The following is a 135733-nucleotide window of genomic DNA, read 5'->3' on the forward strand; positions in this document are numbered from 1 at the left end:
GCTGCAAGATCATACATGTTTATTAGTTTTGATGCAGGGATGTTTTGTGTGTTTACCAGGATTCAAGGAAAATGCTTTGCCAATATACAATATTATTAAGCTTACATATTCAGTTAAGGGTGCTCTAACGTTCGCAACCCTGCAGAACCGGGCCTGTATCTAGCTGGCAGCTGCACTGACATGATGGCAAAACAAGATACATTACTTACCTATTAATTTATTATCGAATAGTAGTGTAGCCTACTACCTCATGTTTTGCTGCACTACCATGTTCACGTAACACATTGTCGTGCTCTCTGTCAATGTGACGCATACGATTGCAAAACGAATATTTGCAAATTCTCACGGTCTCTCCAATCTCCCTTTCGATTTCCTCATTCTTAACTTTGATTTATACTTTGCATTTATTTAGGCTATAAGGTTTGCAACTTAAACAATGTTTGAGCTCCATAACCTCAGGCCTATTGCTTATTTTGCAGATTCCCAAACCAGCATGTCACAAAGCGCACTGAGTGGCCTGAGAGAGTGGAGTGGAATTTTCAAAAAGGTGATCTCCGCTCAGGTGGACACATCTACTTATGCAAACTTTGATTATAGTCCCAATAAGGACAAAATGAAAATGCAGCCAAGGACAAATTATGAGAAACAGAAATGATTAGTTCACCTCTGGAATCTTCTTGTCCGAGTCATTCGTTCTTTTGTCACGACAGCCAAGACCAGGGTAGGGTTGAACCAGCTGCGCATAAGTTCTCACGTAAGTTAGGACGTAAAGTTCACACTAAGGGCTTAGTAACTACTAGTTAGTTTGTAAATAAGGTTGTTAATTTGGTTGCACCACCTGTTCTTAAGGCAAGACTTAACTAGTAGGTCGTAAGCTCTCCGTAAAGTAATGCGTAGTCGCATAATATGACGTTTACCTGTATTTATCCAATAAGCAGCCTTCAAATTTGTACACAGAAGTGTTAAAAAGCGGTGAACTTCAATTTGATCTTGTTACGGTTGATGTTCAACCCTTGTTTGTTCACGTAACTGTCAGTTGTAATAAATTATATCCCCATTCAAATACGATACGTAATAAAAGTAGATTTCATAAATAGCATATTTGCCCTGTGTAAATAACAATTTATAACTGTATCTAAAATAAATAAGGGGTGATAAATAAATACTAATACAGCAGGCTGGAAAAATGGACATTTATTCATTTTAATATCTTATATATTTCGTATATGTTGAAACTTGACACCGGGCGATGCATCCTGAAAATGGCACCGTTAGATCGGTTTCATGCTGAAGAGCTGTTTAAAAGTAAGTTTTTTTTCTCTCTCTCTCGTAAATGTAAACGAGTGTAAATGCCAACACCATCATATATGTCGAAACTACTAGTTAACAAGCTACTGTGTGTAGTTGGTTATGTAATGCAAACGTTAAAATGGAAAACAGAGCGAAAATGAAGTGTTTATGAGCTTATAATCTGCTGTCTTACTGTGATTTGTGTGATAAGAAATAAGTAATTGTTGTCGTAACGCCTCTAGTGTTTTATCAGGAACCTGCCACAAATGTACTGTACAACTAGCCACGAAAAATAATTTTGCAAAAATGTAATTAATAACATGATTCTATGAGACCAGGTTGCGAATGCCACTAGGGGGGAAAATATGACAATTGTATGCATGTGTCGGAGACTGTGAAGAGGTAATTTAATAAACCAATCAAATTTCATTTCATTTAAATGACACTGTATTCTGCACAAATCTACGAACAATGTATCTGGTCTCTCTCTCACAATCTTCTCTCTTGATTTCATTCATGCTAGGAAAAAAGTTACTTTTACTTTTTAAATACAATTGTATGTAAATACTATTTTACTTTCAACCAAGCATATTTTTGGCTAGATACTTGAACTTTTAATTGAGTAAAATATGCACTCAGTATCCATACTTTCTATACTTTTTATACTTCTGATTAATCCAATTATTCTTGAGAGAGGTGAGTCTTGAGTCTGAAGGTTCAAGGGATTTTGCTATTCTCACTTTTAAGGGTTGGTTCCACCATTTTTCTATAAAGGCTAAGGGTTTGACAAGGTGTACCATGGTAGACAGTTGAAGGGGACAAGACATGGTCCCTTTTGGATTTAGTTTTGCAACGTGATGTATAGAAGATCTATATGCAGTTAATCCTGTATTAAAGATAAAATACTCTTTTATGAAGTCTGGGGTCTGTATCCCTCCTCTTTACATGCTAGGAAACACTGCATACTCAAATGTAAATCAAACACTGAAAACAGTAACATAAACACAGCAATGTGTGACTGATTTCTTCTTACTTTGAGAGGAAAAATCTCAGCAAACAAACCAGTCCAAATTCAGAAAATAATTGGTTTCTTTCCTCTGAATATGTTCATGCTGTTTCTTTCTGAGTAGTTCAAGCATAATGGAAGCAAAAGAAAGTGTTTGAAATCCTATTAAAAAAAAACAAAACAGATGTAAGATTATTAAAAGATTAGCTTAACCTAGTTTCATCTGAACGCTCTCTTTGTTTGTCACAGTGTCCTGCAAACAAATAGCCTTTGGACAGAACCCTTAAATTGCAATTGAAGATAATCCTAAATTCAAAGTCTAGTTTGAATTTGGCTTTTCCCCTTACATATAACAGAACTGCAGATAGAATACCAGGGATATCATTATTCTGAATTGGGCTGTTTTGGATGTTTGATAAACAAGCAGACAGGAACAATCTCAGCAGCCTTAAGTCTACATGGTCCTGCATGTGTCTTACAACCTTTGAAGAAATAAATAGTTTATTAATTCTCCACAGTTCCTCAGAATATTCACAAAGATCCCCTGTCTTAATACAGTTCTCTCTACATAATAAGTACTTCCCTGGTTTGCAAAGGCACACAAAATATTAAATCTGTTGTAGATTAACCATTCAACATCTCTGTCATTTGCAATGAGACCAGGTTTGAAATAAGACAGTATGAATAAAAATTAAATCTAAGGATAGAATTTACAGTGCATGTGACATGCACCTCACACTCTGAGATAAGAGTGCACTCTTGTGGACATTCGAAGTGAAGTCACACTTAAACTAAGAGAAATTAAATTTCTCTTCTGTTAGCTCTTAACCAAGCTAAGTCAAGCACCCTTCTGGTTTACTTGGTTTACTTTGCTTTAGTGTCATCACACTTGACTCTTTTTGTTAGTGTATTGGTTGAGGGTTACAACTTTGACCGCATGCTTTTGAGTCTAATAAGTTAGAGGCACCAAAATTGGTTTTCATTCTAGCTTTGATTATCAACAAAACAATTGCATGCTATATTAAAAAATGAAGCAATATGGCAACAAAAGTAAAAATGTGATAAAATCATATCTCTTTGAAGGCTCTTCTGTCCTTCCCCTTTGTTTGACTGACTCATATACTGCAGTCATGAGATTTTAAAACAGTGTGTTCACTTCCTTAACTACTTGAAGAAAAAAAAGATCACAGAGAGCTTTATACAGAAGACCACACAAACTAAAAGTCTTTATTTCTACTGTAAGTGAAGAACAAAAACAAATATAAGCTGATATAGTTCTGTTACAAAGGTAATTTATGAATAAATATGACATGACAGATTTTTTTGTGAAATTTATGTGAAGATCACTTCACCTTTCCACAAACCATGATGAATGTACTCTTGTTCTTATACCACAAATAAATGGAATTGGGACACATTAATGCACAAATCAAAATTCTGTTGCTTATTTATATCAACACAAATGTAAACACAAAGTATTCTTAGGTATGCACACAAACCATTATTAATATAACATTTCAAAATGTCAGGTCTTGAAGATGTTGCTGTCTTTTACAGTGGTACATAATATTCTAAAATTGTTTTAAAATTGTTTTAAAAAGAAGATCTGACCCTTTGCGACACCTCATAAGGTCTAGTTCACTGGCGGTCACACCTCATTTCTGATACTGTTGAAGATCACTATATATGTCTGACTGTACTCCATAAAGTTCCTGTCAAACCATAATCAAAAATGTATATGGTTTACATAAGCATATGCATAAACACACAAAAATACACTGAAAACATTTTTATTTTGTGGTGAATATAACAGAAAAGATTAAGTACTTTATACACTGAATAAGTTAGTTTCAGTGAGAACATGAAAATATTAAGTAAATTCCACATCCAAACATGTTTAAATAAATGCTCTAGCTTATAGGTAAATATTATTTATTATTGATAGTTATCTTTACAATATGTCATCATGTATCAATCCTAAAGTCATATTTATTTGCAATTTGATAAAATTTGACCGGTAAATATAAGTAAATTTCACTAAACGTTTTGAAGCTGGTGTTCCCAGCATTCACCGGGCTTGAATAATTAACGGGCTTGCATGGTTTCACTGTTTGCAAGTTTATTTACACCATTTTTAATGTTGATTTTACTGTTACGTTTGGTAACTTCTTGTTTTGTGCGGTCTTAAGATAATTTTCTACTCAAAATTACCTGTTCACTATTAAAAAAATTAATAATCTGTTGATAGTTACCATCATCGTGTTTTGTGCACCAAGTGTTAAGGTCTGTGTGCACAGCTCAACGTCTTGTTTAATCACCAGTAATACAAGGTGATGTTGTCTCATAGACTACATAGCAAACATTAAGCCTTCCTGTTGGTGGCTTCTGTATGTCATGTGGTACATGATTAAACAAGTGTTTGTAAGGAAAATTAGAAATGTGACTGTTGTTCTAATAATATGTCAATTTAATAAGTTTATTCAAGTACCATGTATATCATATTTGTAAGTTAAAGTTACTGTATTTACTAGCATGTTTAAGTCACATTTACTCACTCACTTTAATCAATAATGTCATGAAGGTAAATAGATTTTACTTCATTTTAGACCATTAAGATTTACTTTTAAAAACTGTGAACAAAAACTTGCTAAATAAAATGTCAGTAAATCTTATTAGTAATTTTTTTCAGTATAGTGACTGAGAAACCATAATATATATACACTACCAGTCAAAAGTTTTGAAACACTTATTTTTTGTTATTATTATTATTATTATTATTATTATTATTATTATTTCACATTTTAGAATAAGAGTAAAGTCATCAAAACTATGGAATAACATAAATGGAACTATGGGAATTATGTTGTGACTAAACAAAATCCACAATAAATCAAAACTGTGTTATATTTTAGCATCTTCAAAGTAGTCACCCTTTACCTAGAATTTGCAGACATGTACTCTTGACATTTTCTCAACCAACTTCTTGAGGTATCACCCTGGGATGCTTTTTAAACTGTATTGAAGGAGTTCCCATCTATGTTGGGCACTTATTGGCTGCTTTTCTTTATTATTTGGTCCAAGTCATCAATTAAAATAAATAAAAAAATAAATTGAAATAAATTTATATGTTGGCACAATTATATTTTTGTGTACAAAACTAATTTCAAACATTTAAGCATATGCCTTCAGATCAAAAGATTTTTAAGATCATGAGAACTATTTCAGTCAAGTGTTTCAAAACTTTTGACCATTTTAGTATTTTGTTTTACTTAAATCAAATTTTAAAATGCTGACAGACTTGATATTACTCTGTCGTTTACCTGGTAAGGGGATTCCACTTCAATCGTCTTCGGCCTCATTGATGACTGGTGAGTTTTTACTTTGCCTTAAACATTAGAAAAGTGTGCAATTTTGACTAGAGCTCATCCATTCTCATTCTCATATTCTCTGATGCCCAATAGACCATTGACTTACCTGACCCGCATCCTCTGGCCTGGGCATGTAAACTTATTCTCCTTTTTTGATGGGACACAAAACAGTAGACTGAGAGTGCAATGAGAAGTGTGAGGACGATGTCACAAGTGATGATCCCAATAGTCACTCCAATGTCCAACTGATAGCATGAACTACAGTCTGAGATCAGAAAACACACAAGACACACTCACACTTTAAAATGCAAAAAGAAGATTCAGTTGAATTTCAGACATTTGTGAAGACAGGAATTATTACCTTGGTTCCCCTCAACAAAGCTTGCTGATGAAAGTGAGAAGGGAAAGGAGAATAATTAGAAGAGCAAGCTCTCAAATTAATCAACATATACGGAATTGAAAAGCCATTTCTTTTCACATACTTGAATTTCACTGAGAATACATGAATCCACAAAACACAAACACAGTTCTGCAATTCAGTTTTTCACAACCCTCTGAAACCAGCTACTACCTAATTTCATTACATTATTTTTCTACATACCTATTGTATTTTTATCTTTTATATAACCTTGTTGACCTTTGCAATGAAAAAAATGCCAAAGCCTACTTTTAAGCATAAAATGTATCCCAACATATTTTTAAACATCACTTTATATACTAAAAACATTAACAATGTATTAATGACACCATAGCAAATGGACAATTTCAACTTTCATGGAACAGTTAAAAAAAAAAAAAAAAAATCTGTTCCTTAAGTTAATTTAGCTTATGTGAATGTTTGTAAAAAATTTTACTCACCAAGCAGTCCACTCATGGGGACCATTAAATATAGAATCCTTTTCATAATGAATACACCTTGAAATTCAAAGCTAATAATATGGGAAATGCCTTTGAGTAAAATAACACTGATTTTATGCTGATGATTTATCACAGTCCATGAAGACACAACCAAAGGATGTCAAGGGTGGAGCTACATGTGCTAATCTACTTCTGACTGAGATAATATCAGTCTCTCTCTCTCTCTCTCTCTCTCTCTCTCTCTCTCTCACACACACACACACATACACACTTCAATGCTACATCAGTTTTTCATTTGTTTACATTTTGCCCCTTCAAAATTATTACAACAAAATGTGTCATTTATGCTTACAATATGAAATAAAAATACAAAGAAAACTAACTCCAGGCAAAGAGGTCATTTAAATTACAGGTAATTGTAATTACATTATAGTCCTATTGTTCTAAATGTAGTTTCACTTTCCTCTAAATTAGGTTTGTAAGTGAGAGGCTAGTGAGAGGACTTAGTGCCTGGGTGTTAATGCGGTCAAAAGCTTCAGAGCACAGGATGTGACTACTAAAGCCAGTATCTGATAACCTCAAACAGGTAGAAAACAAAACTATTGTACTGTCCCACTGTTTTAAAGGATTTTATGGTGATGAGGACATTGTTCTTTGCATCATGTATTGTATGTTAATTTTCACCTACAGATTTCTAAACACTAAAGTCGATGAGGTACAAATGTCTGGTTACCTCCTAAAGTTCAGTCCAATACATAAATGACCTCTGATTCTCTTAAGGCCCATGAACTTTTCAAAGATTATTATCTCCTGCATTTACCGGATACAAGCATAACTTTAAAAATGCAAATAAGAAAGAAAGTATATTTGATGTTTTTATTTAGGCATTAAATGTATTTTAAAAAATGCTATAGATTTATATTCTTGTCAATACACAATGGGGATTCGGAAGCGTTATCTTTTATTGCCGTTGCATAAATATTTAATCTGCATTTTTGTAAAAGGCAGCAGAGAAGTGTAAACTTGTTTAAAGTTCTCTAGAAATATTTTTATACTATTACTTTATTTATTACACATAATTGAATAAGTGTAGATGAGTTGATGTGTTGAAAATTCCGTCTTTCTACTTCTTCTTTTTTCAGTGGAAAGAGTCAAAGTCTTGTGCTTGTTTTGGATAGAGGAATTTCTGAGAGATTCCAGAGAACTCCAGATATTGGTCACTTTTCATATTTATAGCAACACACAAAAATAAAACACAGGTACAAACCTATACACGCAGCAAAGACAAAAGACAACTTTTGTCATTGCTTATTGAAATAAGTCTCTAGCTCTTTTAGGAAGGAGGTAGCGGGAGCTGGATACACAATCCAACGTAAGTCTTTTATTTTTGACACTTTTCAGTATATATACACACTAATGGCTTTTCAGCACTGCTGATCACATGTACAGTCAGGTTCATGTGTCGCTCTCTCTCTCCCCTTCGGCAGTCTCGACTGCCCTCGTATCCCTCTCCAGCTCTCACTGTAACACAGAACAGCTGTTAGAGATAATTTCCCACAGGTGTCAATCCTTACCGTTCTTCATCTCCCGGCCTCGCTCTCTACAGACATCGCTCAGCCACGCCCACATCATCACACTTATATTTTGTGGTTTGAATACAATGAGCGCGTACAAGAGAAGAGGCAGATCAAACGAAACGAAAGGCAAGTTCAAGATCATTAGAGTACAGAAAAGAAAAAGCAACTGTAAACTGTGAATACACATCCTCACACATTGCTTAATGTTTTGTTGAAGCTCACATAAATTCACAAATCTGCTTTTGGTCAAGATCTAAGATTTTAATTAAATTAGAAGTATTGCAATTCAAAACTTTATGTAATAAACAGTGTAGCAGAAAATAAGAACTGCCTTTTTTGTAAAATGGGTATTGGCTTATACAAAAAGAACAAGAAAATCCTCAAATTATACCCTCTTCCTAATCACTTTAAAAGTCTGTTATAAACAAACTGAGAGGGGGTCTTCAACTGTTTGAGGCATCTCCTTTATAAGTATATTATGTAGCCCTGTTTCCTATATTGAAACCTGTAATAGAAATTGAAATATTACTTTCCTTTTTTTAAGAGGGAAACAAATGTTCCTATTTTTATAATCTAATACATAGCTTTCAGAAAGCTTGTTCGCATTACATTTTAAAAGTATGAAATACCCACTAGATGGCAGAGTTTTTCTTTTACAGCATTTATTTCTGTTGGCACCAGCATTGCTTATGAGATACTGTTCTAGTTCCTTTTCCACATTCTTTAATACTATATAAACAAATCCATACACCAATAAATTAATAAAACAATTTAATGACATAAAAACTGGTAATTGCGGCTTATTTACATGGCAATTATGGCATGGACATTACTAAAATATTATTCTATTTTCTTATCATTTACTATTACACCAAATATCAGAGTGACTTTTTCATTGTTTATATCAATCTTCCAAAGATCTTCATGATTTGCAGTTTGCTCTGACATTCATGTAGACTTCGTCAGCAAAAGAAAAAATTCAAGTTAAATGTCCTCTGCACTGGCTCTGATTTGGCTGTTTGAGATTTGCTAGAGACAGTTCACTGTGTATGTATAGTTTCTAACCATTTTCTTTCTTTTGTCTGCGTTTACTGGCATACCAGTATGTGGTAGTAACAATGAGGACCGTCAGGGCAACAGCAGCAAATACAATACCTGATATGGTGCCAGGGATTTTTTGTTTTTGTTTTTGTTTTTTGTTTTTCTTTCACTAAGTGCAAATAGTGTTAGATACTATTTGCACTCCTAATTAAAAACTAATATATAGTATGTATGTAGTGACATCACTGCAGCATATTTATTGGGTTTATTTAGAGTCCCACAGACACCCCACACCAACCCCTTCCCCTAAACCTAATCCTAACCACACAAAAATTAACCATTGTTTTACTACAGTAACCATATTATCGCCATGTTATTTGGTAGTTAAATCATAGTAACCACAAAATTAAACATGGTTGCTATATTAACACCATATTACTGTAGTAACACCATGGTTAATTGCATTAAAACTATGGCTTCTGCCAAAAACATGGTTACTACAATATTTTAATATTAAAACCATGGTTAATTTTACCTGGACCAAACCATAATAACCATTATAAGTAGTATTAAGGGAAATAGTAAAAGGTGAGACAGGAAACAGGATGGGGAAAAGTTGAACCAAAAGCGTGTAGCATCTCATAACGTAATAAAGCAAAAAGTAACTACTGCATAATGTAATAAGTTAAATGTTTTAAATGTTCATAATGTAATAATTTTCTCAAAACATAATAAAAATGTGAGCGCATATTGTAATAACTTTTTTCACATAATGTAATATGTTATTTTATGGGACATTTATTACATTCTGAACTCACTGTAGCTGTCATGAACTCAGTTTCCCAGCAAGCAATGCGGACTCCAAACATGGCCACCCGGATTCCAATTCCCACAACACAATGCACTACCTCCATCCCAATCACCTAGAACTCTGATCAGCCTCACCTGCACCTCGTCATCACAGTTATGACTGCACCCTTTATAAGAAACCCTGTCACGTTTTGTCATTGCGAAGTATATGTTCTATTCCCTTGTGTTTAATGTTGCCAAGCCTTCATAGTCTGCCTGATACTTTGTTATAGTCCCTTTGCCTGTTTTGACCACGAGTTTACTTCTAGCCCTGTTATGTCTGTTTGCCGATCGCCTGACCTTTTGCCTGTACTCATTGTTGGATTGTTGCCTAAACTTTATTAAACTGCCATACTACACTTGCATCCTATTCTCCTGGTGGTATTCCCTGACAGTAGCAACTCATAATATAATCACAGTACATAATGTAACAACAGCACACAATGTATAATTGAATGAATGCTTATAATATTATAATTTTCTCTCAACATAACGCTATGAGAACAAATCATAATAATATATATATTATTTAGCAAAATTGAATAGGTTATTACATTAAGAGAAATGTGTGCTTATTAGGCTACATTGTGAACTCAAATATTTTCATAAAAATTTAATAGTTTTGTGATTGTGACCAGGGGCTGTATGAATAAAACCACTTAGAGCGACATTTTAGTCTTAAGTGTGTCAAAATTCTAAGAATAACATGAAAGAATGTGTGAAGTTATTATAAACACATTTGGACTAATGTGTTTGGTAGTTGAGTTAAATGAAATCCATCAATATATATATTTTTTTAATTGCAGCCCATTTCGTTTTTTTTTTTCATTTAATGAATACATTGAAATTCATTGTTTTGAATAAAGCATTTGAAAAATTTGTTGGGCTACATGCCTAAACTTTCACAGGGCTGCAACAACAACTAATTACTAAAATCTAAATATCACTTAAAAATTAATGATGAAAATAATCAACAATGAGTTCATTTATGATTAGATGAATATCTTTGCACTAGCAATGCACCCTCTGTCAGTTACACCACTCTACAGTAGTGAAAACTTGTTTCTATGGGGGAAAAAAGAAATTTGAAAAATAGTATAGAGCTGCATCTGAAAAGAGCTCAAACCCAAACACTATACAAAATGTTTAATAAGCTAATATTTTTGTGTGGGGTGTCAGGTGTTTTGACAGATTTTGTCTGCAGCTTAATGTGCTTGAGAGATGTTTAACCCCAGCTCAAATAGATATATTCTCATTTGTAAATAATATAAACACAAATGCAAGTTTCCATTTCCATTTTGCAAAACAACTTGTCCAAAACAGCAAACGAGTCATTATTACTTCAAATAGGCCAAAAAATAAATAAAATAACAAATAAAATAAATAAAAAATGAAAATAGGCTTACTTCATGGAGTGTGCCCAATGCCGCTGAACCAAACGAGTGCTATGATAAAATATTGTTGATATGTTGAATGTCAAATTTACCACTAAATTGAACCGTGTTTAAATGAAATCTTACATGTAGCTTTAATGGGATTACAAAAGTTTTTTTATTATCATTTCATTTCATGATTAAAATTGTCCTTCTAAATTTTATTTTGATAATGTGAAAAGCATTTGCAATTTATATAGTAAGATTTAGCATTTTGATATTTTGTATAGCCTTCAATTTGCTCCATGTTTGGGGACAACATTCGGCAAGATGTGAAATAATGTTTTAAAATACAGAAAATTAAATTTGGCTTTCTCATTTGATTAATCAAAGTATTAATCAACATAAAATAACCTATTATCAAAATATTGTTTTATAATGTGTCATATTAAATCATGAATGAATGAATGGTGTCATACCAGCTTGGACATATTACCCTTGCAGGCTCATTTTGGGTCAACATAATTGTAGTCCTTATTTCACAGCACTTAAGTATCACCTCAATCAGCACTTAAGAATCAATCTTAGACTTTGTTGAAAGTTGCTTTTATCATCTTGATAAAAAGCTCCTACTCTTACACAAGTCCTCCTCTTTGCTAACAATTTTTTGACACTTATTTGGCTCCTGATCCATCATTTTAAGTTTCTTTGACCAAAGAACACATTTTGAGCTTTACGCATTGAATTAAAGAAAGTCTCCACTTTCTGATTATATAATTATTATGTTACTAATCATTGTCTAGATTTAATCATTTAAACAGTGACTTTCATAAAAACTTGTTTTCGAGGAAAAGGATTTTAAAGATTCCAAACAATTTTTTGACATTTGAAAGAATCAGGAGATTTATTCAAACAGTAGGCTACATTAAATAATTTATAGACATTAGTCACAGGTAAGCAAAATATAATGCATATATACTGTATATTATAATGCACTCTGCTCCTCTATAGAGTTCATTTTTCTAGCAAGCTAACAAGCTAAGGACATTATAGGCCTAACTTTCCTGAGGTAAATGTAACGTTAGGTGACAGGTTGTTCACAAGCTGTTTAACTGACATCTTCCTGCGGATGAAATACAGATTGGGCGATTACACAAGAGACAGTGCATTAATGTAAGTTGTACTGTATCTTTCAGCATGCCCTGCGATGTTCATTCATGTTTTATTTCATTTTATAACTTGTATTAAAGTACAGAAAATGATCGGTTCCCTTGTGCTCTGTGCTGCTATTTGAACTGCTATTTCTGTTGAAGACTAGATTTAGATAAAAAAAAAAAGTACTATTGTAAAGGAATACCAATGTTTTTTCTATGCCTTAAAAAGGATACTATTGTTTTGTTTTGAAAATGATAAAAAAAAATGACAAATTAATTACGTTTTTAATTAAAATGTTTTTGGTTCATAATGTAATACATTCCCTGTCTGTCATTCACTCGACGTTGTGTCGATGTAGTGACACTAGGGGTTCGCTCTTGAGAGCCCCAATCACCTTTGCTTTATTCAGAAAAGGCCAATGAAAATTGGCGAGTGGAATTTGCATGCCACTCTCCGTCCCAGACATACGGGTATAAAAGGAGATGGCGGCATGTGTGTTCGTCCCGTCACCTTACCTTCTGCTGATGGCATTTATGGCGCATATCAGTGGTCACCCTCGCACGATCGAGTGTTGTGCTTCCCCTGGGCGCTTCGGCGGCTGAGTCCACAGGTGTTAAAAGAGTATATTCCAAAAGAGTATATTTTCTCTAAAAGAGCTCGTACAAACGATTGGTGTCTTTTTAAAGATGTCCTTACGCCTTTGTGTTACTGGGTGTAGCCGTTATCTCTCCCCACCAGATGGCCATGAGATCTGTTTCGAGTGTTTGGGTCGCCAGCATGCTGAGGCAACTTTCGTGGAGGGGTCATGTTCTTATTGCGAGAACATGCCCATGAGAACATTGCGGTCGTGGCTCTCTTCCTTCTTCGTGAAGCAGAGAGCCACCCTGCTGCTTCCCGAGACTCAGGCTGCTGCGTCGGCGAGCGCCGCGGGTGATGTGGATATGGGAGTGTTTCCACCGGCTCAGTCCCCGCGGACCTCTCAGCCCCAGCACGCCTGGTAGAGTTCACAAGCGAGGATTTTTTTTTTTTTGTAATTAACATTTTATTGATTCATGTGCATATGACTCAACACATACAGGTGCATCTCAATAAATTAGAATGTCGTGGAAAAGTTCATTTATTTCAGTAATTCAACTCAAATTATAAAACTCGTGTATTAAATAAATTCAATGCACACAGACTGAAGTAGTTTAAGTCTTTGGTTCTTTTAATTGTGATGATTTTGGCTCACATTTAACAAAAACCCACCAATTCACTATCTCAAAAAATTAGAATATGGTGACATGCCAATCAGCTAATCAACTCAAAACACCTGCAAAGGTTTCCTGAGCCTTCAAAAAGGTCTCTCAGTTTGGTTCACTAGGCTACACAATCATGAGGAAGACTGCTGATCTGACAGTTGTCCAGAAGACAATCATTGACACCCTTCACAAGGAGGGTAAGCCACAAACATTCATTGCCAAAGAAGCTGGCTGTTCACAGAGTGCTGTATCCAAGCATGTTAACAGAAAGTTGAGTGGAAGGAAAAAGTGTGGAAGAAAAAGATGCACAACCAACCGAGAGAACCGCAGCCTTATGAGGATTGTCAAGCAAAATCGATTCAAGAATTTGGGTGAACTTCACAAGGAATGGACTGAGACTGGGGTCAAGGCATCAAGAGCCACCACACACAGACGTGTCAAGGAATTTGGCTACAGTTGTCGTATTCCTCTTGTTAAGCCACTCCTGGCGTCTTACCTGGGCTAAGGAGAAGAAGAACTGGACTGTTGCCCAGTGGTCCAAAGTCCTCTTTTCAGATGAGAGCAAGTTTTGTATTTCATTTGGAAACCAAGGTCCTAGAGTCTGGAGGAAGGGTGGAGAAGCTCATAGCCCAAGTTGCTTGAAGTCCAGTGTTAAGTTTCCACAGTCTGTGATGATTTGGGGTGCAGTGTCATCTGCTGGTGTTGGTCCATTGTGTTTTTTGAAAACCAAAGTCACTGCACCCGTTTACCAAGAAATTTTGGAGCACTTCATGCTTCCTTCTGCTGACCAGCTTTTTAAAGATGCTGATTTCATTTTCCAGCAGGATTTGGCACCTGCCCACACTGCCAAAAGCACCAAAAGTTGCTTAAATGACCATGGTGTTGGTGTGCTTGACTGGCCAGCAAACTCACCAGACCTGAACCCCATAGAGAATCTATGGGGTATTGTCAAGAGGAAAATGAGAAACAAGAGACCAAAAAATGCAGATGAGCTGAAGGCCACTGTCAAAGAAACCTGGGCTTCCATACCACCTCAGCAGTGCCACAAACTGATCACCTCCATGCCACGCCGAATTGAGTCTGGAGGAAGGGTGGAGAAGCTCATAGCCCAAGTTGCTTGAAGTCCAGTGTTAAGTTTCCACAGTCTGTGATGATTTGGGGTGCAATGTCATCTGCTGGTGTTGGTCCATTGTGTTTTTTGAAAACCAAAGTCACTGCACCCGTTTACCAAGAAATTTTGGAGCACTTCATGCTTCCTTCTGCTGACCAGCTTTTTAAAGATGCTGATTTCATTTTCCAGCAGGATTTGGCACCTGCCCACACTGCCAAAAGCACCAAAAGTTGCTTAAATGACCATGGTGTTGGTGTGCTAACTACTAATTCAGTCTGTGTGCATTGAATTTATTTAATACACAAGTTTCACAATTTGAGTTGAATTACTGAAATAAATGAACTTTTCCACGACATTCTAATTTATTGAGATGCACCTGTATATAATGAATCAACATTTTACATTTAAACCCTACTAATACAATCCCACCCTGACCCCTAACGAACACCCCTGTGGTCCCACATAACATACAATCCAAAAAAAATAAAATAAATATATATAAATATATATATATATATATATATATATATATATATATATATATATATATATATATATATATATACACATATATATATATATATATATACACATACATACACATATACATATACATACACAGATACACATACATACACTTACATAAAATAAAATATATATTATATATATATATATATATATATATATATATATATACACACAAATAAATAAAATATTAAACATACATGATTAAACTACACTCTCCACATCCCCTCCCCGAGATTCCCCCCAAAAAACTAAATATTTGCCCCATTTTTTATTAAATAAGTCCCTCAACCCCAGCATTCTACTTACCGCCTCTTCAAATGCAGCTACCCTCCCCATTTCCACACACCACTCCGAAAAAGAGGGTGCTCCATTTGACTTCCAACACCTTAAAATTACTTGCCTGCCGATCGTGAGACTGGTCATAACCCAGTTTTTTATATGATTGTCCCCTAAATGCATGACCGCCCCATCACCCAAAATACAGAGTCTGGGACAAAGCAAAACCTGAGTGTTCAAAACATCGCACAAATACCTCTGAACCCTCAACCAAAACTCCTGGATCTTAACACACCCACAAAAGACATGGGTAGTGTCTCCAACTTCTGACTGGCATCGCCAGCAAGTGGGTGTGTCTTTAAGACCAAGCCTATATAATCTAGAGGGGGTCCAATAAAATCTATGTAAAATCTTAAATTGCATAAGGTGAACCCTTGCATCTCTAGATACAGACTTGACATTTTTAAGAAACTTAGTCCACACTCCATCCTCCAATACCAAATTCAAATCTTTTTCCCATACTCTCTTGAGAGAAGTCAAGGCTCCATCCCCCAGACTCTGAATTAGTAGGGAGTAATACACTGATGCTTCATGGCCTTTTCCAAAAGCAGCAATCACCTCTCCCAAAGCACCTGCCGCTTTAGGGGGGTGCGTGCCACTCCCAAAAATAGTGCAGAGTAGGTGGCGAAGCTGTAAATACCCCTGGGAATGCCAAATGTTGAACCAAATACTCCACCCTCATATAGGTCACCAAGTGCATTAACCCCCCTCACAATCCTATCTGACCAACAAAAAGGGGACTTATTAATACATAGTTTAAGGTTCTGCCATATGCTCGAGGCAACATTTAAATACATATCAGAATTAAACACTCTGGACACTTTTGTCCATATCGAGTGCAAATGCAAAATAACGGGATGCGACTTAACCTCTCCGGCTAGTTTAATCGAAAGGCTATGCAGTGGCGAGATAGGGGCAAGAACTTCCTTTTCAATACAAAACCAGGGAGGGGCTCTCTCAGGTGGAAGCGACCAATGAGCCAAATGTCTAAGACCGAACGCATAATAATAAACAAAATCTTGGGTAGGCCTAGCCCTCCTTTGTCAATTGGCCTATGTAATTTATTGAAATTTAACCTGGGGCGCTTACCATTCCAAATAAAGGACTTCGCTATGCTATCAAATTGCTTGAAATAAGAGAGGGGGACATCTACAGGGAGAGACTGAAGCAGGTAGTTGAATTTTGGAATACAATTCATTTTAATAACATTAACCTTCCCAATCATCGATAAATGTAATGAAGCCCACCTGCTGACATCGCTCGAAAACCTTTTTATTAAAGGGTCAAAATTAACTCTAACTAAATCAGACAAATTTGCTGGGAATAAAATCCCCAAATACTTAATGCCCTGTTTGGGCCACTGGAAGGTGCCCGGCTGAAAAGCTGTTTCTGGGCAGTACGCTGTCAGCGCCAAAGCTTTGGATTTAGACCAATTGACTTTGTATCCTGAGAACTTGGAAAAGGAATTAATAATTCTGTGGAGGCATGGCATAGATCTAGTAGGTTCAGAGACAAATAATAAAATATCATCTGCGTAAAGCAGAAGCTTATGCGCCGCACCTCCCGCTGTCACCCCTGGAAAATCATCCTCCTTTCTTATCGCAGCTGCTAATGGTTCCAGGGCAAGACAGAACAATAACAGGGAAAGAGGGCAACCCTGTCGAGTGCCCCTATCCAGAGCAAAATAATCTGAAATTAATCCATTTGTTTGTACCGCTGCTACAGGGTGTCTATAAAGTAACTCAATCCAACCAATAAATGTACTCCCGAACCCATACATTTCCAAAATCTTAAAAAGATAATCCATTCTACCATATCAATTGCCTTTTCGGCGTCAAGTGAGATGGCAGCGACCGGAGATTGTTCATTCGCCACTGACCACATGATATTGATGAGACGCCTGATGTTATCAGAAGAGCTGCACCCCTGAATAAACCCCACCTGATCTATATGTATAAGAGATGTCATAACCTTACTTAATCGGTTAGCCAAACTTTGACAATATTTTTACATCTAGTTGGATCAGGGAGATTGGACGGTAACTTTTACACTCGCTTGGATCTTTGTCCTTTTTAAGAATCAGACTGATCTGGGCTTGTGTCATGGTTGGAGGAAGTTTTCCCTTCTTTAATGATTCAGTATAAACTTCTAACAAAAGTGGGGCCAGTTCTGTAGCATAGGATCTAAAAAATTCTGCGGCAAAACCATCTGGCCCCGGAGCCTTGCCAGTAGGTAGGGACTTAATTACCTCGTTAAGCTCCTCCAAGGTTATCTCAGAATCAAGAGAGTTTTTTTGCTCAGTCGTCCATTTAGGAAGATCTAATGGTTCCACAAAGTTTCTAATATCTTCATCAGTAGACAAAGACGTGGAACTATAAAGATCAATATAGAATTCTTTAAAAGCATTATTAATATCAATGGCCGAGGTAAATATTTCACCACCAGCAGATTTCACTGAGGGAATGATAGAAAGAGACTCTCTCTGCTTTATATATCTAGCCAAAAGCTTCCCTGCTTTGTCACCTGACTCAAAGTATGACTGTCTTGCCCTGAATAACCAAAACTCCACTTTCCGCGACAGAATAGTGTTATATTTATTTTTCAATCGGGTCAATTCTCTGAGGCCATTAGATGACATATGGCACTTCAGCTCTGCCTCTGCACTTTTAATATTTCCTTCCAACTCCACAAGTTCTCGTGCATTGGATTTTTTGATGAATGAGGCATACTGTATGATCCGGCCCCTAAGAACCGCTTTAAGTGCCTCCCAAACCACGCTCACAGAGGATACTGAGGACCAGTTGGTCTCCATATAAACATTGAATTCAGTCCTTAACATTTGTTGGAAATCAGGATTTTGTAAAAGGGATACATTAAGGCGCCAACTATATTATTTCTTTTTCTCTATATGAGGCATCACCTCTAAACTCACCAAGGCATGATCCGAGACTAAAATGTTTCCAATTGAGCAATCAACAACAGATGAAATGAGGGATTTGGATATCAAAAAAGAATCTATTCTAGAATAAATCTTATGGACTGATGAAAACAATGTATAGTCCCTACCAGATGGGTTCAAAAGTCTCCAAATATCCGAAAGACCAAGATTTTTACAAATCCTGTGAAGCGTCAATGTTGCTCTATGGGGTTTACACACTTTAGCTTCACTATGATCAAGGACTGAATCCATCAAAAGATTAAAGTCTCCTCCCAATATTATATCATGAGGGGTGCCAGCGGTTTGCAACATCCCTTCAAGATCTATAAAAAAGCCCTGATCATCAACGTTAGGTGCGTAAATATTAGCCAAAATCAGACTTTGCCCTTGAATTTCAGCTAAAACAATAATTACTCTTCCTAATTTATCTTTAATCTGTTTGAGAAATTTGAATTGTAAATGTTTATTAATCAATATAATGACTCCCTTGCTCTTACTTGAGCCAGCACTAAAGAAAACATGTCCACCCCATATCTTCCCAAATTTTTCAGCTTCCTGCGGGGAGAGATGTGTTTCTTGAAGAAACACTATATCATATTTCTTACGTTTAAAAAAAGTAATAACCTTCCTTCTTTTTATGGGGTGCCCCAACCCATTCATATTCCATGTGGAGAGAAACAACTTATTCATATTAACATTTGACATTTTGATATAATAAAAATAAAAAATTGTGTGTGAAAAACAAAATTATGAAGACCACATTCCCCATTAGTGAAACAATCAACCCCCGAACATCCCCCCAAACAAAACAAACAGAAAAAAGAAAAACGTGCGCACTAACCCCGCGCACACAGCGCCAACCGGAGACAATCCCTTTAAACTCAAAAGGTCCATGAACGCACACGAGTCCCCACGACAACTTTGCCATCGGATTGCTCAATTTTGCCTCACAAATTTGTGAGGCAAAATTACATAACAGAAAATACTTTGTGAAATAAACCCAGTTAATAGGAAGAATGAACACAAAAAATGTGTAGATTCATTCACAGAACTGTCTCAAAGGTGTGATCTTCCACAAAACAAATTCCAGCTGATATAAAACCGTTCAGATTCCTCGGACAGACAAATGAATGTTCCGTGAGCCAGCTGTTATGAGTTCAGCGGATGACGTAATCATTCCAATGTCAAAAAAAAAAAAACTCAAAACAAACTACAGCCAGCAGGAGGAATAAGCACGAAGAACGAACAGATTAATCCACAGCTGTTCCAAAGGAGTGTTATTCAATAGAACAAGCTCCAGCCGCTAGGCGGAACCAGTACAAAAAGAAACAAAACCGGCATCCCGGATCCCCGGATGGTCGAGTCAATTCACTCGGAGGCTGCATAAAAGTAAATACCATGACTTACACAATCCGTCAGCTTTATAAAAGACATCTTTTGTGTGAGCATGTAAATATTTTGCGGTCATCCGTAGTGTCCACTCTCAAACTGGCCGGGAACTTCAATGCAAATGTAATCTTCCATCAATGCAAAAGTTTCTTTAAGGAAAAGTGTTATTCACAAAACAAGCTCCAGCTGCACAGCGGAGCCAATGCAAAAAACCCAAAATTTCACCCAGCTTCCTCAAGAATTAGGTACAGCGAGTCAGGCCCACTCACATAAGAAACATCCTGTGGTTTACTCAGTCATTGATTCTATAAAAGACATTGCCAGATTTGGACATGTGAATACTTTGCGACCGTTTTTCGTTTCTATTCTCAGTTTGGCATGAAACATCATAGCAAATGAGATCTTTTTCTGATGTAAGAGTTTCTTACATTCCTTGAACCGATCGCGTTTCTCTCTTGTCGAACTCGCAAAGTCTGGGAACAAGAAAACATTATGGTTCTTCCAAGAAAGCTTCCCTTTGCTCCTCGCCTGGCACAACACAAGATCTTTATCAGATGATCTCAGAAATCTGGCCAGAATCGATCTGGGCCTATCTCCCTCAGCAGATCTGTGAGCTGGCTCTCTGTGAGCTCGCTCAATTTCCAGCTTGTGGCCTGATATGTCGAGCAGACTCGGGAAGAGCTCGTCCAGGAATTTCACCATATCTCTGCCCTCCTCATGCTCAGGAATTCCAACAATTCGTATGTTATTCCTGCGGTTTCTATTTTCAAGATCTTCAAGCTTTTCAAGGAGATGTTCCAAATCAACTTTGGTCGCAGGCGGATTAGCGGATAATTCACTCTCCGAAGATTCCAGAAAATCGATTCGTTTTTCAACATCAGACATTCTTGTACCCAACTCAGAGAATTTTATTTCCATTGCCGTGATCGATCGACGTATTACAGGGAGATCCTCCAAGTCAGCAAGAATCTTCATCAACATCATCGACATGTTGGACAACTGATGCTGGATCTCCTCTCCCGCCGTGCCATCCAAATCGAGTCCCCGGTCTGTAGACCTGTCGGGGCTTTCATCCTGAACAAGTAAGTGTCTTTTAATATCTCCAGAGCCCGAGGATTTTGACTTCTTTGCCATGTTTTGCAACAAAGGACAAATGTGTAAATGGGTGTATCAAATTTCACCAGATTATAACATGAGAATAATCGAAAATTCAGCAAAGTGCGCAGAGCTTGTCGCTCACACGTCTGCTCCTTGCATGGCGTCCATTTTCCCCCCACGAGCGAGGATTTAATATCTCGTTCGGAGCTCGCAACGAGGATGAGTTATCAGTTGCAGCATCGGAGAGTGGGCTTCTGCTTTCGGAATCTTCTGATCTCCCGCTCTTGGGCGGTAGAGCTCAGGATGAGGCGGACGCTGAGTTGGCAGCCGTGCTTGCCCAGGCAGCTGCGAACATCGGGCTTGAGTGGAACCCTCGCCCTGCCCTGAGCGTTCGTGGCTAGATTATTGGTTTCTGGGCTCGGAGCACGACTCACGGCCGCGCCCCGCCCCAGTGCCCTTCTTCCCGGAAGTGCACAAGTAGCTCACGAAGTCGTGGAATGCACCTTTCTCTGCCCGTACACGCTTCACCGGCTCGTCCACTCTAACTACCCTCGACGGCAGAGCGGCTAAGGGATATATCGTGCTTTCTCAGGTGGAATGTGCCGTTGCGGTGCATTTATGCCTGGAGGAACCGACCAAGGCTCCCTTCCAAGGTGTGTAAGTTATCTTCGTCACTCGTGGCAAAGGCTTACAACACCACGGGTCAGGCCGCCTCCACCCTGCACGCCATGGCCATCCTGCAGGTCCACCAGGCCAAGGCACTCAAAGATCTGCACGAGGGTAGGACTGACCCAGGGCTTATGCATAAATTCACTCTACGGGTGACGAAAGTCACGGCGCGTGCCCTGGGCCGGACGATGTCCACCTTGGTGTTCCAAGAGCGGCACCTGTGGCTCAACCTCGTGGAGATGTGTGACGCCGAGAAGGTCCACTTTCTCGATGCGCCCATCTCCCAAGAGGGGCTCTTTGGCGGCACTGTCGAGTATTGCGGCACGCCTCCCATGGACGATCCTCCCGGTGGGGCGTCTGCTCTGCCTTGCCGCGAACCACCCACACCGGGTGTGATAAATCCAATCGTCCCCCTGGTGCCGTTAGCGCAAAGGCTGGAAGCCTGGTTAGCGCTTCCCAGCCTATCACGAGGCTCATCAGGACGATCCGGCTTGGCTATGCGATCCAGTTCACTAGACGGCCGCCCAGGTTCAGTGCCGTCCTCTCCACCGCAGTGCGAGGTGAGGATGCCTTGGTCCTTTGGGTGGAGGTCGCCACCCTTCTGGCGAAAGGAGCGATAGAACCCATCCCCTTAGCCGAGTCGCACAAGGGCTTTTACAGCCCTTATTTTATCATGCCCAAGAGAGGGGGGGGGGTTGCACCCAATCCTGGATCTGCATGCCTTGAACAGAGCCTTACACAGGGTTCCGTTCAAGATGTTGACGCAGAAGCGCATCCTGACGTCTGACATCAGGATAGGTTCACGGCCTTTCTCGTATCGATCCTTCCTCGACACAGACCCTTTCTTCAGTTTTCCTTAGAGGGACGAGCATACCAATACAAGGTCCTCCCTTTCGGTCTGTCCCTGTCTCCTCGCATCTTTACCAAAGTTGCCGAGGCGGCCCTGGCCCCGCTAAGGGAGAAGGGCATTCGCATTCTCAATTATCTCGATGACTGGCTGATCCTAGCTCACTTGCGAGATCTATTGTGTGCACAGGGACCTTGTGCTTTGGCACCTCGACCAACTGGGGCTTCAGGTCAACTGGGAAAAGAGCAAGCTCTCCCCGGCACAGAGCATCTCTTTTCTCGGTATGGAGTTGGACTTGGTCACCCTGATGGCTCGCCTTATGGACGAGCGTGCACAGTCGGTGCTGGCCTGCCTGAAAACCTTCAGGCAGAAGGTAGCGGTTCCGGTAAAACAATTTCAGAGGCTCCTGGGGCATATGGCATCCTTGGCAGCGGTACTCCCCCTCGAGTTGATGCATATGAGGCCACTCCAGCTCTGGCTACAGACTCGAGTCCCGAGGTGGGCATGGCGCCATGGCACCCAGCATGTGACTATCACACCACGGTGCTGTCAAACTTTCAGTCCTTGGTCTGACCTGCCGTTTCTATGGGCAGGAGTTCCCTTAGAGCAGGTTTCGAGCCACGTCGTGGTCATGACAGATGCCTCGAACTCGGGCTGGGGTGCTGTGTGCAACGGGCAGGCAGTATCGGGGCTCTGGACAGGGCACCGTCTGTAATGGCACATCAACTGCCTAGAGTTTCTGGCTGTATCGCTGGCCCTGCAGAGGCTTTGGCCATTGATTCAGGGCAAGCACGTGTTGGTCCGGACAGACAACACAGCGACTGTGGTGTACATAAACCCCCAGGGCAGGGTACGCTCACGTCGCATGTCGCAATTCGCCCACCGCCTCCTCCTTTGGAGTCAGCAGACGTTGAAGTCTCTGCAAGCCATTCACCTCCCAGGCGTCCTCAACCATGCAGTGGACATGCTCTCACGGCAGGTAACGCTCTGCAGAGAGTGGAGACTCCACCCCCATGCAGTCCAACTGATTTGGGAGAGATTCGGAGAGGCGCAGGTGGACCTGTTCGCCTCCCGAGAGTCCTCTCACTGCCCCCTTTGGTACTCCCTGTACGAGGCTCCCCTCAGCATGGATGCCTTGGCACACAGCTGACCTCAGGGCCTGCGCAAGTACGTGTTTCCCCCAGTGAGCCTCATTGCACAGATGTTGTGCAAAGTCACGGAGGACGGGCAACAAGTCCTGATGGTTGTGCCATACTGGCCCAACCGGACTTGGTTTTCAGACCTGATGCTCCTGGCAGTAGCCCCTCCCTGGCGAAATCCCCTGACGCAGGACCTTCTCACTTTGGGGCAGGGCATGCTACGGCACCCGCGGCCAGACCTCTGGAATTTCCACGTCTGGCTCCTGGACGGGATGTGGAGGACCTAGCAGGTCTTCCACCAGTGGTGGTAAACACGATCACTCAGGCCAGAGCGCCCTCCACGAGGCGGCTGTACACTCTGAAGTGGCGTCTCTTCGTGAAATGCTGTTCTTCCCGTGGGGAAGATCCACGGAGATGCGCAGTCGGGTCTGTGTTGTCCTTTCTACAGGAGGGACTGGAGAGACAGCTGTCTCCCTCTACCCTGAAGGTGTATGTGGCTGCTATTGCAGCATATCACGATACACTGGATGGGAGACCCTCTCGACAGTATGACCTGATCACCAGTTTCCTCAAAGGCGTGAGGAGATTGAATCCCCCTAGACTGCACCTGATTCCATCTTGGGATCTCTCTGTGGTCCTACCTGCCTTACAGAGAGCCCCTTTTGAGCCCCTGGAGCAGGCCGAGCTCAGCACTTTGTCGCTGAAGACAGCCCTCCTGGTGGCGCTCACTTCTATCAAGAGGGTGGGGCACCTGCAGGTGCTCTCTGTCACCAGCGAATGCCTGGAGTTCAGGCCGGCACACTCTCACGTGGTCTTGAGACCCCGGCCCGGTTACATGCCCAAAGTTCCCACCACTCCCTTCCGGGATCAGGTGGTGAACCTGCAAGCGCTCCCTTCAGAGGAGGAAGACCCAGCCTTGTCGTTGCTGTGTCCAGTTCGTGCCCTGCGCATCTATCTGGACTGCACGCAGAGCTTTAGATGCTTGGAGCAGCTCTTTGTCTGCTTTGGAGGGCAGCAGAAGAGGAAAGCTGTCTCCAAACAGAGGTTGTCCCATTGAATTGTGGATGCCATTTCTCTGGCTTACCAATCACAAGAACTGCCGTGCCCTTTGGGAGTCCGGGTGCACTCCACCAGAGGTGTTGCGTCCTCCTGGTACTGGCGAGGGGCGCCTCTCTAGCAGACATATGCAGAGCATCGGGTTGGGCTACACCCAATACCTCTGCAAGGTTCTACAACCTGCGCATAGAACCAGTTTTGACCCAAGCGTTATGGGGTAACAACAGGTAAGAAAAATTCTTACCTTCATTAGCATTGACCATGACTTACAACACATGAAAATAAGAAAATAAACAATGTTAGGGAGGGAGGGGAAGGAAGTATAAAAGTTTATAAATAGTCATATAAAAATGTAGGGTGCATTTTTTTAAATCAGCTGTCATCACAATAGTAATTTAAAGGTTGGAACACTCATCAATATTATGCATTAATCTAAAAAACAACAGAGACCATCCACTGCTAAATGGCGTCAGCCTCAAAACAAAGATTAGTGCACAATTACATATTCACTCATGTAAATCAGAAAAATGAGGAAAACATCTTGGTTACGGATGTAACCTCAATTCCCTGAGATGAAGGGAACGAGACATTGCGTGATAATGCATATGGGGAGTGTCCTTCCACATGACCTAGTTGAAACCTCTCTATAATAACGCAATATTCTAATATTGGCTATGGTGTTTGAGCCTGCCTTTTTAGGCATGAAGCTGTCTGCTATAAAAGCAGGTGCGCAAACACCATTCCTCTGAATTTTCGGACTGAGGGATAAGGAGTGCATCACTCGCACCTCAGAAGAACTCTGAACCTTGTAGTGCAGCCAGCGTTCGCAATGTCTCGTTCCCTTCGTCTCAGGGAACCGAGGTTACGTACGTAAACAAGACATTCCCTTACGACTCAGTACACTTGATATTGCGTGCTAACACATATGGGGAACAGAATCCCATCACGCTGCACTACACGACATAACCTTTCAGAAAGGAAACATGTCGCCACAGTCTTGCGGGATGGCAACCAACTTGATTATGCCACAAGTGAGTGACCCTCATGTTGGGCCAGGAGGGGAGCACTCAGAATGAATATATGAACTATAGTCATATAATATGTATTAACCACTTCACGAACCCAGTCGGGAAGGGAGTTTATTTATAATGAAAGTGCTTGTGACTTTATTGTAAATTACAATGGCATGAATGCAGGCGGTTGTTTAAAATGATGGGGAGCCTGTACTTAAGGGGAGGGGCATAAGTATATGTTTGGCAAACGAAATAGCAAGCACTCTAAACAGAGAGGACTTGTGAAGAGAGAGACTTTACATCTAGGATGTAAAACCTTGCGAATGTGTTTTGAGAAGACCATCCTGTTGCAAAACATATGTCTTGTAAAGATACACCATTTGTCCATGCCCATGAGGAGGCCATACCTCTAGTTGAGTGTGCTTTAACACCAATTGGGCAAATATTACCCTGCGACTTGTAAGCCAGGGCAATCGCATCAACGATCCAGTGAGAAAGTCTTTGCTTGGAGATGGATATTCCTTTTGTGCACACAAAAGAGCTGATCAGACAGTCTGAACTGGCAGGTGTGCTCAACGTATGCATGTAGCGCCCGCACAGGTCATAACAAATGCAAGGATTGTTCCTCATCCAAATTAAATGGAGGAGGGAAGAAAGCTTGAAGGTGAACCACCTGCGCTCTGAAGGGCATGGTTAGAACCTTAGGCACACAGCCTTTTCTGGATTTGACAGTGGCTTTTGAAAGACTGGTGCCAAACTCCAGACATGAATTGTCAACTGAGAGCGCATGTAAGTCACCGACCCGTTTTACTGAGGCCAGAGCCAGCAGTAGTGCAGTCTTAATGGAGAGCATGCACAAAATCATCAGAGTCCAAAGGCTCGAAGGGGGGCCCTGTGAGCGCATTCTGGACTAAAGTTAGGTCTCAAGTCGGGACTGTAGCCGGCCAAGGTGGATTTAATCATCTTGCTCCTTTAAGGAACTTTATGATTAAAACATGATTGCCTATAGTGGCACCGGCTTCAGGTGCGTGATACACAGATGTAGTTGCCACATAAACTTTGAGCGTTGACGGAGTGAGTCCTGCATCTAATCGCTCTTAAAGAAATATGAGAATTTCATGTATGGGGCAGTTTACTGGGTCTTTACCATGTGAAAGACACCAATCAGTGAACACATTCCATTTTATCACGTAGAGGCATCTCGTGGACGGCGCTCTGACCAGTAAAATGGTGTTTATGACTGAATGTGGCAATTCTAGCACGTTTAGCACACTCCATTCAGGGGCCACACACACAGGTTCCACAGCTTGGGCTGGGGATGCCAGATTGTGCTTTGCGCATGAGAGAGGAGATCCCTCCTCAGCAGTATTTCCCATGGTGAGCTGTATAACATCTCTATTGTTCTGGAAACCATGGCTGATTGAGCCATTTTGGCACAATTAACAGAACTGTTTCCATGTCCACTGGGACTTTGCTGATGACAGAATGAAGGAGGCGCACTGGGGGAAGCGCAAACTTACATTTTGCCGGCCAAACGTGGGCCAGTGTGTCATGGCGACATATATACGCCACTACTGTTGTGTTGTCCGAATGAATCAGAATGTGGTGAATGACAAATTCCGACAAAATCGGAATGAAAAGCTCTCAAAGCTAGAAAGACAGCCAGTAGCTCTAGGAGGTTGATATGTCACGGCCATTTCGCACCTGTTTCCAGATGTCGAAAGTCTGGCATCCATTACACACCATGCTGCAACATGTGTTGGATGCATTTGTGGTCAACACTTTCTTTCTGAAAACTTGACCCAGCATAACACCCTGTTGGGAAAAGGCTGGCGCTGTCCATGGTGCTAGAGCAGCCAGACAGTGGCGAGTTACCGCGATGCATATGAAAATAAAATTACTTCAGTGGTAATGTTTTTTCAGTTTGAACTGAATCAGACTGGTCTGTACGTGCTCGTTCATGAGGTGTGCACGCATGAACTCCTAAAAAGGAGATTTACTGGCTGGGGAAAAGTGTGCTTTTCACCAGTTGACATTAGACCAGATTTTCCATATGGCAAACCAGCAAGTCTCTGTGTTCGCACAGTAGTACATCTGATTGGCAAGTAACACCTCGCTGAAGTAATTCAAAACACACTCACCATTCATTTTCAATGGGACGAGTGCCGCATCGATACATTTTGTGAACGTGCTTGGAGCCAGAAACAGACTGAGAATAAGGACTTTAAATTGATACACAGTTCCCTCGAACACTAATCTAAAAAGCCGCCTGTAACATGGTGAAATTGGTACATGAGGTACGCATCCTTCAGATCCATTGATGCAAATCAGTCCTGAGGATGGATATGCGATAAGATCTATTTGAGTTAACATTTCGAATGGGCACATCGCGAGTGCGCGATTCAAGTGTCTCAGAACTAGAATGGGCAGAGGCCCGCTGTCCTTCTCCAGAACGAGGAATTAACGGCTGTAAATCCTGCTGTGTGTGTCACAGTCTGTGCACGCAACACCAGCATATCATGTGGTCAGACCACACAGGATAGCAGTCTTATTAATTTATATGAAATAACATCTATCGCGTTCTTTGCGAGAAGATTGTGTATTTCGGCTTGTAACACTGGTGTGTCTTCGGACGGAACCTTGGAAGACAGAACACCATTGAAACGGGGTGGCCGACATACAAATTGGATCATATAACCATGTTCAATCGTTTTTTAGCACCCAGTCGGAATGCCAGTAAGAGCTCGCCATGCGTCCGCATAACGGGACAGAGGGCAATTTGGTATGTTCAGTAGCAGATTTAGGCATGGGCGACATGTGCAGTTGCCCAGGGCGGCATCTTGCCCCCCCCATCAACAACTTTGGGGGCGTGTTGAAGCAGGTTTCGCCCAGGGCGCCATACCAGCTAGAACCGCCACTGGGTATATTCATAACATGATATAGTGCGGCGTTCACCATTGGGAAGCGTTTGCGCATAATGTGAGCCTTAGAAGTGGGAAAGCCCTTTATTGAAAAAGTGTGAGCGTCTTGTGCATGTGCAAAGAGCGCTGTAATCTTTTTTCAATCTTTGTAATTCATTACAAATATAATGTGACCGCTCACCACTGGGAAGTGGTTGTGCAAAATATGTGGGCTCTGAAGTGGGAAAGCCCTTTATTGAAAAAGTGTGAGCGTCACGTGCGAGCGCTGTACTCTTTTTACAATCTTTGTATGTTCATACATGATATAATGTGCCGCTCGCCATTGGGAAGCGGTTGTGCATAATGTGTGGGCTTTGGAGTTGGAAAGCTCTTATTGAAAAAGTGTGAGCGCCTAGTGTGAGCGCTGAACTCTTTTTGCAATCTTTGTATGTTCATACATTAAATAATGCACCGCTCACCACTGGGAAGCGGTTGTGCATAATGTGCAAACTTTATCGCATGTGATTAATGTGAGACACAGAAAACAACATATTGAACAACATTTTGAACAACAATATTCCTTTCCCAACAAACAGCAGTGGGGAAAAGGGGAACAGTATTTTGTGTCAGGAGCACTTTGCTGCGCGGGAGGGTTTTTCCCTTTGGCGCATGGCTGAGGCAGCTGCCTTCATTTGGGACATGGCTTGCATGGCTTTACCAGTGGCGGCGACATTTGCTGGCACTGAGGCAGCTGGTGTGGGGTTTTTAGCTGGCCGCTGGACCAAGACAGAGCGGGAGTGAGCCAGTTGTGATTAAGTGCTGCTCCGTTTAGGCATAAAATTTCTCATAGCCTGTGATTGTTGCTGAGTCGTGACATAACGCTCAGCAATTCTATTCACAGAGCCTCCGAAAAGGCCGGCCGGAGACACCGGAGCATCAAACAGAGTGGCTTTTCCATGAGGGTCAGCCAGATGTGATAATCCAAAAACACCAGTTTGCTCATTGACTTGTCAATGGCCTGTGCAGTGACTTTCGTGGCTCCCAGCGCTAAGTCCGTAGCGGTGCGGAGCTCTTTGAATGTCTCTGGATCGTAGCCATTATTGCTTGTCCATTTGTTTGAGAAGCTTAGCTTGGAAAACTAGGAGCACCGTCAACACATGGAGTGCTGAAACAGTTTGGTCCGCCGCTGAGTATGCTTTTCCAGCCAGTGCAGACGTTAGTCGACTTGGCTTCGAATGATGAGTTCCACACCCTGCTACTCGCTGGGCAGAGATGTGCCCCTACAACCTCTCTTTTCTGAGGAATGGTGTTTGCGCACCTGCTTTTATAGCGGACAGCTTCGCGCCTAAGAAGGCGGGGCTCAAAGACCACAGCCAATATTAGAATATTGGCATTACTGTAGAGAGTTTTCAACTAGGTTGTGTGGAAGGATAATCCCCAAATGCGGTAGCACGCAAAGTCAAGTGTACTAAGTCGTAAGGGAACAACACTTCTATTGAAAACCATTGTGTTATTCTGCACCAACAAAAAGTGCACACACCATTCAACAGGATATTGCTGCAAACTATGCAGATGCAAATTGGTCTCAAACAGCAGTGTGGGGTGAGGAAAGGAAGAGGTGTAGAAAAAACAATTATCTCGCCTACCTAACAGTGAAAAGCTGCAAAAGGACCTTTGTCTGCCATTTCCTGTTTAACACTGGTGGGCTGTTTTTTCTTTAATCTAACAAGACAACAGAAGTTACAGACGTTTTCTTTCATCATATCTATGTATAAATAATATTTTTGCCACAAAAATAAATAAAATAATAATAATAATCATAAAGGTGCATAACGAGTGTAAACTTCAAGCATGCTGATAATAGCAGGTTGTGGCAGACAAGCCTCTCGTTCGTCGTTAAAGGAAGACGCAAGAACCGGACTGACACTCAACAAGACTTTAGCTACAACTTAAAACACTGAACTGGAACATAATAACATGACGACACACACACACGCACACGCACACGCACGCGCGCGCGCGCACACACACACACACACACACACACACACACACACACACACACACACACACACACACACACACACACACACACACACACACACACAGAGCTCCGGGTGTGTCTCTCCCTCCAGCACTCCCGACTCCTCCTCTTATCTCTCTCCCGCTGATTGGGCTGCTCAGCATCAGGCGCGCACACTCACAGCCCGGCCACACCCTCCTCCTCCTCACACAGGTCTATAAAATAAAACTACATTCAATTTCAAATTAATTTATTAGCTGTATAAAATACTTCTATATTCATATTAACAACTTTATGATTCAGTTCTCCATTATTATTAAACAAAATCACAGTCTCTGAATAGAAATGTATTTGGTAAGTGGAGGAAGTGTGAGCTTGTATCATAACGGTCATGGTTCCGCCATTCTTTGCCGATTAACAAAGATTTTTTGGACATCACAAGCATCATAACTTAGACTCATTAGCAGCGCAGACCCTTAAAAACAAATTCTTACCTGTTTCAGGATTATCTTCGTAGCGAAGTTACAGTAAATATGATAAACTCGAGAGAACCCTGAAAACAAAATTGCATTTCTTAAGTCTTTTTTTTTTTTGACTCAACATAATTAAAAAAAAAAATCAAGTCATGCTATTTTCAGTTTAAAGCAACGAAGAGAACCTTATCTGTGTGTTGTGCAGTTATTTATTTAAACTTGAAAGCTGACATGCTGTTTATCGTCTAACACACTTCTGCCCACTCACAGGCTTCTTTATGAGTCATTAGAGTTGGTGTAACCTTTTACCAGCATCCCCACGAGACCTCCCAAATTTGAGGTAAGGAGTCATTTCATTAGGAATTTGTCCAACCAAACACAGTTTTGAATTTAAGGGTTCAAGAACAAAGTGCTGAAACCCTATTGTTTTTGTTAGGATTTTTATTATTATTATTATTATTATTATTATTATTATTATTATTATTATTATTATAAGGGGCACGAAGTCAAAACTTTGTGGAATGGTAGTACCGCTACTCATGCGCAAGAACTCGTCCCAATCGGCCAATATATCGGCACTATAGTGATCAAAACAAAAATAAAAATTATATCAATAATCAATCAACTCCCAATATCAATAATTATATATATATATATAAAGTTGAAAGGTCGAAAAAACCTTTCGATTTAACCTCCCAATGTTATGTTCTCCCACGCCAGAACATAAAATGTGGGCGTGGTCACTTAAATAGCTATAACTGAATAAATGAAAAGACATTTTGACCAACTTTGGAACACTTATCTAAGTGATCGATCTGGACACATGAAAAAGAAATGCATGCCTCGTCCACTTGGTGGTACTATAACAATGACAAACCCAAAAAATAGCTCTAAAGGCTCAGTCACATTTAAATTTTTTGAACAATGAAATTCTGCATGGGAAGACAGCATGGGCGGATGTTGAGCACATGTGAAACCAGCAAAAAATGAATTGCCAAGCAGCCTCTTTTTAATACTTCACTTTATACTCTAGGAGAGTTAAAATCGCCGCTAAAATTATATCCTTTTCCATTGTGAATATTCAGTGTAGCTGTGTACGAAGCACCGCAACATATTAGTCATTGCCAAAACAAGCAACTTCCTATTGGTCAACGCGGCGAATTCGCCTGTCGACTGTGTCTTGTTTCGAAGGCTGCGTGCTAGGTAGGATGCGTCCTTTGAAGGCTGCAGTATACCAAGTGTCCTCCTTTAAACAAGCCTCATTTAAACGAGACGGCCTTCATAGGACAAACGGAAATGGAACGTAACATGGTTGCTATGACAGCACGCAACTCTTTAACAAGCGCGAGCGCTTGAACCTTGTTAATGGCTGCTTGCAGCTATATTTATTACTTTTATTATTATCCTGCCCTAATTGTGTAGACCAAACCATAAGACCAAGAGACATAAAACTTGAGGGAACAGTGGACAAAACAATAAAATCACACATTGCAGCAATATTTATTTTAAATTTGTGTCTGCTATCCAACACCCTGACTTTAATATCAGTAGACATCATAGTAAGTCTCGTCCACAGTGAGAAATAATGTGACCCCCATGTTATATTTATTAAAGCTATATTTTACAGAGAGCTCACCTCACTGGTGAAGGGTAGTTTCCAGGGAAATTATTTATTTATTTATTTTTGATTTTTCTCCCCAAGTTGACATGTCCAATTCCCGGTGAGCTCTAAGTCCTTGTAGTGGCATATCTCAGTCTGGGTGGTGGAGGATGAATCTCAGTTGCCTGTGTCTGAGTCAATCCGCACATCTTATCACATAGCTTGTTGAGTGTGTTACTGCAGAGACCTAGTGCATGTGGAGACTCACACTATTTTCTGCAGCATCCACGCACAACTCACCATGCGCCCCACTGAGAGCGAGAACCACATTATAGTGACCAAGAGGAGGTTAACCCAACGTGACTCTACCCACCCTAGCAACCAGGCCAATTGGATGCTTTGGAAGCCTGACTGGAGTCACTCAGCACACCCTGGATTTGAACTTGCGACTTCAGGTGTGGTAGTCAGTGTCTTTACTTGCTGAGCTACCCAGGCCCCTGGAAATTCTTTTTAGTAACCTGCCACAATCCTTAAAATTTCTTTAATATTTATTTTGACAGCTGTCACAGTTACTCATAACAATTTTCATCTCTTAATTACAGCCACGGTCACCAATACAGGATAAATTCCAAAGACCCACTGAAAAACTAGAAACTGACAAGAGATTACAAAGTGATATTAGCATGTTAATTTATATACACATTACAAAATCTTGGAAGAGACCAAAGTACAATGCAACAGATCTGTGAGCAAATTATTCTACATTTAAGTAAAGTAAAACCACATTGTACCACATAATTCCCAACATCTCTGAAATACAGAAGTATAATATACCTTCTATACATTTACTGATTTTGCAGTGGATTTACTTGATTTTCTGCCACTATGTGGCCTATAGTATTAGCTTAATATTAACCTTTTTTGACAGAGGAATAAAACATTTTCTTTCCCTTCTGAGCAACAGAAAGGCCTGCATCTGCTCCATCGTCAATTCAGCCTGGGCACAATTAAAACAAATCGCTATAATGGAATCTTTTTAAATATGCATCAGTTCCATGAATGACAAGTTTCAGCTATTACAGCATACTCAGCAACTAAGAAAGTGAGGGTAGAGGATATAGTACAGAGTCACAGTCAGTTAAGGCAGGGCAGAATTACAATGCTGATCCAACACTGCCTAAACACAACACAAGAACATTTACCATGAAATTCCTTTCTTAAAACAGTGATCATTCCCCATCCTTAAACTCTGCTGCTACTGGCTTGATATTTTAGCCACAGCAGGTGCACCTCAACTAATTTGGTTTGCTGTGTACAAGGAAAACCATGTCACCAAGTTATCACACAATTAAATTAATTGGTCAATTTTCACACAAGTAATTTTTTAATGTATTATTTTTAAATGAGTAACAAAAGAAAGCCTTTTCCCAATGTCCCAATTTACATTTATTGTATCGTACATGCTGACATACAGACAAAGAAGAAATGTAATAAGATACTGTGAAAAAAGTGCAAACACACTTGGCTTTAGCATACAGCAATCTGTTCCACAATTCCATTTACTATTTTTCAAGAATACATTTCTAAATAGACGAATAGGTAGGCAAAAAGTGGTGCAAATGTTACTCAACAAATCAATAATGATAATAGCAAAAATTATAAAGAAAAGATAAATGCAATGTCAGCCTGTTAACTAAGAATCTGTTTGACTTCCTTTAGCAGTAAACTAAAGATTAATCGAGTTTGCATTACCACACTTGAACAAAACATCACAGATCTGTGTTAGATTTTTGTCTTTTCCTTGATGGGCTACATGGAGGGGTTGTGGACAGACAATGGTCTGTGGAGTCAGAGGCACATTTAATAGGAGAGCGCCTGGGACTGTCAGTGACCGCTGCATGCGTCATGTAGTGTTGGACCATATCCTTTTCAGGAAGGACTTTTCCACAAGTCACACACTCATGAAGCTCACCTTCCAACATATCCACTCCACTGTCTTCATCAGCAATCTCCACCTCCATGCTGCTTGAGTCCATTTCGTCATTAATATCAACATCTACATATAAAGCACATGCGTTTCCCCCCTGCAGGAAATTTTCTGATTTGGCCCCACTAGAGCTCATTTCCATTTCTGACTTCACACATATCCTGTCAAATGATGCGACATCTTCAGCCTTTTTGATCTGATCTTTTTCTATGGTAATTTCTGAAGAACCAGGGACAGGACTATAAGAGCCTGTTACCAAAGACTCTGCTTTTATCTTTAAAGGGACAGTACTTTCTAGCCCTGCCATGGGATGGAGAGATGCAGCATCAGATAAACTCACTTTTTCATCATTTAGTGCATTAGGTTTTGCTTTTGATTGACATTTTTGCTCATTCTCTGCCTCTAAATGTCTGGTAACGTTCAGTCCCTGATTCAGCTCCACCTCACCTGAAGCTTGTTCACCTACTTTTGATAAATTTTCCGTACCAAAGACAACGGAGCTCTTATCTTCGATGATGGTCCACCTCTTCTTTAGAAGAACTGTCATCATTTACCATTGGTATCAGTATATTTGAGGGAATGTTGGTTCTGGATTGTTCCACAATGTTGTTACTAGTTTCTGTACTATTAACAGGGCTGGGTGGGATAACTGGCATGGAAATGATTCGTGAAGCAGACGAGGGTGTTTCTAAGACTAGAGAGGAAGGTAAAAAGTTTTGGGAGCTCTTTGTAGGATCTGAGGTGGGTGAGCTGGTAGCGGGAACTGGCAAAAGCATGACTAAAGGCATACCTGGAGGAGGCTCTTTATTTAAAGTAAGCTTCCATACACCATCAGTAGGCTTATTTTGGTCCGTCATGCTATGTGAGAAAGTTGCAGGGTTTGAGCCCTGAGCAACAGTTTGTAAGAATATGTTAGGAGCAATTGGTATCATTCTTTGTGAAGAGGGGGATTCTTTCAGTCAAGATTTCTTTGCAGCAGCCTGTAAACAGAATTATTGTGTGATGATTATACAAGAGAAACATTTATTATACAGACTTAAAATTTTGGTTCCTAACACCAAACTATCGTTTGAATTCATAAGACACAAATCGTATGGACTAATTTTATGCTACTTTCATGGTGTTTTTGAGTCAATTTTAAAGCATAAAAATTCAGTTCTCTGTAATTAAATGGGAAAAAATGACCAGTGCATTGTTGATAAATTTCTTCTTTTGTGTTTCATGGAAAAGAGAAAGTCGTATGGCTTTGGAATAACATAAGGGTGAGTACATGATGACAGAAATGTGTGAACTAATCCTTTAACAGCCAAAAAAACTTGGCTCAACTTCACTTACCACTGGTGGAGTCACCAGTCCACACGTTTTGAGGTGGCTGTCATACCCCTGTTGATGTGGGAAGCCAAGGCCACAGTCTTTGCAGAGACATGGCCGCTGTCCTGCATGCCCCCCCATGTGTGACATAAGCATGAGTGCTGAGCGGAAACCCATCCCACATTCAGCACATTTCAGGACCCTCTGATGAGTGCTCCCATGCTTCTTCAATTCTTCAATGCTCGCAAAGATTTGGCCACACTCCAAGCAACGGATCTCATCAGTCTTCGTAGGCAAGGTCCCTTGATGGCCCCAGCATCCTGTGTCCTTCTTATGCCTTTCAAAGTCCTCTTGACTCTGAAAGAACACCAAACAAGCCATGCACTGGATGTGCTCTGGCTTACATTCGTGATTGTGGTAGAGAGAGGGTAAGCGGAAATGCCGTTTGCACTTTAGACACGTATAAGGCAAAACACCTGCGTGAGAGAAACTGTGGCGTAATAGGGCAGCCTTGCTGAAGAACATCTGGTCACAGTCAGTGCAGGAAAAGCCACCTCTGCTGTGCCATTCCAGGTGACGGAGCAGGGATTTGCGATGGCGGAAACTTGAGCCACATTTGAGGCACAAATGTCGTTTTGCCTGTTGCCTGTGTGTTTCTACATGATCCTTGCACACCTCTAGGTTAGTGAAAATCTGCTTGCAGAAATCACATTGATAGAACTCGTTCTCAAAATGATTAGTGTCCAAGTGCTTCTGGAGCTGTTCCTCTGTCTCAAAGTTAGTTGAGCAAACACGACAGTGAATGGAAGCCTTTTGCGAGTGGGAACGTAGGTGTGTACGGTAGTTGACTAATTGACAGAACTGCTTGCCACATTCATCACAGCGGTAGGGGCGAACACCTGTGTGCATATTTAAGTGTTCTCGAAGTAAGAATAGAGAGGTCAAGGTAAGATCACACACATGGCAGTTATGTTCTTCATTCTCACCAGATCCATTCTCCTCTGAAAATGAAGGGGAAAAAGTTCATTATTTGTTGAAACTTGAAAGCACAGAAAACGTTCTGTGTGAATGGCCCCCCAAGTCTATGTAAACATGTTCTAGGTGGATGTCTTTCATCGTAGTGACGTGTCTCGCTTTTTCCTCAGTGTTTCACGACATTAGTGCCACCTTTTACTATGCTGTCAAGTTAAAAGAACTTCAATATTATCAAAACATTTTTGAGACACCTAGTTCCATCCCATTGTAATTGCGTTTAGAATGCAAAAACATGTCCTGTGTGAATACCTCCTTACTCATTTGTTACTCCATATTCAAAATTCTGTCATTTACTCCCCTCCATGTCTTTTCAAACTTGTATCATATTCTTTTTTATGCAGAACAGAAAAGATGCTTTAATTATGTTTTAATAGCTTTTCAACACAATGGTAGAGGACAGTGCTTTGATGCTTAAAAAAGAAACCAAACATATCTTTAAAGTAGTCCATATGACTGCATCAAATTACAATTCTTTTGAAGGCATTATGATATGTTTTTCTGTGAGAAACAACACGAATTTCAAGATAATTTTTCAGTTAAAATCATGCGCTTTCATGAGCACTATGAGAGAAGCTTGTTCACAGTGGCGTGCGTTTACAGGAGAACTTGCATTGTTTTTAGCACGAAACAACGCCAGTACTCATGTAAATATGCGAGCCACTGTGAAGGAGCTTCTCTCATAGCGCTCATTAATGCACAACATTAAATTAGGCCTTAAAAAGTCTTGGAATATACTTTTGGGTCCTTTTTTGAGCTTTAAAGTGAGGCAATATCCACTGCCATTGTATTGAAAAGATGGAGGACAATCTTCATTTAAACATCTGTGGTTGAGTTCCACATAAGAAAGTAAGTATTACAGGTTTGGAACGACATGAAGGTGAGTTAATTATGACAGAATTAAACATGTTTGGGTGAACTATTCCTTTAAGCCTAAAAAACTATTTTCAAAAGAGTTGTTTCAAGTAAACATCAAGTAAAGAACATCACAAATTGTTTACCTTGAAAGCAAAAGCAGTTATTCAAAATTGTGTATTTATACCAACCATTATATCCAATATAGGATAGGATGGTACTTTATTGCCAGAAGGAAACTGAGGAACACACATATAATTATACATAAAAAAATATAATACCTGAACAAGAACCATCATCATCTTCTTCTTCTTCCACCACCACCACCTCCTCCTCATCCTCATCCTCAGTCAGATCAAATTCTGCATCTTCATCTGTTATTTCTTCACCAGACATATCGTCATCCATAACAAGACTGACAGCTTCCTCACTCACCTCTGAATCTCTCTGTTCCTTCTCATTTTTCTTTTCCTCTTCTCTGCTTTGCTCTTTGTCATTGTTTTTCAGTTCTGCCCTACAACTTTTGTTTTTGGTCCACTGATTGCAAATGTTTTTATCCCTGTTTTCTGTGGTGATTATTTTTGAATCGCTCTGAGTGTTAATTGTAGAGCTATGTTTGATGGGAGAGGAATATTGATGGTCCTGCAGAAAGCTTTCGTCATGAGATGCACTTGGTACAACGCAGGCATCCTCATGACAGTTTGCAAGTGTTTCAGTCTCAGGTGATGACTTTTCAGTGCCATTCTGCGTTGGCAAAAATGTTTCCTTAACACTCTGTGGCTCACCGAGAGGGAAATTCCAGCATGGAAAACCCAACTCTGTCAGCTGGATATCGAGGGTGAACTCCGAAGACATGGCAACTTGGAACGAAATAAGAAATACTGTCAGTAGGGTTCTGTACAAATTTTGTTACAATGGCACCAAGATAAACAGCTTGTGTTTAGCAAACAATGTTGTAACAAGTTTCAGAAAATAAACTGTGTCACAGGGCGAAATTTGCCCCCCGGAACTGATTTTTTCTTACGATTAAGAGGGCGTTTCATTCTAACACATAACAGAATGTGTTGTCTTTTAAGCCAAATACTTTTAATAAATAAATTAACTGTTCATTACAGTATATAAACCAGCTACAGGGGCATTATTTCCCCCATATTTTAAATATCTGAGAAATGTCTGACCCTGGTTATATAACTTACAATAGCATCACTCTTAAGTATTTTCAAATTATATGACAATTCTACTCATTGAACTCAACAGTAAAATAAAGCCTTTTCTTTATTATTGTACGATCAACCTAAAATTGAGGTGATAATAAGATGACTTTATTCAGTTTATTTACCTATAAGTCTTCGACGCGCATTTCACAACACCTTCGCTCCAGGGTCTACTGTTCAATTATGCAACTACGAAGCTGTGACAATTCCCGATTTTCCATAACTGCTCAACTAACATCTATATTAATAATGAGCCGGAAGGAAGCTTGTGGTTTAATTACCGCAAATGCGAAAACTGTTTTTGTACGAAGGGCTAATGTAAGGCTCAAATCAATACTGTGTGAAATGTGCCACTTTCCCGGTTGTAAAATACTTCCTGTTTAAAAGGCTAACAAAAATGTAGATGTTTCCATCTGTGGGTCGGGAGCAGTAGTACAGTTGAGCACAAACAATTGAAATTATCTAAAAGATTTAACAGTTCGATAAAGCTGGCTAACTTAACTTTAGGGTTGGTAATTCAGGGGATAAATAATATGACACGTTTTTCAATTTGGCATTTCTGTTAAATAAAACACGGAAAGTTCTAAAATAGGATTAATTGTTCATATGTTAACACCAGGAAACAAATTACAATACCTGGTAAAAGGTTGTCGATGTTACCATGTCCTCTCAGTTTCGCTGATACTGTGCGTTTGTCTGCTCTTCGAGGGAAGAGCGAGGGGACGTAGTCTGGATGGTTGACATCATCCTTTTTGATCCTTCACGAAAGATAAAAAAGATCTACGTATTTAGCTGACTGTCAGGACGTGACCCATTATAATGCAAGAAATTCAACCTCTGTAGCCAAGAAAATCACGTGGTGTTTAGCTGCATCTCATGAAGTCAAAGTTGGCCACAAATGGATACCTAGTTTAGGGGTATCAAGTGTCGTATGTATTTACTTGTACATTTATTTGACCTGTAATAAAAATGTCTGCTGCAGACATACACGTGTATTGAAAGGCGTCCTTCGTCATCTTGCCACCTAATTGCTCGCAGCCACAGCAGTCTTCTTTTCGTTTCTGTCTTTTCAGATGGCAGACAAAAAAAACTAAAATAGTCGTGAAAAAATCCCCAGAACTTTTAGGCATTGTATCTTTCTAAAACTGCTAATCAACTGTACAATTGTAAATAAATGGACAACTATAGTAACACGGATTTGTTTGCTCAACATTTGAGCAAAGGCGTCATGATAATTTTGAGGGGGGCACATGCCCCCATAGGTTTTGAGCTTGGAATGTTTTTGATATTCCAAAAACAGATTTTTACCTTTGATAATTAAATCTAATTATTATTGCATTTAAAAAAGAATATCTGTGGCAACAAATCTTTATTCATAGTCTAAATTTTAAACTGACCTTGGTGCCCCCTCAAAAAAAAGCAATAGGTGCATGACACTCCCAGATGGGCCATCCTCAATACCTTTTTGTGTGGTGTGAAAGGATGAAACCACATGTGCATCCACACAATGAACACACAACCCAACAGAAGTGGAGCTAAACATTTTCTAGGACATTTTCACGATGAATAGTTACATATTTACAATGGACCCTTTTCACATGTCTGTGAAGGGTAAGTCATCATAGTTGGCTAAACTTGAATGGTGGTGAATGGGGGACCACAGCAAATGTAATTTTTGCTTACCCATTTGCTCCAACAGCAAAAGAAAAAAATCAATGATTATGCTTTCACAGCTTTGCAAAAGATAAAAATATATAGCACTAGACAACTGTTAGAAGCCTTGTCGCAGCTGTGGTGACTGATTTTTTTACAGCTTATTACAGGGTAATACAATACAAAGTACAATGTTATAAATTTACACTAAATATTTGTAAAATTGGAAATATAAACAAGTTAGCTACTTTTACATTTTTAAAGAAAGCAGAAAAGGTCTGCGAAAAGGGTCCATTCACTTGCAGAGGTAATCGTGAGAATTATGTAATTCAAAATGTGTTTGTGCCAATTCGTCCTGAAGTGATACCTTCTTGTCTATGGGTATGGACTGATAATTGGCCTTTTTTTTCTGAACATAGATAAAAGTCTTGTTTTTACGTCTGTGTTATAACAAAAGCTAGACCATTTAACGTTTTTTACCTCAACTTAATTTGTACAAAGATAACCAACAGTGGACTGAGGGAAGTCACCCCTTATAGATAATCAATATTGTGCAAAGTGTGAATAAAGTAGCTGATCTTTGCAATCGAGACTTGTGCAAAATGGTCAAATAAATACCCTTCTCAATGCAAATGATTGTTCATTTAATATTTTCCAAGCTGAAATTTATCAGTGCCTGGCAAACTACAGTAGGCAGAAGTTAGTTGGGGTATACTTGACCTCTCAACAAGGATTTTAAAACTTAATACAAAGACCCCCTCTCCATTTTCAAAGCAAATTCCCAAGTAATTTGTTGTAATGAAAATGCTTTATGGCTGCACCATAAATTGCAATAATATCAACATAGGAAAAAAATTAGAAGACATTTAAAATATTTTCAATCAGTTGTTCATACATTTAAACATTTGTCAACTTGGCAAACTGTCTTAATTGTGGGTAACATTTAAGTCAAATGTCAAATCTTATACTACTATTGAAAATGGAAACATAAATCAAATTTAGTCAGAACTCATAAAAAATTACCATCACTTAATAAATCTTTCAACCCACCATTGAACAAATCTAAAAATAATGTAAAAACACACATTATATTAATAGAAAAGCCTTTAAAATTTCAACAACAAAAAAAACAAAGAAAAAAACAATATAAAGCCTCTAGTGATCTAATAAGGCTTTTTCTTGGATTTATAATGATCGTATTATTATATTAGTTACAACATGGTTATCCAACTGATGTGAATTCAGTTGTTGTGGCGTGAATCCCTTTTGCTTACCATGCCAAACTATGTACAGATGTCATGATAAAACGAGGCAGCCAAATATGATTACCACTACCCTTTGGGTTTCCAGTTTTCATATAACATGGTCACATAGTGTTGAACTGTAGCCTCACTCAGCTGAACGATCCCCTGCTATGTTACAATTCTTCAAATCTAAAGCAAACCCTAACCTGGCCTACTTGTCTATACACAACTTTTTAAAATATTGAATCCTTCTTTAGTTAACAAACACATACAACAGTCTCCCATACTTAATTATCTCTTTCCCTGACCAGCTGGCTTCTCTTCTTTTCCATGGGTCTGTTGATGAGCCTTCAGGTTACTCTCTCTGCTAAAGCTTTTTCCACATGTGGGACACGTGTACCGACCAGCACTGTGGGCCCTAGCCATGTGGGCCTTCAGCTGCTCTGGTCGGTTAAAACTCTCCTCACATTCTCCACAAGGGTGAGGCTTCCGCTGTGTGTGCTTCTCTTTCTTATGTGCGCGGAGTAGTGCCAGGGCAGGGAAAGTGAGGTCACATTCAGTGCACGGGATCTGCCGAGATGGCTGTGGAATAGCCTTTGGTTTCTTTTCTGCTTTATTGTCTTCTGCCTTAAGCTCTTTGGCAGATTTGGGTTGTCGCCCTCGTCTTCCTCCTGTGTTCGCCATTACTTCGCCTTCTGAATGGTTGGTCTCCCCAATCTCTTCCTCCTCCTTTCTCTTTAGTTTCTTTTCACCAGCAGCTGCACTCTCAGCTCTTGGGGCTCTCCCTCTGCGTTTGACAGGGGCGCTACCGTTGCAGTGCTGTTCACCTGCATGGTTTTCTTGGTGTTGCAGGAGCTCTGTCTCTTCTTCAAAACCCTTACCACATTTAACACATCGGTAAGTCTTGGTGGGATCATCTGCATCCTCTCCCTCCAGGCGCACAGGGTGCTGGGCCAAACGATGGCTACGCAAGAGTCCAGGGCTTCGAAACGTCTCATTGCATTCTTTGCACAAAAACTGACGTTCAGGACATACCTGCCGTCGATGTGTTGTCAACTTGTGGAGAGAAAAAAAAAAAAAGTGTGACAAACATTGAAATGTTAAACATAGACTAAAACAGCTTTAAGACATTTACAGAAGTAATGCAAAATCCAAACAAGCATGGTATGTGTAAGACAACAAGACAGGATCGCATCAACTCATTTGCTTTTTGTTGTTTGCCAAGCTGTCAAACACTGAACACACATTTCAATAAAATAACACATAGCAAATACTTTCTATTTGCAATTGGTAATCAAACAGAAACAATTCTACATGAATCAAAAACAATATTTTATGGGATTTTTAAGATACTTTATACCAGAGTTTCCGCTAAAAAAAGTTTGGTGCTGTCCAACGTGTCAAGGAATGATAGTTTACCGGACAAATTAGAAAACATTCGGTCATCTCATTTCAGCATTTATTTTGAGCTGTAAAACGATGGACTATGCATAATATGCAACATAATGTCACAATCAAGTCAAATGAACAACAAACGTTTGTTCATTATAGCTGCTTTTCCAAAAATAAAAAAAAATTAAAAAAAAATAAATAAAAATAAAAACAGCAGTCATGGAATTAGCATCTAATTAAAAAGAAACTTTCAAAACAAAAAGAGGGCAAAGCAAAAAGCTAAACTACAATTGGCCACATATCTTTTCGATCACAAAGAAATATTAAAATAACAAAAACTGTTAGGTTGTGTGATATAATTTCTCACCTTGGCTAATTTTTTTCTCTTTATTTTTATATTTTTTTCTCATAGCACAGAAGCATTTTGCTGCCAACATGGATTGAAATGCACATAAGCCTAGTGTCCTCCTCCTCCAGAAGGTGGCAATGCAAGGCTGTTTTAATGTATATCTGAAGTGAGAAGCTTCTTACTGCGGGCATGCGAGACGGGAATAACCTACGCTGCTTTTGCCAGTGCGTGGAATACAACCTGCTGTAGTCGCGGATTAAGACTTCGCAAGCTGTCGGGAAAGTTTCAACTGCCGTGGCAGCAAAGCGCTGCTATCATTAGGATGGCATCAAGCTGTACACTCAAGGCATCAACTAAAGGAGTTGCTGAGGCTTCATGTTAATATTTTCACCGGACATTGTGTCCGACAATTTTTGAATTTGTCAGACATTTGGACGTTTTAACAGTCAGAAAAACGGTATTTACCTGCATTTACGGAAACCCTGCTTTATACAGTACATATAGTGCATCCGGAAAGTATTCACAGCGCTTCACCTTTTCCACATTTTGTTATGTTACAGCCTTATTCCAAAATGGATTAAATTCATTATTTTCCTCAAAATTCTACAAACAATACCCCATAATGACAACGTGAAAGAAGTCTGTTTGAAATCTTTGCAAATTTATTAAAAATAAAAAACTACAAAAAAAAAAATCACATGTACATAAGTATTCACAGCCTTTGCCATGACACTCAAAATTGAGCTCAGGTGCATCCTGTTTCCACTGATCATCCTTGAGATGTTTCTACAACTTGATTGGAATCCACCTGTGGTAAATTCAGTTGATTGGACATGATTTGGAAAGGCACACACCTGACTATATAAGGTCCCACAGTTAACAGTGCATGTCAGCGCACAAACCAAGCCATGAAGTCCAAGGAATTGTCTGTAGACCTCCGAGACAGGATTGCATCGAGGCACAAATCTGGGGAAGGGTACAGAAAAATGTCTGCAGCACTGAAGTTCCCAATGAGCACAGTGGCCTCCATCATCTGTAAATTGAAGAAGTTTGGAACCACCAGGACTCTTCCTAGAGCTGGCCGCCTGGCCAAACTAAGCGATCGGGGGAGAAGGGCCTTAGAGAGGGAGGTGACAAAGAACCCGATGGTCACTCTGACAGAGCTCCAGCATTCTCTGTGGAGAGAGGAGAACCTTCCAGAAGAACAACCATCTCTGCAGCACTCCACCAATCAGGCCTGTATGGTAGAGTGGCCAGACGGAAGCCACTCCTCAGTAAAAGGCACATGACAGCCCGCCTGGAGTTTGCCAAAAGGCACTTGAATGACTCTCAGACCATGAGAAACAAAGATTGAACTCTTTGGCCTGGATGGCAAGCGTCATGTCTGGAGGAAACCAGGCAACGCTCATCACCTGGCCAATACCATCCCTACAGTGAAGCATGGTGGTGGCAGCATCATGCTGTGGGGATGTTTTTCAGCGGCAGGAACTGGGAGACTAGTCAGGATTGAAGGAAAGATGAATGCAGCAATGTACAGAGACATCCTTGATGAAAACCTGCTCCAGAGCACTCTGGACCTCAGACTGGGGCGAAGGTTCATCTTCCAACAGGACAACGACCCTAAGCACACAGCCAAGATAACAAAGGAGTGGCTCTGGGACAACTCTGTGAATGTCCTTGAGTGGCCCAGCCAGAGCCCAGACTTGAACCGGATTGAACATCTCTGGAGAGATCTGAAAATGGCTGTGCACCGACGCTCCCCATCCAACCTGATGGAGCTTGAGAGGTCCTGCAAAGAAGAATGGGAGAAACTGCCCAAAAATAGGTGTGCCAAGCTTGTAGCATCATACTCAAAAAGACTTGAGGCTGTAATTGGTGCCAAAGGTGCTTCAACAAGTATTGAGCAAAGGCTGTGAATACTTATGTACATGTGATTTTTTTTTTCTTCAGTTTTTTTATTTTTAATAAATTTGCAAAGATTTAAAACAAACTTCTTTCACATTGTCATTATGGGGTATTGTTTGTAGAATTTTTAGGAAAATAATGAATTTAATCCATTTTGGAATAAGGCTGTAACATAACAAAATGTGGAAAAAGTGAAGCGCTGTGAATACTTTCCGGATGCACTGTATACAAAATGGTCAGCAAAATTATCAAATCTGTATTTATTTTCTCTCTCGTGCAATCAGACATTTTCATAATTCAAATTTTAAACAAAATTTAAATCTTAACTTCCAATTCATGTAAAAACCCTCATTCTCACCTCTGAGAATGTGCGGAAGCATTCTTGACAGTGTGCACATTTGAAGGGTTTGTCCTCCTTGTTGTGGGTCGACTGATGCTGTGTCAGCTCCTCAGAGGAGGGGAAGTCACGGTCACACACATAGCAAGTGAACAGCGTATCGCACTGTTAAAAAAGGACAACAGGTATGTGAATTTTCATTTGCCTCCAAACTGTAAAAATCTATATGAATGAATATTAGCAAGACTGTGCACTACTTCAGGCTGTTGTCAATTACAAAATTCGTAGTTTGCAAAAATGTTATGGCTCACTTCAATGAACTAGTTTAAAAAACTAAAGTATCATCATTCAAAAGTTTTGAGGCATTCTTTTGTAAAGAATGGAACCGGTTCTGAACAAGAACCGGTTCCATTCTTTAGAAAATACCGGAATCGGATGATCTTCATGAATTTCGGTTCCATTAATGGTTCCCCTGCATGAATTTTCCGTCGATGCGGCTGGAACACTGTACTGAAATACTATGACAGTGTTTCCAGCAGTGCATTTCTGCAGCAGCGCTACCCTCTACTGGGTCAAAAACGTAAAACACACAAACAAATGACTCTTATGAGCCGGCTGTTGAATCTACAGCGTGAAACAGACAGCTCTTCCAAAACGGTCCGATTCCTGAAAGAACGATTTGGATGAGCCGGTTCTTTTGAATCTACAGCGCGAAACATACAGCACTTCCGGAACAGTCCGATTCCCGAAAGGATGACTCATATGATCCGATTCTTTTGAATCTAAAGCGTGAAACATACAGCACTTCCGGTCTAGTCTGGTATAGTATTAATCTTACACCGATGTGCAAGTTATGAATGTCCAACTCTAAATTAAATAAGAACTGTTGAAGTCTTACAAGCTCTTAAGTACAACATTAGACAACAAAACACAATCTAAACTGTCTCTGTAACTGTTATGTCATGTGACTTTAGACCTGTGAGACTTTAATCAAGCAGTGCTGTTACTGACTGGTTGTTCATAGGACAATGTTTAAAGATACATGAGTTTTGTAATACAAGGATTAAAAAAAACAATTTCTTGTTTGTTTAGATACAGTTTCTTGTTTTAGATTCAGTCCAGATATAGACTAGTTAGGATCACTTATTGGATAAATGTCTCTAAAAAGTCAGTAAACACACCTTTTACAAGAATTGTATTAAATGTATTTCTGTTCTGTTATATCTGCTCTGTAGAAATCTTAAAATATCTCATTATTTGGCAACAGACAGTAGAGTGCAGAGGACAGTAAATCCAATAAGAACTGCATTTCTCATTTTCAAATAATTCTTACTCAAAAGTACTAAAAGAACTACTGGAATCATTACTGGAACGTTAAGGAACCAGAATCGGAATCATTAAATTCCTAACGATTCCCATCCCTACAGAAAAGTGTTCCCGGAAGTCCCTGCAAGATATTTTCCATGTTCATTTTTGTAATTAAATACACCTGTATATCATTATCAAAGTAATGGTAAAAACACTGATAACAAACAAGCATAGCAAGTAAAAGCTGCATTTATATCAACAGCATTCTGATAAAATCTGCTTTTTACTGAATCACAAAATGTTTGCTTATAGACAGTGCAGTGCAAAAGCTAAATGCTAACCTGCTGCAGTTGCTGTTTGTACTCTTCCCGATGACTCTTCTTCATGTGCCTTTCCTTGGCTTTTGAATTGCAGAAAGTGATAAAACATTGGAAACACTGCAGACTTTCATGCTGATCTAAGTACACAGAGAGAAGACAACACTTTTAAAACATTATTGTAATTATGAAGTATATAAAGACAGGTGTGACAAATCAAGATGTAAAACAGAAGACAAAACATATTGAAAGGCTTTCAATAACAGTGTTATGAAGATGTTACTAAAATTAGGATTTAGGGCTGGGTAAAAATATTGATTTTCCAGTGCATCGCAATGTTGTTTGAGTAATCTTTCACTTTCTGTGGGCAACCCTCTACAATGCAAGTAAATCACTCACAAATGTGACCAAATTTTGCACTATACAACTAAAAATGTCTATGATTAGTTACTGGCTAGCAAATGTTCAGATTTCACTCACCAGTGATTGAGTAGAATAGTGGATAAGAAATTATTAGCACCGAGATCTTTTCATGTGTTGAAGTAAAAGTTTGGTTTAACTCATTCTGTGTCCAATGGCAAGATCCACGGATCCATGTCATTGAATAATGTCTCTTTTAATACCCTTTCTGTTTTTAACAGTCAGTTGTTGATTAAAAACAACAAGAAAGAAACATTTAACTCCAATCAAACATGGATGCGCTACAGAAACCATGCAAGTCCTCTCGTCATAAGCACTCACTGGCTAATGCCGGTAGTCTTAGAGACAGTACAGATTTAGCACGTGTTCTACATATCAATGCAAATACTTGTAAATAGTACACATTATGCAAGTAAACAATAAACATATATATATATATGCAACATAACATATGCAATTTAAAGCAGGGTTGCAGCAGAGATTAACAAATAACACTTTTTAAGACCTTTTTCAAGATCTGAACAAATAAAATGAATACCGTATCCCCATACCAAAACAATCTCAAAATAAATCATGTATCACAGACTCTTACCTAAACAGGCAGGGGCATACATTCAACATGGCCTTAACATTGCTTATCAGTAAAACAGGGTAGGCAATGTACAGGTGCATCTCAATAAATTAGAATGTCGTGGAAAAATCATTTACTTCAGTAATTCAACTCAAATTGTGAAACTCGTGTATTAAATAAATTCAATGCACACAGACTGAAGTAGTTTAAGTCTTTGGTTCTTTTAATTGTGATGATTTTGGCTCACATTTAACAAAAACCCACCAATTCACTATCTCAAAAAATTAGAATATGGTGACATGCCAATCAGCTAATCAACTCAAAACACCTGCAAAGGTTTCCTGAGCCTTCAAAATGGTCTCTCAGTTTGGTTTACTAGGCTACACAATCATGGGGAAGACTGCTGATCTGACAGTTGTCCAGAAGACAATCATTGACACCCTTCACAAGGAGGGTAAGCCACAAACATTCATTGCCAAAGAAGCTGGCTGTTCACAGAGTGCTGTATCCAAGCATGTTAACAGAAAGTTGAGTGGAAGGAAAAAGTGTGGAAGAAAAAGATGCACAACCAACCGAGAGAACCGCAGCCTTATGAGGATTGTCAAGCAAAATCGATTCAAGAATTTGGGTGAACTTCACAAGGAATGGACTGAGGCTGGGGTCAAGGCATCAAGAGCCACCACACACAGACATGTCAAGGAATTTGGCTACAGTTGTCGTATTCCTCTTGTTAAGCCACTCCTGAACCACAGACAACATCAGAGGCATCTTACCTGGGCTAAGGAGAAGAAGAACTGGACTGTTGCCCAGTGGTCCAAAGTCCTCTTTTCAGATGAGAGCAAGTTTTGTATTTCATTTGGAAACCAAGGTCCTAGAGTCTGGAGGAAGGGTGGAAAGTTGGTTAAATGACCATGGTGTTGGTGTGCTTGACTGGCCAGCAAACTCACCAGACCTGAACCCCATAGAGAATCTATGGGGTATTGTCAAGAGGAAAATGAGAAACAAGAGACCAAAAAATGCAGATGAGCTGAAGGCCACTGTCAAAGAAACCTGGGCTTCCATACCACCTCAGCAGTGCCACAAACTGATCACCTCCATGCCATGCCGAATTGAGTCTGGAGGAAGGGTGGAGAAGCTCATAGCCCAAGTTGCTTGAAGTCCAGTGTTAAGTTTCCACAGTCTGTGATGATTTGGGGTGCAATGTCATCTGCTGGTGTTGGTCCATTGTGTTTTTTGAAAACCAAAGTCACTGCACCTGTTTACCAAGAAATTTTGGAGCACTTCATGCTTCCTTCTGCTGACCAGCTTTTTAAAGATGCTGATTTCATTTTCCAGCAGGATTTGGCACCTGCCCACACTGCCAAAAGCACCAAAAGTTGCTTAAATGACCATGGTGTTGGTGTGCTTGACTGGCCAGCAAACTCACCAGACCTGAACCCCATAGAGAATCTATGGGGTATTGTCAAGAGGAAAATGAGAAACAAGAGACCAAAAAATGCAGATGAGCTGAAGGCCACTGTCAAAGAAACCTGGGCTTCCATACCACCTCAGCAGTGCCACAAACTGATCACCTCCATGCCACGCCGAATTGAGGCAGTAATTAAAGCAAATACAGTAAATGAACATACTTTCCAGAAGGCCAACAATTCACTAAAAATGTTTTTTTTATTGGTCTTATGATGTATTCTAATTTTTTGAGATAGTGAATTGGTGGGTTTTTGTTAAATGTGAGCCAAAATCATCACAATTAAAAGAACCAAAGACTTAAACTACTTCAGTCTGTGTGCATTGAATTTATTTAATACACGAGTTTCACAATTTGAGTTGAATTACTGAAATAAATGAACTTTTCCACGACATTCTAATTTATTGAGATGCACCTGTATATGCAAGTTTAAAATACTCAAGACCAGTTTTCCACATATATATCACATTAAAATTGGTTTATGTACCATTATATAAATAGATACAAATTAGAGATTGACCGATATTGTATTGTGCTGATTTGATAATGTGTTGAAAGAAAGCCAGTTAGTCTGCCAAAAGTTTTTTTAAAATTGGTAGCCTATATTAAATGTTCTTAGTCTTTCCTTCCTGTGATGGGGAGGGCCAGACTGAGGCTACGTACAAATAAAGAGCTCAAATGTAATTAAATTATTTTCACTTAGAAGGATGCAGCGCATGCATTTATTTACTTAAAGGTGCAGTATATAAGATTCAGAAACCCTTGTTATTAATGACACCTGTGGCCGTTAAGTGAACTGCAGCCAGCTAACTGTTGCTCGTGCACACACTCCATAGGGACGCGAGCATCAGCCAAAACAATGACGTAACGTACAAAGAGACTGAATGTGATCCACCGGCATCATGCTGACAGATGAGGTAGCATAATTAAAATTACACAGTTATGACTGTTTCACTACAAACTTTGAGACTAAACTAAAACTACTTATCAGCTAACATAGCATACTGATACATACAGCTACATACTACCGAACTATACCAGAGAGTTTACTGTTGCACTGCACTGTTATGTTGCACTATTGTATGTTTTGTATGTCATATGTTGTACTATGATCAAGAAACCAGCGTATTTGCTTAAATTTATCCTGTATACCTGATGTTTAGTACAAAGAGAATATCGTTGAAATTATTTGAAAGTTACGAAGCAAGGTAGCTTGCAATTCGTCTGCGTTAGCAGGCAAAATCAAGTTAGCTAAAATTACACAGATCAATACTTATGGCACTATATTTCACATGCTTTGCAGTTATGTAAGCTTACCTGTCCAATAAGAAGAACGCCAATTCAGGGTCGGTTTTGATCCCCAAAACCGAACGAAGGTCCCACCAGGAATCAAATGCCCTGCCGATGTTCACTCTAGTTTTCGTTCGACCACAATCACGTTCCCGCTTAGTCAGACTGGATAGAGTAAATACATTTTTTATTTTTTTTTGGCTTACTCGGAGTTTGTGTAGGAGTCGGTGTTGTGCTGGGAGCCGGACGTTTGCTGGATTCCATCTCTAAGATAATGTTACCTAGTGTTGCAGTTTGTTGTCACTGTTGAATAGCGGAAGAGAAGCTATTACTGTCTGAGGTAAGGCTCTCGGGAGCGTGCTTAAACGTCACATCCTTTGGATTTTCCCGGCAAAAGCGACCCGCTCCCTTCGCATGAAAATCAGTCTACAGGCTTTAATTGGCAAACTAGCAAGTCCGGGAGGGCTCATTTTTTAAGTTGGGTTACAAGCTTTTCACACATTGGCAAAAAAAAAGGCGAATATTACATGAAAATTGTTACATATTGCACATTTAAATCGTATTATTTTGAATTTTTATAATCACATTAGGTCATATCACGATTCCTGTCTTTCCACCCCCAAATTTAAGACCTCTTTAAAAAAAAAAAAAAAGACTTTTGTTGTATCATTTAAGACTTTTTATTACCTTAAATTTTGGAAAACTGAATTCAAGACATTAAGACTTTTTAAGGAATCCTTAAAAGACATTAATGAAGTCTGAATTTGAAAAAATGTTTAAAGCTAAAATGTGACCAATTTGATGAAAATTTTTGGATTTGTACCTAGAAGATTCCTTTATATTTAAGAGCATTACCTGAAAGATAATTTCTTTCATATGTAATCCATAATTTTTCATATGCAATCCATATGAATCGATAGTGAATCGAGATCGGAATCGAAAGCTTGTGAATCGAAATCCAATCAGGAAATCTGTATCAATACCCAGCCCTATTACGATTGTAATCCATGAAGAGTGCTATTACAGAATCATTGTTTCTAGGTTGCCGTTTTGAATTTGAATTTGCCTGTTTAAGAAGTAAAAAGTTAACATGCACAGAAAAGTAAATGTTGGCACAGGTTCCAGTAGTTGGATGTCCATAACGGATTCAGGTATCAAGTAAATGATTTGCCGTAAGACTCACATGATTGAATGACAGGAGCTGGTGTTGGATTCTGAATAATGATGGTGGTGTATGTATTCTCCGCCTTCTCAGGGGCCAATTCATCAGGGGCGGCAGCTTCTCCACCTCCCATTACCATTTCCTCAATCTTCAGTAGGTCAGAGTCCATTATTAAGGATTCACAATAGACCTGCTGGGTCCACTATCAATCCAACTGTACCGAAGAGATGATAAAGCCAATAATTAGATAAGAATAATTATGATACAGAATTTACTTAAGTATGCATGCACTATAAAGTCCTGTCACACATTTACAAAGTGCCACTCAGCTAAATAAATAAAATGACGAAACAGATGAACTGTTCCTAAAGTCAAGAACGTACATTTGAATTTTCCATTAAGTTTACACAATGCTGACCACCTTAAGCAAGCTTTATTTATCTACCATTGTTAAAATGCGATGAACTTCACATCCCAACAGCCCATAATATTTGTTTATGATATAAAACAAAGCTTAGCATCAGTAAAATGTGTTTGGCAAAGAAATGGCGATTTAGAGCCGCCTACCGCCTGTGTTTGTACAAACTGAGCTAAGCTACAGGCTAACAAGGCCTGATGGGGCCTTGAGCTGTCACAAGCTAAATAACTAAAAGCTCAAAGAAATTAGTTCCACAATGTATGCGCAGCAAATTTCTAGATTCATTCATCTAGCTATTTCAACGGCGCCCTCTATTTCTTTTCTTTGAGCCGCTTTTACATTTGCCAGAGATTGAGGTTAAACTTGGTGCAGAACAGCAACCAAGTTTACTGACCAAAGCTTCTTCAAACAAAGATCTAGAAATGAGGCAAATTTTTCTTTTTTGAGGGCAATTAAATCAAAGGTTAAAACCGATTTTACTACGTAGAATTCTTACCTGAGAGAGAATAATCCTTTTTCTAGAAGGAAGCAGCATATGCCAGACATAAACGTGTAGTCAGTAACCCGTTTTCAGCCAATACAACTGGGGAGAAAGTATGCGTCACGTGCCACTGTACTTTCTATTCAGTGCACAAAGAACAAGTACCGAGATGCCTTGTTTAGCATGCACATAGAATGTTTTAACCTCCTATAGAATTAGATTACATGGTAATTTGTGTAGCCCGCATATACAATAATTGAAAGTACGATTATATAATTGTGCAGATTATAGTTGTATATAGACTACATGTTAAAGTTCAATGTTTGTTCATCAAAAGAAGATAGGCTCCATAATATAAAATGTAAAAGCGTATCTTTTATTTTATACAAACTGAAGGTGCTTGCAATTTACAATGAGCAGGAGTTGATGTAGTCATGAATAGATTGAAGGAAATTAACAAGAAAACATCACATTCTGAATATCGGCTCTGCTTTTGGAAAATTAATAAAAAATACAAGACATCTTGTGTTGTCCACCAAGCATACTGTAGAACAGTAAAATACATAACATTCTCGTTGGCAATATGAAATGAAAATACATCACATTATAACATTCACTGCACATCCAAATAGGTTTAACTGTTGCTTTATTGCACAACTACAGGTGGACAAAAACAGATATGGAGGGCTGCATGGCGAGTCTTAGAATGAAAAAATAAATAAAAATGATGCAAGACTTCGCATAATACAAGCAATAACTTAAATATCTTATTAAAGCAAAGTATAATATATAAGCATACAGTGCTGTGAAAAAATATTTGCCCCTTCCTGATGTCTTCTATTTTTGTGTATTTTTCATTTTAAATTGTTTTAGATTTTTAAACAAGATATAACATAAAAAAACAAAGGCAACCTAAGAAAACACAAAATACAGTTTTCAAATTTTTTTTTTTTATTGAAGCAAAAACATTATCCTACACCTATATCACCCATGTGAAAAACTAACTGCCCCCTTAAACTTAATAGCTGTTTGTGCCAACTTTAACTGCAATCAAACACTTCCGATAACTGGAGATCAGTCTTTCACAACGCTGTGGTTGAATCTTGGCCCACTCTTCTTAGCAAAACTGCTTTAGTTCAGCCACATTGGAGGGTTTTCGAGCACAAACTGCCCATTTAAGGTCCTGCCACAGTATCTCAATCGGGTTCAAGGCAGGACTTTGACTAGGCCACTCCAAAACTTCTTTTGAGCCATTCAGAGGTGGACTTACTCCTATGCTTTGTATCATTGTCTTGCTGCATAATCCAGTTGCGCTTAAGCTTCAACTCACAGACTGATGACTTGATGTTCTCCTTTAGGATTTTTTTGGTAGAGAGCAGAATTAATGTTTCTGGTTTCATGTTAGCAGTGGTTTGCCACTCTTCCATGGATGGCATTTTTGCCCAGTGTCTTTCTCACGAAAGACAAAAGTCATGAACAGTGACCTTTATTGACAGTGTTGGGTAACATACTTTTAAAAGTAACTTGTTAGAATATTGCGTTACTCAAAGTAACAATCAAAAATTATTTTTTTATGTAAAGCATTACGTTACTTTTGCGTTACTTTTTCTCACAGCCACTTTCTCTTCTGCTATGCTATGCATTCCATACAAATAAGCCATGCATTTCATACAAGAGACATTACAGGTCATGCTAGCTACTGTACAACACTCATGTCAAAACAACATAGAAAACAAACAGATACTTAGAAAGTAGTTCTTCACATCATATTTATAATAAAGAATCAATAACATGAATATGCATGATTTGTTTTTCCATCAACATGGCAGCCAATATGAATACTGAAGAATAACCACTGTCTTACCTAAAGCAGCAAAGTCCAACACTTGAACCTGCATCATACCTGTCATCATGTGCTGTGCCCATTTGACAATATCAGAGTCAACTTAAAGATGTTTTTCAAAAGTCAGGATAAAATTCAGTGGGAAATGCCAGCCTAAAATGTTCAAGGAATAAGTCTAATGAATATTTTTCACTTAAGTCATCTCAGTGCATGTTTGTTTTGAGTTGAAACATGGTGGGTACAGATGCCACAACTTCAAAGGCGCATGTTAATACAACTTGAATGGAATCATTTTTTAATGCTACCAAAATGTCATAAAAACGTTTTGTTTAATTAATCAAACTACTTGTTTATTATAAAACAAAAATGTAGAATATTTTTAGAAACTAAGAAATTTTCTCTGCATACACACACCATGTAGAATGTTGCTTGGAGCCACTGATCCAGAGTCTTTTCTCATCCCATTCTCCCAGTTACAGGGAGCTCTAACACAGAGTACTGTGGTTGGCTGCATAAGTCCATGAATTGAGTGAGTATTTCACCCTGTGTAACATGTCGTGGCCAGTGGAAGACTAGTCTTATAATCCCTCTGCCTAAACGCATTTACTGATTTTTTTAATGCAGTGTGTATTAACACATGAATCAACTGTTTCACTAAACCGAATGTTGTTGGCCTCATATCACGCTAAAAACACGAAATGCGCATGCACGTTAGCGAGTTGATTGACAGGTGATGTCTGTATCTAAAAGGTGACTGGCTCTTTTACCTGCAAGGTGGGACTTCCTTTCTACATCCACTGACTCTTGGGTGCTAGAGCTCCTTGGTTGGGCGTTCCAATTCCTCCCATTTGTTTAAATAGATGTGACTTGTCTCCCTCTCTGCTAAATAGTCTCTGGCCTCACACTCTATAGAAATACAATGGCAATCATGCACTATGTCTCTTCCCCAAAGTTTGCACACTTTTACTCCTGATTTCTCGCAATACAGGGACAGTAGAGGTGTACAAAAGAAACGCGTTACTTTATTTAAAATGTCCGATATTATGGCCTAGAAATAAAAAATATTGCATTACCTCCAACACTGTTTATTGATGCAAGAGAGGCCTGCAGTTCCTTGGATGTTGTCCTTGGCTTTTTTGTGACTTCCTGGATGAGTCGTCACTGTGCTCTTGGAAGAATTTTGGAAGATTGGCCACTTCTGGGAAGGTTCGCTACTGTACCAAGTTTTCTCCATTTGGAGATAAAGGCTTTCACTGTGGTTTTTTTGAGCTCCAGTACCTCTGAAATAGCTTTGTAACCCTTCCCAGACTGATGTATTTCCAATCACCTTTTTCCTCATAATTTCTGGAATTTCTTTCGACCTTGGCATAGTGTGCTACTGGGTGAGACCTTTTAGCCAACTTCATTCTGCTGAAAAAGTTCTATTTAGGTGTTCATTTGATTGAACAGGGCTGGCAGTAATCAGGCCTGGTGTGTCTAATTTTCACAGCACTGTATACAAGCATAACTATCTTGTTTAAAAAAGCAAAAAATTTCATTCACCACCATGTCCAGTCAGTACGCCTCATGAAGGACCCTGACTATGAAACTTAAGGAAGCAGTTGTGGTTTCGGGAAATGCAAAGGAACACGCAGCATTTGAGACACTGCACACGTGATGTGCGCTCACAGCCTCCAAATCTACACTTGCCCTCCTCACCCTCTGCCAGCTGCTCTGGCCAGTGCCCAGAGCCATCATACCTTGTAACTGCGTCAGGCAAAGGGGTCTCAAGAAACTGAGAAGGTCTGAAGTTTGTATCTGGGCCATGTGGTTTTGAAGCAGGAGGACAGGGGGGTGATGAGTCTTGTGCATCAATACCACTGGAGAGGATCAACGCTTTTGCCACCTCTAAACGAAATGCCATAAGTGATAATTGATCTGTATTATGACTATAATCTTGCTTATACTGTAGCCATGCATTTACTAATACCAGATCCATCAAGTCCCAGAGAACAGAGTGTGGCCAAGCACTGGCTGCTGAGTTTGTGCATGGAGAACGATAAAGACTTCTCAAATCACGGTTCAGATTTGCAGCTTTAATGGCTCGCTCAAAGCCACTGACAAGAGATGTTGAACGCGGCCTTTCCTTTACCACTGCAGAAAGAATAAAGCCATGATGACATCTGAAGAGTTTGAGTTTTCCATTTGAGCTCACAAACTCGTCACCTATCTGCCCCCTTGCCCCACCAACCTTGCCAGCACTTTGCACACCTGCATCTAAAAGATGCTCTAACATAGAGGGTGTGGAAAGCTCTGGTTTGCAAAGAAAAACCATCCCATCATTTCTATCTTTACCTCTAGATACCATCTTTTCAACTACATTTTCTCTATTGGAGTCATCTACACTCAAGTTAAAGTCCACAACCAACCCTCCACCACTTATCACAACTGTGTAAAGTAATGAATGGTTTGGATGTCTTTGAAACGGAAGGGGGTACTGGTCAATTCCAAAGCATCCATTTCGCTTTAGGGCCCGACAACCCTCTTGAACTCTTTGAATCAATGGCATTACCTTCCACAAAGGATCTATCTTTGACCCTTCAATGTTTGTGCAATTACGTTTTTCCTCATTATTGTGTGACTGAGGCGGCACACACACTCTGGATGTGTCTCTTGACATTGAGGCATGACTTTGGGATTTATTACTTGGCTGTGGTTTGTCTTTATTCCTTTCTTCAGACTGCTGATCGCTACTTGTCTCCATGGAAGCTCCACCAGAGCTGGCCAGCCTCAGTTGTCGAGTGACCTCACAGAATCTTGAAGCTGACATGGCATCAGCGATTAATGGTACTCGGGTACAGTCATCCCAGTAGAGCTTTGTGCTGGGAAACTGTGGTAAGAAAGACAGGAAAGAGAGGTACAGCAAAGCCTTCTCAGTTTAGTTTGCCCAAAAACGAAAATTCTGTCACAATCTACACACTGTCATGTCCTTCTAAACCCATATGACTTACTTTCTTATGCAGAACACAAAAGGGTATTTTTTTTTTAAATATTCCGGTCCATCTTTTTAATTCAATGGGAGCTGAGAGAGACTCACTCACAGTCTTTGTTTTGCACTGTTTTATTTGTATGCAGCTCAGCTGTAATACAATATGAATGTACAAATATTTGTCATGCCAATAAAGCACCTTAAAACTGAAAAACTGAAACTGACTCACTTTGAAGCTTGAAAAAAAAAAAACAAGTAATCCACGCAGCTTGTGTGTTTTTAGTGCCAAGTTCTCCCGTAAACACACATACCACTGTGACCGAGCTTCTCTCACAGTGCTCATGAACACGTAATGGATGTTTGTTCTGCAAAAGGATTTAAATATGATGCACAAGCTGTATAGACTATTTTTATGATATTTTTCGGTCCCTTTTTAAGCTTTAAAATGAGTCTCTATCAACTGCCATTCTATTAAAAAGCTGGACCAGTATATTCTTGATTAGATTTTTATTATTTGTTATATTCAATATTTATTAATTATCCTTTTGTGTTCCACATAAGAAAGTCAAATGAGTTTGAAAAAACATATGGGTAAGTGAATTATGACAGAGTTATTCATTTTTGGGTGAACTATTCCTTTAACAATTAGATTTATGGCTTACTTGTATTTTTTAATTGCTGTCATGCATTATTGTTATGACTAACCTTTAGAGTTCCCATTGCAATGTGGATTCCTACATACTGTGCAACCTCTTTTTCTGTAACAGGGTTTGGCCATTTTGAAATCTCCCCAGTGCAGACAGCCATATCTTTCCACGTGTCCCAACTAAAATACTGACAGAAGTAGTTAATGGGCTTCCAACTAAGCTGTCTCTCTATTTCTGCGTGTACTGTTTGAGAAGGGCCCACATTTCTAAAGAAGAGAAGAAATTTTTGTTTTTTAAAGATTGCTGAGTAACAATAATTTGGTATGCCTCATTTATAATGTTATGCCAACAATACTCACTTTCTGCCATTAGGACCACATCTTTCCATTCCAATTTGGTGCGCTGCACCATTACTCCGTATACCATAGTAACAGGACATCACCATGGTTTCAGCTTCTGTTTCAGTATGAACATTATCAGAGTCATCAGTGTCTGTATTTTGGGAGAGGAATTCTAAAAATCCTTGAGTGCTTTGCTGTTCAGAACTAACATCACCTGTAAAAACAGAAAATCTTATTTTCAAAGTGAGGCCAACGGACAGACACATTAAAACATTAACCTGGTTATAATTTTTTTTTTTTTTACCCTCTTCAGTGTTTCTATACAGATGTTGCGCGTCCATTTGTACCAACCCCACCCTGATTTCCTCACATTCATCTATTCCAGATGAAGCCCCTATGTGTTATAGATTGCACAGATTAATTATAACATACAAACACACACACAAATGTATTACATACTGAAAATAATTACACACTAAATCTAAATTTTATCTTAAAAACATCCACAATTATTTGTTCCACCTGCAAGCCCCTCTGAATCCAAGCACTTCTGATCTGTATCAGGGAGCTCCATAAAATGTTCCCGTTCTTCCTCCTTAACGGGATAAAAAATACACTGTTTGCTGTTGGACTGCAGCGGTACTACATCGGAGTCAGAAGAGATGCCATCTCTGTTCTTATCAATGGCCTTATCTGCAAGAGAAATAAAACAGATTGACTGCTACTCCAAAATTAAATGTGCACTCAGTAATGGCATGGATGTAGCATTATTCAAAACCAATAGTTGTCAGTTACAAATGCCATTGTAGAAATTCAAAACTCACAGTCAGCCATAATTAATTTAATTCAAGAGTGAAAGTGTCCAAGTGGTTACTGAGATTATTTTTTGAATAATCATGTAATTCTAACATGGCAGCCACCATGATGGGACCAATTAGATTTAAACAGCTTTTTATAAAGGTAACTGATAAGTCCTCATGTCATGTGAGTGTCATGATTTCAGAATAATAATGTATTTTTTTGGGAGTAAAATTTATTTAATGAGGAACTAAAATTACTGCAGAAAGGGTCAAAGAAAGGGTGGACCAGAAGACACATTTGGTAGAATTTTATTTTTTTATATACTGCTGCATTACCACAAAGACTCCAGTCTAATTAATAATTTGGTAAAAAATAAATAAATAAATAACCTTGACATTCAACACGGGGAGCATCCGTCGGTGTGTGGAACATCACAAGGTCATTCAGAGTCAAGTGGTCTTCTGCTTTCACCAAGAACATTTGTACTCCACGCAGCGAACCAGTCTCGGAGGAAATCAGACTGAGGGGAGCCTGATTTGAAGAACGTTCTTCTATTTTCACATCAGCAGATGTGTATTTCATAGTCACTTTACTGACATCCAACTCTGAGTTAGCCTTTAATGATAACGTAATGTTTAAGTTTCTTCTCAGGTAATTCTGATTATAAATTATATTATAAGGCAATTTATAAATGATAAAAATAGGTTTCAAATTGGATGCAACTACAACACTCAAAGTATGCAGGACAACATCTACAGTAAACACTTACCTGTCTCATCTGATTTGGGGTGTTTGGATTTTCCACATTTCTCTCACAAGCGGTCAAGAATTTTTCCAATATGACACCAGGAGAACTACCATCTCTAACCAGCTCTCTAGATTTCTCAATAAATGAACCATCTTCAGAGTTCACCACCTCTATTACACTAGTGGTAACAGAGTCCAGCTCAAAAACTACCTGATCCTCAGGGGTTTCCTCGGAAAATGATGGCACAGTTTCAGGGGCATTAGCTCTATTTTTGTCTGTGTCTTTGTCCTGTCCCTCTGGAGTATCATTGAGTACACACAGTTGATAGACAACTTGGCATTCCTGTGAATCCCTTTTTGCTTCGGTGTCATTTTTACTTCTGTTTTCTGTGCTAGTTCTTCTTCCAACCGTTCTCTTGCCCCGGCCCCTGCCAACTCCTTTCTTAGCCCTTGTCACAGTATTTCTTCCTATCACTCTTTTTTGATCACCAATTCTATGTAAAAGTATCTCCTCCTCTTCTTGCTTTATCTCTGGTTCAGCAACACAGTGGACAACATTTTGAGTCAATACTACTACATCAGCATCTTTTACAGACAGTTGAGGCTGAGAGCACTGATGACAATTGCTCACTTCATTTTCGTGTTCTTGAGAGACACTGGCAAGATTGTTTATCTGAGGGCTATGATTCTCTTCCTCCTCATTTCTGTCTCCAACCATGACTACATTTACATCCAAGGGCAATTCTTCTTTAATTTCCCCCTCTTCTGCATCTATAAGTTCAGAGCAAGATATTTCTGTGATGGGTTCTTTTACTAGCACACGGTCACCAGCTTTAATATCTTCTGTGACCTCTTGGGGCAGAATACATTTGACTAAGGCTGGGGTTGACACCTGTGAAGGGGTCTGGCAAACCTCTATATGATTTTTATCAGGAGTCTGCTCAAGTCCAGGAACAGTTCCTTCAACATTGTCTCCTTGTTCCTTTCCTTCAACACAACCAGAAGCAAGTGTCAAAGAAGGAGAAGGACTTAGTGCTGGGAATGAGAGTCTGTGCTCTTCCCTGTCTCCTAAAATCTCTCCCATCTCCATATCCCAGTCTGTTGCTACCTGAATTTCAAAGACATTAGGTTGACCAGGTCTTGTGACTCGCTTTTTAGGTACATGATCCGTCTCATCTTGGATGGCCACCTTTTTAGCGGAGTGCCAAGATGCCATGTGTTCCTGTAGAGCAGACACTTCTGAGAATGTCTTCCCGCAGTCCTGGCACCCAAGAGTAAGTCGGGAGTATGGAGGGCTCAATGCAATTTCCTGGTCTATCTTCGTAGGAGCTTTGCGTTTTCGTACAATATTGGGGTTTGTCACTGAAGTCACAGAAGTAAAGCCGCGGTCAACAGAGGACATTTTCAAACATAAGGACTCTCCCTGAGACTCTAAAAATTTATTTTCCTTTGATTTTGTTTTCTTCCTGTGTGCTACATTTGAGGATTTGCTCTGTGTCATTGCTTTCTGATCATGCACATTCTCTTGATTTTGCATTAACCGTTCATCCTTCTTGCTTTGGGGAGATTTTTCTAGTTTAGCAGCATCCAATTTATGTACCTTCAGCTGAGGTTGCTTGTGGCCTTTTAATAAGAGCAAAGCCTGTTGCTCTATTTGAGCCTGGTCAGGAGAATTAGGCCTACATTTACTCTTCGTTACCTTGTGCTTTGGTATTTTGTGGGTATTTTTTTGAAAATCATAATTTTGTGCCTTTCTAACCTTGGATTTTTTAAGATTTTTTTCAGATGGCTTGCCTTTCTTCTTTTTCTTCTGCACAGGTACTAATGTTTTATCTTGTTGCACCTCCTGGACAGTGTTTGCCTTCTTTATCATTAAATTGTTCTGATTCTTCATTTTTCTTTTCTGGGCTTTACCTTGTTGTGTTATTTCTGGTGCAACCACAACATTGTGTTTTGCTTTATTTATTTGACATGTGGACTTATCTGCAACACCTACTGAATTCATAGCTACATCTAAAGCACTTTCATCCCCCTTTCCTTTATCTTTTTGCAATTTCTGTTTAAAATACAGTTTACTATCATGTTGTGACACAATAACCACTTGTTCTCGATCAATGTTTGGCTGATTCTGAGTTTGTTTGGTTTTTGATGTTGTTAATACTTTTTGTTTAGAGGATTTTTTATTTTCTCTTGCTTCAAATCGGACAACCAGTTTTTTGTTATTTGCCTTTTCTCTCTTCTTCGTAATCACTTTTGACGAAGTATTAATTTTCTTGGTTGATGCTTCCTGTCCACCACATGCTTTATTTGCTTCCTTAGTCTCTATGTTGTCAACAGATTGTATGTTTGATGTTTTTTTCTTTGTTGGAAGGTTCTTCTGAAGAAAAGGGCCATCCTGTAAACTGGCTTGAGTATGGTCTGGTGGAAGCACAGAGCCTTGTTTTACGCCTTTTGCTGTGTTGTTCTGTAAATTGTTGAGGGAATGCTGATCACTCTGAGACTGTGGTTCCACCGTGGATGGCTGTACGTCTTTTGTGTCGATCTGCAAATGGTTAATGGAATGCGGATCACTCTGAGATTGAACTTCCACCATGGATGGTTGTACATCCTTTGTGTCATTCTGCAAATTGTTGAGGGAATGTTGATCACTCTGAGACTGTGGTTCCACCATGGCTGGTTGTACATCCTTTGTGTTATTCTGCAAATTGTTGATGGAATGGTGATCAGAGTGAGGTTGTTGTTCCACAATGGACAGTTCTTTCTCTGACTCAACTTGTTTTTTTTTAGATTGTTTCTGTTCAAGTTTGTGAGCCTCACTTAATATGACTTTGTTACCCTGCCCACTCAGCACCTGTGTGTCTGATTCCACTGACAAGTCTGCTGAATCTTGCATTTGTCCAGAACACAGACTTTCTGTCATGTTAACTGTGTCTGATACTATCCTGTCAACTGCCAGTGACACATTTTCCTCCTTTTGAGACTTTGTCGTTTCAGTTAGGGGCATTAAAGGTGATCTATTCTTTGTCTCCAAAGCTTCAATTTCTTGGGTGACCGGAATATGCTGGAACTGTGCCTGCTCATAAACAGAATCATTCTCTGACACTTCAAATTGTAAGGGTGCTTGGTCCAGCAAAACTGCAGTTTCAGTCTGAACAGGTATGAGTTCAAGGTGAACTTCATGAATTTGTGTTTGTGCCTTAGTCAGTTCAACAGGTGCCTCTTGAGTTACCGATTTTCCTGATGAAATAATTTCCTCCTGTGTCAGAACCTCAGTTTCCTTTTGCTGCATATTTCCCACCTCTGATGGTTTCTGGTGCTGGCTTTGCTCAACGTTTGATTGGTCTTTGCCTGTTTTCTCACATGCTGGTGGCTGAACTGTTGACTGAGTAAAATTTAAATGTAATGGTTGCATTAATGCTTGCAGATGGGGTTGCCCTGAGCTTTGTGTCTGCAAAGAGTATATAACCAGCTGATTGACTCTTTGAACATTTCCAAGTTTCTCAATCAGTCTTTTAATTTTCTCAGGATCCAGCATATCTGTTTGTTGTGGTACTGGTCCGACAGATTTCATACACAGAGTCTGTGGTTGTCCGTTTGCCGTCTGGTTTATAATAGGTCCTGGTTGTGACGCAGTGCTACTTAGGGCCTCCATAGTTTTGTCTTGAGAGTGTTTATTTTTTAAGTGAAGAAGTTGTGTTTTAGCAGTCGTAAAAACTTTATTACATTGTGGGCATGGGAATCTTCGTTCATTTGCACCTGCAGAAAAACATACAAAAAAGTTGTATAATCTGGTAAGCCCAGCAGTATTAAAATGTCCTGAACTACAACAAAAATGAACTGTAACAAAACTGAAGAGTGGCCCATCCTCATTCTTCTAATCAAGTTTGATCTAATGAAGCAAGTGATGAAAATACAGTATAACAAGTAGGACTGGGTAAAAATGCAGATTTTCTGACGCATTGCAATCTATGTTTGGACGATATTGATTTTTAAAACCCAAGCTCGATCTTTATTCTATCCGGTAACCCTTTACAATGCATGCAAATCACTTGCATAAGGTTCTGCCCTATTCCAACCAGTGTTCAGAACTCACACAGAGCTGAATCAAATTTCAATTCGGTAAATGCGTTAATTGTGATTAAGAAAAATCTACACGTTAATTTTGACAGCTCTAATAATTTGTAAAATTAATATTTTTGAATTGTGCCTAGAAGGGTTACCTAGAAGGTCCCTTTATAATTAAAAGCATTAGCAGAGAAAGAATTTCTTTCATATGTAACCAAAATGGACCGATATGAAATTATATTGAATCAAAATTGGAATCGAAAGCTTGTGAATCTAAATTGGGAAATCTGTATCAATACCCAGCTCTAATAACAAGCCAGTGTAACACTATTACCCAAAGACTTTATAATAAAACTGGTTGTTTTTTTAAATCAAAGACAAAGTTTTGTGGCTTTTAGTTAATGTCTGTTAGCTTTAAAGCCAGTGTTGAAGCCAGTGTTAGTGTACTAATAAGCATTGACAAAGGTCATTTTTAGCATATAAACACATCTGGGAATACAGACGAAAAAGATTGACTGTTCACATTTCCCTCACTCATTTTGTCCAATAAATGCTCCCTAGAACAAGAAAGTCCCTCCCCCAAAAGGGGCATTCACACTGCCAGCAAATTGCAGCAAAAAAGCAACACAATCTCATTAATTTTCAACTTGAGCTGGCGATTTCTGGTAGGAATGGGTGGATCAATCCTAAAGTATCGATACTTCCGATACTGATGTTGTTTCAAAAATATTGATCCTCACACAAAAATATTGATTCTAAAAAATGTAAACTAGGGATATTATTATTTGGTTACCATGAATAATAACCATATGCTTCAAAGTGAAATAAAATGGATTAGGCTATATAAGCAAATGTGCAGGATGGGAACTATTTCTATCAGAAAGACTCGCAGACTTGAGTAAAGTCTAAGATGAAATTTATTTGATGAATATGAAGCAGGAATGTAATGTCTCTCTTTGGCGTAAGCCCCGTCTGGTGGTCAGAAGTTGTTGTACTTGGAACCGTCAGATCCTGCCGGAGATAGGAGGCTGGGGTGAGGAGCCTACTCCAAAAGTGAGAAATAAAATACTACCCCTAAAAGAGAAGATCTGGTCAGGTTACGAACCAGGTCTAGTGTTTGGCGTTCAATCTGGAGAACAGAAAAGGAGATGTGAAAACCTAGATTGACGCTTGGCATAAAATACACAATATCCCTGGCACGGTTGTGCAATACCTTTGCAATAGGATAAGCCGTGCTTGCGTTTACTGATGGCTCTTATGATAGAGGGGCATTGTGTGAGTGATATACTTGCTGGAGGATAGCCCTTGTTAAGAGACAATGAGTTTGATTTTGAGTCCTCCGACAAGGCCCGTAGTTGTGCAGAATCTTTGCCAAAAGACAAACAACGTAATATGAGGCTCTACGATAAGGGCGACTTTGTTGTGCAGTACCTTTTGTTGAAAGATAAACAACATTTGATTATGAACCCTCTGACAAGGGCGGACGTTGTTTGAAATATCTTTGCCAGAAGATGAACACCGTAGCTTAAAGCCCTATGATAAGGGTGACGATGCTGAGCAATACCTTTTGTTGAAAGAGATACCACATTGATTATGAGCCCACTGACGAGGGCGGGCGTTGTTTGTAGAATATCTTTGCCAAAAGGTGAACAACGTAGCATAAAGCCATACGATAATGCCGACGTTGTTGTGAAATACCCTTTGTTGAAAGAAAAACAATGTTACGTATAAGCCCTCCAATAAGGGCAATCTAGGCTTGTGCAGTACCTATGCAAAGGAAAACCATGCTTGGGATTGTGGAAGCCCTGGTGAGGAGGGTGGATATGGATATATTGCAGGACAATATACATGCTTGAATTTGATTGTGTGAGATGAGATGTGGATGAGCAGTGGATGAGCAGTAAGATCCCCGACCGCCATCAGATAGGTATGAAAACTTACGGCTGATGGAGAGTTGAGCATATGTGCTATTTGAAGGTTGAGTCGAATACATTTCTGGTACGATGAGGAAGACCAGCGGCTGAGCATCTTGATTGTGGGTTCTGATAGTCCTTGACGAGAAGCTGTTGTGGCCGCACCAATTTTGAATGAGTGCCCCGAGAGACACGAAGAGGGGACCGCAATATTTGAGGGGTCAGATGCGAAATGTGAACTAGTTTGCAGATACATACCGTGGAGGTGTCGGGGCAGGAGGAGCTGGAGATTATAGGTATTGTTATGCTACGACCGCACACTGAGTGGTCTGTTTTGGAGTGTTTGAGAAAAAAGGGGGAAATGAGCGTGGACTGGGCGAGTCCTTCTGCATGAGTTTTAGCGGAATCTTAAAGAGGGAGGGGTGAGGGTCTTAGTCTGGCAGAAGGTCCAAAAGGTGTAGGCAGGGGACGGGAAGTATGCTGGCGGAGGGACATGTCGATGAAACTCCTGAAATGAGAGAGAGTCAGCGACTGAATTGAAAACCCGGGAATGTGCTCGCTGAGAGAATGAAGTGCAGTTGATGCTCTGCAATGTAAAATGTCTGAGTAAGGTTAAGGAGCTTGGAGGAGGACCTGCCTTATATCGCGATGGCGGTGGTGTCGCAAACCCCCCCCAAAAAAAACGATACGTTTGCATGCCCAGAGAGAACCCCATAAAACACTGCTGACAATGATGGGGTCAATTTCGAAGATGATGCGGATGAAGGGAGCTGGGCACGGGTGAAAAATTAATTCTTAGACGTAGAAGGGCTATGGTTTTTCCACTGGAGAGAGAATGCCCAACTTGTGAGAAAATTAGTTTAAACATCCAGGGTGGAGCTGAGAGTAGCACGGGAATAGAGGAGCAGAGAATCAGAGCAGGTGCACACAGACAGGAGCTTAAAATATTGGAAGAATCCGGCATAAGCCTTCCGACGGAGAATTAAATGTGCAGACTACTTCTACACTCAATTGTGAGGCGGACAGTGAAGTAAAATTTGCCACATGATGCCGAAATGGGCCAGTCAGCAGAGTGAATGGGTATTACTTTTTGGTAGCGTCTTGATGTTTGCTTTGGAAAGGAGGGCTCCGTGCCCAGCCTTGGATGGGGTTGAAGTATGTAGATGTGAAAGTTGTGATGATTGAAGCTTAAGCTCCTGATAGAGCCTGTAAAACCAGCAGCACAATACATGGTCCATGGCATTAATGCTTCAGTCGACTGAATATTCAGTATCTGCTTTGCAAGAAACACTAATCTGGCACGGTTTTATCCAAAAGTGAATGAACCTTACTTACCTGCTGCAAAATGTAAGCTGCCCTGACTGCAAATATATTTACAGTGAATGGAGCGGAGAGCAAAATGCAATGGTAACTTAAAAGAATAATAAATAAAGCGTTTAGGCAATCATAGTTGTAGAAATAACGTAGAAAGCATTATGAGGTTGCTTATGTCTTACCAGCCGGAACAGAAAATTGTAGCAGAATTGAAATAGAGTTTTTGAAATTTCTTACACTGTGGAAAAACTAATCCGGCACAGGTTTTATCCAATGAGTAAACAAAACTTACTTACCTGCTACTAAATGTAATTGCCCCAACCACGAGCATATTAAAGTGAACGGAGCAAAGACTGAAATGCAAATGCAATACAATTTAATAGAAGTATCGTTACTGGTATTGACGATATTGGACTTGAAATCATTGGTATCGGATCGAGAAGAAAATAAGTGGTATCGCCCATCCCTAATTTCCAGCAACACAAGTGACAGCAACTATTTGCGACAGAATATGGGTGTCAATTGACATGAAAACTTGAGAAAAGTTTAACTTTATGCAAACAGGAGGGTTTTCGCACAGAGACTACCAAACTTGAAGACAGTGGAGCTCATGTCATCTGTCGCCTGTGAGATTCTGGAGTCTAGTGCAGGCAACACGGAGAAGTTCGTTTCTGTGAATGATCTCACTGTTCTATATGATTTGTCTGTAAACACCTTTAAATGATGTGTGAAAAACCATGTCAGAAATTGTCAGCAGTGTGTGAGTGAGTTTGATCTTGATGATGCACTGAGCACAGGTTTAAAAAAAAAAAAAAAAAACACTTTCTCCTCTACAATGTTAAATTTTAGTGTCAAGAAAAATTATTTATCTAATTAGAATGATGTTTCTGAAATTGTTGGCAGTCTGAGTGTTTGTTTGTTTTTAACGCCATGCCAGCTTCTATGGCTATTTCCATGGCGAGAAATGTGTAAGGAATTTTATAAAAGGTTTTTAAAATCTATTTTTCCTAAAAAAACTCTAAAATTGCATTCGGTTTGACTTTGTTAAAAATGTCTTCCAGAGGGCTGACTGAATAAAAAAGGTTTCTCACGGGGTTAAGACCAGTACAACATTTTTCCAGGGATAATGGATTCTGTTAGAAGGTACATGTTGGTGAATCTTCTCCCAATATTAAAAACTTGTGTGGCAGTCTGAGTGAGTTTGGTTCATACATTGATAGATTGTTCATTTTCTTAATGATTTATTGCACGGAGCACTGCTGCAGTTTACATAATAACACTCTCCCCTTTAGAATGTTCATTTATAGCGACAAGAAAACAAATTCCTTCATTTCTTCAAATTAGAATGTCTTAGTTTTACGAGCTCATATGTCTCATCAGTGATCAGATTTTTAAAAGGTATGGCCAGAAGTGCAGCAGTAGGAAAGCCCAATAGTGACATACAGTACAGGGACTAGTGATATCAAGCGATAATGTCACTTGCAGTGTGTACATGGCTTAATACCATCTGCCTCTGACTAGCAATAGCAAGTAGCAAATTATGTTTATGGCTGTGATGTAAACTAAATGCTATTGACTAATAAAAAAATAAAAACGTACCTTTATTCCTCGTTTTCTCTGTGATGGTACCGTGAGTATCGTCCTTCTTGTGGCGCTTTAAGTGTTGCTGAAGACACCTTTGCACAGCAAATCTCTTGCCACAATGTTTGTATAAGCAAACATAAGGCCTCTCTTTGTGTGTGCGTTGGTGGTTTCCGAGTAATGTAAAGGTTTTAAAATGCTTGCCACACTCTGAGCAGGCGTATCCAAGTGTGTCACCATGGATTTCCTTGTGACTTGTTAGCTCATATTTTTTTCTGAAGACCTCATCACAGATTGGGCACTTAAACCGCCCTTTATTTATGTGTGTGCGTTGATGGGCCATGAGCTCCGTGGAGCATGTGAAATGTCTATCACAGACGTAGCAGGTAAAGAGAGCATCTCTCAACATGAACTGCTCATACTCCTCCGGGTGGCTCATTTTGAGATGACGTTCCCAGCTTTTGGTATCACTGAAAATGATGTGACATTGTAGGCACTGTACTGACAAATGAGATGCTAGAAGTTGGAATTAAAAACATAATGCATATTAGAACAGAACATTAAAGAAGAGCTTTACAAAATTACACCTGAGTAATAAGTTTTAAATGTATGAGGACTGTAATAGCACTGGTTCTTTTAGGCTTTGAGAATACAGATATACTCCACTTTTTTAGAACTTAAAGGGTATACCAACTTACATGTGGGAGGTATTTCTTTGTTTGAGCACATTTTCAGTGTGGCATACTTGTCCTTCTTTGGAGGGATGTTCTTATTGATAGCATTGTGTTTAGTGCATCCTATTAATGCATTAGTGTTGGAGTCTTTAGTAGAGTCTGTTTCACAGCATGCTTCTTTGGACAGCGTAGGATTAGATGTTATCCCTTGGATGCTTTGAATAGATTCTTCCACAGCAATGCAATCTTTTGGTGTATCATTAGAGTCTGCAGTCACTACAGACGCACAAGCTTGTAATGCAGCCGTACAGTCTGATGAACCTGTATTGCCGGATGCTGGCTCACATGGCGCTTCTGTATGAGTATTTGAGCTCGGCTTGACCTGACTTGACTGAGCTTCAAAATTAAAAACAGTTGCATCTATTCCCTCTTTAATGGCTTCAGGTTGTGGGCTGGTCTCTTGTGTTGTCATGGGAAGAGCACATTGCTCCACCGTTACCTCTGCAGGGGATATAGGTTCAAAGAGGTTCAGGTTCAACTCAAGATCATTTTTTTGTGCTGTATCCTCTGTTCCATGCACAATATTATCAAGTGATGTTTCTGAAGGAGAAAGATGGTCTGAAAGCGATCCATTGCCAAGATTTGCTTCAGCATGAGATGGTTCAGTGACCGAGTGATCCGCAAGTTCCATGATGCTCAACTTCTGAGATTTTCCTCAATGTTTCAGTGAATATGCACATAAGATTTCTGAAGTATCTTCTTAAATAGAAAAAAATGACAAGTTAACCATGTTAAAAAAGGGGCTTACACATTATTTTGAACAGCCAGTATAATGGCTATTTTCATGCCTTTATTTTACCAGGCTAGTCCCTTCATATTCAAATCTTTTTCGAGAGAAACCTGGCCAAAATAGTAGCATAAAACATTACAAAAATGTGGCTTAGAAATATTACATACAATTATGGTGGAAATGCCACAGCCATCAGTGCAACAATGTGATCTACATAAGGTCAGTGCTCAATACAGAGATTGGTATGGATGGCGTTTACAGGTTTAACACTGGTCAAACACTATAGTAAATGACCACAGCCCTCTCACTCAAAACGTGATCCAAAACTGTCTCATCATGAAGACCATCAGGGAGCATTAACACAATCATGGATGAGCTACTGACCTGCCTACCTAAACAGCATTTCTGGGCATCATGAACCTTTATTCAGAGTAGCACTATTTTTTGATAGGAATTTATAAGGAGGCGGTAAGGGGTAGAATTACAGTATCTTCAATGGGTTGTTGTACTGTTGTTTAAATTGGTGTTAATCATTTAGCTCACGAAACATTAAAAAATATATTTTAAAACTTATCAGCAGACAAAACAAACAAACTCCAGAAAACGTTGTGAAAATCAGATGTGATCGAAGAACTCTGTACAGCTTTATACAGCGTATGTCATTGAAGAGACGTCAGCCTTGATTTAATTCCCGTTAAAAATAAGGACTAAATTAAGCAGAGTTTAGAGCTAATCCATGGTTTGTTGATCTAAGTTTTATTTTAATTTGAGTTGCACCCCTTAATTTTCAATACGGTTTACCAAATCAGAGATTCAATTTTTAACCCGTGATTAAAACGGTCAACTGTGATTAATTTTGTCCACCATGATGGATTCTAAATTTAGCTGTAGATAATTAGTACAAAGGGCCGATCAAGGAGGTTCAGAAAATGTCGCAGCAGCGTGTACAATGTCACAAGCTTTAAAATATGGCATCATTATTTAAGAAAAAAGGACCATACGGGTCCTCAGATCGACTGCCTCCCCTCGTCAGCACCACTATTGTGGCCAGAAATGAACAGCCCATGCTGCCGACTGAAACGAGTATAAGAGAGGAGAAGGGCAATAACAATCACCTGTCGCTTGTAACCGCTCTCGTTAAATGCCGAATTTAAGTTTTATTCTCGCTTCTCCTCGAGAGACCAGTCTCTGTCCGGTGTCTCTGCATGTAAAAGATGGGGAAGCGGGTAATCGTGCCGCCACTGAGACGAGCCGCTATGGCGTCATTTTTATATCACCAGAACTTGAATTTGACAAAGCCTCCGAATTCATGATCTTGAAAAAAGACTGAGTGTAATTAGATGTTATCAAAAACATTTGCTGTTAATTTGAAATATATGAACATATTTTGTGAATTCACCTAAAAAATAAAAATCAGGTTGTGACATTCAAGTTTTTATTATTCAAGTGGTGGATTTCAGGTCAATATTCAGGTTGTTGAATACGGGTTGAAAAATGCAGGTGGCAAAATTCAAGGATGACATCCGGGAATGCAATGAAGAGCAAACAAACGTCTATGTAATCCATCATTCTCTTGGACAATCACGAAGCGATGGAAACTGCTCAAAAGTCATTTTAAACAACTATAAAAACAACATTGTGAAAACACAAAAAGGTACACTTTAGGGATACTTATAATGTTTCATAAAATGTGTTTTGAAGAAAACTTAATCAGTAAATTGGATACTTCACCTAACAGCAAGTTTCATCAACCTTATTTCATAATGATATGGGCAAAGGATATTTACCAGTGGAAACGAAAAATCAAACTACCTCTTTTTAACTGCAAGTCTGCAAAAAAATTAAAAATAAAATTTTAGTGGTCAGTAAGTATTAAATAATAAATCTAAAAATAAAAGATATATTTCTATACGTCTGTTAAACAGTTGTGAGATCAAAAATAGTTAAACATTTATGTAACAATGTATATATATATATATATATATATATATATATATATATATATATATATATATATATACACACACACACACACAAACACATCAATCAACCACAACATTAAAACCACCTGCCTAATATTGTGTAGGTCCCCCTCGTGCCGCCAAAACAGTGCCAACCCGCATCTCAGAATAGCATTCTGAGATTATATTCTTCTCACCACAATTGTACAGAGTTATCTGAGTTACTGTAGATTTTGTCAGTTTGAACCAGCCTGGCCATTCTCTGTTGACCTCTTTCATCTACAAGGCATTTCTGTCCACAGAACTTCCGCTCACTGGATGTTTTTTGTTTTTGGCACCATTCTGAGTAAATTCTAGAGACTGTTCTGTGTGAAAATCCTAGGAGATCAGCAGTTACAGAAATACTCAAACCAGCCCGCCTGGCACCAACATTCATCCATGCGATTATCAAATCAGCCAATCCTGTGGCAGCAGAGCTGTGCATAAAATCATGACCAACTGAATCATCAATAACTGAAAGGAGCTTCAGTTAATGTAATCATCAACCATCAGAACGGGGAAAAATGTGATCTCAGTGATTTGGACCGTGGCATGATTGTTGGTGCCAGACGGGCTGGTATATATGGTATATATATATATATATATATATATATATATATATATACAAACACATTGCTACATAAATGTTTAACTATTTTTGATCTCACAACCATTTAACAGACATATAGAAATATATCTTTTATTTTTAGATTTATTATTTAATACTTATTGACTACTCAAATTTAATTTTTTATTTTTTGCGGGTTGGCTCTGTTTTGGCAGCACGAGGGGGACGTACACAATATTAGGCAGGTGGTTTTAATGTTGTGGCTGATCGGTGTGTGTGTGTGTATATAAAATAAATATATCCACCTTCAGAGAACAACAGAGTGTTTAATCATTACATCCAAGGTAATATGAATTGGGTAGATAGCTACCTCTTGTTGTTACTGTAAATAAGTGAAATAAGACAGACCTATGGCTGACTGAAACAACAGCCACCTTTACCCATTTTGTAAGTGTGTGTTACATGTCTTGGCTGTTTGATAAAATTATATTTGCACATTTGTACTAGTGCTAAATAAAAATAGTGAACTTTGAATGTATAACACACATTCTGTACCTAATTGTTTACATTACCAGTCTGGATTGCTTGAGTTATAAAGCATCTATATATTTAACAGAAGTGTTCTGTAATATGTGCATTTGCATTATACCCCTTTCCAAATTCTCGTGATATAAAAATGACGCCATAAGCACACATTGCGGCCAAAGGCCCAACATTTCGGACCATAATAAACATAAATAATATGATAAACGTCTCTCAGAGGGCTGACGGCACATCCACTGTTCGTTTTCCTAGTCATTCATGTTTAATTGTACGCCGTGGTTTATTTAAAACACCTAAGCTGCAAGTTTAAAGTTAATGTCTAACTGAGATGTAAATAAGAGTTTAAAGTATTGGAGCAACAAGATTAAAGTTTATTCAGATTAAATGTAAATCAGGATCAAATCGATGGTTAAAATGTAACCCTGATTATTTTTAAACAAGGTTTAAAGTTTGGTGCAACAGAATTATCAGATAAACCTCGATGTAATCTAAATTTAAGATTAATCCTTGTTGGTGCAACCCCCCCGAGAGTCTTTTTTTTTAAAACGTGCCCTTATGATGCCCCAAATAGGTAGCTCACTAGGTTTGGAGACATGACCATATTTGTACGAGACTATTAAAAACAGCTGGACAAAGAATGAATGGGAAGTCGAAATAAACATGCAAGAAACTGTCCGATTACGGTCATTCGTGCATTGGTTAGACAGCGTGTAATGTTTCTTTTCTGTTTTGTGCAGTCAATCGAGCATTTATTTCTAGGCCATTGTGTGCAAAATTGCCTTTTATATGGCGCGTCTTAGCAAAACGTGTGCACAACCTTAAAGGTGTGTCTGTATAGCGCTACATTAACTAATACAAGCCCAGACTCACCGATTATTTTCTCTCCCTGGAATCTTCTCTAGCAGCTCTTCCTAAATAATGCATTTATTCTGCATTTATCTCGTGCCCTTTTTGCAAGACCACCATAACACCGGGATGCAGATCAAGGCGGACCGTGTGACGTCACGCGCAGACTGAGACGCAATGTGGGAGTTGTAGTCCACAGAAACAAAACGTTGTAGTTACAGAAATCAGGGATGGAGCTAAACCTCAGTAATTGGTCGGTTACAATTTAGCTAAGGAATCTAATAGATCTGTTGTCATTAGTAATATTTAGATGCAATTCAAGATATTTCATGGGAATCAGAGCCTTTTTTGGGGGATTTAAACATGGCAGTGAGACAATTATTTTATTAAATGTGCTGAAAAAAATTGACCAAGTTACCCTAAACATATAACTATTTAATTGATACAATATGTTTATGATGTATAACAGTATTGGGTAACAGAAATGTGCCTGAAGCCGAATACCTCAGAAAGGCATGGATAATGACTTCAAAACGAATAATGGATTCATCCGAATAATATAAAAAATATTTGTTTGACTGATTATCCAAAAAGCGCAAGGATAAAGCGACATTTTAAATAAACATATCCAAAATTACAACGAATTTATGAAGCTGTGCAGCCAATATTTCTAAAGTGTAAACCTTATGAATGAAAATGCACACGTTGTAATTTCGGACGGGCGCGGTCTCGACTCCATTTGCGGTCTCTGTTAATTGTGCCTGTCTGGAGCATATCAAGTGTTACATTAACTAAGATATGACATCATGTACACTTTCCACTTCTAAAAATGTCTATGTTAATGTATCACACGATTCACACTTGATTCTTATGTATTTATTTATAGCCTAAACCTGAGCATGATGTTAAATTCCTGACCTTAAGTGATGATTCAACCCAGTCTCACGAAAATTTGTACATATTTTTTGAGTTGGCTATGCCGTATGATTTCCTAAGTGTTTGTTCATATGAATTTATACGATTTCATCACATGCAAATGTCTAATGAAGAAGTTAAGGACATGCTTATTAACATTATGCCCTTACACAAACCCCTCATCTAAACCTAATCAGAGTGTGCAAACATGATAGTAAGCTTTTGTGTGTGATAGAAGCAAGTAATTGTCACTTATTAGATGGAAACGATTTCCAGAGACATCATTGGCAGTAGTGAAAGTCGTACGAATTCGTACAAATGCAGTCAAACGATATTATACGAATTAGTCAAATTTAGAAAAGTCGTATGAATCCTTAAGATTTCGCCAAGAGAGTGTGTAGGATGATTTCCCTTTGGAGCTCGTCTGTCCCTCTCTTAAAGTTGACCACATTTATATTCACAGAAGTGATTAAGGTTTAACTGGTTATGACTTCATTACGAAAAAAAAAAAAAGTTTAAATGCTTCATAGAGTATTCATCTATTAGGAATTTGTTTCCTAATAGTTTCTCCTTATGTAAAACGAAAACAAAAAACTGAAACATGCTTTCCTTCTTCTTCTTCTTCTTCTTCTTCTTTATACTGTGCTAAATTTGAAAATGTTAAGTGTTCTTGAACACTAAGGCGCTATATAAATGTAACATTATTATTATTATTATTATTATTATTATTATTATTATTTAACTAAATAATGGTGTCCTATTGTAAAACTTTCTGATAAACTTATGGGACACATGTTTGTAGGTGATATTGATTTAATTTTAATTTCTTTTAATGTTTGAATATGTATTTATTATTCACTGCAAAATGTGTGCTTGACATTTCACATTTTGCTTGACACCTCTTGCCTCCAGAAAAATGTTTCACGAAAATTCTGTTTCATGCAGATATTAATATCTGAAGTACCAGAAGAAACCACAGTTAACAACATATTCCACAGTTAATGTAGCCTACAAATTCAGCTTCATCTGATAAGAAAAAGAAAGTATAGTATAGTATAAAATAACATTATTTAAAATAATAATTGTATATTATTATTATTATTATTAGGCTATTATTATGAAAAGGCATATACAAGGCATATTTTATTAATAGAAACTATAAATGTAAGAGTCATACTTAAAAATGGGCGTTTCATTTGGTTTTTTATGCACTTCCAGTTTAAGCCCCGCCCACACCCGTTTCTATCCGAATACAGAGACAGATACAGATCATTTTGTCATATGAACAGTTACAGATGCAAATACAGATAAATGCTTCCCTGCACACCCCCTTAAAAGATAGTAATCGACAAATTACTAATTATTTCTCTAAAATTGTAATCAGATTACTTTAATAACAACATTGAAAAGGAATCAAATTTCTAATCACTTTACTTTTAAGTCACATTCTAAAAAAAAATTCTGTTCAACAAATTCAAAATAATGTCTATATTTCTTTCTTGTTCATTGTTACACACAAGTCATATACTCAGCACCTCACATTTCTCCTTCACAATGTGTCGTTACAGGTCCGTAATTCATGTATTCTACATAAATAATATATTAGAAATAAGCATAACCCTATAATGTACTTAAAAGTAATTAAATTAATTGAAAGTCAGTAACTGTATCCTGATTACAAGAATTTTAAATGTAATTCCTGACACTACCTTTTTTTTTACTAAAAAGTTATTAGTTTACAGTATTGAATTACACCCAACACTGATTACAATCAATATTGTTAAGGCTTTGTAATCATTTTACTCATAAGTACTCGCATAGTCAAATTAGAATTTAGGGGAGATCAGGATTAGTTGTCACACAGGGAAGTTGTCATGAGTTCAAGTTCAGCTGCACAAAAAAGTTGTTTTGTATGTTGGTTTCAAACACCTAGTTCAAAACTATCATAAATTGGAATAATTTTTGTGCAGTCTGTCCTTCACCCTAAAATGATGAAATCGTTATATTTTGTAGTAGCTCTTAGGTAAACAAATGAACAGAATACAACACTGGGTCAACTATATAATGAAAGTAGTTTTTTTTAACTAGTTCTTATAGGCTGTTTAATGGCAGTTTAGTTCCCAGTGTGACCACTTACCCCATGTTGTGTGGAAAGGTCAATGTTTGTTGAATGAACTGTATCTTTTTTGTGGCTAATGTTGGTGAAAATGTTCAGTAGCCTTTTTGTTATATAGCCAAGTAAACCTAGCCCCGGTCTCCTCTAGAAGAAAATATATTAATCAAAGTTAATATTTAAAACTACTTTAACTCATATTAACTGATCTGTTAATCTTTACATAATGATGTGTTAATGTTTTTAAATACAATTATTATAGTGTTACTGATGTTTCTAACAATAAAAAAGTACATCATGAAAATCATACCTTTTGTTTTTTGTATAAATTTGTTTTTGTATGGGCCTACTGTAATATGCTTTGTTCTCTCTTTTTAACAGAAATTGTTTTCATAAAGAACCTTCATAACATATGAAATAATGAAACTTGATTTTCAAATAATTTATCATGATATATTTTGTAGAATGTCCCACTCACAGCTGATATTAGAACTGTGATTGGTTGTGAAAGGTCCCACCCCTGGTTAATATGTTTTGATTGGTTATACAATCACTGAGCACTTTATTAGAAACACTATGGTCCTAATAAAGTGCCCAACGTGATCTTCTGCTGTTGTAGCCCCTCTGCCTCAAGGTTTGTTGTGCATTCTAAGATGCTATTCTGCTCACTACAATTGTACAGAGGGAATATCTGATTTACTGTAGCCTTTCTGTTAGCTCGAACCAGTCTAGCCATTCTCCGTTGACCTCTCTCATCAACAAGGTGATTCTGTCCGCAGAACTGCAGCTCACTGATTGTTTTTGGCACCATTCTGAGTAAACTCTAGAGACTGTTGTGCGTGAAAGTCCCAGGAGATGAGCAGTTACAGAAATACTCAAACCAGCCCATCTGGCACCAACATTCATGCCACGGTCCAAATCACTGAGTTAAATTTTTTTTTTTACATTTCATTTATCTGCATGATTTTATGCATTGCACTGCTGCCACATGATTGGATTAGATAACTGCATGAATAAGTAAATGTACAGGTGTTCCTAATAAAGAGCTCAATCAGTGTATATTATTGTTATTACTATAATTAATCATAAGAACATGTTTAATGTGTAACATTAGTATCGTAATGAAAAGTTTTGCCGTTTGTTTCTATATAGTCCCATTCAAAACATCAAATAAATTAAGGAGTCAGCACAGTGTAACATTATGGGTTGGGAGAAACTATAATTAAAAAACACTTTAAAACATAGTGTCCATTTAAAATAAAAGAGAAACAGTTATACCTATTTGAAGCTGAATTTATTTAGATATATTTCAGAAAAAATTTACTTCGAATCAAAAGGATCAAACAGGTTAAACAAACAGTTAGTTGTTAGTTATGATGTCGACGACCCAGTCAACGTAGCGGCACACCTCAGCATAAACCCCAGGAAAGCCTGCTTCAGCACAGCCATAGCCCCAAGAAACAACTCCTCGCAGTTCCCCATTGCACACTACAGGGCCACCAGAATCACCCTGGGGGGCGGAATGGAAAAAGATTGGTTATCAGTCTGTATGAAAACTCACATAAAAAAGAAAAGTTTAGTGTGCAAGACTGCTTCCTAAGACTGTACCTGACATGAGTCTTTGCCTCCCTCTAAGAATCCAGCACAGAACATGTTATCAGTTATTTTCCATCCATATGCACCCTCACACTGTGACCTTGAAAGTACAGGCAAATTCAAACACTGCAGCTCAGCAGCATAGTCGACTGGAAAAATAATATATAATGTTAAAACTTTCTTTTGTAACTTTTACAAATCTATTTATTGACTGTACAGCTCTTATTTCAAATTATATAACTGTCATTACTCAGCCATCTCACCTCCAGTGTTGATCTGATTGCCCCATCCAGAAACCAAGCATTGCTCCCCTGCGAAAGAGCAGCTGGTCGGCAGAGAAATTGGTTGCACATAATCATTGAAGATGGCAGGTTCACTCAGCTTGATGAGCATAAAATCGTTGTCATTTGTCATATCATTATAGTCTGGGTGAGGTATGACCTTCTCTGCCCAGATCCGCTGCTCTGTGCCTTCTTCAACATACACATTGTGCTCTCCCAGGTGGACGGCCAGACGAGGAGGCCTATTTAATAAACAATTGTTATATCATTCTTTTCCAGCATTTTAATCATACTGGTGTCCGATACATTTTAGTGCATACATTCGGAATAAGGATAAACTAACCTATTATTGTTGTGCAACTGCATAATATGTCATTTTATAAGCTGTCTAAAGTGAATGTGTTAACTATGATGAAAAGTTTGATGATGATTTAGGTTTATAGTGTCTAAACTGTCTAAAAAAAAATTACAAGTAGATACTCACGAGATGTAGCAGTGAGCAGCCGATACAACCCATCTTTCATTAATCAAAGATGCTCCACACCAGCGTTCCCCATCATCATATGTGAGATAAACTTGCCAGGGTTGGGAGTATGGCGGGCATTCATAACCACCAATGATTTTATCATCAGCTGTGCTGCCAGCTTAATAATAATAATAAAAACATTTAATTCTTCCCAAGGTTCACAAAATAACCAAATAAAGAAAACCAAATCCTATTTAAAGCTTGGAGTCTTTGATTTTGATCACTTTGATTACTATACTGTAAATGGTAGGTATCAGATTAGTATTAAATATAATGGCAAATGAATATTACAGAACAGTGTAGGTAGAAACTAACAATTGACATAACAAATGATATAAGAGAGATCTGCATACCCACAGCCACAACCAGTAAAACAAATGCAATACTCTTCATTTCAATGGTGGACAGCAAAACAGGAGGAGTGCTGACAGTCAGACAACTTTATAGAGTGCTTTTTCAAAATACAGTAATAGCATTAATGTTTAGTGATAAATTCAACACCAATACCAACAGAACAACCAATAAGATAATGACAAATATTTTGGAGGTGAAAATTAGCACCTGTGAAAACAGCTCTTATCACACAGTTTTCCACAGGCATGATAAATCCAAGGTAGAGTACACATTTGATAGAGTAAAGCTTAATCAAATAAAGATGGATTTGAATAGTCATATATGCAGTCAGTCACTCAGTAAGCAGACTAGCTGAAAGTTAAATAAGACAAATTATTTAATAAGCAAGGTTGAGCGATATGTAGAACCATAATTTCTATACCACCACTGTTTTCAAAATTCACACCATTCATGTAAAACATATGCATACAAACTTTCATATATCCTACATATTCATTTTCAAATGGAGGGAGGGATTAAATAGGCTATGGCTACATCAACATGAACATTACATGCATTTCCCACCTACAAGGAAATATAATGAACAGACAGTACTTCACTGAAATTTTAACTATTTATTTATTTCTATAATTTTGACAATTTCTCAGTTCAAATAATATCTACATCCACTGCTTTTAAAATGGATTTACCTACATGTTAAATTTGAGACAAAATCAGTTTAGAGAAAGTACATTCAACCTTACCAAGAGCAAAAGAAAACATCTCCTAGTTATTGAGAAAATGTTTGCCACAAAAATAAGTAGTCTTTAAGGCATTAAGTACACATTTATCAGCAAACAGGGGGACATGTACAGTATTTTGAGAAGGATACTTTGAGACCAGGTTTAAAAAGGGTCACAGCTCAAGTACATTATATATATAAAAAAAATAAAAATAATAATAATAAAATAAAAAAAATCTTGAGGTCCGTAGTTTGATGATACATCAATGCAGGTATCTGTCAAGTAAAAATGTAACATTTAGACATTTGCACATTAGGATTATTCATGAAACACAAGCAGAATTTTTTTTTTTTTTGTAAATTGTTAGTAGAATTATTCTTAGTTAAACGGTCCCATTAAATTCAATAGGACAATTTACCCAAGAATGCATTTACACAAAAAAATTTCACTCATGTTTCACAAATATGGCCCATTGAGTGTTATCTGATCATTGTTAAGAACATCCAAACGTTTACATTGCAAAACTTTACATTTACATTCAGCAAAGAATTATTGAAAACTGATGTTTCTCTTCACTTGATTAGCAACAAACCTATATAATGCAGTTGCATGCTGTCTTGTGCCACATTCTTTTTTTTGTGGCTTAGAAGCATCCTTTCCTCTGGACACATGCACACTTAATTCCTATTCAAGCAATGTAATGTTTCATGCTTGGATGATTCTTACTAGTGACCACACACCCAAGATTAAACAAAATGGAATGGAATGATATCACTGTATGTTCAATTCAATATCACTGTTGACCAGGTTACATTCTTAATAATTACATTAATATGACTTTAAAGAACTAGAATCAGCATTATATACAGAAGATTGGCGTTATATCTAACAAGAAAAAAGAAATCTCTGTACAGTCACATTTTCAAGAGAAACACTACATATGTTTTCAAATGTGGAAAGAAGTAAAATGTTTTTAAAATGCAAACCATAATTAAATGTTATGAAAATGTTAAGGACAAAGTATAACAATAATGATAACATAAAAATGGTCAATTTGTCAAATGGTCAATAGTTTTGGTATAACCAATGAAAAGACAAGCTGTACGATCACAAATCAAACTCTAGCATCACCAAACATAGGGATTCAGTTGGGCTATAATGCTTGTCAAAAAAATTGTTTACTCTCCCAACAACATTTTATAACATTAACAATGAATATCTAACAAACACCTAGGCAGTTTAATTTTAAATTACCCAAGTACTCTTTTAAAGAACAGGGTGACAAGAAAGTAATAGAGCAACTCTGAATTAGAGGCCAACAAAAAGGGGAATAAATCTGATTAAAAGAAAAACCCCTTTGTGGAAAAAAAGGTCTAAATACAACAAATGTGTTCCAAATGTGTCCCTTAGTTGTACGTATTGACAGTGAAACCAGCATTGATTCAAGTGTACCAGCTGCATTGTATAGATTTAAAGGTAATAACACTAATTTACAGCTTTTAAGTATGTAATTACAACACATTGTTTTGTTTAAAGGACATGTTTGTACTGTGACACTCCTCATTCACAGTAACAAACAAAACTCTAAGAGAGTGCTAAAATAAATCAGTGTAATACATAGAGTACTATGAGCCAGAAACAAATATCAGTAATCATCAGCATCTTTATATTTTTTCCACAAACATACAAGTTTTAGAACTCTCCACGTGCATGTTTAATGTAATGTTGATGCAGTTCCATTTCCTGTTTAAAGGAAATTCCACACTCAATGCAAGTCAGGTTTTCAGCACCACTTCCCTGGGACACTAATTTACTGCCCTCTACCTCTTTATCACCCAAACCCTCATGAGGGTGATCAACAAGATCTCTGACATCACTATTTGTCTGTGGAGACAGAGAACAATGGTATGGTTCCTCGGTTTGGTGAACAACTTGGTGCTGCTGCAACGCTCGTTGTGACAAAAATGTTTTCTCACAACGCTGACATATATGGCTCTTAGGTTGTGGATTTGCGAGGCCTACAGGCTGCTTGACCATGGATGTGGATGTTTGCAATAAAGCATGCAGTTTGTCTGAGGGCCCAGGTGGCATGGTAGCATTGAGTCTGTATCGCAGTTCAGTTGGGAGACGCCGGCGAACTTCATCGTGCCATGCAAGATGCTGCTGTAGCTGGCTTTCAGTCCAGTATCCACGGCAGCAAAGAGCACAACAGTGTGGTCGGGTCTTTGCCACTTCTTTATGTGCATTTAACTTCTCCTCACTAGGAAAAGCTTTCGCACATTTATCACATTTGAAAATACATTTGGCAGAAAGTTCTACATTTTGACTGTGCTGTGCTGGTTCCTCTTCCATAAATGGCTTCAGGTCTCTGTTATTGGCCCTGCAAAACCTTTTATGATTCTGAACGGCCCATTCAGAAGCAAAGGGCTTATGACATGCAGAGCAATTAACAACATTTGGGTGCTCTTCAGGAGATGCAGTGGGCTGTCCTTCAACCTTGAGGTGTTTCTGCCATATATGTGCACGAAGACCACGTACATTCAAGAATCTCTTAGCACAGTGAGAGCACTGATGGTATTGCGCATTGGTCTTCTCTTGTTTGGTGATATCCATTATGGGTGTGTAAGGTTGTTTGATAGGTGGACCTGACTCCTCAGTAGGCAGTATGTCTGACTGTGGTTTCTCAGTCTTGGCCTGCTTGCTGTGATGGTTTTCAAAGTGAGTTGTTAGAAGAGACCCACTTGAGAAATACATTTGACAATCTGGACATGTAAAATTGCCATCTGATTCAGCAGTTTCAGCTTCTTCCTCTTTTTGGAGTTGATTCTTCATGGGGGGATGACGTTTCTGATGCCGCCGAAGAACACAAAGGTAAAAGAATCCTTTTCCGCATAAATTGCATAAATAAGGTCCACCATCCACACTTCTCACAGTTCTTGAGCATTTCTTATAGCTCTTTGACAGAAATTTGGCAAATTTTTTGTCCCTGTGCCATCGCATATGTGTGCCAAGAGCTGAATTTAGGCTAAAATATCTTCCACATTCTTTACACATAAAAGGAGTTTTTGCCAAATGCTTGTCTGGTTTCATTTTGACAACCTTTGGCCGGTTTGCCTGTTCAGCTCTCAACATTTTTTTAGATACATAACCTATGCGATGAATTCGCTTATGAAAATTAAGAGCCCCAATTACTGAAAAGCTTCTGCTACAGTCCTGACATTTGAATTTCAAACCAGAATCTAAACATGGTTTCTGTTCATTTGTAGAATGTGTTGAATGGGATGTGTCACATACTAATACATCTTCAACGTCTTGGGAGGATGCATCTTGCTCCTTTATAACCATTTTCTCACTTTTTTGTGTATATTTCACATTGTCCTTTGGTTTTGAACAGTGCTTCTTATGATTTCGTAGCTCTGACTCGTATGTGAAATCAGCTTGGCATGTCCGGCATTGGGAACTTGGTGGCAAATTAGAGGATTCTGTCACAGGAAGGCCCGTCTCAAAACCATGGCTTTTCATGTGAAACTGGAGGGCCATGGCACGTGAGAAAACTTTCCCACAGTCAGGACATTGGTACGAGTTTTTTTTCAATTGTTCAACTTGATGGTCAAAAGATTTGACAGGGGGTTGGCGATCATGGGAAAGCTGGTGCTTAAGAAAACAAGCTAGCATGTGGTATGATTTGCCACATACCTCACATTTATGTTTCTTTTTTGAATCAGAGGGTGTTCTGAACACAGGGTGTTCTTTTTTCTGACCACCCCTTCGACCCCTTTTCTTACGTTGCACGTGAACAATCTCAAGGTTTGATATAGCTGCAGGCTTTGCCGCCTCAACATTTGTGCACTGCGAGTGGTTTTGCTTGTGATGATAGTAAGCACCTAAAGACCAAAAACCTTTACTACATTTTTTACAATGATGAACCTTTGGGCCCAAAAGCGACTTGGTTGGATTGAAATGCTTTGCCTTTTCATCTTTGTCATTGTTAAAGCTGAGTTTGCTGCCATTGCAACACTTTCGATGGTAGTACAGACCCCTTGTGGTTGTATAGCTCCTGTCACATTGCAAGCACACAAAGGGCTTTTTTGAGTGATTCTGTTGGTGAGAATGCAATGCAGACAGTCGAGAAAAACACATTCCACACTCCTCGCATTTAATATTGTTCTTCTGCAAATTTGCAACCTGGAACGAAATAGACTTGTAAGGTACTTTGTTCTCATGTTTTTGCAAGTGAAAGTAAGAAGCACTCTTGGAATCACTTTCATGGCCACAAACCTCGCATTGTATAAGTGCTTTATTAGTTGGTGTCAATATTTGACACTTATGCCTCTCATCTAAATTTTTCTCCATGTCTTCTCTGTGCCAATGCATGTGATGACGCAAGGACAAAGCCGTTGCAAACGTTTGTTCACAATGTGGACAATTATACTTGATAGGCTCTTCAGGATGGCTTTTGCTCATTATTTTTGCATTTATTAATCTTTCATCATTTAAATGCTCATAATCAATCTGTACAATTTTGACATCAACCTCTGGATTCACCTGCAGGGAGGATGTGGATTCAGCTGTCAGACTCAAGCTGTTGTCCAAGTCATCATTTTCCTCTTGGTCTGATTCACACACTAACTCCAGATCAGGATTTTGATCCTGGGGGAGACTACTACTGCTCTCATAATCATCTGATGCTGTGATGCGGATAACTTCATAATCCATATCCATTACATCTGGCTCTTCTACTGTGTTGTGTGTGTCACTGCAGTTAAAATCTCTCTCTTGAACTTGAATGTTCTGAGAGAACATTGTGGGCACAAAAGCAACATCATCATCCATGTCTCTGGCATTCCTGTATTTTTTTACTGTTTGCGTGGCAGTACTTGTTTTAGAGTCCTTCTCCATGATGTCACGAAAAATATCCGTATGACAGAGCTGGTGTGACTGCAGAGCAGATGCTCGTGAAAACCGACGTCCACAATCCTGACATTCAAAAGCCTTCTTCTTCAGCTGATAAACTTCATTAAGGAATGATTTTGCTGCCAGCTCTTCACTGTGAGCTAATCGCTGGTGCTTATTGTAGAACGTGAGTAAGGTGAACCCCTTGCCGCACTCTTTACATTTATATGGCTGGCCATTGGAGACCTGTTGTGCTCGTCTTTTATGCCAACGCTGATGGCACAACAGAGCCATAGAGCTAACAAAGGTCTTCCCACATTCAGTACACTCAAATGGATGTTTAATTTCCTCCTTCACCTTCCCTTCTGAACAGCTGGTTGAGAATCTCTGGTGTGTTGCAAGACCAGCCAAGGAGCGATAAGATTTGCCACAAAAGCACAGAATAATCTTTTGCTGATGATTCTCAGTGTGTTCAGAGCTTGTGCCATTGTCTTCAGTCAGACCTGGAGCTTCATTAAGTGTCAGAGACTTCTCAGTTTCACAGGTTTTGGATTTTACCAGCTTTACCTCATGGCAACGGCGGTGTGCATCAAGAGCTGAAGCTCGAGAATAACTGCGTCCACAGATGGGACACTGAAATGATTTTTTCTTTAGATGCGCAAGCTGATGAAAAACTGACTTTGAGGCCTGTTTATGAGAACGCTGATGGTTGAGACACTGACCAACAGAGGCAAAAGCTTTACCACAATCCTTGCACTCAAAAAGCTTCTGTTTTACCACACCCAGTCCCAAGCCAGCATTTATCCCCTGTTTAATCCCTTGATTACGGTGCTTAAGTTGATGGGCAAAAAACTCTTTTGAGCTTGAAAACTTTTCTCCACAAAGAGCACAGAACAATGTTTTATGGCCTCCATCTGTTGACACAAGCAGGTCATCCCACTGTGAATCCGTGTCCAGGCAGACTATGGGACCATCATGGATATGCTCACTACGATGCTCTAGGAAAGCTTCCTTGTCTCCAAAGGCCTCACTGCAATCCTCACACTGAAATGGCACATCCCCTAAATACAGAAAGGGGAAAATGAGAGGTCAGTGGGAGGTCAGGGTGACTCTTGTTGCCAGAAGAGAAAACTAAAAATGCATAAAGCCCAAAAAAAAACAAAAATAAAAGTAAATAAATAGAATACATATATGGCCTCATGTATTTTACTCCTTGGATTGCCCATTGACAGACTGCATGCCTTTCCAAAAACATTTTTTAAAAGTTGGTTAAAGTGTGTGTTTTATTCTTGGTCACAACTGTAACCAGTGGGAAACTAGAGTCCAAATTGGTCAGTTAAAAATGTATATTCTTTATAAAACAGATAAAGTAACATTATTTAAAATTTACTGACAGGCAAATGTGGGGGAAAAGAAAATGATAAACCGAGAATAAATGCTAACTAAATGTAATTTATTTTAAAATGTACTTTATTGTAACAATACTTTGAAATCTACAATTTTATAATGGGACTCAATCAGTTGCCTATTCAAAATCTGGCTCTGCATTTTTGACCAGTTACATGTTTATTTTCCTGCAAGCATGATTTATATGAACCAGAACAATCTTATTAATAAATCAATGATAAATGATGGTGGTTTTACTTGCTTTCTTTTATGGAGCTTTGACACGGACATCATCTTTCAGAGGCATGGTACAATAAAATGGCTCCAATCATGTGACAATTTGCCCCAACCATTTAAAAATGTTCACACGCAATCAAGACAAAATATACATAACTCATTGAAATTTCAAAATAAATTTAATTCACAAATGTATCCGATGGGACTAAATAAGATAATATCCTTTTGTCTCCTTTTGATTATTGCTGCCACAGAGGCAGCAGTTTTATTTATGAATGCGATGATTCTTCCTCATATTACATATTGTATAACTCCCTGGACATGTAAATCTGTTCTGAAGCCTGTTGAAACAGTGTACAAGCAGGTTCTTAAGGTACCAGACAAAAAAAATCAAACGGGTTTCATCACTGTCATATTTTAATCAAGTATAATTTCTTGAGTTGGGAAGATTTGATTAAATTTGGAGGCCTATTGTTGACTTTTAAAATTCTTAATGGTCTTGCCCCACCCATATTTAAACAGTACATTTATAAAATTACAGGAAATGTAACTAGGGCTTGCGTTAGGGATGATTGTAAAATACCATTAAGAATGAGTGTTTTTGATCAGTTATCTTTTGCTTTTAGAGCAACCCATGACTGGAATGGACTTCCAGCTGATTTTAAAGCTCTAACAAGTCATGGTATAACAAAAATAAATGTGTGAATACTGTCAAACCAGAACTGCCAATTTGGTATTTAGTGTTAGTATTGTCTTAGGGATTTTTTATATTGTGTTTTTGTGTTTTTGAGTTTCATAATTTTTTTTCGATTGGTTTCAATTGTTATGATAATTTTACAATTTGGTCAAATGTGTAATTTTCTGTATTTAAAATTATGTATTTTGAGTGTAATTTTATCCTTTGACTTCAACCTGCCCAAGGACAGCAGATGAAAATTAGCCATTGGCTACATCGGACACATTTACATAAGGAAGATGTTTGATTAATGTGTATTGTCCCTGACAAATAAACGGAATTGCAAACAAACAAAATGTTTTACAAAAGCTTTGTCTAATACTCCCCCTCCGATTGCCGTTGATTGAACAAACAGATAAGGTGCATCCAAAATCGCACACTTCTGCACTATTCTACACTATTTTGTAACATGCAGGGCGAGTAGTACATTTATGCTGAAAATGCAAAGAGAAGTGTAAAAGTATCCATAAGCTGCACTTCTTTAATCGAAATAACGTAGTGTGGAATGTTGGACACTTCATGCACGATTTAGGCTTGCGCCTAGATTTTCTTGACTTGCGCACGCGGTCCTCGTCTGTGCAAGTCGTCTGTGCATGTGCTGACCATTGAATGTACTAAAAGAGTGTCACAAAGCAGTTGTAGTGCGCAGGCGTGGAACCTGTTCCTATTCGTTCACGATCAGAAAAGTATATTCACAAATGCAACGCGGTCGACCGGGCGCGAGGCAATCCGGAACGTGCAAAAACGAAGTATACCTGGGCCTTAAGCAGTGGAAGGGGTGGGGTTACCAGGTCGCCATTCTGGCCTGACAAAACAATTGTAATTTATGGTGAATTTGGAAACTAACGAAACTTCTGTCAAGGTAGCACCTTACAAATGTGAGTAGAATGCTTTATCATCACTCCATGCTGTGCAAATATGTACATTACTTGATACATGTTGAACTGAGTTTGGCTTATGCGCTAAAGCTGTTGAAAGGTACCAACAGTTGTCAGCCGTTAAAAGTGAAGTTAATAAACGTTAGTCTTCTATTTGGGACAGTACTATATGTTGAAATTGTATGCACTAGATGGCTAAGTGCATAGTATACGTTCATAGTGTATAGTGCGTCATTTGAGACAGCTAGTGTCCCGCCTCAAACTTACGCCATTGGTTGAGTTGGGGTCAGGTCACTCAAACAAAGCAGTATTTTTTTTTAGTGTTTACAATGAGAAAATCAACCTACAAATGGCTTACTTATAGTTGTCTCTGCATAAGGCCTTTTCACACCAAACGCGACGCGATTATGAGAGGCGAAGCCCAGATGAATGACCCTTTCCTATAGAAAGCTAAAGGAATGTTCGTCGTTAGCACATTCACGCCTTTACAATAGGTGGCGCTAATCGACAAGCAATTTTACCCTGACACGGCAGGTGGCTCAACACACGTTTGAGCTGGTCCACCTTCCGCCCATCACAGGGTGAGAAGAAATAACCACTTGACAAGTTTGCAAAAACAAACAAGAAAGAAAAGCAACAATTCTCTAGCGAGCAGATCGAAAAAAATAAAACACGTCTCTCTAAAAGCTGAAGCAGTGATGACGAGGAGGAAGAAAACTTTTGAGACATTTCACAAACTATTTCAGTTCACCTGCTAGACAAGCTGACTAACAGTATTATCATGTATACACAGTCTGAGGGGTGATTAGAAAGAATTAAGTGTAAAAAAAAATTGAATAGTTAAAACATAATTTGGAACAATATTAATTATATGCAACTGCCACGCATACTGTATATACTTGTGTTAAGTGCATTTGTTTAAAATCACTGATTAATGCACACTCACAATGACTGTTAAAATGTTTAAAACAAACGTCTGACTGTATCTTATTGCCATGTACATCTACTTGTGTTATATTTGCTCAAACCCCTGCAAGTTACTAATTAAATGTGATGAAATTTAAACACTCCAAGAGTGCAAGCAGTAAGTCATTTTTATTTGTATAGCGCTTTTCGCAACACATCATTTCAAAGCAGCTTTACAGAAAATTATGCTTTAACAGAAAAAGCTGTAATGCCTGAGAGTCATAATTGTGCAGTTCGATTAAAAAAAAATGTTATTGTGGGAGGTCACGTGACACCATGCAAGAAGCGGACGTGTGAGCGACGAGCTCTGCGCACTTTGCTACATTTGTAATTATTTTCATGTTATAATCCGGTGAAATTTGATACACCCAGTTACACATTTGCTCTTTGAGGCAAAACATAGCAAAGAAGTCAAAATCCTCGGGCTCTGGAGACATTAAAAGACACTTACATGTGTAAGTCAATCCCCGATCAATCCTGGCCAATTTCTGAGATCATCCGATAAAGATCTTGTGTTGCGCCAGGCGAGGAGGAAAGGAACCTTTCTTGGAAGAACCATAATATTTTCTTGTTCACGGACTTTGCGAGTTCGACGAGAGAAACGCGATCGGTTCAAGGAATGTAAGAAACTCTTACATCACCGAAAGATTACTTTTGCTCTGATGTTTCCAGCCAAACTGAGAATAGAAATGAAGGACGGTCGCAAAGTATTTACATGTCCCAATCAGGCAATGTCTTTTATAGAATCAATAGGTGAGTAAACTATTGGGTGTTTCTCATGTGGGTCGACTCGCTGTACTTTGGCTTTTGAGGAAGCTGGGCGTCATTTTGGTTTCTTTTTTCTTTTAGCGTTGGCTCCGCCGAGCAGCTGGAGTTTGTTTTGTGAATATAATTTTTCCTTAAAGGAACTTTTGCATTGACGGAAGATTACTTTTGCATTGAAGTTCCCGGCCAGTTTGAGAGTGGAAACTACGGATGACCGCAAAATATCTACATCCTCACACAAAGGATGTCTTTTATAAAGTTGACAGATTGAGTAAGTCATGGTATATACTTTTATGCGGCCTCCGAGTGAATTGACTCGACCATCCGGGGAACCGGGATGCCGGTTTTGTTTCTTTTTGTTTTGGTTCCGCCTAGTGTCTGGAGCTTGTTCTATTGAATAACATTCCTTTGGAACAGCTGTGGATTAATCTGTTCGTACTTCGTGCTTATTCCTCCTGCTGGCTGAAGTTTGTTTTGTTGAGTATTTTTATGGGACACTGGAATGATTACGTCATCCACTGAACTCATAACAGCTGGCTCACTGAACATTCGTTTGTCTGTACGAGGAATCTGAATGGTTTTAAATCAGCTGGAATTTGTTTTGTGGAAGATCACACCTTTGAGACAGTTCTGTGAATGAATCTACACGTTCTTTGTGTTCATTCTTCCTATTGGCTGGAGTTTATTTTACAAAGTATTTCTGTTATGTAATTTTGCCTCACAAATTTGTGAGGAAAAATTGAGCAATCCGATGGCAAAGTTGTCGTGGGGGCTCATTGGCGTTCATGGACCTTTTGAGTTTAGAGGGATTGTCGCCGGTTGGCGCTTTCGTACGCAGGGTTAATGCGCACGTTTTTTTTTTGTTTTTTTTGTTTTTCGGGGGCAAGTTTGGGGTTTGGTTGTTTCACTAATGGGGAATGTGGTCTGTATAATTTTGTTTTTGACACAATTTATTTTTTCTACTATATCAAAATGTCAAATGTTAATATGAGTGTACTATCTCTCTCCACATGGAATGTAAATGGGTTGGGGCACCCCATAAAAAGAAGGAAGGTTATTACTTTTCTTAAATGTAAGAAATATGATATAGTGTTTCTTCAAGAAACACATCTCTCCCTGCAGGAAGCTGAAAAATTTGGGAAGATATGGGGTGGACATGTTTTCTTTAGTGCTGGCTCAAGTAAGAGCAAGGGAGTCATTACATTGATTAATAAACATCTACAATTCAAATGTCTCAAACAGACTAAAGATAAATTAGGGAGAGTCATTATTGTTTTAGCTGAAATTCAGGGGCAAAGGTTGATTTTGGCTAATATTTACGCACCTAACGCTGATGATCAGGGCTTTTTAATAGATCCTGAAGGGATGTTGCATGCCGCTGGCACCCCTCATGATATAATATTGGGAGGAGACTTTAATCTTTTGATGGACTCAGTCCTTGATTATAGTGAAGCAAAAGGGTGTAAGCCCCCTAGAGCAACAGTGACACTTCACAGGATGTGTAAAAATCTTGGCTTGCAGATATCTGGCGACTTTTGAACCCATCTGGTAGGGACTATACATTTTTTTCATCAGTTCATAAGATTTATTCTAGAATAGATTTTTTTTTTTTTTTAATATCTAAGTCCCTCATTTCATCTGTTGTTGATTGCTCAATTGGAAATACTTTATTCTGAGATCTCACCTGGTGAGTTTAGAGATGTTGCCACATACAGAGAAAAAGAAATCACATAGTTGGCGCTTTAATGCATCTCTTTTGCGAAATTCTGATTTCCAACAAATGTTAAAGACTGAAATCAATGTTTATATGGAGACCAACTGGTCCTCAGTATCCTCTGTGGGCATGGCTTGGGAGGCACTTAAGGCTGTTCTTAGGGGTTGGATCATACAGTATGCCTCATTCACCAAAAAATCCAAAGCATGAGAACTAGTGGAAATGGAAGAGAATATTAAAAGTGCCGAGGCAGAGCTGAAGCACCGAATGTCATCTGATGGCCTCAGAGAATTGACCCGTTTGAAATACAGATATAATACTATTTTGTTGCGGAAAGTGGAGTTTTGGTTGTTCAGGGCAAGACAGTCATACTTTTAAGCTTTTGGCTAGATATATAAACCAGAGAGAGTCTTTTTCTACCATTCCTTCAGTGAAATCTGCTGGTGGTGAAATATTTACCTCGGCCATTGATATTAACAATGCTTTTAAAGAAATCTATCTTGATCTCTATAGTTCCACATCTTCGTCTACTGATGAAGACATTAGAAACTTTGTGGAACCATTAGAACTCCCTAAACTGACGACTGAGCAAAAAAGATTCTGAGATAACCTTGGAGGAGCTTGATGAGGTAATTAAGGCCTTGCCTACAGGCAAGGCTCCAGGGCCAGACGGTTTTGCCGCTGAATTTTTTAGATCTTATGCTACAGAATTGGCTCCACTTTTGTTAGAAGTTTATACTGAATCATTAAAGAATGGAAAACTTACGCCAACCATGACACAAGCCCGGATCATTCTGATTCTTAAAAAGCACAAAGATCCAAGTGAGTGTAAGAGTTACCGTCCAATTTCCCTGATCCAGCTAGATGTAAAAATTGTATAAAAAATTTTGGCTAACGATTAAGTTATGACATCTCTTATACATATAGATCAGGTGGGGTTTATTCGGGGCCGCAGCTCTTCTGATAACATTAGGCATCTCATTGATATCATGTGGTCAGTGGCAAATGATCAGTTCCGGTCGCTGCCATCTCACTTGACATCAAAAAGGCATTTGATATGGTAGAATGGGATTATCTTTTTAAGGTTTGGGAGTACATTTATTGGATGGATTAAGTTACTTTATAGACACCCAGTAGCGGCGGTACAAAAAAAATTGATTAATTTCAGATTATTTTACTCTGGATAGGGGCACTCGGCAGGGTTGCCCTCTTTCCCCATTATTGTTCTGTCTTGCCCTGGAACCATTAGCAGCCGCGATAAGAAAGGAGGATGATTTTCCAGAGGTGGTGGCGGGAGGTATGGCACATAAACTCTTGCTTTACGCAGATGATATTTTATTATTTGTCTCTGACCCCAGTAGATCTAAGCTTTGCCTCCACAGAATTAAGGTTTCAGGATATAGAGTCAATTGGTCTAAATCCGAAGCTTTGGCTCTGACAGCATACTGCCCAGAAACGGCTTTCCGGCCGGGTGCTTTCCAGTGGCCCAAACAGGGCATTAAGTATTTGGGTATTTTATTTCCAGCAAATTTGTGTGATTTATTTAGAGTTAATTTTGACCCCTTAATAAAATGGTTTTCAAGCAATGTGGCAGGTGGGCTTCATTACATTTATCTATGATTGGGAAGGTTAATGTTATTAAAATGAATTGTATTCCAAAATTCAATTACTTGCTGCAGTCTCTCCCTGTAGATGTCCCCCTCTCTTATTTCAAGCAATTTGATAACATAGCGAAGTCCTTCATTTGGAATGGTAAGCGTCCCAAATTACATTTCAATAAGTTACATAGGCTGATTGACAAAGGTGGGCTAGGCCTACCCAAGATTTTATTTTATTATAATGCATTCGGTCTCAGACATTTGGCTCATTGGTCACTTCCACCTGAGAGAGCCCCTCCCTGGTTCTGTATAGAACAGGAAGTTCTTGCCCCTATTTCGCCACTGCAGAGCCTTTCTATCAAATTAATAGGAGAAGCAAAGTTACATCCTGTTATCTCGCACTTGAACTCGGTATGCACAAAAGTGTCCAGACTGTTTAATTCGGAATTTTTTTTTAAATGTTCCTTCGAGCATATGGCTGAACCCCAAATTATGCATCAACAAGTCCCCTTTTTGCTGGTCAGAGTGGATTGGGAGGGGGGTTACTACACTTGGTGACCTATATGAGAATGGAGTGTTGAGATCCTTTGAAAATTTGGTTCAACTTTTTGGGATTCCTAGATCTCAGTTCTATAAGTATTTACAGCTGCGCCACCTGGTCTGTACTATTTTTGGGAGTGGTTTACACCCCCCTAAAGCGGCAGATACTCTGGGAGTGGTGATTACTCCTTTTGGAAAAGGTCATGAGGCATCGGTGTATTACTCCCTACTAATTCAGAGTCTGGGGGACAGAACTTCAACTTCTCTTAAGAGATTATGGGAGAAAGATCTAAATTTGGTATTGGAGGAGGGAGAGTGGGCTGGGATTCTAAAAAACGGCAAATCTGCATCTAGAGACGCAAGGGTTCACCTCATGCAATTTACGATTATACATAGAGTCTATTGGACCCCCTCTAGATTGCATAGGCTTGGTCTTAAAGACACACCCACCTGCTGGCGATGTCAATCAGAAGATGGAGACACAACCCATGTCTTTTGGGGATGTGTTAAGATGCAAGAATTTTGGATGAGGATTCAGAGTTTTATGTACGAGGTTTTGGCCTCTCAAATTTTATTTTGCCCCAGACTCTGTATCTTAGGAGATGGGGCAGTCATTACTTTGGAGAATATTTATGACTAGTATTAATATATCCTAACTAGTATTATGATCGCCAGACAGATCACTTTGAGGAGTTGGAAGTCGGCTGGAGTGCCCCCGTTTCAAGAGTGGTGTTCAGAGATGGCCAGAGTGGCAGCTCTTGAGGAGGGGGTATCCAGAAGACTGGGGAGTTTAGACATATTTGTGAAGAAGTGGGGCAGATATCTGTCTTTTCTGGAGGGCTCGCGGGGAGGGACAATGGAGAGAGAGGTGTAGGGGTTTTATGTGTGTGATTAGTTTTATTTATTTATTTATTTTATTTTATTTTTGTTGTTGTTGTGTGTCTATGGTTGTGTGACCACTGGGGTGTTGTTGTGGGTCGGGTGGGGGATTGGATATTGATTCTGTATATGTGTGTTCTGCTATTTATATTTAATGGTTGAATCAATAAAAAAATGTTAATCACAAAAAAAAAAAAAAAAACGTTATTGTAAATTGTGCCTTAGAATAAATAAGTAAATAATATTTGCACTTAGATCCCCAGTGAGCAAGCTGGCGATCTCACCCAACAAAACCCATCTTCAGTCTGACCCATTGTTAGATATACTTTAATACTGCTACTGACAGATGAGGCTCTTAACAAATATTAAAAATAGCACAGCAATAGCCATTTTGTTTTTGGTATTAAAAGGCACACAGAGTGGGATGCAAGTCACAGCAATAGTATTAATATTATTAATATTTGGTGAAGAAAACAGGCAAATAAGCCGCAATATATATTATATTAAAGATATAAGAGAACTCAAGATTAAAAGCAAAGGCCAAACAATGCAGCAATATGGAATACATTGTGAAGACAATCCACATAAGATCAGATAATTTGTAAAGGGGATGCAAGGCAGTGATGCAGCAATATCATTTACATGCTAAGAGAACCCATATGAGAATTATTATTTTTTTTTTCCAGTTTTTAAGGCATTTGATGCAAATGAAATAAACATCCTCACTACTGGTTCAGGAATTCTTTCTAGAGTTACTTCAGCATTTAATGTCGGTGGTCAAAACAGCTTTCTGTGCTTTAGTGCTACCAGTTGTGCTGGTTCTGGTAACTGCAACGGCTTCTGACACATGATCTAAAGCTTATATATTATTGGTCAGGACATTTCTTTGCCGGGCGGAAAAAAAAATAAGGTTCGCTTTGTCACTGCGCAATTCAGCGTGAATGGCTCGTTAGGAATCTATGGTTTTCAAAATGTTGATCGCCATGAGAACTCGCGCCGAACATTCGTGCTCGGTGTGCAAAGGCCTTTAAGCTGTGATAGGTTTTATTTTATACATTTTCAAAACATATTACATTGAGATGTAAAAAAAAAACACTAGACAGTTATCAACATAATTCTTTTCGCCATTTTAAATTAGTTTTTTGCAGATTTGAATTTTTTTCTGCCCCTTTCTCCCCAATTTCCAATGCGCTCTAAGTCCAAGTGGTGGCGTAGTGACTCACCTCAATCTGGGTGGCGGAGGACGAATCTCAGTTGCCTCCACGTCTGAGACGTGCGTTACCACGGAGACATAGTGCATGTTTGAGGCTTCACGCTATTCTCTGCGGCATCCACGCACAACTCACCACGAGCCCCACCGAGAGCGAGAACCACATTACAGCAACCACGAGGAGGTTACCCCATGTGACTCTACCCTCCCTAGCAACTGGGCCAATTTGGTTGCTTAGGAGACCCAGCTGGAGTCACTCAGCACACCCTGGATTCGAACTTGCGTCTCCAGGGGTGGTAGTCAGCGTCTTTACTCGCTAAGCTACCCAGACCCCAAATGTTTACAGATTTGAAATTTTAATTTAGTTGAGCAAAGCCTGGCATCCACAGGCAACATAGCTGGATTACAATCTTACTTAAATTTTTTTCTTATTAATAAAGTCTAACTCCAAAAGACATTAATTGTAATTTCACAATATATGTAGGAAATCATGACCACTCATAATAAAATGAAGACTCCAGTCATATCAGTAACCTTATAAAAGCTGTTTTATTCGGTCCGCACATGGGGGCTGCCGTGTTAGAATTACATGACAATCCGAATACTACTCGCTTAATCTCAGTTACCGTCCTGTTATTTGACACTTTCACTCACTGATTAAAGTAATCATGGCAGACTGTGAATACTACATTTCTACAATGGCATCTGAAACCAAAAACTATTGATTTTAAATTATGCTGCATTCAAGCCGCTAAGTGTCAGTGCAAGTCCAAGATGACACAAAGACAAAAGTTACTGAGTACACCTTTAAAGGGAGAGTTCACCCAAAAAAATGAAAATTCTCTCATTATTTCCTCACCCTCATGCCATCCCAGATGTGCATGACTTTCTTCTGCTGAACTCAAATGAAGAATCAGAAATACCTCTCAGCTCTGTAGGTCCATACAATGCAAGTGAATAATGAACAGAACTTTGAGTGTCCAAAAATCACATAAAGTCAGCATAAAAGCAATCCATACGACTCCAGTCGTTAAATGAGCTATATTATAGGTGTGGGTGAGAAACAGATCAATATTTAAGTCCTTTTTTACCATAAATCTCCACTTTCAATTTTACATTCTTCTTCTGTTTTTTGGTAGTTTGCATTCTTCGTGCATATCGCCACCTACTGATCGCATCTGGTCAAAGGTGGAGATTTAAAGAAAAATTATTGATCTGTTTCTCAACCAAACCTATTATATAGCTTCAGACAACATGGATTAAACCACTGGAGTCATATAGATTACTTTTATTCTGCCTTTATTTACTTTTTGGATCTTCAAAGTTCTGGCCACCATTCACACGCATTTTATGGACCTCCAGAGCTGAAATATTCTTCTAAATATCTTTGTTTGTGTTCAGCAGAAGAAAGACAGAGATTCACATCTGTGATGGCATGAGGGTGAATAAATACTGAGAGAATTTTCCTTTATGGGTGAACTTTCATTTTGAGGTGGAACAGCTACCCAACACCTAATTGCCTGCTAAAATTAATGCAGCACTGGTTCAAAGGCACAAATATCTATATTTTGGTCGAAGAAGAAGAAAGGCTCCCAAAACCTTATATCAATCAACCCCACACCCTGAAATAATGAAATAAGAACAGATAGCAGTCCAGTGTATAAAACAGAAATTACACATGGACATGCAGCACTGCTGTTGTTTTGTCATTCTTCATGACGACGCTTGCATAAATTAATCCAGCTGTTTTAGCACACATCGATAAACTATATATGGAGCATAACTACCATTTTGATGATTAACAATTAAATGGAACAACACGTTGCCATAATTATCTGTATGATCACAAAGACTCTCAAAAAGTGTAAGTAGAGTTTCATGTTAAGTGACTTTATGAAACTGACTGATCTGAATTATATCTAGTGCTTCTAGTTAAAAGCTAGCAAGAAGCTAGCGAGTAAAGCTAACTGATAAGTCGGTGCTGTCAACAACAAAAAGTTGCTTACCATCGGCACTTTCATCTCTCTCAGACGACTCTCCTATACTGGTTGCCTTGTCATCCAAATCTCCTTCCCCGACCTCGACCAAATGTACAGCTACACATTCGTCTTCCTCCCCTTGTTCTAATTTAATGTTTACGCGTGGAACTGCAGCATTGGTTACAACATCTTCGGCGTGGTCCTGGGTTTTCAATACAGGGCCACTGGGACTCATTTCCAGTTCCCCGCCGCTGTTTTCATCGTTAAAGGCTTTGTATTTGCTCACTGGATCGATGCTTACCTCTTGGGCCCCACCTTCCTTATATTCAGAGGACAAACTTTCATTTTTCGATTGCAAACTACCCTCGTTTGCCGAATAAACAGCAGCCATTATTATGGCCTAAGCCAGTCAGGCACTCCACGATAGGCACTGCACTTTTCGCGGTATAGGACAATGTTATTGTGGGGAGGAGCCGAACTTACGAATCCTACTATGGTAAAAGTTTGTCTCATGAATAATAATCACGCCAGACGTTGGATAGTGGGCAGTTACAATTCAATTGAGGAGATCAAATACAATTCTCCCTACATACAATTAAATAAAATGAACAAATATGTATTTTGTCTTCTTAAAATTATTTTTTTTGTCTATAAATATACATTGAACATATTTAAATAGAAGAAATACATTTTCAATGAAGGTGTATGCTTGCCTTTACAAATAAATAAATAAATAAATAAAAAATGCAGGAATTTTCTGCAGTTTTCCTGCAGGATTTTCGGCACATTTTCCTGTAGCAATCCTACAGGAATATTATGAAGGAATGGACAATTTTCTGCAGGAATTCTATCCTGCAGGAATGGTCTTACAGGTCATTAAAACACCTTTATTCCATGCAGGAATATTGTGCAAGGTAGATTTCAAATCCTGCAAAACACAGCAAGTTTTAAATCTTACACATTGTACAAGAGTTTTCTACAGGAGCTATTTTGAGTGGTATCCTGAAGGATTTGATTTCCTCCTGGAGAAGCCTGGGAGTCGATTTAGTTGGTGAGGTGCGGGAAATGCCATGAGACATGCTGAACATGTCGGCAATGCTGACGCAGTTCGTTGCTGATTTGGAGGATCATGCTGTGATACGTTGATCGATCACTGCCATGGAGGCGAAGTTCACTAATGTGGTTACAAGAGTGGGGGATGTTGAGAAACGGACCGATTACCTGGAGTCATCGGAGAGGGAATTATCTGCTAATCCGCTAGCGACCAAGGTGGATTTGGAGCATGTCTGGGAGAAGTTGGAGGACATGGGAAACCGTAGCCAGCGGAATAACGTCCCTATCGTCGGAATTCCTGAGGGAGCAGAGGGACAGGATATGTTGAAGTTCCTGGATGGGCCCTTTCCGAATCTGCTCGACATAGCAGGCCATACGCTGGAAGTCGAGCGAGCTCACAGGGTTCCTGCTCAGCGACCCAAGGAGGGAGACAGGCCCCGATCAATTCTGGCCAAACTTCCTATAAAGATCTTGTGTTATGCAGGGTGAGGAGTAAAGGAAGATTTCTTGGAAGAACCACAGCATTTTATTGTTCCCAGATTTTGAGAATTCAACAAGAGAGAAACATGATCGATTCAAGGAATGTAAGAAACTTTTACATCAACGGAAGTTCGCTTTTGCACTGATATTCCCGGCCAAATTGACAATAGATGCTAAGGATGGCCGTAAAACATTAACATGCCCACAGCAAGCGATGTCCTTCATAAAGTCAATGGAGTGAGTAAGTCATCTTGTTATACTCACATTGCAGCCGAGTGGACCGGCTCACTGAACATTCGCTTGACTGTTTGAGGAACCTGCACGTTTTTTTTTTTTCTTTCTTGTGCTGGTTCCACCTAGCGGCTGGAGTTTATTTTGTAGAGTAACACACCTTCAGGACAGTTTTATGGATGAATCTACATGCTCTGTGTGCTTATTCCTCCTATTGGCTGGAGTTTGTTTTGTGGAGTATTTCTTGCAAAGTCAGTGGAGTAAGTCATCTTGTTATACTCACGTTGCAGCCGAGTGGGCCGGCTCACTGAACATTTGCTTGACTGTTCGAGGAGTCTGCACGTTTTTTTTTGTACTGGTCCTGCCTGGTTCCACCTATCGGCTGGAGTTTATTTTGTGGAGTATTTCTTGCAAAGTCAATGGAGTGAGTAAGTCATCTTGTTGTACTCACATTGCAGCTGAGTGGGCTGGCTCACTGAACATTCACTTGACTGTTTGAGGAATCTGTGTTTTGTGTAGGTTCCGCCTAGCAGCTGGAGTTTATTTTGTAGAGTAACACAACTTCAGGACAGTTCTATGGATGAATCTACATGCTCTTTGTGCTTATTCTGCCTATTGGCTGGAGTTTGTTTTATAGATTATCTTTTGTTGTGTAATTCTGTCTCACAAAATTTGTATGTAAACACCAGACTTGAGCAATCCAACGGCAAAGTTGTCGGGAGTTCTCGTAGGCGTGCATGTACTAGTTTGAGTTTGGAGGGACGGACGGCAGTTGGCGCTGTCATGCACGGGGTTAATGCGCATGTATTTCTTTTTTCTGTTTGTTTGGTTCTGGGGAATGTTCGGGTTTTGATTGTTGCACTAATGTTGGAATGTGATCTTTATAATCTTGTTTTTGACACACAATCTATTTTTTCTTTTATGTCAAAACGTCATATGTTAATATGAGTGAATTGTTGGATTTCCGGGGACGCCATGCAAGAAGCAGACGTGTGAGACACGAGCTCTGCGAACTTTGCTAGTTTTTAAATTATTTTCATGTTATAATCTGGTGAGATTCGATACACCCAGTTACATAGTTGATCTTTGAAGTAAACATGGCAAAGAAGTCAAAATCCTCAGACTCTGGAGACATTAAAAGACACTTACGTGTTCAAGCTGAAACCTCTGGCGGGACTGCGAGCCGGGGACTCGATATGGACGGCACGTCGGTAGATGAAATTAAGCGTCAACTGTCCAACATTTCGGTGATGCTGACGAAGGTTGTTGCTGACTTGGAAGGTCTCGCTGTAATATGTCAATCGATTATGGTGATGGAAACAAAATTCTCTGAATTGGTAACAAGAGTGACAGAAGTTGCCGAAGTCATCGGAAAGGGAATTATCCACTAATCCGCCCATGTCCAAAACAGATTTGGAATTAATTTCGGAAAAACTGGAATATTTTGAAAATATTAGCAGAAGGAATAACATATGAATTGTTGGAATTCCTGAGCATGAAGAGGGCAGAGATATGCTGAAATTCCTGGACGAGCTCTTCCCGAGTCTGCTCGACATAACAGGCCACAAGCTGGAAATCGAGCGAGCTCACAGAGCCCCTGCTCGCAGATCTGCTGAGGGAGATAGGCCCCGATCGATTTTGGCCAAATTTCTGAGATCATCCGATAAAGATCTCGTGTTGCAATGATGTTCCCGGCCAAACTGAGAATAGAAACGAAGAATGGTCGCAAAGTATTTACATGTCCAAAACAGGCACTCTCCTTCATAAATACATTGGAGTGAGTAAGCCGTTTGATGTTTCTTATATTAGTGGACTGACTCACGGTTGAGAGACTCTATTATCTGAGGAAGCTGGGTGCCATTTTTGTTTCTTTTTGCGCTGGCGCTGCCTAGCAGCTGGAGTTTGTTTTGTGGCATGACTCAGAAACTTTTGCATTGACGGAAGACCCTTTTTACACTGAAGTTCTCGGCCAGATCGAGAACGGACACTATGGATGACCGCAAAATATCTACATGGTCACATAAAGGACGTCTTTTATAAAGTTGACGGGTTGAGTAAGTTATGGTGTATTTTTCTTTTTCCCTTTTTTTTTTTTTTTTTTTTGCGGCCTCCCAGTTAGTTTGGCTCTTGATCATCCGAGGAACCGGGATACCGGTTTTGTTTCTTTTTGTATTGGTTCCGCCTAGCGGCTGGAGCTTGTTCTGTTGAATATCACTCCTTTGGAACAGCTGTGGATAAATCTGTTTGTTCTTCATGCTTATTCCTCCTGCTGGCTGGAGTCTGTTTTGTTGAGTATTTTTATGGAACATTGGAATGATTATGTCATCCGCTGAACTCATAACAGCTGGCTCACTGAACAATTGTTTGTCTGTCTGAGGAAACTTAACGGCTTTATACCAGCTGGAGTTTATTTTGTGGAGGAACACACCTCCGAGACGGTTCTGTGAATGAGTCTACATGTTTTTTCTGTTATTCTGCCTGTTGGCTGGGGTCTGTTTTACAAAGTATTTTCTGTTATGTAATTTTGCCTTACAAAATTTGTATAGAAGCACTGGACCTGAGCAATCTGATGGCAAAGTTGTCGCGGGGGCTCTCGTAGGCGTACATGGACTCTTTGAGTTTTAAGGGATTGACGCCGGTTAGCGCTGTCGTGCGCGGGGTTAATGCGCACGTTTTTCTTTTTTCTGTTTGTTTTGTTCGGGGGGAAGGTCAGGGTTTGATTGTTGCATTAATGGGGAATGTGGTCTGTGTAATCTTGTTTTTGACACACAATTTATTTTTTCTACTATATCAAAATGTCAAATGTTAATATGAGTGTACTATCTCTCTCCACATGGAATGTGAATGGGTTGGGGCACCCTATAAAAAGAAGGAAGGTTATTTCTTTTCTTAACCATAAGAAATATGATATTGTGTTTCTTCAAGAAACACATCTTTCCCCGCAGGAAGCTGAAAAATTTGGTAAGATATGGGGTGGACATGTTTTCTTTAGTGCTGGTTCAAGTAAGAGCAGGGGTGTCATTACAATGATAAATAAGCATCTACAATTCAAATGTCTCAAACAGATTAAAGATAAATTTGGAAGAGTCATTGTTGTTTTAGGAGAAATTCAGGGGCAAAGTTGATTTTGGCTAATATTTATGTGCCTAACGCTGATGAGCAGGGCTTTTTTATAGATCTTGAAGGGATGTTGCAAGCCGCTGGCACCCCTCATGATATAATATTGGGAGGAGACTTTAATCTTTTGATGGACTCAGTCCTAGATCATAGTGAAGCAAAAGTGTGTAATCTCCCTAGAGCAACATTGACGCTTCACAGGATATGTAAATATCTTGGTCTTACAGATATTTGGAGACTTTTGAACCCATCTGGTAGGGACTATACATTTTTTTCATCAGTCCATAAGATTTATTCTAGAATAGATTTATTTTTGGTATCTAAGTCCCTCATTTCATCTGTTGCAGATTGCTCAATTGGAAACATCTTAGTCTCAGATCACGCCCTGGTGAGTTTAGAGGTGTTGCCACATACGGAGAAAAAGAAATCATATAGTTGGCGCTTTAATGTATCCCTTTTGCAAAATCCTGATTTCCAACAAATGTTAAAGACCGAAATCAGTGTTTATATGGAGAACAACTGGTCCTCAGTATCCTCTGTGGGCATGGTTTGGGAGGCACTTAAGGCGGTTCTTAGGGGCCGGATCATACAGTATGCCTCATTCACCAAAAAATCCAAAGCACGAGAACTTGTGGAGCTGGAAGAGAATATTAAAAGTGCAGAGGCAGAGCTGAAGCGCAGAATGTCATCTGATGGCCTCAGAGAATTGACTAGATTGAAATACAGATATAATGCTATTTTGTTGCGGAAAGTGGAGTTTTGGTTATTCAGGGCAAGACTTTTCAGGGAAGCTTTTGGCTAGACATATAAAGCAGAGAGAGTCTTTTTCTACTATTCGCTCAGTGAAATCTGCTGGTGGTGAAATATTTACCTCGGCCACTGATATTAATAATGCTTTTAAAGAATTCTATATTGATCTTTATAGTTCTGCGTCTTTGTCTACTGATGAAGATATAAGAAACTTTGTGGAACCATTAAAACTTCCTAAACTGATGACTGAGCAAAGAAATTGTCTTGATTCTGCGATAACCTTGGAGGAACTTGACGAGGAAATTAAGGCCTTACCTACAGGCTAAGCTCCGGGGCCAGATGGTTTTGCTGCTGAATTTTTTAGATCTTATGCTACAGAACTGGCTCCACTTTTGCTAGAAGTTTATACAGAATCATTAAAGAACGGAAAGCTTCCTCCAACCATGACACAAGCCCGGATCAGTCTGATTCTTAAAAAGGACAAAGCTCCGTGTGTGTGTAAAAGTTACCGTCCAATTTCCCTGATCCAGCTAGATGTAAAAATTTTGTCCAAAATTTTGGCTTATCGTTTAAGTAAGGTTATGACATCTCTTATACATATAGATCAGGTGGGGTTTATTCGGAGCCGCAGCTCTTCTGATAACATCAGGCGTTTCATTAATATCATGTCAGTAGCAAATGAACAATCTCCGGTCGCTGCCATTTCACTTGACGCCGAAAAGGCGTTTGATATGGTAGAATGGGATTATCTTTTTAAGATTTTAGAAATGTATTGGTTCGTGAGTACATTCATTGGTTGGATTAAGTTACTTTATAGACACCCTGTAGCAGCGGTACAAACAAATGGACTAATTTCAGATTATTTTACTCTGGATAGGGGCACTCGGCAGGGCTGCCCTCTTTCCCCATTATTGTTCTGTCTTGCCCTGGAACCATTAGCAGCTGCGATAAGAAAGGAGGATGATTTTCCAGGGGTGGAGGTGGGAGGCGTGGTGCATAAGCTTCTGCTTTATGCAGATGATATTTTATTATTTGTCTCCGACCCCACTAGATCTATGCCTGCCCTCCACAGAATTATTAATTCCTTTTCCAAGTTCTCAGGATACAAAGTCAATTGGTCTAAATCCGAAGCTTTGGCTCTAACAGCATACTGCCCAGTAACGGCTTTCCAGCTGGGCGCCTTTCAGTGGCCCAAACAGGGCATTAAGTATTTGGGTATATTATTCCCAGCAAATTTGTCTGATTTAGTTAGAGTTAATTTTGACCCTTTAATTAAAATTTTTTCGAGCGATGTGGACAGATGGGCTTTATTACATTTATCATTGATTGGGAAGATTAATGTTATTAAAATGAACTGTATTCCAAAATTCAACTACTTGCTACAGTCTCTCCCTGTAGATGTCCCCCTCTCTTATTTTAAGCAATTTGATAGAATTGCGAAGTACTTCATTTGGAATGGTAAACGTCCCAGATTACATTCCAACAAATTACATAGGCCGATTGACAAATGTGGGTTAGGCTTACCCAAGATTTTGTTTTATTATTATGCGTTTGGTCTCAGGCATTTGGCTCATTGGTCGCTTCCACCTGAGAGAGCCCCTCCCTACTTTTCTATTGAACAGGAAGTCCTTGCCCCTATTTCACCATTGCAAAGTCTTTCTATTAAACTAACCGGAGAAGTTAAGTCACACCCCGTTATTTAACATTTGCACATGATTTGGACAAGAGTGGCCGGAGTATTTAATTCGGACATTTATTTAAATGTTGCCTCAAGCATATGTCTGAACCCAAAATTATGTATCAATAAGTCCCCTTTCTGTTGGTCAGAGTGGATTGTGAGAGGGGTTGTTACACTCGGTGACCTGTATGAGAGTGGAGTGTTGAGATCTTTTGAGAATCTGGGTCATCATTTTGGGATTCCCAGATCTCAGTTTTATAGGTATTTACAGCTGCGCCACATGCTCTGTACTATTTTTGGGAGTAGCACACACCCCACTAAAGTGGCAGACGCTTTGGGAGAGGTGATTACTGCTTTTGGAAAATGTCATGAGGCATCAGTGTATTACTCCATGCTGGTTCGGAGTCTGGGGGATGGAGCTTTAGCTTCTATCAGGAGATTATGGGAAAAGTATTTGCATTTGGTATTGGAGGAAGAAGTGTGGACTAGGATTCTAAAAAATGTCAAGTCTGCATCTAGAGATGCAAGGGTTCGCCTTATGCAATTTAAGATTCTACATAGATTTTACTGGACCCCCTCTAGATCATATAGGCTTGGTCTTAAAGACACACCCAATTGCTGGCGTTGTCAATCAGAAGTTGGAGACACAACTCATGCCTTTTGGGGGGGTGTTAAGATTCAAGATTTTTGGATGAAGGTGCAGAGCTATTTGTTTAACGTTTTGGGCACTCAAGTTTTGCTTTGCCCCAGACTTTGTATTTTGGGCGATGGAGCTGTCATAAATTTGGGGGACAAATGTATACAAAATTGGGTTTTAACAAGTGTTATGATTGGCAGACTAGTAATTTTAAGGGGTTGGAAGTCCGACGGCACGCCATCATTTCTAGAGTGGTGTACAGAGATGGGGAGGGTGGCAGCGTTTGAAGAAGGGGTATCTAGAGGATTGGGTAATCTGAACTTGTTTATGGGAAAGTGGGGCAAATATTTGGCATTTTTGGAGGGCTCTCGGGGAGGGACAGTGGAGAGAGAGATGTAGAGGTTATATGTGTGAATTTGACTGTCAATAATTATGTGGGACCACTGGGATGTTGTTTTGGGTAGGGTTGGGGATTGGGGGGGGGTTAGTAATAGAGGGGGTTAAGCATTGATTCTGTTTGTATATGTTCTTGGTTGTATGTGTTATTATACAATCAATAAAAAAATGTTAATAAGAAAGTAAATAAAAAAAAATATGAGTGAATTGTCTCTCTCCACATGGAATGTGAATGGCTTGGGGCACCCCATAAAAAGAAGGAAGGTTATTTCTCTTCTTAAGCGTAAGAAATATGATATAGTGTTTCTTCAAGAAATGCATCTTTCTCCACAGGAAGCTGAAAAATTTGGGAGGATATGGGGTGGGCATTTTTTTTATAGTGCTGGCTCGAGTAAGAGCAGGGGAGTCTTTACACTGATAAGTAAACGTCTACAATTCAAATGTCTCAAACAGTGTAAAGATAAATTAGGAAGAGTCATTATTGTTTTAGCTGAAATTCAGGGGCAAAGTCTTATTTTGGCTAATATTTATGCACCTAACGTTGATGATCAGGGCTTTTTTATAGATCTTGAAGGGATGCTGTAAGCCGCTGGCACCCCTCATGATATAATATTGGGAGGAGACTTTAATCTTTTGATGGACTCAGTCTTTGATCATAGTGAAGCAAATGTGTGCAAGCCCCCTAGAGCAACATAGACGCTTCACAGGATGTGTAAAAATCTTGGTCTTACAGATATTTGGAGACTTTTGAACCCATCTGGGAGGGACTATACATTTTTTTCATCAGTCCATAAGATTTACTCTAGAATAGATTTTTTTTTTATATATCTAAGTCCCTCATTTCATCAGTTGCTGATGCTGTGTTTAGAGGTGTTGCCACATATGGAGAAAAATAAATCATATAGTTGGTGCTTTAATGTATCCCTTTTGCAAAATCCTGAATTCCAAAAAATGCTAAAGGCTGAAATCAATGTCTATATGGAGACCAACTGGTCCTCAGTATCCTCTGTGGGCAAGGCTTGGGATGCACTTAAGGCGGTTCTTAGGGGTCGGATCATACAGTATGCCTCTGTAAAAGACTTCACGCAGGGAGGGAAAGGAGGACACAGGGAACTGGATACTTCAACTCAAAGGTGTAACTTTTAATAAAAAGAACTCAAAATCACTTTTCAGCATTACACTCATTAGCTTAACTCAAGAAAGTCAATTTCAGACAGGTAGCTCTCTTTCTCTCTTCCTGCCGCTGGCGTGGTCTCTTTAATACCGCTCTCCCCAAGCTCACTGCAATTGGAAACAGGTGTTAATCATTATCTGGCTCAGGTGTATGCACCCTTACTGCTTTCTCTCTCTCCGGACGAATGCTCGACAATGCCCCGCTGCCACAGACTCATTCATCAAAAAATCCAAAGCACGAGAACTTGTGGAGTTGGAAGGGAATATTAAAAGTGCCGAGGCAGAGCTGAAGCGCCGAATGTCGTCGAATGGCCTCAAGGAATTGACCCGATTGAAATACAGATATAATACTATTTTGTCACGGTAGGTGGAGTTTTGGCTATTCAGGGCAAGACAGTCATACTTTGAGTCGGGGGACAAAACAGGGAAACTTCTGGTTAGATATATAACTCAGCGAGAGTCTTTTTCTACCATTCCTTCAGTGAAATCTGCCAGTGGTGAAATATTTACCTCGGCCATTGATATTAATAATGCTTTTAAAGAATTCTATCTTGATCTCTATAGTTCCACGTCTTCGTCTACTGATGAGGATATTAGAAACTTTGTGGAACCATTAGAACTAGAAAAAAACCTCTTGATTCTGAGATAACCTTGGAGGATCTTGGCAAGATAATTAAGGCCTTGCCTACAGGCAAGGCTACGGGGCAGATGGCTTTGCCACTGAGACTTTTGCTAGAAGTTTATATAGAATCATTAAAGAATGGAAAGCTTCCGCCAATCAGGACGCAAGCCCGGATCAGTCTGATTCTTAAAAAGGACAAAGATTCAAGTGAGTGTAAGAGTTACCATCCAATTTCCCTGATCCAGCTAGATGTTAAAATATTGTCAAACATTTTGGCTAACTGATTAAGTAAAGTTATGACATCTCTTATACATATAGATCAGGTGGGTTTTATTCAGGGCCGTAACTCTTCTGACAACATTAGTCGTTTCATTAATGTCAGGTGAGCAGTGGCGAATGATCAGACTCCAGTCGCTGCCATCTCACTTGACGCCAAAAAGGCGTTTGATATGGTAGAATGGGATTATCTTTTTAAGATTTTGGAAATGTCTTTTTTTTTTTTTTTTTAATTTTTTTTATTGATTCGTAGATATATAACAAAGACACAACATATATACATTGAATCAACATTTAACCCCCACTATTACCCCTCCCCAATCACCAACCCCACCCTGACCCCCAACGAACACCCCTGTGGTCACATATAAGAATACACACAAAAAAAAGAAAGAAAATCATACATAAATAAAACTATACTTCTCTCTCCACAGCCCCATCCAAGAGTCCCCCAAAAATGCTAAATAACTGCCCCATTTCCTATCAAACAAATCGCAAAACCCCAGCCTTCTACATGACACCTCCTTGAAAGCTGCCACCCTCCCCATCTCCGCACACCACTCCAGAAATGAGGGCACTCCAGCCGACTTCCAACCCCTTTAAATAATCTGCCTGCCAATTATAACACTGGTCAGAACCCAATTTTTTATGTTTATCCCCCATATTGATGACCGCCCCATTGCCCAAAATACAGAGTCTGGGGCAAAATGAAATTTGAGTACCCAATACGTCACATATAAAACTCTGAACCTTCAACCAAAATTCTTGGATCTTAACACACCACCATAAAACAGGAGTTGTGTATCCATCTTCTGACTGGCATCGCCAGCAGGTGGGTGTGTCTTTAAGACCAAGCCTATACAATCTAGAGGGGGTCCAATAGAATCTATGTAAAATCTTGAATTGTATAAGGCGCACCCTTGCATCTCTAGATACAGACTTGACATTTTTTAGAATCCTAGCCCACACTTATTCCTCCAATACCAAGTTTAAATCTTTCTCCCATAATCTCTTGATAGAAGTTAAAGATCCGTCCCCCAGACTCTGAATTAGCAGGGAGTAATACACTGATGCAGTAATCACCTCTCCCAGAGTATCTGCCGCTCTTCCAAAAATAGTACAGAGCAAGTGGCGCAACTGTAAATACCTATAGAACTGAGATCTGGGAATCCCAAAATGTTGAACCAAATTTTCAAAGGATCTCAACACTCCACTCTCATATAGGTCACCCAGTGTAGAAACCCCCCTCACAATCCACCAGCAGAAAGGGGACTTGTTGATGCATAATTTGGAGTTCAACATATGCTCGAGGCAACATTTAAATAGATGTCCAAATTGAACACTCTGGACACTTTTGTCCATACCGAGTGCAAATGCGAGATAACGGGGTGTAACTTAACTTCTCCGGTTAGTTTGATAGAAAGGCTTTTTAATGGCAAAATAGGGGCAAGAATTTCCTGTTCAATACAAAACCAGGGAGGGGCTCTCTCACGTGGAAGCAACCAATGAGCCAAATGTCTGAGACCGACTAAATTTTGGGTAGGCCTCACCCACCTTTGTCAATCGGCCTATGTAACTTATTGAAATATAATCTAAGACGCTTACCATTCCAAATGAAGGACTTCGCTATGCTATCAAATTGCTTGAAATAAGAGAGGGGGACATCTATAGGGAGAGATTGTAGCATGTAGTTGAATTTTCAAATACAATTTTATTCATTTTAATAACATTAACCTTCCCAATCATAGATAAATGTAATGAAGCCCACATGCTCACATAGCTCGAAAACCTTTTTTATTAATAGGTCAAAATGAACTAACTAAATCACATAAATTTGCTGGGAATAAAATACCCAAATATTTAATGCCCTGTTTGGGCCACTGGAAGGCACCCGGCTGAAAAGCTGTTACCGGGCAATATGCTGTCAGAGCCAAAGCTTCGGATTTAGTCCAATTATCTCTGTATCCTGAGAACTTAGAAAAGGAATTAATAATTCTATGGAGGCAAGGCATAGATCTAATGAGGTTGGAGACAAATAATAAAATATCCTCAGCATAAAGCAAAAGCTCATGCGCCACACCATGAGATTCACAATCTGCCATCTTGTCCATATTGGTGTGGCTGAAAGCCCAACATCTAATCAAAAACATAAGTACATAAGTACGGAAGCTTACAGAATAGGTAACACACAAGTTTTTTTTTTTTTTTTTTTGCTTGTTTGCTAACAATTAGCATGCGGTATCAGCCTCGGCCACTAGGTGCCACAGTAAGCATGAAATCTTATGCTTAAGGTGACAGATGACAGCTGAGGTACTTGATCTGTTTATTTTTATTGTTGTAAAATACAAAAGGAATGTTTTGCATACCTTAATCAAAGAAAGAATCACTGTATATAATGTTTGAGAATCTACTAATACGTGAGATCCCACAATTAAATGAATATATCTCCGGTTACTCTGTTTCATATGGCTTTCGTTGTTAAGTGTGACAAAGGGAGTTCTTTCTGTTATTTTGATGACATTAACCACTGGGAATATCGATGCTGGTATTGATATTGTGCTTTTTTTAATTTATTGGCCCATGTAAACATGCGCTAGATAGACGTCTTTGACCTTTGTGACACCTCTCGATCTGTTTTCAGCGCTGTGATTAAAGGGATGTCTTGTGTTAGAATTGCCCAAATCAATGAATTCTTTGACCGTGTCGAGTTAGGAAGATGCAGAGCTGCTTCAGGAAATGGTGCACGCTTCATGTTCAATCATCATCTGGCTGTCTGGTTGTCCCTTGGCCTGTTAAATGAGGGGAAGCACTGAGAACTTTACGTCTCTTAAATATAGGCAATGCCTGTCCTTTAGTTGTGATGTGTGAACAACTGGTAATGTTAATCTTGTTGTAAGTAATGTTATTTTATTCATCCAGAAATTATAATGCATACATTGACAGAACGTTTAACAAAAGTCGCGCAGACTTATTTACGTTGGAAATTCATCACAATCGAAGCTTAACAATATGAGTTCATGAAATAGGCCTACAGGTGAAAACCCAAAGCATGCATAGAGTTTGCAAAGCAAATTTTTAGATCTTAATAATTGTATAATAATTTGGGATGCTTTTGGATATGCTATCAGGATGGTGTGCCCATTAAAACACTTCCAGCTCACATTCTCATTTTCCGTATTGTGTTCCAGCAGCATGTGGTCAAACATCCCATAAAATAAGTTGTTGATTTAAAATGCAACAACTCCAAAAGCCACCTCACGAGAAGTCAGGGGAGGAAAATCACCATAAGCAAAGATGCAGCAATCACAGGAATATAGAGGTGGAGATTTAATTACTAATAATCTACAGGTGGTGAGACAAGTGGATGGCAAAACCCATTAGGCCCTACATCATCGCCTAGGTGAAAATTCTCAACACAAATAATCAAATACAAATTTGAAATGTCCAGAAGAGCAGGTTCCCCATCTGTCACTCACTCGACGTTAGTGTTGATGTAGTGACACTATGGGTCACTCTTGGGAGCCCGAGACACCTCTGGTCTTTGATAAAAGGCCAGTGAAAATTGGCGAGTGGTATTTGCATGCCACTCCCCCGGACATACGGGTATAAAAGGAGCTGGTATGCAACCACTCATTCAGATTTTCTGTTCGGAGCTGAACGGTCATGCTCACTGAGCTGAATACTACTGTTCATTCACCTCTGCTGGATCTGACGGCGCATTTCAGCGGCTTCTCCCCCCTCTGCACTGGTGCACTGCAGAGAACGCCCCTGGGTGCTTCGGCAGAAAAACTAGAGAGTATATTTTCTGAAAGAGCATTTTTCCCTCTAAAAGAGCATATATTTCTCTAAAAGAGCGCACACACGGAATGTCTTTTTAAAGACGCGTCTTTTTAAAGATGCTTTTCGATTGTGTGTTATTCCTGGTTGCGCTCGTTATCTCTCGCCTTCTGACGGTCACGATCACTGTCTTTCGTGTCTGGGCACTGCTCACGCGGAGACAGCATTCATGGATGGTCATGTTCTCATTGCGAGAATATATCCATGGCAACGTTGCAGTCGCGGCTCGCCTGCGTTAGAAAGTGAGCCACCCCAGAGGCTCCCGCCTCGGTCCTTTTACCCACGGGTATGAGGCCAGCGCAGCTAGCACTGGGGGCGATTTGGGGACCCCAATGGGACCGCCTCCGCTGGGTATCCCCCCGCGGACCTCCCATTCCCCAGCACGCTCGTCTGCCCCAATCGGTCTTCCGGATGAGTCCGCCGGCTCGTCTCATGGTGAGTTCGACCTCTTATTCGGAGCCCGCGAAAGTGATGAGCTCTCGAGCGCAGCATCGGAGAGCGGGCTTGTCCAATCGGAAGCCTCAGCTGGGCTCCTCCCTTCGGCGTCGATTGCCCAGTCACAGGCTGACGCGGAGATGACGACATGCTTTCCCGAGCGTCGGCTAGAATGGAACTCACTGCTCTTCCCTGAATCCTCGCGGCTTGGTGATTGGTTCCTGGGCTCGCGGCGCCGCTCAAAGCCACGCCCCGCCCCCGTTCCTTTCTTCCCGGAAGTGCACGAAGAGCTGACAAGGTCGCGGGGGGCACTTTTTACTGCCCGGTCCCGATCTTTTCAGCTTCCCTGCCCTCACTACCCTCGATGGTGGGGCGGCCAAGGGCTATTCGGCAATCCCCCGGTGGATAAAGGCGCTCGCGGTGCACCTATGCCCGCAGAGCGCCGCCACCTGGCGCGGGTGCCCAAAGCCCCGTCCAAGGCCTGAAGGTTTATGTTGTCTCTGACGGCCAAGGCCTACGGTGCCACTGGACAAGCCGCCCCCGCCCTGCACGCCATGGCTTTCCTGCAAGTCCGCCAAGGCGCTAAAGGAACTGCACGAGGGTAGTTCAGCCCCAGGATTGATGCAGGAACCGCGCTCGGCGACCGACCTCGCTCTCCTAGCGATGGAGGTCACGCCGCGGTCTCTCAGGTGGACGATGGCCACACTAGTGGTCCAGGAACGCTAACTTTGGCTCAACCTGGTCGAGATGGGTGAGAGTAGTAGATGGATGCTAGCCGGCATATCCTGCCCCAGCGTGGCTCAAGATCCCGCACCCCGTCTAATCATCGCCAAGGGCGTCTCCCTGCAGTGACTGCACTGGCTCTGCTGCAGCCCACCCCTTCGGCCCGGCCCCGGCATGGAGCCCACTGCATGAAGCAGACGCCACCCGTCTCGCGGCCGCCCAGAACCCATGAAAGGCTTCAAAGCGCCCTTGAGACAGGCGAGCCAGGGACAACGAACCCCGCTGCTGGAGCTGGTAAGCAGATCTCCATCTTTTTGTTACCTTTTGCATTTAATTGCGCTGCATGCCCAAGTGGCTGCAGTACTCAAGAGCTCAGCAAGAGCGGTTTCCTTGTTCCCTGGGTCATGTATCCGGTGTGTACGGCCGCCATCACGACCACCGTCCACCACTCTATTTGGCAGGTTTGGCGCTCCAGCGGCGGTCTCCCGCCCCTGAGCGCTCAGCTGTGGCACAAATCCGCCCCCGATGTGACAGTGTCCATGGGTCACGAGGACAGGCCTCTTCCTCCCCCATCCCAGGCTGTTCCGGGGGTGGTCACAAGGAGCCAGGTAAGTGCTACGATGTCCTTAGACTCAGCACGGCCACGATGTGGTGTGGCACCTCGAGCTCCACCCCGCCGTGAGGCCCCACCTGCCGGTACGTCCGATGACGTTGTCCCTTTGGTCCCCCTTGCACGGAACTTGGACGCATGGCTTGCGCTTTCCAATCCGTCGCGAGGGCTGGTCCGGACCGTCCGACTCAGCTGCGCGATTCACTTCGCCGGGCATCCGACCAGGTTCAGCAGTGTCCACTTCACCTTGGTGAAATACGAAAACGCTGCTACCTTGCGCAGAGATCGCTACCCTCCTACGGAAGGGCGCGATAGAACCTGTCCCTCCAGCTGAGATGAAGAAGGGGTTTTTCAGCCCCTACTTCATCGTACCGAAAAAAGGCGGTGGGTTGAGGCCAATCTTGGACCTGTGAGTTCTGAACTAGGCTTTACACAGACTCCCGTTCAAGATGCTGATGCAAAAACGCATTCTGGTGAGTGTCCGGCATCAAGATTGGTTCGCGGCGGTAGACCTGAAGGATGCTAACTTCCATGCCTCGATCCTTCCTCGACACAGACCCTTCCTGCGGTTCGCGTTCGAGTGTCAGGCGTATCAGTACAAAGTCCTCCCTTTCGGCCTGTCCCTGTCTCCTCGCATCTTTATGAAGGTCGCAGAGGCTGCCCTTGCCCCGTTCGCGTTCTCAACTATCTCGACGACTAGCTAATCCTAGCTCACTCTCGAGACATGTTGTGCGCACACAGGGACCTGGTGCTCTCACACCTCAGCCGACTAGGGCTTCGGGTCAACTGGGAAAAGAGCAAGCTCCTCCTGGTTCAGAGCATCTCTTTTCTCGGTTTGGAGTTGGACTCAGTCTCCTTGACGGTGCGCCTTACGAACGAGCGTGCCCAGTCGGTGCTGGCCTGTTTGAAGGCGTTCAAACAGGGAACAGTGGTTCCACTGAAACTTTTTCAGAGGCTCCTGGGGCATATGGCATCCTCGGCGTTGGCCACCCCACCCGGGTTGATGCATATGAGGCCGCTTCAGCACTGGCTCCAGACTCGAGTCCCGAGATGGCCATGGCGCCACGGGACACACCGCGTGGCCATTACGTCAGTCTGTCACCGTCTTTTCAGCCCTTGGACCGACCTCTCGTTCCTACGGGCAGGTGTTCCTCTAGAACTGGTCCCCAGGCACGTCGAGGTCACGACAGACGCCTCCAAAATGGGCTGGGGCGCTGTTTGCAATGGGCACGCAGCCGCTGGCCTCTGAACGGGTCTGCGACTACATTGGCACATCAACTGCCTCGAGTTGTTGGCAATTCTGCTCGCCCTGCGGAGGTTTCGGCCGTTGATCCAGGGCAAGCACGTGTTAGTTCAGACAGACAACACGACAATGGTAGCATATGTCAACCACCAAGGTGGTTTGCGCTCTCGTTGTATGTTACAACTCGCCCACCGTCTCCTCCTCTGGAGTCAGCAGCACTTCAAGTCGCTGCAAGCCACTCACATCCCGGGCAACCTCAACACTACAGCGGACGTGCTGTCACAACAGGTTACCCTCAGGGGAGAGTGGAGACTCCACCTTCAGGTGGTCCAGCTGATTTGGAGTCGATTCGACAGGCACAGGTGCACCTGTTCGCCTCCCAAGAATCCTCCCCACTGCCTGCTCTGGTACGCCCTGACAGAGGCCCCCCTCAGCATAGACGCGCTGGCACACAGCTGGCCCCCTGGCATGCGCAAATATGCATTTCCCCCAGTGAGCCTGTTTGCACAGACCCTGTGCAAGGTCAGGGAGGACGAGGAGCAGGTCGTCCTGGTAGCACCCTACTGGCCCGCCCAGATGTGGTGCTCAGACCTCACGCTCCTCGCGACAGCTCCCCCCTGGCGAATTCCCCTGAGGAAGGACCTTCTTTTTCAGGGAAGGGGCACCATCTGGCATCCGCGCCCAGACCTCTGGAATCTCCATGTCTGGCCCCTGGACTGGACGCGGAAGACCTAAGCTGTCTCCCACCTGTGGTGGTAGACACGATCACTCAGGCTAGGGCCCCCTCTATGAAGCGCCTGTATGCCTTTAAGTGCCGTCTGCTCGCTAAGTGGTGTTCTTCCCGTCGGGAAGACCCCCAGAGATGCGCAGTCGGATCAGTGCTTTCCTTCCTGCAAGAGAGGTTGGAAGGGAGGCTGTCCCCTTCCACCTTGAAGGTGTACATTGCTGCCATAGCAGCACACCACGACACAGTCGACGGTAAGTCCTTAGGGAAGCACGACCTGATCATCAGGTTCCTAAGAGGCGCCAGGAGGCTGAATCCCTCCAGACCACGCTTCGTTCCCTCATCGGACCTCTGTAGTTCTTCAGGGTCTACAGAGAGCCCCCTTTGAGCTTTTGCAGTCAGCCGAGCTTAAGGCACTCTCCTTGAAGACTGCCCTCCTGACTGCGCTCACTTCCATCAAGAGGGTAGGTGACCTGCAAGCATTCTCTGTCAGCGAACGTGCCTGGAGTTCGGTCCAGGTTACTCTCACGTGATCCTGAGACCCTGACCAGGCTATGTGCCCAAGGTTCCCACCACCCCTTTAGGGACTAGGTGGTGAACCTGCAAGTGCTGCCCCAGGAGGAGGCAGACCCAGCCCTGTCGTCGCTGTGTCCGGTGCGTGCTTTACGCATCTATTTGGATCGCACGCAGAGCTTTAGAATCTCTGAGCAGCTCTTTGTCTGCTTTGGTGCACAGCGGAAAGGAAGCGCTGTCTCCAAGCAGAGGATCGCCCACTGGCTTATTGATGCCATAACTATGGCATATGTCGCCTAGGACATGCCGCCCCCGGTAGGGCTACCAGCTCATTCTACCAGGGGTGTAACGGCTCCCTGGGCCCTGGTGGCAAATCAGAATATAATGCCCCGTCATCTCTGACTCGAATGCTTTTAGGGCTAAAATAACCACCAACATCTCCAAGCGGTTGATATGCCAGGTCTGTTTTACATTCCGAATGGCAGGACTGTGCATTGATATGCCGTCTCCTCGAATGCGAACCTCAAGAAGCGTCTGTGATGAGAAACGATCGGGATATGAAAATAGGCATCTTTCAGATTTATTGAGACAAACCAGTCATTCTGACGGATGTGTGCTATGATCTGCCTTTGTGTCAACATTTTGAACGGGTGCTTTGACAGTGCGTGATTCCTTAAGTCCAGAATTGGACGCAACCCGCCGTCTTTCTTCAGGGCAAGAAATTAACGGCTGTAAAAGCCCTTTTGACACTCGCTGAGCTCGACAGGTTCTATTGCCTGTACTGCTAGCAGGCTGTCGATTTCTGCATGCAGAATGTGAGCGTTTTGAGATGACATTGTGGACAGCATCATGCCATTGAAGCGCAGTGGCCATCTCGCAAATTGAAGTGTGTAACCGTGCTTTAGAGTTGTTAACACCCAATTTAAAAGGCCGGGAAAAGATTCCCACGCTTTTATTCACTCAGACAGCGGGGATAGCGAGATCACTGAAGAGCTTAACACGGCTAATGGTTTGTGGGATGTGTGTGGATGCGTGAAGAGGAACATAGCTCTTTTCATGAGTGTTTGTGTATTTTTCTTTTTTCGCACTGCCGGCAAGGCGGGCAGAGTGCAAATGTTTCATACACTTTATTGGCACAGATAAACAATTGTGAACAATCTCCCGAACGGGAATGGTGGGAGGAGAGAACAGGGATTCTGTGCGAGTCCGCTTGGGGGCGGGGCTTCCCTGCGGTGAACAATGCGGACTCCTCTTCACGCTGCTGAAGCCGTCAGGAACGCTGAGGCTGATCAGAGGAAGGTTTTCCCGATGGGTGGGGCCCTTGGTGCGGTGGCTGTGGATAGCAGCGCTTCGGCCAAGGCTTTTTTGGGCGAACGGCCAGCCCAGATGGACCCTGAGGGGCCTGGGAAGTAGAGTGCTGCCATTTTGGGGGGCGCTGCGTTGAAGCGGAGCATGAACGGCTCGGTTGAGCAGCGGTACTGCCTTGTTTAGGCAAGAAATGCTTCATAGCCTGCTGCTGTTTTTGGGCTGTCTGGAAGCACTCCGATAGGGCTTCCACTGCGTTCCGAAGAGACCAGCGGGGGATACTGGCGCATCGAGGAGGGCCGACTTGTCCCCATCGCGCATGTTGGTAAGGGTCAGCCAAAGGTGACGGTCTAGGACGAGCAGATTTCCCATGGAGTGCCCAATCGCTCCGGCGGTGGCCTTTGTTGCTCTTAGCGCCAAATCGGTCGCGACACGAAGTTCTTTGAACATGGTTGGGTCGGGACCGGATTCATCCATTTTTTTACGAATTTATGCCTGGTAGACCTGGAGCACTGCCATTGTGTGCAAGGCGGCACCAGCTTGCCCAGCTGTATTATAGGCGCGTCCCGCTAGTGTCGAAGTAAGCTGGCATGGCTTAGATGGGAGCAGTGGGCGGGATCTCAAGCCAGCTTGAGTCGAGGGACATAAGTGGGCTGCTACCGCCTGTTCAACAGGGGGTGTAGCCTCGCCGAGTATGGTGAACGCCACGATTTGGAGAGTTCAGCATGGACCTCAGGGAAAAATGGGCCAGGTCTATGCGGGGTGGTCTTAGTTTGGCGGCCTGTCAAAAACCATTCGTCCAGCCAAGAACGAGCTGGCTCTAATGGAGGTGACCATTCAAGCTCCAGCTCGTCAATAGCCTTAGTGAGAATGTGGACAAGCTCCGAATCTGCCATCGAAGAACAGTCTCCACCTGGGAGTGGTGGCTCAGCGGCTAAGGCTCTGGGTTACTGATCAGAAGGTCGGGGTTCAAGCCCCAGCACTGCCAGGTTGCCACTGTTGGGCCCTTGAGCAAGGCCCTTGACCCTGTCTGCTCCAGGGGCGCCGTATCATGGCTGACCCTGCACTCTGACCCCAGCTTAGCTGGGATATGTGAAAAAAAAAGAATTTCACTGTATATGTGCAAATGTATAATGTGTGATAAATAAATATAATTATACTTACCTTTTAGGGGGGGAGAAGCAGTGTCCTCTAATAACGCGGACGAGGTGACAGTGTCTGAAGCCGTGAGAGATACGCTGTCATCATTGTCCTCTTCTCCATGTTCACTGCTGCCGAACTGCACGAGGGTGGAAGTGCCGTCGGGTGGGCGAACACTTTTAGTGAACAGGACGGGGGAAGAAGAGTGTGGGGTTGTGGGTGCATGCGGGACCTGAGCCGGCAGTACAGCCTCACAATCTGTTTGCTCCATATCCTCGCATTGAGCATCATCATTACCCAGGTCCTCGAGGGACGGGGGAGGCAACGGAGCAAGAGCGGTCGGGTCATTGCGCTTAAACAGCGCTATCCGAGTGTGGAGCGTTTTGAGGCACATTGCCTCGCAGTGTGGGCATTCAGCCTCGACCAGCGCTGCTTCTGCGTGGGACAGACAGAACACACAGTTCTTGTGGCCGTCAGACGTGGGAACAAGTTTCCCACATCTGCACTTACGCAATGGTATCTTGAAAAAGACGGTCCAGTCAGCACAAGCGTGGAAATATTCAACTCTTTTAGCTCACTGGAGCACGGCAGGGGAGCGGTCGTCTTCAGGAAGGGAAGCGCCATCTACTGCAGATAAGTGCGATTCAACTGTGAAATCCAGGAGTTAAGGAGATAAATTCTGACTGATGCCGTTATGCCGCCCGCTTATATAGAAAGCTGAGTGCCGCGCGCTCAGTGTCATTGGCTGAGCGGACGCGAACGCCATTGGCTCAATTCAGTTGCATCTGAATTGCCGTGATCCAATAGGAGTTCAGAAATCAGAGAAAAGGAGTTTTTCCCATAAGCGACGTGATGTAAGTGACCGAAATCGAAAGGGAATAAAAGTTCTCTCCCCCCTTTTAAAAGTTGATGAGCATATTTATTTATATGAGCCCATTATATTTACTATCCAGTTTGTTTCCTAATATTAAACATCCTTCTAACAGAACATAGGCTATTTCATAGGAGGAAAACTTTATTCATAATTTGTCCACTGGTCTTAGAGGTTCTAAAGCCCTTACTTGACCTTAGATATAAAGTGCAATGACACATGATACTGTTACTACTGTAAAATCGTCTTTATTTTGGCGCATAACACAGTGTTGCTCTGTCCCACCTCACTGTTGATTATAATGTTGGGGCTGTTTGTTTGAGAGGTTTGACTTCACCCATAGCGATTTAAACTAGAACATTCTCACAAGAATCTATTCCTGAGTTACAGTACATTAGAGCACATCATTGGCGTGAGTTGTTCGTACACTCGCGTGAAAAAAAAAGTTTAGTCGCACCGGGAAAATATAGCGTTGCAGAGAAACCTTTTGTGTGTATTAGGTTATCATTAAATTGGCCTCGGCAGACCTAAATTTCATGTACAGCCATGGCCAAAAGTACTGGCAGTGACATAAATTTTGTGTTTTGCAAAGTTTGCTGCTTCAGTATTTGTAGATTATTTTTTCACATGTTTCTATGGTATACTAGAAAACAATGATAGGCATTTCATAAGTTTAAGGCTTTTATTAGGAAAAACATTCAATATATGCAAAGAGTCAATATTTACAGTGTTGACCCTTGTTCTTCATAACCTCTGCAATTTGCTCTGGCATGCTGGATATCAGCTTCTGGGCCAAATCCTGACTGATGGCGATCCATTCTTGCCTTATTAGTGCTCGGTGTTGATCACAATTTGTGGGCTTCTGCTTGTCCACTCACCTTTTGTGGATTGACCACAGGTTTTCTATGGGATTAAGATCCGGGGAGTTGCCTGGCCACGGATCCAAAATTACAATGTAATAACCCCCGAGCCACTTCATTATCACGCTTGCCTTGTGACATGGTGCTCCATCATGCTGGAAAATGCACGGATCATCACCAAATTGCTCCTGGATCGTTGGGAGAAGTTGCTCTTGCAGGACGTTTTGATAGCATTCTTTATTCATGACAGTGTTTTTGGGCAGAATTGTGAGAGAGCCCACTCCCTTGGATGAAAAGCAACCCCACACATGGATGGTCTCAGGATGCTTCACTGTTGGCAAGACACAGGACACATGGCAGTGTTCACCTTTTCTTCTCCGGACAATCAATTTTCCAGATATCCCAAACAGTCGGAAGGGGGCTTCAGAGAAAATAACTTTGCAACAGTCTTCTGCAGTCCAATCCTTGTACATCCTGCAGAATTTCAATCTGTCCTTGATGTTTTTCTTGGAGAAGTAGCTTCTTTGCTGCCCTTCTTGACACCAGGCCATTGTCCAAAAGTCTTCGCCTCACTGTGCATGCAGATGCACTCACACCCACCTGCTGCCAATACTGAGCAAGCTCTGCACTGGTGGTGACACGATTCCATAGCTGACTCCTCAGAAGGAGACGGTCCAGGCGCTTGCTGGGCACTCTGGGACGTCCTGAAGCCTCTTAACTGCAGTTGAACCTCTCTCCTTGAAGTTCTTGATGATCCGGTAAATGGTTATTTCAGGTGCAATATTCTTTGCAGCAATTTTGTTATTTCGTTAAAGTTCATTAAAGTTCACGAGCACACCAAACCACGTCAATCGCTCACCACGTCTCAGCCAGTCCCGTGGAAAAGAAGGCGAAGGCAAGCGAAAGAGGTAAGAGACATGAGATACCATGTGCCAGTTTCACTATGTTTGTCGATTAAGCATGTAATAATAATAATAACTGTTAGTAAACTTTTAAAAATAACAATAATAATCGTTAGCAAATGCCATATTTTGTATTTAACACATTAACTATACAGTCATTTTCAAACAAAGAAAAGAATATGTTGGTATAAGTGTTAGCTTGGATTATTATTATTGCATTATTGCACTTAATTAGGTATTTCTGTGCAAACTGAATTCACTCTTAATTGGGATGTAAGGCCATGGTCAACCGCTTAATTCCTCATTCAGTTCAAGCCCCATTCTCTGTGCTGTGTGCTCGAAAGTCTTAAATAGTTGTGCTATAAATAAAGTTTCTAATTTGAGTGGTTTGTGTGGTAACTTAAATTATCTTCTGTAGACACTGACCTTGGAACAAAGACAAAAATCTGTCAAAACCTTAGAAATATTTCTCTCTTTACCCTTTTGTACTGTCAATAAACATGGGTTTCCCCATAACGTTGCATTTAAACTTTAATGATCATCTTAACTGACGCCGTTCATTATTTTACGATGGAGTAACGCCCGCGTTTCCCAAACCAGCACGTAGATCGCTCGTTATGAAGTTGAAATTAAGTGCTTCGTTACGGGAGCTGTCCAGTCCAAAGGTGCTGATCACTTTGGACAGTATGTCCAGGAGATTGTCTTCTCAACTTGAAAGTAATATGGAAATATTAACAAACATGGAAGTTGTTTGTAACCTTGTAGAACTATATATAGTTAATACGTTTCGGCACCTCTACAAGGTTACAAACAACTTTATTTTTCTGGGTTATTTTTTAACCCAGAATGCTGGGTTGAGTCTGCTGGGTTATTTTCACAGTAGTTTTTACCCACCTTTGCTGGGTTAATGGCTGTGTCATTGTCACTGACAGTAAAATTCACCACAGCCAATCTGTTGGGTCAAAATAACCCACTGCTGGTTTATTTGTACCAAACTGGATTAAAATGTCATTTTTGCCTCCTGTCCTGAGAAAACATCCTGAGGGGAATCTTCCTCATTAAAATTAAGGTTTGTATTCACTTGTATTCCTATCAGCGAACCGTTTGACAGGATATGAAATTTTAATGTCCAACAGAGACACAAGGTAAAGCTCTTTTTCTTCGACATGATGACATCACTTTGTAAACATGAATATATTGTCATATATTGAACTGGAACAGACAGTCATACTGATACCAGTTGTCTTTCCACAGGTACCAGGGCACTGAGGTTGCTCCTTTTGCTTCTGCCACCTCTTAAAACGTAATAAAACTGTTTTTCCTTAAAGGGATAGTTCATCCAAAAATGAAAATTCTCTCATCATTTACTCACCCTCATGCCATCCCAGATGTGTATGACTTTCTTCTGCAGAACACAAACAAAGATTTTTAGAAGAGTATCTCTGCTCTGTAGGTCCATACAATGCAAGTGAATGGTCACCAGAACTCTGAAGCTCCAAAAAGCTGAAAAGGGTGGCATAAAAGTTATCCATATGACTCCAGTGGTTTAATCCATGTCTTTTGAAGTGATCCAGTTGGTTTCGGGTGAGAACAAACCAAAATGTAACTTCTTTTTCACTGCAGCCTGCATCTTGCCATTGCAGTCTCTAGGTATGATCATGATTTCAAGTTCAATTACTCTTCCTAGCGCCATCTAATGACTGTGCGCATGCATCAAGCAGAAGGAAGTGTAATTGAAGATATTGATATTACTGAAGATAATACAGAAGATATTGATTTAACCACTGGAATCATATGTTTTACTTTTATTCTGCCTTTTTCTGCTTTTTGGAGCTTCAAAATGTTGGCACCTAACTTGCATTGTATGGACCAACAGACCTGAGATTTTCAAAATTATCAAAATATATTAATACCATTTATTAAATGTCACATTGTCTTTGATAAACCATGAAATATGCAAGATACGTTAAAGTTGCACTTAATGGACTTAAGATTTGTTCAAAGCTCTTGTTAATTTACGAACGTTTTTACGAACTATTTAGATAATGATGGTTTTGGGAAACGCGCCTTAGAGATTAAGTACTACTAACATTCTACTTAGTGCTTAAGGAAACCCAGCCATATAACAGTTCCCTTTAAAACAATCTAGGTATGGTACACTGGGAAAAAAAAAGAAAAAAAACAGCTTACAGATTTACCCCCCCAAAAAATGATGCAGCAATTTGCACCAACCTTCTTTGAGTAAATGTCCTCAATTTCAGCATGCAATATATAGGTTAAGAATATCAGGTGAAGTCTAGCTATTATAACTTAAAATGTACTTTTAAATATTGGGTAAAATTAACTTGAAAAAACATTTATACCTATTTTTTTCCATTATAATTACTGTACTGTATATTTTTACACTACCCATAACTAAATCTATTTCAATTACTCACAAGAAACATAAAAGTTATTGTTAATAATATTTATTGACCAAAATGTGTACAAATGGGTTGACTATAATCATATATGGGTTGACAGATAATCATCTTTGAATGTTTTAACCTCTTAACGACATGTGGTTCAAAAATGACCCACTTGCATATTTATTTATATTTAATTTATGTTTAATGCATGTTTAAACTGTGAAATTGTAAACTAATATTGACATCCAACATATCATTTGAAAGATCTGGGTCTCAAGATTTGATTTTGACAATCGCAAAGTTACAACAATGAGATTTTATTAAACGTGTCAAGAGTGAAAATCAAAACACGGACCTTTATTGTCTTCCTGCCAAACACAGATGAGCACAATCCTCCAAACTTCGGTATGCTTTTCATTGCAAGAGTCCTATAAATAAAATCTATTAGAGATTTTAGTCCAAAAATGTAATTGATCAATCTGTCTTTGTTCAGCTTTTACATATTCAACATGTTATCATTCATGTCCATTCTCTGCAAAACCTTGCACTCTGTGTAGTGTTTCAGTAGCAAAACACGGAAACATGATGTTTGGGAGGATCTTACGAAAAAAATGAGGCCTTCTTCAAACTTTTCTGTGCAGTTGTGATTGGGTAGTTATTCAAAATAGCCAAACAGGACAGTCAACACGAGTGATGTAAAGATTTGCGTCATCCATGTTTGTCTCTAGATAAAGCTGGCCAGTGAAAAGCTAGATCATTTTTGACTGATGGGTCGTGTAGCTAATGAAAGGATGAAAACAACATGAGGGCTGTATATATCCCTGATGCCGATTCGCGAAGGTTCGGAGTGGAAAACCGTGGACTGTGTTTGTTTGTGTTTGCGCTTTTACGCATGGTGTGCAGATATAGCATGTTACTGCCGTACTGTTGACAAAGAACTCGGCTTTTGGACCCGCGATCTGATCCACCCTCCTCGGCTTCAGTCACCATCACTGAGGGTATGGAGAACACACGCTCCCAACTGCATTTTTTAATCAAACCCTCTGTTCAACTGCACATCCAGGGGGCTCGGACATGACATTCAAGTCGAGATGAGCCATCCTCCCCAGCTTCGCTCACCGTGAGTTAGACCCTGGAGCACACGCGCTCCCAATGCTTTGACTTAGTTGTTTTTCACTGATTTTTATTTGCCGTTCACTATTCAAAATATTTCAATAGCTCTAACTAATTTGTTTTAATTCAACGATACATTTTTACTCTTGAAGAACAAATGTCTAAGTGTCTACTTTCAAATGAGCCCAAGTTTGTGTTTGTACACCAAAGGGTTCAAGAACTGGAAGAGTTTTACTTTGGGTATGTCATTATCAAGCTCATGCACAAAAAGAGGCTGGATGTTAGTACACAATACAGTAAAACTTTAATACAGTTGTGCTCAAAAGTTTGCATACCCTTGGAGATTTGGAAATACATGTGATAAAAGTGATAAAAAATAAAAGTGATTTGATTTGATTTGATATTGATATGTACCATTTTTAAAAAAAACATAAGTGAGCAGGCAAAACACATTTCTTTTATTTCTTATGGGATTCATATTCAACTGTAGGTTATAACAGAATGGCACAATCATAAAACAAAACATGGCAACAAAGAATAAAATGAAATGACCCCTGTTCAAAAGTCTGCATACCCTTAGTTCTTAATACTGTGTATTGCAGTAAGGCGCTCAACAAGCCACATGATAAGATGCGCAGATTGACGGTCTCAGATGCGGAGGCAACTGAAATTCGTCCTCCGCCACCCAGATGGAGGCGAGTCACTACGCCACCACGAGGATTTAGAGTGCATTGGGAATTACAGGTGTTTTATGAGGATGATATGAAGTAGACTGTTTCAAATATTCATCTTCACCCTGCAGCTGAACAGCTCTGATAATAATAGCCTAATAGCCATAGTGATCTTGCTTCTTTTCATATCAAATGCCATTATCATGTCGAATTAAAATTTACTTTTGAAACATTACCTAATTAAATGTATACTTACATTTTGGATATTGAGCAGCTCGTGATTTCCAGACACGTGTATAACTGGGGTTTAACAAAGTTTATTATGTCTCATTCGGTGCTTCATCTCTAAAGGCGAATTAATGAGAGAAAATGTGTTTTTTTTTTTACAGTGGGAATAAAACTATCGCTCTGTCCCTTTAAGAGAGCACATGCATGTTAAACAGTCTATGCTGCACGGAGTGAGATGATGATGAGACATGCATGGAGAGACATGGATTTTCAGTCCCATAGAAAGAAACTGTTGATTTCTTGTGTTCCAATGTGTGGATTACTAATTTTCACCAACATGTAAAAATGAAAAATGGGGGGATTTCGTGCACTGTGAACATGGAATGTGCGGGGATACTTAAAATGTTGCACAAGACGTTAAATCCCACTACGAAATTCATTAAGTGGTTTTTTTTTCCTGCTATTTTCTTCACATTGGTAATAGCTGCTGCTAAGACACTTGGAAAAGAGCGAGGACAGTGCTAGGAGAGTGCGCTCGGTGTCTGCATGATCTTGTGCGTGCACACGACTGTGCCTTGGTGCGTCCAGTATATTATGCATTTGCGCGTCTTTGCGAGATAAATATAATATACACTATATTGCCAAAAGTATTTGCTCACCCATCCAAATAATTTAATTCAGGTGTTCTAATCACTTCCATGGCCACAGGTGTATAAAATGAAGCACCTAGGCATGCAGACTGCTTCTACAAACATTTGTGAAAGAATGGGCCACTCTCAGGAGCTCAGTGAATTCCAGCGTGGTACTGTGATAGGATGCCACCTGTGCAACAAGTCCAGTCGTGAAATTTCCTCGCTACTAAATATTCCACAGTCAACTGTCAGTGGTATTATAACAAAGTGGAAGCGATTGGGAATGACAGCAACTCAGCCACGAAGTAGTAGGCCATGTAAAATGACAGAGCGGGGTCAGCGGATGCTGAGGCGCATAGTGCGCAGAGGTCGCCAACTTTCTGTAGAGTCAATCGCTACAGACCTCCAAAGTTCATGTGGCCTTCAGATTAGCTCAAGAACAGTGCGTAGAGAGCTTCATGGAATGGGTTTCCATGGCCGAGCAGCTGCATCCAAGCCATACATCACCAAGTGCAATGCAAAGCGTCGGATGCAGTGGTGTAAAGCACGCCGCCACTGGACTCTAGAGCATTGGAGACGCGTTCTCTGGAGTGATGAATCACACTTCTCCATCTGGCAATCTGATGGACGAGTCTGGGTTTGGCGGTTACCAGGAGAACGGTACTTGTCTGATTGCATTGTGCCAACTGTGAAGTTTGGTGGAGGGGGGATTATGGTGTGGGGTTGTTTTTCAGGAGCTGGGCTTGGCCCCTTAGTTCCAGTGAAAGGAACTCTGAATGCTTCAGCATACCAAGAGATTTTGGACAATTCCATGCTCCCAACTTTGTGGGAACAGTTTGGGGATGGCCCCTTCCTGTTCCAACATGACTGCGCACCAGTGCACAAAGCAAGGTCCATAAAGACATGGATGAGCGAGTTTGGTGTGGAAGAACTTGACTGGCCTGCACAGAGTCCTGACCTCAACCCGATAGAGCACCTTTGGGATGAATTAGAGCGAAGACTGCGAGCCAGGCCTTCTCGTCCAACATCAGTGTCTGACCTCACAAATGCGCTTCTGGAAGAATGGTCAAAAATTCCCATAAACACACTCCTAAACCATGTGGAAATCCTTCCCAGAAGAGTTAAGGCTGTTATAGCTGCAAAGGGTGGGCCGACGTCATATTAAACCCTATGGATTAAGAATGGGATGTCACTTAAGTTCATATGCGTCTAAAGGCAGATGAGCGAATACTTGGCAATATAGTGTATAAATATCACGCTTGCTCCTCGGTTAGAAGACTTCGTTCGCTCCATGTAATTTTTGTACTCTCTCGCTTGTTATTTGCTTGCACTAATGTTATAAATGCAGCACTGGCCCAATCGGGCAAGTGATAGTTCTAGCAACTGGCCCGAATCTTTCTCACACTGGCCCCGACCCATCGGGCAGTCCTTATTGTCGAGCCCTGCCTGTGGTGGACCAACAACTGGCTGACGACCTGAATGTGTTCTACTGTAGATTTGAAAGGCCCAATCTCACATCCCACACCCGCTCTGACCTTCACTTCACACAAACACCAACACCTCCTCCAACCCCCCTCCTTCCCCCTCCTGCTACTCAACCTTCACTTAAGATCTGTGAAGAAGAGGTGTGCCATGACTTTCGAAAACAAAAGATAAGGAAAGCACAGGGCCCAGATGTCGTTTCACCCGCATGTATTAGATCCTATGCTAACCAGCTGGCCCCCATCTTCACACTGATTTTAAATAGATCACTGGAGCAGTGTGAAGTCCCATGCTGCTTCAAACGCTCAATCACCATTCCTATCCCAAAGAAACCAAAAATTACAGGACTTAATGACTACAGACCTGTCGCCCTGACGTCTGTGGTCATGAAATCATTTGAGAGACTGGTGTTGGCCCACCTGAAGGACATCACTGGACCCTTTCTAGATCCCCTTCAATTTGCTTATCGAGCAAACAGGGCTGTGGAGGATGCAGTCAACATGGGATTGCATCATATTCTGCAACATCTGGACAGACCAAGGACATATGCAAGGATCCTTTTTGTGGACTTCAGTTCGGCTTTCAACACCATCATCCCAGCTATACTCCAGACTAAACTACTCCAGCTCCCTGTTCCCACATCTATCTGTCAGTGGATTACCAGCTTTCTGACGGACAGGCAGCAGCTTGTGAGACAGGAGAAATTCACTTCCAGCAACTGTACAATCAGCACTGGTGCCCCCCAAGGATGTGTGCTCTCCCCACTACTCTTCTCCCTCCACACCAATGACTGCATCACCAAGGACCCCTCTGTCAAGCTCCTGAAGTTTGCAGATGACACCACTGTCATCGGCCTCATCCGAGATGACGATGAGTCTGCATACAGAAGGGAGGTTAAACAGCTGGCTGTCTGGTGCAGTCAAAACAACCTGGAGTAGAACACACTCAAAATGGTGGAGATGATTGTGGACATTTGGAGAAACACCCCAACACTGACCCCCCTCACCATTCTAAACAGCACTGTGGCAGCAGTGGAGTCATTCAGGTTCCTGGGCACTACCATCTCACAGGACCTGAAGTGGGAGACCCACATTGACTCCATTATGAAAAAGGCCCAGCAGAGGTTGTACTTCATTCACCAATTGTGGAAGTTCAACCTGCCACAGGTGCTGCTGATACAGTTCTACTCAGCAGTCATTGAGTTTGTCCTCTGCACTTCAATAACTGTCTGGTTTAGTTCAGCTACGAAATCAGATATCAGAAGACTACAAAGGACAGTTCGGACTGCTGAGAGGATTATTGGTTGCCCTCTGCCCTCCCTTCCAGAACTATACACCTCCAGAGTGAGGAAAATATCTGGAAAAATCACTCTGGACCCACTACCTTTTTGAACTGTTGCCTTCTGGCCAATTCTTCAGAGCACTGAGCACCAGAACCGTCAGGCACAGGAGCAGTTTTTTTCCCTCAGGCTATCCATCTCATGCACAGTTAAAACTGCCCCATTGAGCAATAATTATGTGCAATTTACAATCTAGTCTTTTTATATTTATCCAACACACCCAACCTCTTCTGCTATTACATTCCCTTGCACTGTATATAACAGATTTTGTATTTAGATTTGCACTACGTATGTGTTTATGTATGTATGTGTGTGTGTGTGTGTGTGTGTGTGTGTGTGTGTGTGTGTGTGTGTGTGTGTATATATATATATATATATATATATATATATATATATAGTGTATTCTATATATACTTTATTTTCTATTAAAAAAAATGTAATCAATTTGTATTTTTTTTATTTTTTTTATTAGTATCTATGTCTTGTTGCTGTTTTTTGTTGTTGTGCACTGGAAGCTCCTGTCACCAAGACAAATTCCTTGTATGTGTAAGCATACTTGGCAATAAAGATGATTCTGATTCTGATAAAACTCGCATAAAATGGCAATTTCCTTTCAATTTGCCAAGTATAATATCAATAACACAAAGAAAATAATAATAATGAAAAACAAAAAAACTAATATGCTGTGTTCAAATGACATTTTTCTGTCGATCCTGCTGGATGTCCGTTATTTCTGTCACCGACTGCATCTCTACAAAGTCTTTCTATAAAGTCAGTCCTCTGTCGGCCATCTTTGGAACGCTCTCGGAAGGCTAGTCCAGTCTTCTTCTTCTTGTTTTTTTATTGGTGGTTCGCATTCTTAGATTGCGCATTACCGCCATCTACTGTGGCTAATGGATCAGAGGCTTTCCTACTATATACTTCCCTAGGCTTATCAGGACTAAAAGCTTCCAATTGCACTGGGTGTTCAGCTCCTAATATAAAATTGGGCCTATATTCTTTCAATCAGATTTGAACTTTTAAGAAACTGTAACAGTATAGTACTTCCTGTGGTTGGATTCAAAATGTTCTTTAATGTTATTTGTTGCTCTCCTTTCTACTGTAATTCTTCTACTAATTTATTTATTTATTCTGCATATTCTTTGCACTGTATTATTACATGTTCTACTGACTCAACCCCACACCAGCTGCATAACCCTGTTGGATGTTTTCCATTTAAATGCATTGTTGCATTTAACCCTGTATGCCCCAACCTGAGTCTTGATATAATACATTCTTTCCTTCTTCCACCTGATATCCTTCCTCTACGACCAGTGGCTGTACTGAATATAAATGTCTTCCCTTTTCCTCATTATCCCAATAGTATTGCCACTTTTGCATTATTTTCTTTTTAATTATTGATTTCATTTCTGACCTACTACATGAGATTTGCATGTCAATGTCTTCTTTCATCATTGCTTTTTTTTTTTTTTTTTTTTGGCCAATTTGTCTGCTTCATTTCCTTTCACTCCTACATGAGCAGGTACCCAAAAAGCTGTACTTTCCTGTTTGATTGTTGCATATTATATAAAATCTGGAGAATCTCAACCACTATGTCTTGTCTACTATCAAAATATTGAACATCCAAACTTAATATTGTCAAACTAGAATCTGAACAAATGAGAGTATTAGTTGATCCCATGTCATTTATCTTTTGTATTTTAATCACAATTGCTAGTAATTCTCCTGTAAATACTGAAACATGATCTGAGTTCCAGTTTCTCCCATTCATATGAATAGAAGTGGCCCATCTCTGCTAAATCTGCCTACTTACCCACTTGTTTACGTATTTCCAGTGTTTGGCCAGTAGTGTGCAAGTAGACATGAAGTCTGCGAGTGTGTGGATGACTTTTGATTGCACGTTGGGATACTCATAGACTTAAAGATGTTGGTGCTGGTTGCGACAGCTGTTTTTGTATTTTCACTCAGCTGAAGACTGATTGTTTTTGGTAGCGGTGACTGTTATAGCCTACTTAAAATAATAAATAACTGAAAACGTTACCCATCTTTTCATTTATTAATACACTACTGGTTGTTGGAAGTGTATTGTGCTGTAGAAAATATGTAAGTACATTTTTATCATGATTTTATTGCGTGAAAATATTTGTAAAAGTTAATACGTTTTGCTCATTTTGATTTTCAATACTTTGCACATTAAAAAATGTTTAACTGTAAAATTGCGTCGTCTGTAAAATATTAAATATAAGCTATTTCTTACTACTTTGTTTCACAATACACTGTATAAAACATAGTTAAAAATAAAATAAAATATATATACACTACCGGTCAAAAGTTTTGAAACACAACTGAAATGTTTCTCATGATCTTAAAAATCTTTTGATTTGAAGGCGTATTATTAAATGTTTGAAATTAGTTTTGTAGACAAAAATATAATTGTGCCACCATATTAATTTATTTCATTATAAAACTAAAATGTAATTAAAAAAAAAAAGTTTTTGAAATTAATGACTTGGACCAAATAATAAAGAAAAGCTGCCAATAAGTGCCCAACATAGATGGGAACTCCTTCAATACTGTTTAAAAAGCATCCCAGGGTGATACCTCAAGAAGTTGGTTGAGAAAATGTCAAGAGTACATGTCTGCAAATTCTAGGTAAAGGGTGACTACTTTGAAGATGCTAAAATATAACACAGTTTTGATTTATTGTGGATTTTGTTTAGTCACAACATAATTCCCATAGTTCCATTGATGTTATTTCATAGTTTTGATGACTTTACTATTATTCTAAAATGTGAAGGAAAAAAATTATAATAAAGAATGAGGAAGTGTTTCAAAACTTTTGACCGGTAGTGTGTATATAATATATATATATATGAGTCTGGTTCATCCTTGGGAGCAATTTCCAAATGCCTTAAGGTACCACGTTCATCTGTACAAACAATAGTATGCAAGTATAAACACCATGGGACCACGCAGCCATCATGCCGCTCAGGAAGGAGATGCATTCTGTCTCCTAGAGATAAACGTAGTTTGGTGTGAAAAGTGCAAATCAATCCCAGAACAACAGCAAAGGACCTTGTGAAGATGCTGGAGGAAACAGGTAGATGAGTATCTATATCCACAGTAAAATGAGTCCTATATCAACATAATCTGAAAGGCTGCTCAGCAAGGAAGATGCCACTGCTCAAAAACCGCCATTAAAAAACCAGACTACGGTTTGCAAGTGCACATGGGGGCAAAGATCTTACTTTTTGGAGAAATTTCCTCTGGTCTGATTAAACAAAAATGTACGTTTTTGGCCATAATGACCATTGTTATGTTTGGAGGAAAAAGGGTGAGGCTTGCCGAAGAATACCATCCCAACCGTGAAGCATGGGGGTGGCAGTATCATGTTGTGGGGGTGCTTTGCTGCAGGAGGTACTGGTGCACTTCACAAAATAGATGGCATCATGATGAAGGAAAATTATGTGGATATATTGAAGCAACATCTCAAGACATCAGCCATGAAGTTAAAGCTCGGTCGCAAATGGGTCTTCCAAATGGATAACCCCAAGCATACCTCCAAAGTTGTGGCAAAATGGCTTAAGGACAACAATGTCAAGGTATTGGAGTGGCCATCACAAAGTCCTGACCTAAATCTGATAGAAACATTTGTTGGCAGAACTGAAAAAGTGTGTGCGAGCAAGGAGGCCTACAAACCTGACTCAGTTACACCAGTTCTGTCTGGAGAAATGGGCCAAAATTCCAGCAACGTATTGTGAGAAGCTTGTGGAAGGCTACCCAAAATGTTTGACCCAAGTTGAACAATTTAAAGGCAATGCTACCAAATACTAACAAACTGTATGTAAACTTCTGACCCACTGGGAATGTGATGAAAGAAATAAAAGCTGAAATAAATCATTCTCTCTACTATTATTCTGACATTTCACATTTTTAAATAAATTAGTGATCCTAACTGACCTAAGACAGGGAAAGTTTTCTACGATAAAATGTCAGGAATTGTGACATGTATTTGGCTAAGGTGTATGTAAACTTCTGACTTCAGCTGTGCATATATATATATATATATATATATATATATATATATATATATACTAAACATAATTGACTTTATTTGATCAACCACTGGATATAGAGGTAGTAAAACTAAGGTATTTCAATAATTTGGAAATTTCACCATACATAGTTTAATAATGATAATATTCCTCTGTTACAGTGCATATTAGGCCTATTGTACAGGTCAGTCTAAATGTTTAAAACAGGCTGTCTAAAAATAGGCTTACGTTTTTTATTTTGCACAAATAATTTTTGCCATGTTTCTTAAGCACCAAACTCAATATTAACATTTAAAAAAATAAAATTGCAAGAACTTTTTTTTCTGTTTCAGGAGGATATTGACCTACCTAGGAAAACACCCCACATTCTTAGCAACATAACGTGAATTTTTTTTTTTTTTTTTTTTAACTGAGGTTTTAGATTAATATTTTTTAATCAGAAAAAGTAAAATATGTTGCTTACAGCTTTTCAGATGACAAAGATGCAACATACCCCAGTTTATATTGCGTGTTTAGGGGAGACATTGGCTAGTTGCCACACATGGATTTCACCACATCTCAGTAACACCAGAAAGAGTTGAACAGAAACGGACAATTGGTATTAAAATGAATGGGAGAAATTGAAACGCCTAACGGCCAACATATGTGGCAAAGAAAGTCCTGCGTTACAGGTAAAAGAGCTAAGCACCTTTTAGATACAGACATCTTCTG

At 40.1% G+C, this 135733-nt stretch overlaps 6 protein-coding genes across 10 annotated transcripts; all 6 read right to left on the reverse strand.

Annotated features, from left to right (window-relative positions):
- Positions 1–3509: 3509 nt before the first annotated feature.
- Positions 3510–6693, reverse strand: tyrobp (transmembrane immune signaling adaptor TYROBP). Its single transcript, XM_051721032.1, has 5 exons — positions 6523–6693; positions 6026–6049; positions 5771–5929; positions 5617–5681; positions 3510–4008 (listed from the first exon to the last, which is right to left on the reverse strand). Exons 1-5 carry the CDS (start codon positions 6566–6568, stop codon positions 3952–3954), a joined length of 351 nt encoding a protein of 116 aa, XP_051576992.1. The 5' UTR covers positions 6569–6693; the 3' UTR covers positions 3510–3951.
- Positions 6694–33551: 26858 nt separating this feature from the next.
- wu:fe05a04 (zinc finger protein 586) lies at positions 33552–40111 on the reverse strand. Of its 2 annotated transcripts, none has more exons than XM_051720999.1 (4): positions 39914–40111; positions 38345–38923; positions 36201–37177; positions 33552–35845 (listed from the first exon to the last, which is right to left on the reverse strand). In XM_051720999.1, exons 2-4 carry the CDS (start codon positions 38916–38918, stop codon positions 35825–35827), a joined length of 1572 nt encoding a protein of 523 aa, XP_051576959.1. In that variant the 5' UTR covers positions 38919–38923; positions 39914–40111; the 3' UTR covers positions 33552–35824. The 2 variants fall into 2 exon arrangements, with proteins under 2 accessions (XP_051576959.1, XP_051576958.1); XM_051720998.1 differs by lacking the exon at positions 39914–40111 and adding an exon at positions 39403–39640.
- Positions 40112–41548: 1437 nt separating this feature from the next.
- Positions 41549–53718, reverse strand: LOC127454062 (zinc finger protein 714-like). Its single transcript, XM_051721007.1, has 5 exons — positions 53605–53718; positions 52712–52904; positions 47807–47922; positions 46179–46322; positions 41549–43230 (listed from the first exon to the last, which is right to left on the reverse strand). Exons 2-5 carry the CDS (start codon positions 52857–52859, stop codon positions 42466–42468), a joined length of 1173 nt encoding a protein of 390 aa, XP_051576967.1. The 5' UTR covers positions 52860–52904; positions 53605–53718; the 3' UTR covers positions 41549–42465.
- A 69-nt stretch (positions 53719–53787) lies between these two features.
- On the reverse strand, positions 53788–75373 carry LOC127454043 (uncharacterized). Of its 4 annotated transcripts, XR_007899483.1 has the most exons (11): positions 75255–75373; positions 70508–71242; positions 69828–70325; positions 60959–64692; positions 60579–60804; positions 59911–60081; positions 59693–59782; positions 59407–59602; positions 59106–59313; positions 56506–58301; positions 53788–55585 (listed from the first exon to the last, which is right to left on the reverse strand). XR_007899483.1 is itself a non-coding variant. In XM_051720973.1 (10 exons), exons 2-10 carry the CDS (start codon positions 71172–71174, stop codon positions 56997–56999), a joined length of 7095 nt encoding a protein of 2364 aa, XP_051576933.1. In that variant the 5' UTR covers positions 71175–71242; positions 75255–75373; the 3' UTR covers positions 56502–56996. The 4 variants fall into 4 exon arrangements, 3 of the variants coding, with proteins under 3 accessions (XP_051576933.1, XP_051576934.1, XP_051576935.1); XM_051720973.1 differs by lacking the exon at positions 53788–55585 and having other exon boundaries at positions 56502–58301; XM_051720974.1 differs by lacking the exons at positions 53788–55585; positions 75255–75373 and adding an exon at positions 73061–73104 and having other exon boundaries at positions 56502–58301.
- A 4157-nt stretch (positions 75374–79530) lies between these two features.
- LOC127454071 (trypsin-2-like) lies at positions 79531–81177 on the reverse strand. The gene is made up of 5 exons (XM_051721019.1): positions 81015–81177; positions 80620–80779; positions 80118–80377; positions 79867–80003; positions 79531–79768 (listed from the first exon to the last, which is right to left on the reverse strand). The coding sequence occupies exons 1-5, from the start codon at positions 81052–81054 to the stop codon at positions 79619–79621; spliced, it is 747 nt and encodes a 248-aa protein (XP_051576979.1). The 5' UTR covers positions 81055–81177; the 3' UTR covers positions 79531–79618.
- Positions 81178–81323: 146 nt separating this feature from the next.
- LOC127454045 (zinc finger protein 850-like) lies at positions 81324–99957 on the reverse strand. The gene is made up of 2 exons (XM_051720976.1): positions 99546–99957; positions 81324–87691 (listed from the first exon to the last, which is right to left on the reverse strand). Exons 1-2 carry the CDS (start codon positions 99907–99909, stop codon positions 83430–83432), a joined length of 4626 nt encoding a protein of 1541 aa, XP_051576936.1. The 5' UTR covers positions 99910–99957; the 3' UTR covers positions 81324–83429.
- Between the last annotated feature and the right edge of the window lie 35776 nt (positions 99958–135733).

This window comes from Myxocyprinus asiaticus, chromosome 16 (assembly GCF_019703515.2).
Source record: "Myxocyprinus asiaticus isolate MX2 ecotype Aquarium Trade chromosome 16, UBuf_Myxa_2, whole genome shotgun sequence".
Lineage (NCBI taxonomy): Eukaryota > Metazoa > Chordata > Actinopteri > Cypriniformes > Catostomidae > Myxocyprinus > Myxocyprinus asiaticus.

Coding starts and splice junctions, on each gene's coding strand:
- LOC127454062 (XM_051721007.1), bottom strand. CDS start 52,859: ATGGACTCTGACCTACTGAAGATTGAGGAAATGGTAATGGGAGGTGGA. Junction 46,323..47,806: donor ACAAACAGCAACTGCAGCAG/GTTAGCATTTAG, acceptor CTTTTTTAACAG/TGCGATACGCTGTTCACTTG. Junction 43,231..46,178: donor GCTTCCGCACATTCTCAGAG/GTGAGAATGAGG, acceptor TCTCTCCACAAG/TTGACAACACATCGACGGCA.
- LOC127454043 (XM_051720973.1), bottom strand. CDS start 71,174: ATGGAACTTGCGGATCACTCGGTCACTGAACCATCTCATGCTGAAGCA. Junction 60,805..60,958: donor CCCCAAATCAGATGAGACAG/GTAAGTGTTTAC, acceptor TTATCATTAAAG/GCTAACTCAGAGTTGGATGT. Junction 59,603..59,692: donor GTATAGAAACACTGAAGAGG/GTAAAAAAAAAA, acceptor CTGTTTTTACAG/GTGATGTTAGTTCTGAACAG.
- wu:fe05a04 (XM_051720999.1), bottom strand. CDS start 38,918: ATGTCTTCGGAGTTCACCCTCGATATCCAGCTGACAGAGTTGGGTTTT. Junction 37,178..38,344: donor TGATGATGGTTCTTGTTCAG/GTATTATATTTT, acceptor CTTCATTTTCAG/AGGAGAATGGATCTGGTGAG. Junction 35,846..36,200: donor GACTGGTGACTCCACCAGTG/GTAAGTGAAGTT, acceptor TTCTGTTTACAG/GCTGCTGCAAAGAAATCTTG.
- LOC127454045 (XM_051720976.1), bottom strand. CDS start 99,909: ATGGCTGCTGTTTATTCGGCAAACGAGGGTAGTTTGCAATCGAAAAAT. Junction 87,692..99,545: donor GAGAGATGAAAGTGCCGATG/GTAAGCAACTTT, acceptor TTCTGTATTTAG/GGGATGTGCCATTTCAGTGT.
- LOC127454071 (XM_051721019.1), bottom strand. CDS start 81,054: ATGAAGAGTATTGCATTTGTTTTACTGGTTGTGGCTGTGG. Junction 80,378..80,619: donor GCTGCTCACTGCTACATCTC/GTGAGTATCTAC, acceptor TTTATTAAATAG/GCCTCCTCGTCTGGCCGTCC. Junction 80,004..80,117: donor CAATCAGATCAACACTGGAG/GTGAGATGGCTG, acceptor TTATTTTTCCAG/TCGACTATGCTGCTGAGCTG.
- tyrobp (XM_051721032.1), bottom strand. CDS start 6,568: ATGAAAAGGATTCTATATTTAATGGTCCCCATGAGTGGACTGCTTG. Junction 5,930..6,025: donor CTTTGTTGAGGGGAACCAAG/GTAATAATTCCT, acceptor TTCTGATCTCAG/ACTGTAGTTCATGCTATCAG. Junction 4,009..5,616: donor AAGTGGAATCCCCTTACCAG/GTAAACGACAGA, acceptor ATGGTTTGACAG/GAACTTTATGGAGTACAGTC.